This window comes from Neopsephotus bourkii, unplaced genomic scaffold, assembly GCF_033783945.1.
Source record: "Neopsephotus bourkii isolate Nb327-2 ecotype Australia unplaced genomic scaffold, CSIRO-AGI_Nbou_v1 NB_659, whole genome shotgun sequence".
Classification (NCBI taxonomy): Eukaryota; Metazoa; Chordata; class Aves; order Psittaciformes; family Psittacidae; genus Neopsephotus; species Neopsephotus bourkii.
Genome location: NW_026901158.1, coordinates 3662612 through 3784507, shown reverse-complemented (window position 1 = coordinate 3784507; position 121896 = coordinate 3662612). Strand labels below are relative to the sequence as shown.

General features: G+C 48.2%; 1 protein-coding gene and 1 long non-coding RNA gene across 14 annotated transcripts; both read right to left on the bottom strand.

Annotated features, from left to right (window-relative positions):
• Positions 1-20634: 20634 nt before the first annotated feature.
• Positions 20635-78116, bottom strand: MVB12B (multivesicular body subunit 12B). Of its 13 annotated transcripts, XM_061352636.1 has the most exons (12): positions 77578-77698; positions 75339-75472; positions 72421-72538; positions 71245-71367; positions 66331-66438; positions 63494-63590; positions 60410-60539; positions 59974-60096; positions 46845-46942; positions 25792-25847; positions 24772-24831; positions 20635-20856 (listed from the first exon to the last, which is right to left on the bottom strand). In XM_061352636.1, the coding sequence occupies exons 4-12, from the start codon at positions 71353-71355 to the stop codon at positions 20770-20772; spliced, it is 870 nt and encodes a 289-aa protein (XP_061208620.1). In that variant the 5' UTR covers positions 71356-71367; positions 72421-72538; positions 75339-75472; positions 77578-77698; the 3' UTR covers positions 20635-20769. The 13 variants fall into 13 exon arrangements, with proteins under 13 accessions (XP_061208620.1, XP_061208621.1, XP_061208624.1 ...); XM_061352637.1 differs by lacking the exons at positions 75339-75472; positions 77578-77698 and adding an exon at positions 77968-78014; XM_061352640.1 differs by lacking the exons at positions 75339-75472; positions 77578-77698 and adding an exon at positions 77968-78013 and having other exon boundaries at positions 72421-72506.
• A 5648-nt stretch (positions 78117-83764) lies between these two features.
• LOC133211724 (uncharacterized) lies at positions 83765-85740 on the bottom strand. Its single transcript, XR_009725271.1, has 2 exons — positions 85577-85740; positions 83765-84272 (listed from the first exon to the last, which is right to left on the bottom strand). It is a non-coding gene; the product is annotated as an uncharacterized LOC133211724 (long non-coding RNA).
• Between the last annotated feature and the right edge of the window lie 36156 nt (positions 85741-121896).

Here is a 121896-nt window from a genome sequence, read left to right as displayed (position 1 = left end):
TTCCTATTTATGTCACTGAGAAATGATAAAATTCCTTTTATCACTCTACAACTTGTTAATGTTTTACCCCAGGACCACTTCATCTGTAATAAACATCTTAACAAAATATGCATCCCTAGGGAGGAACCGTTAATTTCCTTAAGGCCTCACACATGTAATAGGTTTTTATTGCATGCAGGTGCTTTGTGAAATTGCATTGACTTGTAATAAACGTCCAGTAAAGAGCAGGTAGCACCTAAAAGGGGGAAGTGTTTGTGCACCTGTCTGAGGAGAGACTTAACACACCCTAATCCTCCACGGGCTTCTTCTGACTGCACATCACCGAGACTCACCTTCTGCTGCCTCTAATCACAGCAAGGTAAATGCTTGGATTTTTACAGTTGTGTTTATCCAGCTTAACAAATCAATGCTAAGTGAATTTAATATATATTCAAAGATATTTATTGCTGCTTCGGCTAAAATTGCAGCATAAATTACGATCAAACACACTCTAAAGTGTAGGGGAAATAATGCATGGCAGATTTTCCTTTTCGTTTGTAGGAAGTTGTCTGTGTAAGGCTCTTAATGGAATTAATATGTTTTATTAAACTGTTCAGAATTAAGTATGAAGAAAGTTTAATGTAATTCTTACAGGTAGTAACATACCTCAGGTATTTCAATGAGGATAGCTTTGACTAAAGTGTTTAATTTTGAGACATTGTTTTTCAAAACCTATTTGAACAAAGATGCACCAATTATTTTCCATGGATGCTTATTGGAAAGGTTTATTTTACCTGTCACGGTAATTACCCAGAATGAAAACTGTGTTTCAAGACATCTAGCAGCAGCGTGTACCTATACTGAAGCTCTTTCTGGCTCAAACAATTGCTTTGCAAATTCTCAGTGCTCCATTGGAACACTCGTAGTACCTGTGAGCATGGAAATTGCTCCCCCTCCTACCCTAGAGGGTATTAGTATGGACAAGAGTCACAGAAAATCAGGGAGTTTGTGGGTTTTTATCACCATTTGAGGCAATACAACAGATTTTGTACCTTTGAGGAATTTACAAAGTCCAGAGCTCACCCTGTTCTTCAGTAAAATCTCTGATTTCCTTTCTCTCCCCCCTCTATTTTTATCCTTTCTAAATACAATTCCTCAGTGATGGGAGGTAAAGGCAGAATTGCACTAGAAGCCAAATAAATGGTTCTGGGGATCTCAAGTAGCTTAGATTAGAAATCGTTGAGATGAGATGAGATCAAATGCCTCAGTGTGAAACTGCCAAGGCTACAGGGTACCAGAAGCGGCTTGCAAAGGGCGCTGGTACAAGCACTTGATGCACCCCTTGGTGAAACAAGGCAAACTTTTCCAAGGGCTCCCGAGACACTTAAAATCCAAATTTAGTTTAATTTTTCACCCAAGTGCATAGGAGAGCCTTTTGACCTGTAACAGAATTATTACTAAAACACCCGAGATGCTTTTTTTCATTTCAAATTTGGACATTTTGGAAAACATATGCAAGATTAAGAACTTAAATATTTTGACTAGCCCAGGCAGAAGGACACGCACTCCACAGTCCAAAGCATCACCCGAAACATTTATTAATGACTGAAGCATTTAAGCTCAGCAAAAGCCTGCAAGAATCTGACAAGTATTTTAGGTGTGTTTAATTAAAAAAAAATACCTACTTTTCACCAACACCTTCCTGAACTGGGTACAGAATGTAAAAACTCAGCTGTGATGTTATTGAAGTCAAGAATAACAACAAATGAATATACTAAAATGAATTCTGACTTCTTGAGGGGAAGGTAAATGTACTCATTGCTGTGTTATAAGAAAACTATTCCTACTGAAGTGATCAAAAGAGACAAATTTAAAGTGAATATATAATAAGGGGAAAAAATGAAGTAAAAAATTATTTAAGAGCAAATACTGAAATGGTGAATTATGAAGAAAATCTCTTGGAATTTAAAAGGCAGAGGAAAAACAAAGAAACAATAAGTAACCTCACACCTGAGCTAAGATGGCAAAGAAATAAATAGCGCTGCAGAAATCAGGAAAGCATTTAAACACATAAGTCACTCATCCGCAGCCCCATTAAGCTGGCAGGGGCTGTGCACACACAGAGGGCTCTGCTAGAGCCAGGTCCTTGGCTCTGACCCCTGCGGAACACCACATGCCCAAGAAAGCTGATGAATTATACACACAGCATCTACGAGGGCTCATTAGAACATATTGCACCGGGCTGCAGAGGCAGGAGGTCCTGGTGTGCAGGGGGTGGTGGGTGAGCAAATGGGGGGATGCTGTTGGGATGCTGAGAGGCTTTGGGGGTCTCCTACAGCGGGTGATGCTGGGGACGTGGCTGCGCAAAGGGGCTTGAGGGCTATTCACTCTGTACCTCGATGTGTGTGGGGCACTGCTCTCCTGTCTCAGGCTCAGCCAGGCCATGTGGGGAGAGCCAACAAGAGGTGGCTATTTGGGGCTTTTGGCCAGGAAAATCCACCAGTGCTGGTGATGGGGCTCGGGAAGGGGCAGCTGGGATGTACATCATCACTGTGCTGGCAGCCCCAGTCTGTCCTGGGAAGGGATGAGTCGTGGAGCAGGGGGTGCTGGGGGGACCCTGCTCTCCCCAGCTGGTATGAGTGAGGAATGATTCCCAGGACTGAGCCCTGCTCAGCTTGAGCAGCGTCCTGTGCTCAGTGTGGTGCACTGAACCAGAGACAGGCCAGTAGGACCTAATGATAAAAGGAAAAGAAAGCTTATATTGTCAGCAGGCAGCATTTGGGCAATTTTTTTGCCCCCCCAAATGATCCTAAGGGTATTTTCTCTCCACTTGAGCAGCCCCTGGAGGCATCTCCAGGCTGCGTCGTGCAGCCCCTCTCCTGCATCAAGCCACGGTGAGAAGAGCAGGCAGCCGGCATCCCAGGAGCACTATGCAGCATTTACTGTGATTCCTAGGGAGAAAACCCCCTATTCCTGCCGGTTGCTGGCCCAAACCCACCTCCTTCCCCCAACGCACCTCCCCAGGATTTCATTCTAAACCACTGGCACTAGAATAGAGCATGGCTGTCACGGAGCAAAGCAACGGAGCCAGCCCCAGCACGACGAGAAGGGCAGAGGTGGCTGCGCCGTGCGAGACGGGGCCGAGAGCAGCAACTCGCGCTTCCTGTGGCTCTGAAGAGCTGCTTTTTAAAGGGGTCAAATAGTAGGAATGATCATCTTCAAAGAGAGAGGATTTATAGATGCTGCCAGGTCCCAGGTTTTGCCCATCGGGGCTGTAAGCAGATGGATGCGCTTCCTTCCCTCCAAATCTCAGCTTTATATCTCATGGAGCTGCCCCAAGAGCTGCGATTGCTGAATCCCACTGATTGCCATTACAAATATTCCCTAGGAAAAGCTTGATGCAGCATCTTTGTTTTCCAAAGGGAAAACGACAAACCAATCAAAAACACAAACCAAGGAACAGGCAGCCCCCCTCAGTACCAAGGAAAAAAATAGAGACAGGAGTCATAGAGGCAAATGTAATTAGGCAACATATGAGAAGATTCAAAAAAGTTCAAAAGAATATGAGAAAGGAAATGTATAAAAAGTAAATAAAACACATTGTTTAAAAATGTTTCATATTAGACTTCCCCTATAAACATTTTACTTTTTATTTTATAGATTTCATGCTATTCTAATCAACTTTATTTTTGTAACTTCACAACTGAAACTGTAAACCTTACAGCCTGTTTTCACATTTCTGGTGTGTCCTGTCAGTCTTTTATATCTCTTGAGATGGGGGGAAAATAAAGTCAATGAAGTGAGCCAAAAAATTCTAATTTCAAAACTTTTATAGAAATTTCTCCTGAAGAAACTCAGGCACCACATCATGGAAAGATCATAAAGGTTTGGTGAAAACAGTTCCAACTTCCAGACAAATCAAAGACTAAATAGTTTACTATTGCTTATGAAGAGCATGTAAACTTGTAAAGGATATTAATGAAGGTGTAAACTCTTACTGAGGAAAAACAAATCTTTGCTGTAGAGGACTGGGGTATTAAAAGAAAGCAAACACAACACCTCATCTGCCATGCCTTAAACTGCACCAGAACATCGGAATTAGAGAAGCCAGGTAATCTAAAAACCAATTTAGAGATGCAAGGCTTTTGCTGGCCTGCAGTCATCTGGATGAAGGACCCATCTCATCTTTACAATCAAAGAGTTAACTCTGATGTCCCAGCACACAAATAAGTAAATGTGGGATAATTAGGAAACAAATTCTGCAAACATCTTGAAAGGGGCTGGAGACCTTTGATCTTTATAGAAAAGAAAACATTACAATACAGTCTAGCTTTTGGGGTCTGCACACATTTTATACCAAGGCAGAGGATGGTATCTTTCTTAAAAATCAAGTAACACCTAATTCCATCATACCCTAATTATCTTAACTGATTTCATATGTCTAAAGGTATTTCACCAAAAGATTAGAGTAGAAAGAGGGACTGACAAAATAATTAAATATGCAATTTGCCAAGCTTGGGCAATATGGCTTTGAAATCACCTTTTCAGGAAGTTTTACAGCTTGTTCATTGACATATATATTGCAGCCTTCAGATTCTTATTTAAGCTCTTTTGATTACTTTAATGGATTAATACCCGAGTACCATCAATGTAAAGTCTAATACTCAAGCCTGTTTCTAATTTGCCAAAAGTTGCACCAGTTTCCTTTTGGTGTTATGATAAGAAAAAAAAAAAAATCTGTATCTCGATACATTTATTTATTTTAAAAATCATGAAATTCCTTCTTCCAGAAGAGCTCTGTGAATACAGAAGTAGACCTCTGTCTGGTGTCCTTTCTGGTTACATGAAGTGCTTTCATGTTTTCTAAGGTTTTGGTGACCTAACCAGTATAAACACCACCATCAGTATGGGTTGGTTTTACCAAAAGAGTGCAGATTCGCTGCTTTAGTCCTTTCAGATTTATTTTGGGTGATAAAGCTTGTAAATGACTTCATGTCTGCAGCCCTCACCACTGCACCATTTAGAAGGGCACACATGGTAGCGCCTATCCTGTTGCCCCAGCCAAGAGGTCCACCTCCATTGCCATTGCCTGATCTTCCCTTCTGCCCCAAGGATGTTCCCACTCCCAAAGCCACCACATCCTCTGCACAGGCAACACCAAGGCAGGAAGATGGCCTTGACACATTTCCAGGTCTGATTTCCAGCCAGCTGCAGGGAGGACATTTCTCTGCCCACAGCAATAACAATATTCCTACTTCTCCAAATCTTTAATGATGCAGTTTCCACCTAAGATCTCTGTGACCTGCTAATAGAAACCATGAAAGCAACCACAAGAGGTCAAAGCAAGAGTTGTCCAACCAAGACTCTCTGCTACTGGCCAAAGCAGAGCACTACACCCCATGGAGCTTCCCAAGGCACAGGTGGGTTCTGCACCTAGCAGCCCTCCATCAGGTTCTTCCCTCCCAGCTCCCACCACAGCCTGTGGTAACACATTTCACAGTACAGTGACACGCTGTGTGAAGAACCACCTTCCTCAGCTTGCTTTGCACAGCACAAGATAGAAATGACCAGCATGTGCCCTTCATAAGCACACAGCTCACCGGCCATCTTGTTATGCGAAGAGCCAGCTATGGCTCTTCCACCCAGACGAGGCACAGCAGGAACACCGCTGGAGTTGGAAGACATTTTGAGGAAATAAAGTGAAAATACATATGTGAAGAGTTCAATGATTCGGCCAGGGACACCCAGAAACATCACTATTCAAACGCAATTCAAGCACGATGCAATCAATTGTGCAGCAGGGAAAAGGCCGCCATTTTCTCTAACACCTCAAGCAGTAAAGCTCACTTCACCCAATTCACCCACTGAGGATTCTCTCTCTGCCCCGAGTACACACAACCAACCATGCAAAATGCCTTGGGAAACAAACCTTCTCCTTTTAACACTTGTTTACAAACCTTCCTGGTACCCAGCTACCATCCATGGGCACTGTAAACATTCCCACAGCCCAGGCCAGTGCAACCGGGGCTGACCCAGCTTCTCCTCCCACAGCTCCCACCATCTCCAGTTCAAGTTTTGTGAAACCAAAAGAACAAAACAAGCTTTAAATACTTAAATAGACAAGAAATTCAAGCTTAGAAACAGTCAAGACTCTGGACACTAGAACAGGGAAAGGGCTTCAACCACTTCTCCAGAAGCCGGCATACATTCTTTAACAAAGAACAGTTTTTCTGGAGATTTAACACAACAATCCAACCCAAACCAGCACAACCTTCACCTCTTCCCAAACAATTCCAACATAATCACAAACTTCCTCTGGAAGATGAGAAAACAGAGCTGATACTCACAGTTTGGGTGAAGACGCAGGCAGCAGCAGCAGCCCTGACGCAGCCCTTCGACCACTGAAAATGGCGGCTAATTGGCTCCACGCCTCAAGGAGATAACTCGTAATGGCTTCCCCAGGAGCTGGGCTCCCCCTCAGGTGTGTCCAATGAGTGTCATCAGGGCCGCAGGCTCACACCTGGTTCATTTGCTTTGTGCATGAGCACACAGGTTCAGGGGGACTCCTGGGTGCAGTGTGCCAGTGCCCTTCATCCTCATCCACAAACAGACCCCGCTCTAGGTTCCTGGGGTTGTTTTCCCGTGTTTATTATTTCTCCATTACACGTTATCATCTGAGGCCATCAGAAATGACCCAGGATGGAGAAAGGGCACTTGCTGACCACAAACATGTGTGCAGTGCTCTCAGCTCACAAGGCTGGCCGTGGGTTACTTGCAGGTCTCGGAGCAGGGGACAGAGCAATGCTGCTGGGCTCTGGTCTTTGCTGCCCACAGGGCACTGCTCTCCCTGCTGAGGAAGCAGAGGGTCCGCAGGGTGAGCACTGACCTGGCTTCTCTTCTTCCAGGGCAGAGGAATGGGTCTGCCCGAGCCGGGATGCCGTGCCCAAGGGCTTCTCACATTGTGCAGCAGGAGGAAACTGGGCTGTGATGCTGGGATGCCACCAGCACAGGGGCTGCAGGGCCATTCACCTGCACCTCTTGGGCTGAGTCCCCATTGAGGGCAGCCTGAGTCTGGATGAGTAGGACCGGTGCTGCTGCCATGGTGCTGCCTGCTGCGATGCCCATCATTGCTGCACATGGGTGGCTGTACCTGTGACATGGCCTGGAGAGTACAGGCTGCCAACAAAGACTCCTGCCTTCACCAGGGAAGGCGCAGAGGGCTGGGAAAGCAGGGAAAGAATAGCGCTGCCTTGACACAGAGACACAGTTCAGGGCCTGTTTGTTTATTAGTGCCCATAAAGTTTTGCCAAGTGACACACGTTAGGATTAAAAATATAGGTGATGTCAGAAATGTTCCCTGGAAGCCACAGTTCAGCAGACATCTTTAAAAATAACTAACTGAACCACAACCGAAAGACACCAAACTGACCCAATCCTTTCCCCTCCTTAAAATCATGTACATACACTATATGTCAGGGTCAATTTATCACAACATGCCCCTTCCTCACTGGTGCATAGCAAAAGCGAGTGCACAGGCATATTTATAGCACTCACTGCTTATCAGATGGTATAAATATGTCCGTGCTAAAATAAATCACAACGTGGATGTGAAGCTCAGTGACCCATAGCAAGAAGGAAGTGTTGATGGGCATCCGGACTACGGTGCCTCTCCTGTGGGCATGGACAGGGTGAGTTCCCCTTGGCAGGGCAGATCAGGGCTGATGAACACTTCGGTAGGGAATGGCCACCTTGTTTGCTTTCATACTTGCATCAAGGAGCGGACAGAGAGGTTTAACAGGGGCCTTCTCTGCATTCTCTTATTCTGAGCATTCCCTTGTAGCTGTTTACCCAACTGCATTTTGGATATAATGAAGCTCCCCGAGACAAGGGCTTATTTCAGTTTATCCTAGTCAGGTCCTGGACCTGCCTCCTGTGATATTAGTGGTAAGGCACTGGTTGAGGCATGTCATGCTCCTCTGCTGAGCTACAGAAATACTAACTGGTTCTCTTAAACTTCTAGCTGTCACTAGTTTAATCTCATTGGCACTGTTGTCCACATTCTGAACATCCCTGCAGCTGAAAATCCCGGAGGAAACTTCCAGATAATACGGGATTACATAAAAAACCCCAACAGATTGGGTTCTCCATTAGATATTTCTTTTAGGAGAGCAGTATTTAGTGCATCCCCAGCTACAGAAGTAAGCTCAGCAGTGCATAGGAGAGATGCAGGGAGACTTTGGATTCAGGGTCCTTTCTTGCTCAATTGTCCATTTTGCGTCTCCTGCAGCCTTGGGGAATTTAAGGTTTGCCAAACTGAGAACACAAACCTATTGATGGGAAAACTGGTTTAATTTTTAAACAGCACAAGATAATAACTCACAAATCAGCAAGAGGCTTGGGGCAGAGCTGTTGGCAGGGATAAATAAAAGAATTACAGAAACTGCACGTATTTGGTGGGTTAAGAAGACAATTTAGCAAGCAAAAATGTGAGCAAACCCCACCAAGATAGAGCTGTTATGTTTCCTTACGGGGACCATTTAAGATAATGCCCACTCCTGTGCCTGGACAGTTGGGGCCTTCTAAGAATAAACTGATTAAAGAACATTTTGCAACCTATAAACCTGGTGCGGTTTAAAAGAAGTCTTTTAACCTTGGAGGTCTTATTTTCCTTAATAAGAAGTTGGGAAAGCCCTTGCTTTCCCCAGTTTGATCAGCTCATTAACGGACTGACAATATCTCAGGAGCTGCTGATACTCAATGCTTTAATAATAACATCTGCTGACTTCCTCAGGGCCCTTTCAGAAGAAATTAGGTGCAGGTTTGCATGCCAAAGAGAGTGGGGATGTCATGAATCTGCATCCAGCTGGGAAAACCAGACATAGCCACACAGTCACCGCCCAAGCCAGCCCTGGCCAGGGGAGGCAGGTTTTATCTCCCTCCCCTTGTACCAAGAGCATAAACCGGGATTGCAGTGCCTGCTCCATGGGCCCCCCAGCCCCGAGCATCACCCTGTGTGAGACCCGGGAGGGGGGAACCACCAAAAGGGCTGGTAACTGCTGTGGGATTTTTTTAATCTAGTTTCCTATGAAAACAAGGTTCCTGTGATCCCTGTGTGCTTGTCTGTCTGCCTGTCCTGCCCAATAACTTTGAACTCTTTTCTTTCCTGATTTGAACCAGATTTCACAGAGAGGTAGAAGTCTCAAGGATAATTAAGTTCCTAAAAGTTTCATAGAAGGAGGCATTTGGGCAGAAAGAGGAATTTAGAGTTAGAACAGGCAAAAAAAGTTTGCATTAAGGGCTTTGAGTCCATCGTCTGGCTTCTGCCGCCTGCGACAGGTCAGTGCTGGCAGACTGTGGGAAAAGTCTCATGTATAGGTGGGAAGAGCAGGAAATCTCTGTGTAATGCAGTTAAAAATCAGTCGCAGGAAACCACCTCCATTACCCCCAGTGAAACAAACTGACCCTCACATATCCCCAAAGCTTGTCCTTGGGTTTTGCCAGCAGTGTGGCCCCAATGATGGTTTTGCCCCAGTCAGTGATGAACTCGTTAGTCACTATGAAATAAAGAGGTGCATGCACTGGAGCCCAATCACTGCTTCTCTTGGTTACTGCAATCCATGTGGCTCTACCCTTCTGCTCCCAGTGCAGTTGGAGGGAGGTGGGGTTACAGTGCAGCGAGCTCTCTGCAGCTTGGGCTGTTTGTGGCCTGGGGAGGTAAGAAAAGCGTTGTTCTAGAATCACAGCTTGGTTTGGGTTGGAAAGGACCCTAAAGCTCATTCAGTTCCAACCCCCTGCCACGGGCAGGGACACCTTCCACTGGAGCAGGTTGCTCCAAGCCCCTGTGTCCAACCTGGCCTTGAGCACTGCCAGGGATGGGGCAGCCACAGCTTCTCTGTGCCAGTGCCTCAGCACCCTTATAGTGAAGAAATGAGCCCAATGTAGCAGCAAGTCTTGGTGTGCTGTCATTAGATGCCTACCCAGTGCATCTTGCCATAGCGCTCATGCTACATCCTCCAGTGCCTGCACCACGCATCCTGACCAAGGCCTCAGGTGCTCCTACAGGACACAGTACAGGAACAACAATAATGGGCTTCTTGCACTACGTTCAGACACTCCTGCTGGGAACATTTCCCTGGCAGGGAAACGACCTGAAATGACCTTCTTGGGCTCCCTGTTTTCTTGACACTTCAGTGACTCTGTAGGGACCATCCCCCAGCTTCCCACAATCCCAAACCTCCCAAATCCCAACCCTTTGCCATGACCGTGGGAACAGCCCACTAGTGTGCTCCCAGAGGCAGGGCACCACTGCACTCCCCACCCCACAGAGCCTCAGTTGTACCCCGACTACTCGCTTAAGTGCTTAGCAAAGAGTAAGACTTGGGACCACACGCCCCTCCCAGGCCTCACCTGTTTCCCCTTTAGGAAGTTTTCCTAATATCCATACGGATTTTCCTTGTTACCATTTAAACCCTGCACTTCCAGTGCTCTCTAAGGAGAGGAGACCCATGGAGGATTATGGGCCCATTAACAAGGAAGTGTGTCCCTCCTCAGCCTCTTCAGCTGATGCTCCAGCAGCTCTGCATGTCCAGCACCATCCCATGGCCTGGGCACCCCTAGGCCAGGAACATTAAACCTGTCACAAACCCACCCAAACCTGGCCTAATCGAAGACACATCCCTGCTCTTGGAAACCACTAAAACGTTTTAAAGTTGAAAATAAGATTTTGATTTTTTTGCTTGGCAAAATTTGGTCAAAAACCCCCTTTTCTAGATAATTAGTATCCTTATTGTTCCACACCACGTTAGTGTAAATTATAAAGCTATGAAGCATAAGCAAACCTCGGGCAGACTCACCTGTTTGATGTAGGTGTGAAGCTGTCTAAGAGAAGAGCACAGCCTCTTCTTGTCCTTGCTGCAGCCAGGACCAGGCAATGCCAGGGAGCAAGAACCCTGAACCAGGCAGGGCTGTGGCACTCAACAGGGGCTCTGCAGCCTCAGAGGGCACTGGGCTCTGGGGCAAAGTCCTCTTGACCTCTTCTCTCCCTCCTCCTTTTCCCCCATGCTGGATGAACCAGTTTGCTGATTTTTTCAGTGCGTACCAACAGTAAAATTTACTTAAAATTTAACTCTTTTTTTTTTTTTTTTTTTCAATATCCTCTAAACTACAAATTTAGAGGAAAAAAAAGGGGTACCAGTTCCTCGAGGGCAGAGGTAACCCATGGGGTTTCACAGCAGCGTTTTCTTCACAGGTCAGTTTATGATCACTCTCTGAATGATCAATGTAATTCCCAGGGCTTCACACTGCACTGGCCAAAACCAGTTGTGTAGGAAACTGCCCAGCATCGATTATCCCTTCCTGGTGTAGAACCTTCCCTGCTCCGAAGCACCAGGAATTCCGGACTGTGTATGAGAACACGTGTTATCTGATTCCAGGTTTCTGCACTCATCCATGTTCGTTTTGGAGGAACCCCTGAGGATTTGCTTTGGTCCTGTTGAAGAATGGGTGTTAAATTGGGGCCTTAAAACACACAACTGTAGCTAACCTGTCAGCTGAGCATACAGCGTTTAAAGGCCCATTCCCATAAAAGAGGATTACCTGGAGTTTGGTTTGGACTTCTTTTACCAGCATCACATATTGGTGAGTGGCAGAGAGCTCCTCTGCATGCACAGGCATAGAAAGCTACGATACAGGACGGTCTCCATCGTAGGGATTGGTGGGAAGGCTGTAAAACAGTATCTGGCAGAGCACCTGGATGAATACTCAGTTTAATTTCAGATCCAACACTCACAAGTCAAACTACAAAGTGGTCCCGCTTGGGTTCTGGTTGAATCGAGTGGAATTCTAGAGGTCAGATTTCATCCTCAGTACAAGTTTGTCACGAGACTTCCAGCATTTCTGGGGGAAAAAACCCCAGCCTAGAACCCCGTTTCCTCCAGGGAATTGCAATGGGTTTGATCAGGCTTTTTCTCCTTGACACGTCGCCCATTGTATTAACTTCTGCTTTGCTTTAAAAAGAGGCATCTACCGTTTTGCTTCCCTGAAGAAGCTCATAATGTTATAATTCAAGTGTCAGGACAGATTAGGTTAAATGTACTGTGTGATTCCCAAAGGAAAACAAACTTCCAAACATACTCTATTTGCCTTGTTACATGTCATGGATTGCATTAGAGCTGAACATGTAATTCTGTCGCCTAATGTGTTAAAGTTGGCATGAATTTTATTCTCTGTGCAAGGTGAGAAATTACTTAGCTAACAAAACATTTCGTTTCCCCCTCTTTGCGTTCCTGCTTTATGAGATTCTGAATGTGACATTTTCACAAAAAATCCCTGCACTTATTTGTGAAAAATGTATATTAAAACCAAAACACATCAAATGGAAAGAAATCACAGATGGTTTTATTCACAAGCAGTAGAATTAATGGCCTTCCCTACTCTTTATAAATATTGGAAGCAGATGAGTTCATTACTATTTCACTCTAATAAAGAAAACCTGCTTTATTTTGACAAGACATCTACTTATCTCGTGTTTCTACCGAATAATAAATCTATTTGCTTTGAAAAAGAAAGGAAAGGTGATCGATAAACAAAAACTGACCTGGAAAGTTTGTCAGTGGAGAAAAACCAACCCCCAAACATCTTCATTTGGGGAGAGTGCAGAAACGGAATCTGATGGATTTTGAAATGTCACTAATTTCCAGCACAGAAAGTTTTGAGATGTTTACTTTGTGGTTGTCCTCAATTTTTACATCTTTCAACAAAGCAAGCAGAAAAGTGAAAACATCTGAAAGGGCTTTGGAAAAGAAAAGAGTCAGCACAAGCGGGATAAAGCTGTGGGCTCCTTTATCTTCAAGAAATCTGCACACATGGAGCAGAGTTTAGGACTCCCTTTTTTTTTAACTCTGCATTCAAACACTTCCCAGTTTGCAATCCCGGCTACGCCGATTGCCAGGCCTTCAAAATACCATTGGCAGCCTTTCCTGCGCTGGGATAAAACATCTTACCCTAGGGAAGCAAAAGCTGAGTCATTTTTAACCCCAAACAACACTCACTGATGTGGTCATCTTGTTAGTCATGGAAATCCTGTGTTAGTTCTATTTATGCTTCTTTCAACACTTATTAACCAAGAAGCGGGGAGGCTTCATTTTGAACTGCAGAAGATGTTTATCCTCTGCAGGGCCATGACAATCAGTTACATGGCTTATCCATCATCCCAGAGAAAGGAAAAGACTTTGAGAAACTCCCCAGGCGAGTTAATTTTTAAAGCTGTAGGAGGGAGAGGGGGAAAAGAAAGCAAACACCACCACCAAGCCCCAGGCACACAAAGCCCAACACAACCCTCAAACGCCGCAGGGACCGCGCTGGCTCCTGCCAGCCCTTGCGCCTGCTGCTTCCCCCTTTGACAAAAGGAGGATTTCCCTGGGGCAGGAATGGCCAACCGGACACCTCGCTGGGGACAAACGGCTGCCTGGCACCAGAAAACCCTTTGCAGACGAATTTAGTTTGTCCAACAAGGAACAAACGCAGGAGGAGGAAGTGAAGTATCAGAGATATCCAGGTGAGGGGCAAAGGATGGTTCAGTGGATGGATTTATGTTGTAACAAAGGAAACGCTGTTCAGGCACTGGTTTGGCCTCTGATGGCACCGAGGAATGCGGCAGGTGAGGCTCTGGGTTTTCTTTCTGTCTGTTTTTACCATCTCCACCAATCTGTGTTTTTGAACAGTAGGTCCATGCCTCAGCTTTGATCCGTGAGACACCTCCAGCCAAAACACCACACAGTATCTGGAGGGGCAGATAGGGGTAGGCAGGGAAGAGGGGGGAGGATGCCTTTGCTTCTCCAGGCTTTGAGCATTGCTGTTGCTCCTCACGATGGAGACCCCCTTCCAGCTCATCACCACTAAAAGCAGCTCTTTAGATTACAGCTGGTTTGGGAGAAAAACTGCAGAAACAGCACAGAGATTTGGTGAAGTATTAATATATTTTAAACATTCAATTATTACCCCAGAAGTCTGAGCAGCTGAATTAGGAAATGTGAAAAGCAAAACAAGGGCTGGGGATGAGGCTGCCTGGAAGCTCGGCTGTATTCCCAGGCAGCGGATGCGCAGCCCCATGCCATTTTCCATGCCACAGATCCGAGCCCACGTCCAGTGGCAGCAGCTAAATAGGCAGAAGTAGCTTTGATGTCCACAGGCATCGCTCGCTTGGTGATGGCTCCAAGGCAGCTCACATGCCTGTGAGCTGGTGTGCAGGACAGGCCCACTCTGGTTTATGTCCCCCCTGCGCCGTTTCCTCCCTGGCCGGGATATTCAATCAGGTGCCGGTGACGGCTCCCACAGCAGCTCCAAGATGCAGTTCCTTAGGTTTTGGTGGAACAAGTGGCACTCACTTTGAAAAAGAGGTTATAAAAACATGTGCCTGAAGAGAATGTCGGGAACTTGGGTATTAATCTCCTTTAATTCAAAGACCACTCAAAATAAGTGAGACAGAAATATTGGCTGGGGTGAGAGAAGATGCCAGAGGTCACACTGAGCACCACCAGCTTGGGTCAAGTCCAGGAGAATAAGTTAGCACAAAGAAAAAACAATTTTCAGTTTTAATGCTGTGCTATTGGCCTCTCTCTAGCTGAGAAGTCTGTTTCCCCTACCACAGCTTACTGCCACTGGCCATGTGGGTACCTGTCTGCAATGACACCAGCCCGGCAGCCATTGCAGCAGGACCCCATGGGAAGGGCTCTGCCACCAGCACAGTTCCTGCACCAGGTTTTGCCCTGTCCTGCTCATAGCAAGGCATCTCCCCACTGACCAAAGGAACTTCACCCTCTGGCACTGCATGAACAGCAGGCACCAGCTCCCATCGCTCGAGCTGAAGCCTGCCCCAGCAGCATCCCTGCTGTGCCCTTAGAGCACTCAGTGCTCAGCAGAGCACCAGCAAACCAAGGCCATGCAGGACACATCAGTCATAAAAGCACCTCCCCTGCAACTCACACTTCCACCCTTAACTGCCTCTCAAACACAGCTGTATTTCAGAGTTGATTATAAAACCCCTCCTTATTTCTGCAGAATCCCACTTTATAATATTTGTAAAACATAAGACCATGGAGTCCTGAGCTAGGCAGAGCCACTCAGCCTGCAGCATCTCTCCCTCCCCATCCATGCACAGCCTCTGTCCCATCAGCTCCAAGCCACAGTGCTGCTGGGGTGGGGAAAGCCCTACCTGCCGTGGGGATGTGTGGAACACCGTGCAAGGTGCATGCTGCTGTGGTCTACTGCATGTGGCTGCAGCGGTCCATTGCTGCCCCCAGCAAGAGCCACCCTGAGCTGCAGTGGCACCAGCATCCCTGGCATGGGGCAGCATCCCGGTACAGAAGGGCCAGGGAAGGAGCAGCCATGCACCAGTCTGCACATGTTAAAAACAATTAACACAGGAAGCTGGTGCTGACAAGTCAAACCTGCAACAGCTTTTCCAAGCTGATGCCAACTCCATGACTTTGACTTCCTCCTGATTACATGCAATGCAAATTTTGCAGCTGATATGAGTGACTAAAGTTGTTAAACTTCATAGAGGATAAACAAGGTGTTTCACTGATGATGCTGTCATTTACTATAGTGACATACTTACTGAGACATGCATTTGGGACATGGCCTGTGAGGACGCCACGTGTGGTCCCTAGCTCCAGAAAACGCTGAAGTTGAGCTGTTTTGAGTTCTGTGTTTTGACTTTGCAGCACACTTTCTGAGAGACATTTTGGACAGACTTTCCAAGGCTTTTTACCTCTCACTTCCAAGGACAAAACACACACATTACCTACAGGGGGATGATGCTGTCACCTCTGCACCTGACCCCTCAGATCCATGGACAGACTGTAGCTGCTTTGGTCAGCCAAGAGACCAGCCAGGGCCACAGGCGATCACTGCTGTTCACCAGGAAGTTGAAGCTTCACAGCCCCTTGTCCAACTCTAGTGATGCTTCTGCTCCCATTTCTTTATTCCTCCTGTGCCTGGAATCAGGTCCCATCTTTTGCATCCCATCCTTGGCTTTCCTGGGCAGCTTGAGAGCAGAGGAAAAGGCATCTCTGGTCTTGGCCCCCATATCCCACCAAAACTGTGCAAGAAGGGTTTTAAACTTCTTAAACTCCAAATTTAAGACACAAAGCACAGAGGATAAACTGATTAAAACGAGTTTTATTTAACAAATTATATTAAGAATACAGACTAAGTTATCACACAATGAAACTTCCCTTTGTAAAATACAGGAGGGTCATCTAAAATAAATATAAAACGTAGTAACATTCATAAGATTAATGCACAGTAAATTCACTTCCAATAACCCAACAAAATGCATAGCATCTTAGAAAAACACTTCGCAACTGCATAAAAGGTTTCTCTGTTCCATTTGCAGGATGACATTTAAACCTGTTGCTGTTAGGAAACGATTTCACAATAAACAATCAGAATATCCAAACGGTTTGGTTGTCCTGTATGGAACGAATTGAGCAGCACCTTACTGAGCTTTTCCATGCGCAGGGGAGCGCCCTCCCTGCGGCTGTCGGAGTGCGATGGCTCGGGATAACCAACACCGAGGCCGCTCTGCTGCTGGCAATTCCCGCCTGCTCGTCAAGGCTCAAAGGCTGAGGTAATTATGTGAATACAGCAAGACGCCATCGGGAAGAGCGGGATGGGCTTCCCAGGAAGCTGCTCTGCCAGCACCCATGGGATGCACCCATGGCCACCCCGGCCATGCTCCTAGGGATGCTTTGGGAGAGTGGCTGGGGGCAGAGCCCATGTTGCCTGAGGGCAGTGGGGAGGCAAAGGCCAATGTGGGACCGACTCCAAAGGCACCACATCCCACTGTCCCTCCCCCAGGTTGATCTTTAGGGCTGCACTGAAGGTGCCCAACCTGCAGACACACGCCCTTGCCACCAGTGTCCACATGGCACACGTCAGGCTCTTCTCTGGGCTCTGTGGGGTGTGGGCTCATCTGGAGAGCTCAGGGAACTGGGGGGATAGGGGCGGGTGTGAAACCAAACAAGCCCAATGCTACAGACCAACAACAACCTCTCACTACACAGGAGGCTCACGGGGGATCCTCTCCTACAAACACACCGCGGGCAAACTCGGTGACAGTCACAGGAAAAAAGCTTGACAAAGTTTATTCCTATGGAACTACGGCTATGGAGATGCTCCCCCAGGGAAGGCACCTGCTACGACTGCTCACACTTGAATTGTATCACAAAGTTCACACTCTACATTATTTTCTGGACTAATTTCTTGCCTTTCCATTGTTAACACATCAGACAGCACAGCCTGGCCTGGATGGCCCACGAGTCATCTCAATACGTGACCTGCTCTCTGCCGTGAGAAATCCAGGAGGCAGTGTGTCACTACTAATTCACATCAGAAGGTGTATTTTACAGTAAGCAAACCCCTCACTGCTGCTTTTCTGTCTCTGTTGCAGATACACAATAATTCGGCAAACTAATTTCTCCATCAGCCCCAAGATTAAGATACCTGGAGGGTAGTTCTGTTCTAGAAAGAGAGGCAAGGTAGCCAAGCACATCTGGTAAAGCTCTGCAAATCCACTTCTGCTGCTTTCCACTGACTCATCCCTTCCCTTATGCTCCAGAAGGTTTCTCCACAGCCACACACCAACATCAGGCTCTCTGAGTAGTTACTGCCTGGGCTGATGCTACCACAGCACCTTTTGGACAGGGAGGGAGGGAGATGCAGAGAGATGCTGGTATTGGCTATGGCACATGCCAACAGGGAGGACTTGTTGTGAGGATACAAGGACCAGCCTTGCAGTGAGTTGCTGTGAGTATAAAACTTAATGGAACAGCAAATAAAACCTGCCTGTGGAAACACTGACCTGATGCCCAAGATCTTGGGAATTCAGAGGTGCAATAAAAAAGCTTCCTATAATGACTGGCCTGAGCAGATGACACACACAGCAGTCACCCTGCACTGCATGTCTCGCTGGGCTTCCAAACACTGGCTCTAAGCCCTCTCCCTTTGGAAATGCCCAGCCGTCAGTAGCCAGTCTGAGAGCCTGGATGGCTCTCAGAAGATGTAGCTCTTTGCTCTAAACACTCTACTGCATTTGTACCACAAAAACTGCTGTACCACAAAATCCCTGCTTACAGCACAGGGTATTCTTGCAGTGTCACAGTGCAGAAACACACTGTGAAGATCAAACTGATCTCTCAAGTAACTTTGTAGATGCATCTCTGAAGCAGCTCAGCTAGGCCAGTGTAAGAAGTGAAAACCAACTATACAAATATATCCTGGAGATTTCTTAGATGCTTGTCCCAGCTGCACATCCCGTCAGTGCTTTGAGCCATCCAGTGTTTCTTGTAGGTACTGAAGAGAAAGCTGAGCTCACCATCTCTAGGAAGGCTGAGCAACGTAATTTGCTATAAACATTATTGAAGCACCAATTTAATCTATTGCTGCTCTGTAAGCTGAATCTCACAGTAAAGGACTTGAGGCTATGGACCCATTATTCTGAGATGTCCCCACTGATCGCAGCTATCCAAACCAGCTCCTCCTGGAGTGCTCCAGCTGCTCCATGGCCAGCCCTGCCCTTGGTGTGGGAAGATGTGGCTTGAGGAAAAGCTCCTGGCAGCCCTCTTCCCATCTCCCAATGGCAGGAACTGCCCCTGGAGCTCTGCAGACTCTGCACTGGCTGCCCTGCACCTACCTGCAGTCCTTGCTCCTGCACCACCAGGAACAGGGAATGTCTCTGCAGCTCCTTCAGCCCAAAGCCACAAGGAATGCATTGTTGCAGAGGGCTTCTACCTACCTGCAGTGTCCACTAAGCCACAGGAGAAGCTCTAAACGGATGCCACAGAAAACTACAGAACGAATTACAAGCAGAAAAATAGGAAGACAAAAGATGGATGAGATGGGCATAGTACTACAGCATGCAGTGGATTTGAACTTCAAGTGAACCTGAGCCGAATGACCAGGCTGCCATGGTATGTTCATTTGTCGATGTCGGCATCATCAATCTAGCCTTTGTGAAGCTTGGCAGTGAGGTCTGGCTTTTCTTTCCTGCAGGATAAATAAGGACTAAAAGTGGTGCTGCAACCTCCAAGTAAACGAGCACTTCCAGGGGGTCACCAACGCTCCGGAGCTGGTGCAAATGGGACAGCTTTGAGTCTTTTGCTCAAATACAAGAAGACACCTGCAACCACAGGAGCCTCTGCTTCCCAATGGCAAAGCCTTGCCTTACAGAGGCAGTTTCAGAAAACAATTTACCTGACTGGAAGAAGTTGAAGCAAAGACTTGAAATGAGTCTGTCCAGAATGGTAAGGATTTTGTGCTCATTATTCCAGCAATACAGCATGGTGCCTTAAACCCAGAAATGAATCTTTGGACAAGAAGTATTTTACATATGTACAAATAAAACATACAAGCTGACAGTACAAAACCTAGTCACCATTAGTGTTAGTCACCGTTCTGGCCAGCTAGAAAAAGCAAGATCAATCAAAAGCAGTGCAAAGCAGGTCAGGGCATACGTACGACCCAGACTGAGAGCGACAACACTGTTATTTGTTACTATGGCAATTGCATTTCAATAGGGTTAGGTAATCAGTATTTTACAATATAAAAAATTGGTATGTTTGAACACTTCAAAAATGCCATTTTGCTGCCATGATGTAGCTTTGTTCTACAGCAGAGACTTGAGAAAGCAGCATGGAGTCAGATGGGCACCTCTAAATAACTTATTACAGCAACAGACTTCTCCAAGACATGCATTTGACTCAGGAGCGAGCTAAGGTCAGCGATCACAAGGAGGCTGAGGTCAGGGTTTAATGTATCCCACTCTCATCCTGCACTACGTCAGAGTTCAGTGCTTCCCCGTGAGCACATGAGGGAACAGGCACATCTCTTTTGTTTTAGCAGCTAGCGGGGCAAGTATCAGAAAGCTGTCTGAAGTGACAAGCAGGTGACAGCATCCAAGTTGTCAGCAGAGCTCCAGCTCTGCAGGAAGCATGGCCGGGGGTCAGCTGGGTGCTGCCAGCATCCAGCCCAGAAAGAAAGACAGGATGTTTGTCACTCTTGGTCCAGACAGACACATGGACACCCTGTGCAAAGCAGAGGTGCTTCCCCTCAGGAACAGCAGTGCAGCTTCTGCTCTCTGCACCCCTTTGTCTTGACAGGGGACAGAGCCCAAGGCAAGTCTGAGCAAGCGACCCCAGCTCTGCCAGCTATAACAGAGCCAAGTGATCACATCCTGGGAGTGATCCCAGCCATGGTGGAGCTCCTGTGTGCCCAGACCTTCCTGGAGGCAGACGGGGCATCTGCTGTGGCTCAGTGCTGCCTGCTGCAAGGCATTGAGAGCCCATCAGCTCCACGTCAGCTTGGGCAGGATGCTCATGGGCTCATGGATTAACCAGCCATATCGTTTGTTCTTCCTTACTTTTAGGGCTCGCTGCTGAGCATTTCTTGATGGTCCAGGAACACACAGCTCGCTGTTTGCAGCAGTTTGTTAGAGCTCTGGTTTTTAACACTGTCCTGCAGCAACGGGTATGAAGAGGGGATGACTGAGGGGATGCCTCAGGCTCCCAGTCACGTACTCACGTGGAGAGGAGCCCGCAGCAGCGAGGGAGGGTGAGGGCAGCTGCCAAAGGGTTGCGCAGTCCCGAGGCGTGGAGCAGTGTGTGCAGGAGGAGGTGGTGCAGCGCAGGGAGGGCGGCGATGCCCGGGCGAGCGGAGGTCTGGGATGGCCCCGGTGCCACATCCTGCTCAGTAGTACGCACGCACACCCCGCTCCAGCGCCGGCCGCCCCGCTCAGGACTGCGGGACCGGCGGGCACCTCGTGGGGCTGGGGGGCAGCCGGGCCGCCGCGCTCTGCTCCGTCCGGAAGCTGTAGTCGTACTGTGGGCAAAGCAAGAGAGGGAACCGTGGGGCGCAGCCGGGGGCAGCGTGCGCGGCCACGCTCCCCAGCCCATGCCAGGACAACACAACAAGGCAAGAACAGGGCCTGGCAGCACCCAGAGCTGTGATCTCCCCAGGTAGGGCCGTGCCAGGTGAACATGGCAGCATTACCTGACTCCACGGTGGTAATGGATCCATTCCCTCCCCTAAAACCCAGCATTAACACAACATCCTAAACATCAGCATTAATACAAACATGACCACATGCACCCTGCACAAAAAGCAGCTAGTCAGAAAGGCTCCCCTTTGCCGCCCTTGCTCACACAAGCTGGTACCACAATTAACATTGTTGGTTTGACAAGGTGGGTGAAAATTCCTATATACATGTCCCTGCAGTGGATGGACGCAGCCGTGCAGGTCTGGCTGCTGCAGCACACACCGTAGCAGTGCCATCTCGTGGCACGCGTTGGGCCGTACCCCGACAGCCCCTGGTCACCCTGGATGCTGCTGTGGTCCCCCAGGAGAGGATGATGCTGCAGTGGCTGTCCCATGTTGGCTGTTGGGAGTGATGCCCTGGGGCAGCTTGGGCACCCAGGCCTGTACACACACTGCTCTGCCTATGGACAGTCCTCCCCTGTGTCTCCATGTCCTGTTTGGGGCTTCTGGGATGTCAACCAAGATGTTCCCTTGAACCAGGCCCATTTGTCACAGCTCCTCACCAGCCAGCCTAGGGCATGGGACATGCTGCCAGTGGTACAGCCCCAAAAACTCAGTGACTTTTCCAGTGCCTGACCCTGGCCCTGTGCATGGGGTGAAGCCACAGTGATGGCCGGGCTGGCTGTGCCGGGGATGTGATGCTAACAGCCCCAGGCACTGTGCGAGGGCGCCATGCTGAACTGGACCAGCACCTCCACTGGCTCCCAGCAGATGCGGCATTGGCCTTCCCAGTTCCAATGCTGAGTCCATCCTGGGTCTCCGAGCGAGGCCACCGGCGCTCCCTCCTCCATCACCACCGGGATGCCCGGAACACGGAGCCCCAAGTCACCAAAGCGGCCGCTCCGGGGGGCACCAGCGGGGCCTGCAGGGAAGCGCGGGGCCGGCAGAGGGCGCGCGGGGACCGCGGCGGGACCCGGAGGCACCGGGACCCGGAGCGACAGCACCGGAGGCCCCAGGACCCGGAGCGGCGGCCGGGGGTGCGCATCCCGGTGCGTCCCTGGCCCCGAGTCATCTCCTCCCGGCCGCCGTCCAACTGGCAAACGCGTCTTCATTAAGTGCACCTCAATGTCAGGATGTCGCAGCGAGCAGCGGCAGCCCCGAGCTAAATACGCAATAAGCCTCATTTTTCAACACGCAAACACATAAAGATGTCAGCTCAAACTGTTTACTAATTAACACTTAAAAAGACACAAATTAGATATGCGTGGCTAAGAGCAATTATAATCAAGACGAATTTCTCTAGTCATTTGGGAACTGAAAAAAATGCCTAATTGCTGGAACCAATGTTTTAAAAACTGAAATCATGCCAGTTAGCAAATATGTTCATTTAAAGAACATTTCATGTGACTGCACTCTGGAGAACTGACTACAAACATGAGAACAAGGAAAAATATTTCTGTATAAAATTAAAATTTTAAGCTCCCTTAGATTTACAACTTCTTCATTAAATATATTTGCAAAGAGCAGCCCATGAAAACTTGTAGCGATTAAGTGGTTAAATGAACTGCCTCCCTTGTCAGTTTAAAAGGAGTGATTAATATTAGATGCTCACTCTACTCGCTAGCCTCTCTCCACACTTTTGCTCAATGCCAGGCTATGATGAAGATGGGGCCCACACCACGAGCACAGGAAGCCCATGGCAGCCCGATGGCTGCCAACAGTACCCACAGCCACATGGCACAGCAGCATCTGCTGCCAACAGAGCCATGAACATTCCTAGTGCCTTCACTGCTGCCTGCACTGCTCTGCACCATACAGAGGCTGCCTTGCCTGCTGGGTGACATTCCCCATGCCAGGACAAGCAGAAGAGCCACCAGCAGCACTGCCAGAGCTCTGCTCTGCTCCATCCTGCATCCACCAAAACAGCCGTAAGCAAACGATGCCTGCAGCTTAAACCTGACATCACCCACTGGGCTTCACCACCTTGCACACCACCACTTCACACACTCCTCAGGGCACAGCAGCGCAATCCCGGCGCACAAGATCCTGACTTCAGGAACAGCCTGCAGGTACAGTACAGGATTTGAGCCTGTTTTCATCAGTTTTCCTGAAAGGCTGGGGTCCTCTCATTCAGCTCGCCTCGCAGCTTGGAGGATGGGTGCATACATCAGCAAATGTGGCGACAGAGAACAATAACTCTTGGAATTCTTTGGGAATACTTTTTTTTGCAAGGCATCTAGCTCCAGGGAAAATGTTCTTGCTGCTTTGGAAATCCAGAAGATTTGCTGTAATGGTGCTATTGCTTGCAAGGGAAATAAAGGCACGCGGAAATCCACAATATTTATATGCGCAGCTATCTCTGTGCAGACAAGATGCTTCATCAAGGAATATGGGCTGCATAATTATACTTTTCATTACTCTGAAACACAGGCAGCCTTAACAGAACAAGGGTGTGGGGTGAGCAGGCAGGTATCGACCTCTCCTCCCAAGGCCACCCAAACAACTCTGGTGCTGGTGTCCCTGCAGGTCTGCATGGGGCAGGGGACAGGGCTGCACAGCCCACACCTTTAGGCAGCATAACAAGCTACCGAAACCACAGTTGCACCAAGCAACACACAGAGGGCTGTGCAAGGAAATCCAGTTCCACTTTGCTTCCCCTTAGGCAAAAGGGACCCACTGCCCTGCAGCCAGCTTTTGCCAGGTGTTGGGAAGGCATTCAGCATGCACAGGGGCTGCCAGCCCTGAGCACCTCTAGCTCCCAGCATGCAGGGCCCTCGCCACAGATGCAGGCAGCCCCGAACAGAAGCATGGCACATGTGCAACATGGCAGGACCACAGTGCCTGAGGCACCGGGTGCTTTGGGCAGTGGTGGGCCTCGGGCAGTGCCTTCAGAGCATCGTCACTGCTCCCTTGGCCTGCCAGGTGCTTGGGAAGGCCCTGGCAACCAACCACCTTCTGGTACTCAGACACAACTTCCAGGCAGAAAAGGATGGATTTAGGAAACTGGACTCACAACTGTAATCACAAAGTGAAGAAGCCATGAGGAGTCTGGAAGTTTTGCTTTGCCATCTTCTTACTTCGCTTAACCCAGCTGCTCAGCACAAGAGATGATGTTTGTGACTGATGATGCCTGAAGAAGCACGTGCTGCTGAGGCACGTTTCCTCCTGGTCTGAAACTTCAGCTGAGAAGCAGCCCTTGCAGAACAGGAGGCTCCTCAGCAGAGTGCCTTCCAAGTCATACATATGCCAAAATGCTCCCCATGGGAACACGAGACCACCCTTGACTTGATGGCTGTCTCCTCCCCAAGCTCCTGGAAGACTTGGGCTCACTGAAAGCCCAGCCTGGTTTTCTTGGTAACACGTTACCAGCAGCATCAAACTGAAAAGTGATGACTCAGTTTACCTGACATTGCTTAGTCAAGCTCCTCTGCTTCCCTGAGATGCAAGAAGCAACCTAACACAAGCAGCTTGTAGCATGCTTTGTTAATAAATGAGAAAGAAAGGTTAAATAAGATAGACATCTGGAATTAAACAGAGGGCAGCAGACTTTGCCATTAGATTCAACACCTGAAGTGTCTTCACCTGGATCGTGGAGGACATCCCTAACTCTGAGCTTACTGTTTGACTCTGCATTGACTTTATCCACCAGCAGTGACTTAGGAAAGACAAGAGGGAATTTTTCCATGAGGGAAGGGATCTTACAACAAAGTCAGCACAGCTCTCACAATGCTTCTGCTTAGTGCCTGACTCACTACTTACCTCCTTTTCGATTTCTGCAAGGGTTTTGATTGTGATGCCCAAGAGATCAACTGGCTGCATCTGGCAAGAGCAAAAGAAACAGAAATGTTAAATTTAGGTTTTTTTTTTTTGTTTTAAGTCAGCAAATACTCTATCACCAGAGATTCAGAGGCACCATCTGTAAACACATGCATAATCCTGTTTCTCAGTCCCCTACAAGTGTGGGTTAGGGATAGCAGCTCTAATGCCTTTCTCCCTAAGCAGGAACAGCTGACACTCATATTGGTGTCACTTTGCACAGGTTTTTGGAGATCTTTACCCATCTCCCTGCTGCAGGACGCCTGTTACCAGCACTCTGTAACACCCTATGGATTTCATATGGCCTCAGCATGTAGGTGTGAGCAGTGCTGACTGTGGGAAGCCCCGACCAAACTGGCCATATGGTGGCAATGGTGTCTAAAGGATCCGAGGGGAGGATTACCACGACCTAATCTCTCTGCATTTGTCCTCGCAGCAGGGACTCCAGCTTTCTGGGAACAACGGCCCATAAACCACCCTTTCAGAAAGCAATGGTTGTGAAAACCATGTCCGGCTGCACATGCAGGTTGTGTCAGCAGGAAGAAGAAAGCACAAAGTGGCAGCACAGATGTGAAAACTCAGATACAGCTGATGGCTCAGTGTTTGCCTTAGCAGCTTCTTGTAAACTGATTTTTAAAGAGATACTGTTTTAGAATTGGGTAGATTAGGGAACTTGCAATGGGATGCTAAGCCTTTGGAACTAGATCTTTAAGGTCCCTTCCAACGCAAACCATTCTGTGATTATACGGTTCTATGAAACCCCTGGGACAAAAGCAGTTTTAGGAGGGATCTGGCAATAGGGGAACTATTGTTAAGTGCAGCACTGGGTCATTTCAAGCATTTATGTACTGGGCCCCACAAAGGAAAAGCTCACAGAAGCAGGTGATTTGTGTTGATGTTTTGTGACTGCTCTCCATGAAAAGATGCATTTTAGACACTGAAAGAACAACAAAGGCAACTCACCCCTTCAGGAGCACAGGCAAACTTGTCCGAAATCATGAAAGGCACTCCATCCATTGCTGAAAGAGACAAAACAAGCAGACAGTCACACTTCCAGCTGACTTCTGACATGCAGCTTCACACGTTCCCAGTGACAGATCAAGTATTCATGGCATTGACACGAGTGATAGCTCGCAGAAGCTATTGCCAGCCTTTTCCTCGCTCGAACCTGCCAGTGGTTTCTCTCTGTTTGAGACACAGCTGGGTTAGTCCCTACCAAATCAGGAATCCAGTGAACCCTCCCTGCTCTACCCATATACAATTTCATGGTCTCAATTTTGAGTCTTCCAGTTTGGTTCAGCTGCCAAAGCAGACAGTATATGAAACGGAAAACAAACACAACCGTTTTAAGAGGACTGAGATTCATTTACCACTACCACACAGAACCACCTGAACGAACTCAGTGGTGTCTGAGCAAGAAGACAAGGATCATGCCCAGTTTGGGTGCCTTGTACCCCCCCAAGTAGTTAAGTACTACAAACACCAAGGGCCAAGCACTGTCTTGGCCTGGCTGCTGCCAGCACAAACTCGACAGGGAGCAGCAGAGCTCACACACTTGCAAATCACAGCAGGAGAATGGAAACCAGCGGAGTGTGAGGCCAGACACAGGGACATGACAGCTGACGGCAAAGCCTCGTGTCCCTGGGCCAAGCTCTCCCTGCAGCACAAGCTTAGCAGTACTATCCTCTTGGTGCAATGGCTCCGTGTCTGTGTCCTGCTACCACCACCTCAGAAACTTCACAGAAAGCCTCCCACAAGACGTGTCAGAACAAGGGAGACACTTACTTTCCAAACATGGAACTCAGCAATTTCCACACCAGATGGAAAAGGGCACATCTCTAAGACAGAGTGCAGCCCCAAATACACCCGCTTTATTTCAGGTACATCTTTAACATTTTAAGTCCTTAAATTGCAGCTCTGAAAGAAATAAAAACTTCAAACTAGAGCAAATTTAAGCCCTGAAATGCCCTCAAGTAATCTTCAAATGGGGTTTTCTTTCACAAAGCATCTGCACCCACAAACTCAGTGTTCCTCTGCCTGCTCTTTGCAACTTCCATTAGCACCAGTGAGTTACCATGTTAGTGATTTAACAAGGGTTATTTAAGAATACATAGCATCTTACATTTGCTTTTTATATTTTTCACTTTAAAAAAGCTCCGAACTCTCCACTGGAGTCATTTCATTATCAAAGGTGCTCTGTGGCAGTCACAGTGCTGTGAGAACCAAAAGGAAACAGATGAAAAGCAGCATCACCAAATCCAGGAAGTTTTGAACCTGGAAGCCCATCTGCATTTGTTATCCCGACAGAAACCTGCTTTGATCAGTCACACGCTGGCTTTGGTAAGGTAATTTAAAGACTAAGCCACGATGAGCATGCCCGTCCACCCGTCCTTCGGTCCTCGCGCACTCCAGCCCTCCCAGAGCTCAGAACTGCACAGCAAAGCAGCAGCTGAAAGCAGGGTGTGCCAAAGGCTCAGCAGCGCAATTAGCACTCTCCTAAACAAACGAGCTTCAACAGAGCTGTAATTAAGCAGGCCTGTAATTAAGTATATGCCCTTTATCATAACGATCATGCTTAAAAATGGCATGATGCATGGAAGTGTGTTATTAATGCTGCGCTCCCAAAGCGCAGGAACGTGCACAGGAGCCGCGTGTCAGGCCCGTCACCAGCCTGCTGGTAAAATACATTAGAGGCAGAAATCAGAAAACAACACCCTCATTCAACAGCCCTTTTCACAGCCAGGCACTGGGAGTCACGAGGATTTAAATACCCACCAAATCAGGAAACTGTACAGAAATAAAGCACCAGGCTGCACAGTGGCTGCCTCCAGCACTGGCAGCCTTTGCCCCTTCACCCTGCGTCTTGGTTGGGCTCCAGCCTTCCAGGCTGAAACATGGCCCTGGGCAAAGCAAATGCTTCCAAGGAAGCACACTCTTGTGTCCTCCACCTCACCCTTGGAAGTGCTGCACACTGTCCTGGAGTAAAGGTCAAAGAAAGAGAGACTGAAAGCTACTGCTGCTTTTGTCACGTTCACGAGGACATCAAGGGTGAGGCACCCAACTTCCTTCTAGAAATGTAAATCTCAGTCCCAAGATGAGTAACAAATGCAGTGACAATTTGCTCCAGCACAACAATGAACCATCTCATCTTAACGGTAGCTTCTACATCCCATGGATAAGACTGTGTTGTGCTGTGCTTCACGAGGGTACCACACACTACGCTGTTCTGAACAAAATGCCAGCTGCAGCAATGCATTTCTGCAGTGATTTCACAGGGGCACCCCTGCACACTACACAGTGATGGGGCTGAGCGCTCTCCCAAGGCCACACTGCAGCACTGGTCCTTCCCTGCACTCTGGGTCCATCACAGTTGGTTCAGCAGCACATCTCCCTGCACAGAACCCACCTTCCCATGCTTCCCATGTGGAGCACGGCCATGCCACGTAAGCCATGACAGGGCTGCACATGTGCAAGCTCAAACTCACCACTTGTGCAGGTTGAGCCCTTAAAAGCACTCCTCCACCGCACACCAGCCCACTGAGACTCACAGAAAAGGGATGGAGGTAACTGCAGGGAGCAGCCTCCAGGGCCACGCATCTCCAGCAACAAGCAGGAAAGAGCTCCCATTGCTGTGCTGCAGTCTGCTGGGGTGTCCAGCACCAGGGTCTGGGTGCCATCACTCCTGCTGTGCACCATGAGACAGTGCACAACTGCCGTTTACAGCAGCCAGTTAACTTCATAATAAAATTAAATGCAAACCAGAACCGTAGGAGGCTTTTAATTCCATGTCCCTTGTTCTGATGTTGTGCTGTAAATAAACAGCAGCAGCAGCCTCTGATTCCTCCCCCCACCGTTGCTTCTGAAGCACTCCTGGCAGTCTCTGATGAGCAGAGTGCTGTGCTGAGATTCTGCCCGGTGTTACTATTTCCACCGGCAGCATCAAGACTCACCAGCCAGTCTCTGGCCTGGAGCTGCAGTTCTGGTGTTAGTCTGGCCAAGAGCTATTTAACTCTTAGTTGTGTTACCTTTGAGACCAACAGATAGTAACACAAACAGATAAAAGAATCTGGTGCTGGTTAAGGACCAAATACAGCTCTTTCCAAAGGCAACGTGTACTGATTCAGGACAAAAAAGGTGGCAAGGCCTTGTTTTTACAACACTACCACTGGCAACATCACTCACACCACCACATGAGCAAACTCACACATCAGCCCATGTATAACATCTTCAAAAGGTGGTGACTTCAAAACATTTTTAAAGTCCTGTGAAACATTTGCACCTTGCATGTTTCACATAAAGCCTCCTCGCACAAGTAGGCAAAGCTGATCCTGCTTGTACCACTCTGAGCACACCAGCAGGACCAGGAGGAAGACAAGCTCACTCCTAAACCAAGCCCTGGAGGATGGGGTCCCCATGAAGACAGTAGCCAGGAGGAGGCTGGACCCCTCCAAGAGAAGGGTACATGAAAGGAAGGAAGAGCCACCCCTTTCATTAGTGCAGGACCACTGAAAAGCACAATCAACTTTTAACTGGTGCCTACTTCTTCATTATAATTTACTAAGACTTACTCTCAGCCTTTAAAGGGCAGGCCACAAAACTGTGCTCTAAAAATACAACTTGTTAGCTGGCTCAGAAATTCTCTTTTTAATCTGAAAAAGTACTGTCACCCTCCTTTAAGCACACGATAGATGCTGCCTTCTGTGCTGTAGACTCCAACTAAATCTCAGTTGTCAAATTAGTAATTCATCTTTCTTGAATAACTATATTTTTAGCAAAGCTACCAGATTTAAATAATCAGACCTGCCAATGCTACCCTAATTTAAACACGCTGACGAACTTTCACAGGCAGCATCAGCTAACATAATGAGTTTCTGGATGACAAAGAACTTCAGACCGTAGTTCTCTACACTACCCAGCGTAATAAGCACTTGTTCTTTTCTACAATGCGGACATAAAAGAGGAATCTAAATAATAATTGCTGTAATTATCTTGAAAAATATGTGGTGATTAATGGTGATTATGAAAATCTGTATAATTGTTCATTGAAATCTCCAGTGATCAGATGCTTTCTTGAAGCAGCCGTTAATGAAGAATGCAGGAACACAAAAAGCATCAAAACTCCAGCCAAGCTCCTGCCCGTTTGAAGCGGGTGAGGATGCGACAGCGCACACGCCGCCTCGGCTTCCGCCCCTCCCATGAACTCTCTGCGAGAGGTTCCAAGATGTCCATGATGTGACGCACATGTCACTGCGGTTCAAAGCACGAAGTTCAACCTGTTATTTATGCAAATAATTAATTACTCTTGTATCCAACTAGCAGTTTGTCATGACACATTAATGACTTGATAGACTTCTATGAACTAGTGAACACAGGACAGCAGAGCGCTTTTATCGTCATTTAATTTAAAAACGATCCTGTGTGAAATTATCTAGTCGTGAGTGATGGAAGCATAAAGAACAGACTCAGCAAAGCTTCTTTTGGATCATTGCTTTATTAATGGTAACGTCAGGGAAATGAAAAATGCTAACATTGTCATATTTAGCTCCTGGGTATAGATGAATAGCTGCCTCAGTGCTTGGCGGGTTCAGTTTGCATACTGCAGTGAGCGCTAATTCTTCACACCACTATTGTGGGGATACACAGCCATGGAAGAGTTTATATACCTGAACTCCCCAGGAAATAACAGCTGTTTCTGCATCTAAATTCTCACCATCAGCTTTTATAGCTTTGGATTCCTTTACTGCTATTTTTGCATGGCCTTTTACACTTGAATTTTCAACTGCTGATATTAAAAATATTTAAATTGATAAATCCCCTGCAAAAACACTTTCCTTCGTGACTTTGAAAGCTGAGCACTGCTAATCCAAACCAACAGAAAAAACCAACAGTGAATGTACTATTGCCACCTTGAAAATTCAAATGATCTTAGATTTTAGAAAGAGCTTTCTGCAATACTGCACAAGCCCTGATTTTCCCCAGACCTGAAACACTAGTAGAGTGTTTATGTTTTACCAAGATGAGTATCTCATAAACCAGCTTACAGCAACACCATAAACCCAGCACAGCTCACCTGCTACCAGAAAACTTAATTTTTAGCTCAATAACACCAGAAGCACTTGGAAGCGGGTATGGACATGGCAGAGGGCAGGCAGCAGTGCTTGGAGCAGGCCCAGGGAAGCTGTGGTCAGACCAGAGGGTGATGTGAGCCTCTGTCCTGTGTGGACATCAAGGGCACCCACCAGCATATAGCACAGCCTTGGGGCCCCTCTGAGCAGCATTTCCACGTATGCACGGAGGGCTCTTTCCATTAGCAGCAAGTTCCCTGTGCAGGGTGAGGCTGTGACTTGGACACAGTCACCCCTCAGCTGATGGAGACGGCTCTTCCCTGGGGAACACCCACTCTGCAGTCACAACTGTTAACCAGGGGTGATGGCACTAGGCTGATGCTTTCCAAGGAATAGAACAGGGACTTCCTAAGCCCTTGCAGGGCATGAAGGCTGCCAGGTCCAATGCCTGCCTGCTCAGTGAGGCTGCTCCTGCCAGCAGCATGGCCCTTCCTGCCCAACCAGCACACCAGGCCCCGCACAGCTACCTGGCCAGGGCAGGTTAGTCAGGCAGGGACCAGGACATCCATCACCCCCTTGACACCCGGCCCAGCCCCTGCCTGACTGCCACAGCCACCCTAACGCCCTACAGCATACGCAAGGCTCTGACTCCCATTCACACCAATCTGCTTCCCACCAAGTACCCTGGCAACGTCTCTGCACACTTGAGCCTTTGCACCCAGGCATGGAGGATGGCGCAGGACACCTGCACGAACCCAGGCGCATTGTGTGATCTCAGTACAAGGGGAAAAAGTAATTCAAAAGTATGGAAAAAAATGTTTTACAACAGTCTGCAACACATCAAGAGAAGGATGCAAGCTTTACAAAATAAACCACACTCTTCATAATGTACAGCTAAGCCTCCTACTTCACTGTTTCTGTGCATAGTAATTTAAATAGCAGGCTGAATAGTAAACATGTGTGTGTGCTCTCTGTGCTACCGTGCACCGCATCCCAGATGGAACACCACCACTCTGCATTTCCAAATCACTGATGATACCAAAACCTCAGGGGGGAAACAAAAGCAAACCCTCCCACGAGCTCCTGCCAAGCTGGCTGCAATGGGGAACACGCTGCAACTGCCCTGGGCTGCAGACACCGCACCCAAAATGCACACACTTCATTTAATAAAGTACCCAAATATTAGACAGTGACCCCATTTCCTCTGGCTCCTCTCCAGTCCCTTTTCAGCCTACCCAGAGCAGCCCTGCAGTAGGGGAGCCCTTGGATGAGGGGCAGGGGAAGGCATAGAATAAGGGGAAGTATGTCTCCAGGACATGCTGCAGTTTGTGCTGCTGCTTGGGCTCACCATCTGTGCTGCTCCCACAGAGGCCACCGACGCTGGCTGTGCAGAGGGGACCAGCAGGCTGCCAGCCCTGTGCAGCCCCTCGCTACTCCAACACACTGATGAGGGGAGACCAGAGCAGCCAGGATGGTCCAATGCTCCACCAAAACAACCTGCACTGTGGGCTGTGCCTGCACACCCAGCCCAGAGGTGCTTCCACGTGTAGGGCTTAGCCTGCCACCACTTCTCTTCCCCAGCTCCACTACACCAAGGCTCAAGGGGATAGCCCTGCAGCACTGCAATGGCTCTGGGGGTAGTTGCTGGTCCTGCAGCTCCCAGTGGGAGCTCTTATCAAGGAGTCCTTGTGAGAAGCAAGGAAGCAGTGCCATAGCCCAGATGAAAACACCATGGCCCATGCCTGGTATCCAGGAAGTACAACAGCAGCAGCACCAAACCACACGATGCTCAGCGAGGTGAGCGGGAGAGCAGGGGCCTCCCGGGCTGTGGAAGGAAACCTCCATGATGGGAAAGGTTTACAGCTTTCCTGTTCGTCCTGAAAGCTCTTTGATTAAGAAAACAGACCTGGACTACATTTTCATTTTTGCTAATTTGATTGTCAGCCTTGATTCTGTCCGTTTCCTGCATAGCTCACGACACAGCACAATTAGTTCTTTACTGCTAGATCAAGCCACGAAAACACTTGAGAGAATACTCCTGGTTTTGATTATTTTCTTTTTTAAATAAAGTGAAGGTTAAGTACTGCATGGTGACAGCTAAGTAGTACCTCAGCGCTGCGGCTGTATCAGCACCAGAGAACATGGAGAGACTTCAAACAAAGCTCTTCAAATTGCAAGTGTTTAGGAGCTCTTGATTTTATTATTTTTTAATAAAATGTGCCCTTTGAAGTCTCCGCACCACACTAAACTTCAAAGATCACACCTAAGCATGTGCTACTTCCAAGCAACAACCCTTAATTAATTAGACCAGAGCAGATAGAGAACAGGGCCCTCGCGCGGGGCTGTGCAGAGCTGGGACAGGTCCTGCTCGAGGACAGGGAGGTGAGGTGGAGGCACTCACCCCTCCAGCTTGCACTGAAGAGAAACACAGACGCTTTTCAATTACTTTCAGCTCCGGCTGTAATGACAGACAGACTCCTTGGAAGTCATTAAACATGTACCGCCTGTCTGCCGCAGAGAGGCAGGGAGGCGCAGGCAGGGCTCGGGCTGGAGCAGGCAGTTGCAGAAAGCATCTCAGGAAGCACCCACAATAGCTGCAGTGTTCCCCGGCCGGGGGCTGTAAATTTCTCCCTCTTGATGAGAGAAGCATCCTGTTGGGTAACGGCCGCTTCCTTCCAGCACTGGTATTTTCTGCATCTCAGTCATTTCAGTACTGCAGGTTAGGAGCAGGGGACGTTAAAGAAACACGCTGCATTTTGTCACAATGGCTTTTTCTTTGCTAACAAAACTACAGAGGTGTGATTTCGTACTGCAGGGACAGGGAGGTTGTCACTGCAAGGGTATGGGGCTCCCCAACTGGAAAACCTCCCTGGGCAGGGGCCAAGTCACCGGGCAGTGGCAGTGGTCACACTTGCAATGATGGCTGTGATCCTGGCCATTAGCAACAGCACCGCGCAGTGTCCAGCTGTGCACTGAGCAACCAACATCTGTCCCATGGGGCTCCCTGGGGAGATAAGCATGCACAGCACCCTCTCTTAACATGGTTTTGTTTTAAGGTACTTTAGGGTTTCTTTTAAACATACAGACAGCTTTTTGCTTCTAATAAAAGAGGACAGAAGACGGATCAGCTGACCTGAAAGCATCCTGCTCTCCATACTCCAGTGAACGGGAAGCAGAAACACACCACAAGCACGCCTGCAAAGGACATGAGATCCCGTCTCCTGCTCACTGATGAACAGAACATGTGCTTGTAGATGCAAGCACATCTAGCCAGAAGATGCAACTCTCATCTAGCCAGAAAAGCCTTGACAAGGACCCAAGGACCCAAAGGTTGTCACTGCAGAGGAGGATGGCAAGAGTGATGGCTGTGCTGCATGAGATTCCACCCATCTGCAGGAGGTTGATCCTAACACCAAGGTCTAGGGAGCCAAAAGGACAAGGAAAGGTTTCCTCATTCTCCCAACAGCCAGACCATGGAGCCATGGCCCTGCAAAGCCAAATGCTCTGAGAGGAGGAGGAGATCTGCCGTGCCACTGCACAGCAGCACAGGACCCAGATCTCCTAATGCAATTTAATTTTTGAGTGCTCAGAGTCATTAGCAGAGCCACATATTTCTATCAGGTAAATTTCATTTGCATATGCAAATTATATCTAAATACATGGCACCATTAATATGATCACTAATTACATAATAATAGTCACCAATCTCCACACAGATCAAACTTACAGTTTTGTAGCTATTAAGGAAATTGTGCTTTGTAATTAAGATAATCCTCATTTCCAGATGCTAATTAACTATATAATAATTAGCTTCTTTTGCTAATGCAAATTAAGTATTTTCATCCTTACTGGTAAAAGAGTTGCTTATCACTTAAAAAAAAAGAGAGAGAACCTAGAAATAATCCCTCCTCCCCCTTAGAGGTGAAAAGGTAACTCCATTTTTATCAGTCTCATTTGCAAATGCAAATTAGCCCCGATTAATCAAGTCACAGATAAATGCATTCGCTTTGTAGTGTGGACACCTGCCTGGCACATCCCTCCTGCACTTGGAGGACCAGGACCAAAATCAAGATGCGGACCAGAACCAAGCATGGCCAGGTGCTGCTTTTCTATCATCAGTGCACGGCTCAAGCCTCCTGGCAGGCAAGGTCTGGAGCAGTGTCAAGCCCCTCTCCAGCATCCTCCAGCACAGTGGAGCACCCAAAAGCAGCCACATGTTGGTTCCCTGAGGTGCTGGGAGCAGTGGTGGGTGCTAGTGCAGGTTAGAGGTGGGTACTGAGCCGAACACCAGCACCAGCCTGGCTGCCTTGGCACGGCTTGGCAGCGGCTGCAGCACATCCATCAGCTGCGAAACCAATCCGCCTGCTCTGCACCACCATTTGTCATTAATTATGCTAATCAGCAAACCATTACTCTCTGATGACACCACAGCACTTATTAGCCAGTTATGGCTTTTCAAAAGCACAGCTTATTGTGTATGTAAGTGCTGCGCATACATTAGCCTACAGGGAAGAAATGTCCAATTATGAAAAGAAGAAATTTGCCATTATCTCCTTCTAACAAACCAATTTACTAATTATAAAAGTCTCTGAACTCAGAAGGATTTTTTAAGAAGAGCTGAGTGATGAAACCAGAGAATTTTGTTTGCAATAACTTTCCGAGTTGGAACTAAAGTGACAATAGGGGAATGAACAGTTTTTATTATCATAATTATAATTCTTGCATCTTTAGATGATAAAAAAGCAGAATTTATTTGAAAGTGTGGCTTCGTTTGACTCTTTCCTTAAAGTATGCTTATTTCAGTAGATACACAACCAAATCTGTGTAACATTGCAGATATTTACTCAGGTCTGTCCTATTCTCAACCTGCAGTTCTTTACTACGCACGCAGTTATATGAGCAACAAGAACCCCTGCTACACCCTTGAATGCCCATGAGACGATGGAGCAACGAGCAGGTCCAAATGACATCACTGAGGCTGAGGTATTACATGTTCTGGGAACATCGCACAGCAGAGCTGGGACACAGCCCAGTGCTGATGGAGCTAAATGGGTTGGAGAAGGCGTCTGAAGACGCGGTTGAGGAACGGCCTTGTTGGAGCATTCAATTCATTTACAATTCCTAAGTTGTTTTGCTCACTGCGAGAGGAATACCACTAGTTTTAGAAGCTTAATATGTGTTAAGAGCTCATTAATATCATCAGAGTAAATGGGCCTATTAAAACATCTTTAAGCAATATCTGAACATAAATCTCCCTAAACTATATTTAATGACTGTACTTAAGATACATTATATGCAAGTCTTAATGAGACATTAGATAGCATTTTGAAGATTAAAATTAGAGAATCCATATAAAGTCTGTCCACTTAATGTAGCCTTAAGCTACACTGATGAAAAGCATTACTACCAAATTATTACTTCATTAAAACAAACATTTTCTAATCATTTCTGATTTATGCCATTAGTTGTCTCCATATATATTATTCGTATATATATAAGAGTATACACAAAACAATTTTCTAGTTCCACAGGAGATGGGAGAAATTTCAAGCTTTCTAATGACTGAGTTAATTACTTGTCTTTTTTCTATTGAGTTAAAAATAAGCACTCTTTATAAAAGTCCATTTACTGTATCCCCACATTTCTAATTGAATCGGAGATTATAAATTCCATTAACCAAAAGGTCATTCTTTAAACATTTGCTGGTTTGCCTTTCAAAGAAGCCCATGACATGGCACAGCACAGAACATGACGGCAAAGTCAGGGCCTAACATTACTCCTGGACAAACCCATGGCAAGACCAAGGGCAGCATTGGGAACCCCTGCCCATGGCATACCCCCAGGATGGGGACCTGCCACCGGGACCCACCACGGCACAACCAGGACAGCAAGGCAGCAGGATGCCTCCTCCAACCACTGAGTCACCGCCAAAATGAATCGCAATAAACTCATTAGCAAGAGGGCTTTATGTGTGGTTTATTTGGTATAAACAGCTTTTCATTAGATAAATGAAGCCCAACAACCTTTATAAATGTTTTCAATTATGAAATTACGCCATTGAGATATCTGGGTGACGATAATCAGGGAAAACACCAGTGACACCTCTTGATCAGAGCTGGAGTGTGCTGCCTGGATGACTGCTCCTCCCAGTAAGACACAGCCTAGCCCACATCAGTCATTAAAAAAAATCCTTCCTTATTAGATGAAATCTGTAGCAACAAGACTATTTTCATTTGTTCTGCCCAAGTCTTCTATCCAAAAGAGAGAACATCTCATTGTAACAATTTTGCATTTTTAACTGTGCAAATTAAGCATTCTTCATAAATAACAGCCTGGTTTTCTGCACTAGAACTCCTTTTTATTAGCAGCACAGTAACGAACAATGAGCAATGTGTTCTATTATTCTTTGTCAAATCACAGAATGCTACATTAGAATAACTCGGCTGGTCAATGTAATATAGTAGATTAAATTCAACTTCTGTGCAAAAACCACTGTAAAACAGCATGATAAGAAGGCTATAAAAAATTTAATTTTACTCCAAACTCCATCAGAAAAAAAAAAATGGTGTGAAAAGTAATTTTGCATAATCAGTACACGCCATCTGGAACAATTAACCGATTTCTATAGAACTATGAGGATCAGTCATATCTGCTTATTAAAGATCAGAAATTATACAAGTAATAAATCCTTGAAAAAACTAAGCGTACTCCCGCCTGTCAATGCTATTTTAACTTCAAATACTGAAGAACGCCTGATAAGGCTGAAAAGAAGAGATTAATATATGCAAATTACATCCAGCATTTAAAATCCCCAACAACTGTCTCCGGTTTTCTGTCCCTTATTGCTGCCTTTATGTTTTATTCATACACCAACTCACCTGTCACTTCATAAGCTATAATATTATGGGGGTATTATTAAACAGCATAAAGCCGTGCTTTAATTGGAAAGCTTCATTGCATTTTCCAATTATTTGGAGTAAATTAAAAGCAGATGCACATAGTTTAATAAGGAGTCTAATATCAGTTCCGGGAAATCAAAATTCATTGTCATTACTATGCCGTGATAGTTTTGCAAACTGTACTCAATTTCAGAGGTTTTGAAAAGAAAATCTGTCTCTGCAATCTGTTAATTGTCATTCGGTTAATAACTGTTTAAATATCCAAACCACAGAGCAGCTTCCCATTTAAAAAAAAGAATTAAACTATGGCACTTAGAAAAGCAAAACAAATACAGCACAGCCCGCCTCGGAGGTTGTGCTCCGCAAGCAGCAGTGCGAGTGCCACCAGCTCATCATCATCCAGCAGCCCTGCTCCAACAACTGCTGCCGGGCATGTGGAGTGAGAGCAGAGCTGCACCCTGCCCCGACCTGGCTCCACATCATCGGCAGGGTACCCTCCAGCATCGCCCTCCCTTCTCCATACATCCTTGCTCCAGCATCAGGCGGCTTTCCGAATCGCCCAGCTCAGAGCTGCTGGTGTCAACGCCTTCGCCACCGCCCATGCCATGGGTACACCTGCTCATACATAATTCAATGCTTTGGGGTAGCAGGATAATCTTCTCAACAGAGATCAACAAGCAGCCTCCTCAGAAGGTGATGTGTGATCTGAGAAAAAGCCTGCATGTGTGGTACATTACAGCAGGGCTGTCCGTGCCGGCCCGCGGCTTTGTACCAGTACGCAAAGAGTGAGATGATGAAGATAAAGAATGCCACTTCGGAAAACGCCAGGTTAATCAGAAAATCACATGTCTGAGAAATTACACAGGGGGAAGAACTCATGGCTTCATCTTTCACCATTGGACCGAGCACAGCACTGATAACGTGGGGCAGCACACTGCAGTGAGCACGCAAAGAACCTGTATACCACGGATGAGCTAGTTTAACAAGAAATACACCTTTCTGAATCTCATTAAATATAGTATTAAGTAACACTTGAATTTCCCTTTCTGAAATACGCAGCTGCAGCATTTTACTTGAGACTTCAGTCTCTCTGAACTGCTGGATATTAATAGAGCCTTTTATATTTCAAAGATTATCCGGGTCTCTTAGTCCAAAGACTGGAAATTGCAATAGGTAAAGAACAGGCTGACTTTAATCTCAGCCTCAGTAAAGAGGTTTCAATGCCGAATAAAGCTGGTGTCACAACTTGTCTGGTTTTGGACCATCCTGATTAAAATTCAGTGTCACAAAACATAAATTTAGTTCCGCTTCTATTCTTAAGCAAAGAACATACACGTGGGAATCGGGATCGACAGTAAAATGGAGCACAGGGCCTCCCCCTCTAGAGAGCAGGGTGTACTGAAACACTTTAACATACACTTGAATACAAGAGGGTATCACAAAACCACCAGAAACTATGCTGGAAGATGAAGATAAAAGCAATTCTTGTGCACTGATCCACAAAATAGCATCTTCCTTTTTTTCAGAATTACCTGTTTTAATAAAGCAGGCACACTGTGCCAAGTGAACCATTTAATTACCTGCAAAAATGATGAAGCAAAACAACAGTTTGAAAAAATAAATGACTAACCCCTGATTAAAACGTCTGTCCTCATTACACCCAGATAAAACATACAGTATTTTTTAAAAGAAAACATACATTGGAGAGAAGTAAGTGGCAGCTGTGGCACAGATAACCTGACATTTTGCCACAAGAAAGAAGCTGGCATGAAGACAATGAAATGTAATGATATCTTTAATTTTTCTTTCATTTCTTAATTGAGAAAGTCCTCTGAAAGAAACTTTTGCCATTTAAAAGAAAAAAAAAATTAAAACTATGATTAAAAAGAAATGGACTAAAATAAAAGGGGGGGGGGGGGAATATATGCAACAAGGCATTCCCAAATCAATTGCTGAGCAATGGGATACAAAAGCTGCCAGCACCCACCCAAGCCAGCCCAACTACTGCAGGGCTCAAGCCAGGCTCCGGAGCCAAACTCAGCCACATTGAGCAAATCGACTGAGCTCCAGAAAGGAAAAAGGGATCTGGAAGCAAACTGCTGCCATAAGAGCAGCGTGTGAAATAAATGCTTCCAACAAAGCTACCCAGACAAATTACAGCTCCCCCCTGCCAAGCTCTGCATTATCCAATACAGAAAAGCAACTTGGTTTCCTCTTCAGGAATTCACTGCTTTGATGTTTTTCCAGATCATTAACATCGGTTTCCACTCTCTGCTGCCTCCAGAGATCTGGATTATAAACCTGTGTGGAACAAACATCAAACCTCCCTGTGTTTCCTAGAGGAATACCCCTTCCTCTCAGTGCTGTGTGGTGGATAGACCCTGGCTCACCTTGCCTTCACCACTGGACTGCGCCCCCAGCCCTGCAGGAACCTGGCCCAGGGTCTCCTGCCATTGCAGAACAGCCTCCTGCCACGGAATCCTGTCTGGGTGACCTGGCAGAGCCACCTGTGCCTGGAAACTACGCTTGCAAACATTCCCTTCTACAACCACAGCCTGACTGTCCCGCTTCACAACGGCAACTGCTTTGACTTGCCTGCTCCACGCCACTACCTGCCATCCATCAGATCACAGAATGGTTTGGATTTGAAGGGATCATAAAGCTCATCCCGTTCCAACCCCTGCCACGGGCAGGGACACCTTCCACTGGAGCAGCTTGCTCCAAGCCCCTGTGTCCAACCTGGCCTCGAGCACTGCCAGGGATGGGGCAGCCACAGCTTCTCTGGGCACCCTGTGCCAGCGCCTCAGCACCCTCACAGGGAAGAGCTTCTGACTAAGAGCTCATCTCAGTCTCCCCTCTGGCAGGTTAAAGCCATTCCTCCCTGTTCTGGCCCTACAGGCCCTTGCAGAAAGGCCCTGCCCAGCTTTCATGAAGCCTCTTTAGGTACTGGGAACTGCTATAATGCCTCTCTTCTCCAGGCTGAATAAGCCCAACAGACACCACAACAAACCGTCCTGCCACCCAGTCAGACCACCAAGTGTGTTTGACCATTCTGGAAAGTGCCTTAACAGGCTAAATAAACAAAATATTCACCTATAAAACATAAGAATAAACAAACATTTTAGTAAATAGCTACATTTAAGGTAAATTTAAGGTAACATTGGTGCATGATTCCAACATAAGCAGATTAGAGATGGGGAGAAAGTAACACCTGCAAAAGCTGCCCATGAAAGCATCCTCATTTATGGTAAATGTGCCAGCCAACACCAAGCTGGCAGCTGGCCATGCTTCTCTTCCTTGGTGCTCAGCCCAGTTTCTCTGGGAAAAATGCTTCACACAAGTAAGTGTGTTGATAATGTAAAGACAATCACAAACCAGTATAAAATAGTACTTTTAAGATAAGAAATACATGCAAACACACTGCTGCATCAAGTAACTGCTTTGATGCCTGCCACTCCCAGGCAAATGAATGGCAACTATTACAGCCTTGCTCACAAACAGGAGCATTGCTTTATTGGTAGATAAAGCACATGGCTCGTTTCTGGATGTGACATCTAAGCTCCTACCCAAAGGACACGGCCTTTTTTCTTTGAAAGAGAACGAAAACCTCCACCTTCAGTTCAGTATCAGCAAAACTGCAGCCATAATCACAGACAGTCTGAATGTAAAAAAAGGATTCAGTTAACTTTTATATAGTACAAATAATGTATGCTTCCAGATACTGGTTTATTTCTGTGGATTGACGACTTCAGGTACTGAACTTATGGATGACATATCATCAACATCAACTATTTCCTCCTTTAACTATTCCTTGCACAAATGTTTTAATTAATTTGGGCTGCCAGCTGGCAAGTATTATTTGAAAATGCTATCAAACAACATCCATCAAAGCACATTCTGCTTTTGTTCTGTTGCTTTTTCAGCACAATTTCCATATTTAAGTGTTCAAAAAATGAAACTCGGTCCCATCCAAGGGTAACTCTGATCATCTTGTTATCTCCCAGTTTCTGCTAGAACAAAAATCCTCAGAGATGGGTTTAAATGACTGAAGCTCAGTCTGGCTCTATGATGACAGCTGTAGTAGTATCTGGAAGTTCATACACTTGTTTCATGCAGAAAATTGGTACAAAGAGGCTTTAACTACTTTGTGCACGCATCCTGATGGCGTTGTGCAGAACTATCTGACAGTCTCCATGCAATGAGATTTCTGCCTTGACAGTCTGACAACAGGTCAAGAGAAGGTACGAGTACTGACTGTCCTGTATTTAAATGACATAAATTTGTATGCTACAAACCAAACAGGTCTATCTGCAATATGATGCTGAAGATGGCTACTGTAAAATTTCAGGGGGGAAAAAAACCCAAACAAAACAACCCTGCTCAGCATCGTGCAAAGTCACACGCTAGAGCCAGCAATGGCTTTGCCCACCTGACTTCAGCCACCAAAGCCCACAGCTTAGACCAGCCTGAGTGTCCCCAGAAACCACAGCTGAGATGGTCAGTATCTCATTTTTAAACACCACATCCTGCCATGCGCTCTGCAAGGTGGTTTAAGCCTTTTTTCCATCCCTAACTCTTTTCCTGAGACGAGCAGGTTGAGCACGTCTCAAACTGGCAGCCTGAAGGGAATCTGGAAGTGCAATCAAGGTTATAGAGCTGGTGCTGGTGTGGGCTGTGCCTCCCGCTGAGGAGGTCCTGCTCGGCCCCAGGCAGGAGACAGATCCCCCCTGTAATCAGAATCTGGAGGGGGCTTTTGATGGAAGATTTTGCAATTCAAAAGGTTTACATTTCAGTGTCACTTCCATGGCAGAAAACTTATGGGAGGCAGGATCCCCAAGAGGCATCAGCGTACTGGTCTGAAACACACTGTTTATTAACTTCAGAGAGAGCTACAGTAGTGTTAGAGCCCATCCAATTAGTGAGGCCTGCAGGAATACCTGCACTCCTAAATCTCTTGGTTTCTGAAAGGGTTAAAGCTTATTATTAGCATATAATTTACAGGTCCCTTCTCCCAGGAAAGAAATAATGCACAGTAAATGCCACATTCATTTTAATAATACATGTTACAGTCTGTGCCCAACATCTGCACAAAGGTAAAGCAGACAGATTTTTTTGACATGTCCCACTCTGCCATCCAAACACAGGCTTTTTGTTTCTTAAGTGACGGAAGGTTTAATCAAGAAAGCAGGCAATTCATCAATCGAAACAAGGCTGCTCACACCGCCCTGACAGCACACACATGGTTTCATACGGAAGAAACCTGGCCACCTGTCAGCAGCACCTTTTACATCAGGATATACAAATACACCGAGTGATCAATCCTCCAGCTCTTCCCATTCATTTCTTCGTTTTCTTATTATATTTTTCTTTATGCTAGATGTTGCCCTCATTCTCTGCAGGGATAGATGGGAGACAAGGCAAGCTATGGCTGTTTATACACTATCATAAAAATTTATATACCCTTAGAGTGACTTATTTCCCTTCCATTTGAGTACCATTATTATAAATAATTTTTCACTTCATTCAGGATTTTTCCCTGTACGTTATTATCTGTGGCTGCCTGAGAGGGCTCCCTCTCTCTCTCACTGTCCTTGTGGCTCTGATAAGCCAAAGCAATATGCAGCCAGAAGATGCTTAAGTCTGAAATGAAGGCAGTATGCAGTCACAACAACATCTTAATTAAGCTGAAGGCCATGAAGAAAGACTATGCTGTGAAATACTGAGCAGTGTCTGTCGACAGGTCTGTCTGGAGCAAGGCATTCTTCTTCCAGCAGCTGCCCGTTCAAACATGCATATTAAACCTGTCAGCTCCTCAGCACCATGCTCCCAGCATCACCCAGAGACCTTCTGCAGATCAGCTTAGAAGTAATTCTGCCTTTTGGTCTCGGGTCCATGGCACAGGGTAGGACCAGGGAGTCTGCCAGGCCAGGAGGATGATGCTGGCAGTGCTGCAATAGCATGTGGCAGGTTCCCACGGCAAGGTCTGGGCAATGCTTTCCTAAATGCATCCTGTCAAAGAACTATTCATTAATTCACTGCACCAAGAGGAGTCTCCCTAACTCTCTGGTCACCCCAATGTCTCATTGCCAAGACTGGAAATGACAAAAGGCTGGTTAAAAATCATAATTACTACTTTCAGGATCATTTTTTCTCAACTCTAGCATAGTGATAAAGTGCATTACATGCTCCACCGAGTAACAGGACAGCCCCAGTGGGGATATGGCGATTTCTGCCAAAATGCATTTTGAGATACAGAGTAGGTTCAACAGCCAGTATCTATTTCACCTTTCATAAACAGGCTGAACCCAAGCTGGTAAGTGTTGCTTTCACTGACTACTGAGAAAATCTTTGGTGTCCCTATCCTCCTTCATTCACAGCCCATCCCATCATCCCCTCCACAGGAAATCAGACTGCAAAACTGGAAGACAGGAGACAGTTCATCACGGCTTTTGTTTCCCTGCACCAGGAAGCCTTCCATTTTGCTAAGAGCCAAGAGAGGGAGCCCGCAGGCCTGTCCAGCACAAGGAGGTATCAGAGAGAAGTCCTGTGCCCATCGCAGTCCTGTGTCACCTCGCCTGCTCACCTTCCACATGTCCCCATCGTCCCCATGGGCCCCGCAGCATGCTGCGGCTGGGACCCCACCGTGGCGAACCGCATCCCGGCAGAGCAATTAGGGACGCCAGTGGAAGCGCGTTAATCAATTTCCCGTTGCCATGGCACCGCAGCAAGGCGCTCGCACTGCGGCACAGATAAAACGGACCGGCTGCAAACTGCACCCCACCTAACAGGAAACTTCGGACTGGTTTCCGCAGCGCGCCTGGAGGCTCATCTACCTCCGCAGTGTCGAAGCACACAAAGGGGGTTGTCACAGCACCTCATCACAGCTGCCGGGAAGGCAGCAGCGGTCAGGAGTTATGCGCGAAGATCCCTGCCAACGCACAGGATGTTTCATATGACAAGGCCCTTTCTTCAGAAACAGTTCGCAGCTGTAATAGCCATTACGGCTCATGTATGCACAACAACTTGTGTAACGTGTCTGGAGGAGAACGTGCAGTTGAGGTGGAAAAAGAGAGAGTTATATACTCTAACCATGAACATGGAGTTCAAATGCCATGCCTGGTTTTGCAGGCCTGAGCTGTGCTGTACCTATAATCATCTGGTTAAGTATTCAGGCTCTTTGCAAACTAGGTCATCGTCCCAGGTGGCACTGCAAGCAGAGGCAGCCCATGGGTAGTCTTATAGCAGGGTCACTCTCAGTAACACTCCTGCAGAGCTGCGCCTCACTGTTGGATGCTTTCTGTCCTCCCCGCAGGACTGTCTCATGTGAACACAGGAACATGCCTTCTCTTACATTTCTAAATCTATTAGAGCAGAGGAGTAACAAGAAAAACGAGTACTGACAAGAATTATGCAATTGTTATATTCCATCTATTTAGGAACCCGAAGCTGCAGTTTCAGTCAGAGATTACCTTTTAAATAACCCTTTGATTATGGTACATGAATTAATGCCATGTTCCCATGTTAGAAGTGTCACTCACTATTAATAGCAAGAACCTGTGAATGGCACATTTTTGCCATCTCTCTTCCCTGATTATGCACCAGCACTACCTATTTATTGCACAGCCCACTGAATCCACTGCTGCTTTTCCTGGGTTTCCAAACTGTCCCGAAAATCTCCTTCAGCCAAATGAAGGGACTGCACTTTCATGAGGTTTTCATAGAGTGAGGTTTAAAGCCAGTATTTTCCTCCTCTTGCAAAAAGGACATAACAAAGAGAAAACTGTGGCTAAGTGTGATGCTACCCTGCCTAGCACACTATTTGTTCAGGTGTAATATTAATCTAAAAGAAGAATTCTAAGCAAAACTCTTGCACCCCAGTGCTGCTCAGCTGAGACCCAGCCTCTGGGCTGGCCCCATAGGAGAGGAGGCAGGTGAAATGTGCTGCTGCATCACAGCTGCACCAAATGCTTGTCTTCAGCTTACAGAACCATAAGTCCTTTTGCTGTGGGTTATGAATAGCTTCCAGACCACAAAGTGCTCAGCACATCCAGCAGTGACAGACTCCACGAGGTACAACCTCTGTAAAGCATCCCTGTCTCTCATTCCTAAAGGCATTTCCTCCTGGGCCTTGTGAATCAGGTTACCTCCCTTTTTAGCTTACTCCTCCTTCAAGAAAGCCAGCACCAAGAGGCAGGACTGCTCATAGAGGCCTCAGCTCCGAGCTGAACCCATTGCATAGTCCCAAAGCACAGTAACAAGTTACCTGTAAGGGTAAAGGAATGGGCTTGTTCCTCACCACTCTATTTAAACACACGTTTTCCCTGCAGACTAGTACTAGTTAAAAATAAAAACAGGCAGTTATTTTCCACATTGACATCTGGAAACTATCACTAGCTCTAGCACTTGCGTACTAGCCTGGAATGATGAACAGAGAGAAAGTTGCAGCTACAGACTAAGTGTGCATCTGCAAGCACATGCTTCTTAAAAATAACACAGATAACCATCCAAATCCAAACATCTATGTTCAGATTTGCCCTAATAGCAGGGAAACAAACCTATGCAGTGCAGTGTTCAGAATACAGAAATGGGGAGAAGACTCATCTGTTTTTAATGTGTATGTTGAGTGTAGCAGAGCAGACTGTGTAGGAAACTCATTCTTCATAGGAAGGACAAAGCTTCCTGTGAAATGGGCAGAGATGTGGTCTCTTGTGACTCACCTGTGATGACCATGACCAGCATGAGGAGCAAAGTTTGTACCAGGGTTGCTTTCCACCAGAGCTCTCACTGAGCACCTCCATAGGCAGCAGCATCCCTGCCTAAGGCTGTGATCTCCCCAGTGGTCAGTAACGTCTGCTGCCAGTAACGTGTGTTTGAGCACATTCTGGGGTCCCTCTGCCCTCTACGCTTTAACAGCACTGACAAAACGACACAGCACTGGGTGTGAGTTTCCTGGGTACCACACACCTGACTGTTTGTACAAGCAGGGCTGCTTCACTGGGTTCCACTCCTGGTTCCACAGAGGAGCAGAGAAAGCATCGCGTGCGCAGCTTACCTGATATGGCGTACAAATTTGAGTGCTGGTGCTCCAAGTCCAGGCGAGTGCTGTGACTTTTCCCTCGAAAGCTGGCAGGGAGCGTCAGGGAGATATGCCTGAGGGAGAGATGGGAAATGGACGGGATGTTATCACAGAGCGGAAAACGCTGCTGCTGTCAGCTCACTCTCCCCTGATGATTCCAGTCAGGTTAAGCAACAAACATCACCCTTAGCACTGCTTCCAAAACCTGGAGTGGGCACTAAACGCCAGGGGTAGACTGAGATGGCGATATAGCCATTATAACCAAGTGTGGTGGAGCTGCTTTACCTCCTCCTTAGTTCAGCTGTGAGCAAGACTGAATACACCCCACCACAAACCTGCTTTGCCCCACCAAACACCAGACTCAGCTGACTAACTGAAGCACTACAGAGGGAGCCATCCACTCTCCAGCAGGACACGGCTGCTCCTTGTGAGCTGGCACCCAGAGAGAGATTGCATGGCCTCCCCTCTGCAAACACAAGTCTCAACAGAAGACATAGAGAGTGCCTGAAAACCCTGCAGGACTCACAGAGTCTCCTTCGAGGCAGAAAGCACTGACAGCAAGGGCCAAAAACTTCTGAGTACATTTGTAAATAGGATCTTTGAAACTCTCTTAATGACTAAGGCCTGCTTTAGACATGCCCAATGCTAGATGCAGGCTCCCATGCTCCCCAAGGCAGGGGGTGATGAGCTGCGCTCCCCTACACCAGCCCCAGAGGAAAGGGAAGCCAAACTTCACTCATCACCTCCCCGGCTGCAGCAGTGCTCTGCCCAGCATTCCTGCAGCAGGGAGATATTTTTACATCTTCCATTAAACTTTCCTATAAATAGGAAAAAAATGGAGCTCATGGAAGTGAAGCTGAAACCATTTTCAGTGGCTCAGGGCTTATTAAGGGGAAAATCCAGCACCCAGCAAGCCTGGACACAGACTAGAATATAAGGTGGGTGACCTTCCCTCCCATGTGGGATGGGAGGGCAGAGGCAATGCCCTACTCTCATCAGACATTTGGGAGCTCTGGGGCTTGGTACAGCACCAGTGAGGATGCTCAGTGCAGCAGACACAGTTCTCCCTCTGCCATCACACTGCCATCCGTGTACAGCCAGTGTGGCTGCTCAGCCAGCAATGGAGCTGTGAGAAGGCTGCCATGAGAGCAGACTTTTTGCTAGTCAACAGTTGCTGATAGCCCACAGATTTCTATGCTTTGATGAGAGATTTGGGCTTTTCCCATTTAATTCAAATATGTACTTTTCTAATGGTGATCCCAGTGAATTTTTATACAACATTATCATTAATCTTCTGGACCACACTGCCATACATAATAAAGATGCTCCCTCTTCCTAAAGGGACAGCAGATTCCATTTCACATGAGGAGAGCTACGGAACACGGCAAGGCCCTTAGCATCGTTCTCCTGCCAGGAAAACAAGGTGGCCTTTGTGTTCTCTCAAACACACCGTATCTGTGAAACAGGGCCCTGCATATCCCCCATCAAATCCACATTCTTAGCTAGCAGGTTTTATCTATCAAGCAAATCATCTGGAAATTATCTGCCTTTAAAAACCAGGACACATTTTGTGAAGAACTACGTATTTTTAGCCCTCGATGCAACTGATGGTGAACAGCACGGATAAAATAAGAAAAAGCAAATACGAGTTTGAATTTGCTTGTGCTTCCCAAAGCTCCTTCTAACCAAAAAAAGATGGTGTGAAAATAGTTTTGAATTTGGCTAACAGTTTGCTGTTTAAAACACAATCCATATGAGACTCGTTGCGAGCAGAGGCAGGTTTGTCATGAACACACTTTAAAACAGAGGACCACTGCCTGTAGGCATTACACGCTTTTCATTTGTTTTTTAATAGCAGTATCCAAAAATACTTTGCGAGGCACCAAAACAGCTAATAGAAAGACTTGAATTTCTCTTGCTTGTCCAGGGGACTTTCTTCACCCCAAACAAAACGGCAGGAAGTGTTTGGGAAGTAAACAAAGCAGATCCACTTGAAAGGCACATTTCGGAGCAGAGCATTTTAGAGGTTTCCACCAGCTCCCGCTGCAGGTGAGGCTGACCCTCTTCCCTCTGGACCAGCACAGGCTGCGAGGGAGGTGATGAGCATCCCTCCAGTCACAGGACCGTTCCGCAGGGTTCATGGTGGGTGATGTGGAAGCACTGCAGAGGAGCCATCAGCTCCACGGTGCAGCAGCTTTCCCAGCTCTGAACCCTTAGCTTGCAAAAGACTTTGTGAACCAAGTCCCCAGTCAGTACCAGTGTGCCTGGCAGCTCACATGAGCACCAGGTTTCACAAGTGCCATATGCTGAAGTGGAGCACACGTTCCACGTGTGTAATTGAAATGAATCACTTCCCATCTGAGGGATGCTGACCACACACTGGTGAATACAGCAGCAGAAGATGACTTATTGCTGCCTGACTCCACGGGGTATCCCGTTTGCTCTCCACTTCAGACATATCCCTATTAAGAGGTAACTCTGAGTGGGTGCAGTAACTGTGCTCTCACTCCTGCAACCTACTGCAAGCAGAACTGCCCATTCAGCTGCTGCCAACACTGGCCTGCCAGCACCAGAGTCTGAAGATTGGCTTATGAGGGCGTTTGGAAACAAGGGCCCCCCATCCATGGCCACTTTCCATTTCCAAGGTAAGACAAACAGGTATTTCATCGCTCCCATGGAGCTGCTCCAACAAGAGCCAGGTCTCTCCAAGAACATTTAGCTGCAAGACCACAAGACGGAGGGCAGTGACTGCTGGAAGGAGATCAGCTCTCCCCTTTTTGTTTTAAAAAGCATGACATTGTAGGGAAAAACCAGGAAACAGAGTCTAATTTATTTTAAATTAATGCAAACTTTGGCCAGGATCAATATAACTTAAACCTACTAAGTTGATTGCATAATGCATTTTCCTTATGTGTTGTGAAAGCCAAATCATTTTGCATTGTAGAAGACAAAAAACCAGAGAGGCTGCCATTGAAAAGCAAGAAAATCCCAATTACAGAGTCCCCAAGTTCCTAAACACATATCGTGAAAGTATGTGCAGCTCTGCGGCATATGGCAAATCAATTACTAGTTTAAATTTTAAAACAAAAACATGGTAAATGTGTTGCACAAATAATCAAGAACAACGGTTTGGGTTAGATTACAGCGGCCACTAGAGTTTTGAATACAATTAATCATCATTCCAGGCAATGGGAAGCCATATTGACACTTATTCCTAATTTGAATATTTAATTAGGGTGAAGTTCTTCATCAAATTATCACAGAACTGGGAGGAAAGCCTAAAAGATTTAAACAATTACTACTTTAACCCTTCACCAACTAGTCACCTGTGAGCACAAGAATCTCTTCCCTGCTCTGCAAAGCAAGGATATGCTCAGGCAATACCAAAAGATGGTATTTAAGACACTACAAATACCCTGGGAAAGGCACGTGGACATTTGGCATCCTGAAGGGCTCATTCTGAGATTCCAGATTCTGACTGCCTTTGCTCCTCGAGCTTTATCAGAGCAAAGTTTTCAGGCCAGATCTCCAGTGTAGCATCAAGTGTGGTTCCTACCAGGGCTCCTACGGTTTGTTTTCTGGTTGAGTTGTTTTGGTTTTAACTGAAGAGCGCATTCAGAATCATCTACCAGGTTCATGTGCTGAGGATACTGCAACAGAACCGCCTGGTCCTGACTGGGAGGCTTCCCATCTCTGCTCTGCACCAGGAGCTCATGGGATGGGGTCAGACCCCCTGCACCTCCCACCACACCATGGGCATCCTCCCTCTGCACAGCTCTGCTTCAGATCGCTCAAACATCCCTTTATGTGCTGTATTAATCCATATAAGAAAATCTCTTTTAATGAGGAGTGATACAGTTATGAACTCTCTAGAGCCATAATTAGAGCAAACTAATTGAAGTTGTGTTTTGACACACTTTCCAAATTCACGGGTACTGCATGACATATTCACAACACTACTGCTGCACAGCCATGGTGACAGCAAAATCATTAGGCTAATAACACTTATTTGCATTCTTATCATGCCAGCAGCATGCCGTTAAATACTGCTCCAACCACTGCTCGTTTACTCTGAAAGTTTCCACTGAAAGATATTAACAGTAATTATTAGTACTTTAGTGGAATCTCTGATGTTAAGGAATGGCAACTCACATTAACTACCCCCATGCCAATTATTTTCCTTTTGAACTGTCACAAAACATACTTTTCTTCCTCTTCACCGAATGAAAGCAGTGAAGTGGATATGGTGCTGCGGGAAAGATGGATGGTCCAGCCCTAATGAGGCCACCATCAGGGCTTCAGCCCATGCTTTCCAGTGCTGAAGTCCAACCCACACTGTTCCAGCATGGGTTAAACACAAGGAATAGTTCTCCCCAGCATACTATAATTTGCAGGCAATTTAGGATGAAACAACTGCAACAGCACGGTTCAGGACTGGGCAGATTTAATTACTCTCTTAGCTTCAGTTTTTCTTTTAGTCATTAAATCTATGAAACAAGTCTACATAGGACAGAAACCGAAGAGGCACGTGATGAGAGAGACCCTTCACATGCTAGCAAAGGCAGTTCGAGGTCTGCGCACATTATGGCCACTTTCTGAATGTTTCTGGAGAGAAACTCGCATAAAACAGGCCCAGGAATGCCCAACAGTTCCAAACCAGTTATTAATAACTGTCTGCAGGAAGGTGATGAACTGCTTTTGAAGTTAGAGGGCAAGTACTCATAAAAAGTAACAGAGGATCGTAAGGGGAAATGCCAGATATCAAAGGATGCTTCATAATTCATATAAAAACATCAACCAAGCACAGCAAAAGAACAATGTTAAGGTTTTGCTTTCCAATGGGACTGGATGAGCGTGGTAGAGAAATAAGGCAAACACTTTTAACTGCCCCACGTTATCAAATGTATTAGAAACCATACTGCATGCTGTAGACTGGTGGTGTCCTGTTCTTTGATTACCACTGCCATGATTGCAATTTAAATGAGCTCAAGAACAGCGCTGCCAAAACTGCAGTCTCATAGGCATTACCTTCAAATAAAAAGAACTGTGTCTTCCATGATTATGCAAAGACCATGCCTTGTGAAACACTGAGGACAGAACAATTGAATTCCAAGCTGTGGAAAGCTGAAAATACACCTACAAGAAGTTAGTATCAGGCTGTAGCTCCAAGGAATGTAATCCAACTTGAAAGCTTTGCCTACAGAGGGAGGAAAAAGCCCATTTCTAAGAAACACACTGCTGGAGTTCCACTGACAGACATCAGAGGACCTCTCAGCAACTGCTCCCTTTACCAGAATGCATTTTCCAAACTGCAGCTTGCAGACAATGCCAGAGCAGGTATCTATAGCTCCAGTGGTGTCCAGAATCTCATCTACACTATTTATTCAGTCCTTAACTTTTCCTGTGCTCAGGCACGGCGATGCCAGAACACCTACCTCATACCCCAAAGCACTGCAATGAAAAACAAAACTGTGAGGCAAGAATCACCTCGGGTAATGGACTTCATTCCAGACAATCTATTCTAATCGTGTAAACCAAATATTTAAATACTTTCTAAAACCTTCCTGACCCTTTCCCTAAAACAAGCAACATATGGGCTTTGCAAGCATTTCATCTCATTCCAAGCTACTAAAATATCCTGTTTCCTAAAAATCAATGCGAGCTGGTGCTGCCAGATTCTGATTTTTATAAAAGCCCAAACAGAATGAAAAAGGGAGCGAGTGATTCTTTCCACTTTTAGATTTACCTCTTTCATTTTCCCAGCTGCGGAAAGGGAAGAGGCCTGCCCACAGCAGCCTCTGTGCATCCCCTCCTGGCACAACCATGCCTCGGAGACAGGGGAAAACGCTGCTGTGCTGTTCTGTCAAAACTAAAGCCATCACCAGCTGAACAGAACAAGCCCCAGCGATGCTAACAAGGGAGCATGATCTACTGCAGACCAGCAACCCAAACTGTAAGGCTTAATGCAGAATGAAGCTCCTGCAGCTTCCTCTATACGGGGATTAATTTAGATCAGAGGACTTAAGTAACCAGGATAGAACAGCTGCCAAACAATAGAAAAAACCCAAGTAGTTTAATTTACACTGCTTGAAAGTCTGAGCTGCAGCCCATTAAATTGTTATAGGCAGAGGACTGCATCAAAGAACTAAGACCTCATACTGTAAGCATGAGGTGCTTATGAAGTGGTTGTCTTAGATGAGCAGCGCGGCGTCTCTGGAGGCTGCAGTGGGAAGAGCACAGCTTTCCACATCCTTCACTAGCTACTCTCCAGAGTCAGGAGTTTTCAGATAATGAAGCAGTAGGGAAAAATTGCCAAACAGCAGAAATACTCCAAAAAGATAAATTACACATGGTGTAAGCCTCCTCGGTTCGGATTTTAAATTCTGTCAAATTAATCAGCACAACAAAGCCCAGGCTCACAGGTCCACCAGCAGCATCTCTCAAAGGCAAGCCCCTTGCCGGGGGGACTGCACCCCAGCAGACCCACAGCACCAGGGAGCAGCAGCACCACCCCTGCAGAACCTGTTAAACAAATATTCCACATAAAGACTCATTTGGGAAGAGCACGTTGTCAGCACTTTGCCAGTAATAAATAATGACAGTCCGAACACTTTACTAAAAGCAATAAACTCAAGAAGTGTTTTGGAAAATGGTGAAAGTGATTGATTTAAAGAAGGAAATATCTGAACACAACCACATGCACTTCAGGGTGAAAGCACAGATTACAAATCAACAGTGGCAGAGATCATATTAAATAGCAGACAACACAGAAGTTTTAGGGGAAAAACGCTCAATTCCCCCGCAGGGCTTATTTAACAACTCAGTGTATAGCTTCTTTGAATGAATACCTTCGGCTTCTACTTAATGACCCTACTCTATACCCTAAAGAAAACATGCCTCCAGGAATATTACTATACCAGGAACAGGGCTCTATAAAGAAAAATGACTCCTAGGAGACCAAAGCCTCTTCACTCAGAGCACTCCCCAAATTTTTCAACACATCCTCAAAATCAGCTAAATCCATCAGACTTCTTCTAACTACAGTTAATGTCTCTCTCGGCTGCTGCAAAGGATTCTTGTGCCTGGAAACCACTCATATTGTTTAAACATTTTTTCCTAATCATCATTTTCTACCACTAAAACATACTGGAATGTGACCAATTTTTGCACGTCTTCATCCAGCTGAGTTGGACGCAAGCCATACGGTCAGTGCAGTTTCATAACAAATTCCTTATGGGAAACAGACTCTGGATAAATGTGTGCCAGCACCTTTACCCGCTCAAGCCAACCCTCATGTTCAGATTTGCACAGTGTATATGCATCACTGACATTTCATCCTTACATTTTGCTTCTTACCATACCTGCTGGAAAAAGTCTATGGAAACACTTCCTCCTAAATTCAGGTTATTGTTTCAATCTCATTGTGTTTTTTTACCCATAGCTACTGAGACATAAGCCCAGCCCTTGTGCCATCCTTAGCCTCTTGTAGGGTTTGTAATTTAAAGATAGGAATACTGTGCTGTATTTCAGGATAGAAGTGATTTGAGCATTCAAGCCAGAGAACAGGTTTTATTAGTTGTAAATCAGAAGGTAGTTTTACTTTAGAGCTCTTTCAATGAAACAGATTAGAAAATACAACCCCATCAAGAAGAAAGCATTCTGTAGAAAGGATCAGACGTCAGAGATCCCACTGACAATATTTTGCAGAGCACTTTACAGTCAAACCAGAAACATCCATCCCAAAATACTCACTATCCAATAGCATTTGGTTCTGATGAGGGACTTTAAGGCAGAACCCCATCACTCTGTTACAGGCCCCTGGCCATCAGGCTACCAGTGGTGTCTGCCTCCACTCCACGGCAGCTCCCCCAGTCTTGGCTTTGTTCCACACCAGAGCAGAAAACCATTCAAACCCTGGAGCCTTTTCCTCTACAGACTCTCCTTAAAAAGTTATTTTAAATGTCTTAAAGAAAAAAATAAAGATTATTATTTTTAAATAGTATTGTTGCTACTTAAAATAACAGGGAAGGTAAAAGGCTTCCTGCTTCCCTTCAATTAGCCCACTGCACAGAATGAGGCTGGCTCACCATCAAGCCAAGTTCAGGTCTCCACCACGCAGGCTTGGTGCTGCTTTATTAGCTGCCACCTATTGCACATCATCAGCCTCCAGCAGAAAGCCACACACTGATCACTTTCCAGGCTTACACGACTAAGTTCAAACACCATTAATAAATCAATTTGAAAAATCAAGACTTCCCTGCCTAGAAAGGAAATTCTTACATTCCTTAACATTAAGCTCCACTGGGAACAGAAAACAGAAGCAAAGCATTTCCCTTTTCTAAGGAGGAGCAGTTTAACTATTTAAAAGGTAATTGGGAGCACGAGAAGAAAATTTACACATCCTGCTCTTATTTCAGGGGTTTAAGGAGGACAACTGTTATCTGATTATCAAAACCAGAGCAACACTTCCCTGGTGCAATGCTCCTGCCAGATCAGGATTTCAAGGCCTGAGCACTTGGTGGCACAGACTGATTGCACAGAAAAGGATGCTGCCAGCCCTGCTCAGACCCACATATGCAAGAGATTTGAGATGCAGCACTTCTGTAGCTTATTAGCTATGTGGATCAGGGAGGAATTACAAGCACAAGATGTATGCTGAGTCCTCAGGTCTGGTGCCTCTACTTCTTCATGGGCACTTCTGCCAGTGCCCATGATGGCTTGTGCCTGGCTGTGCCAGGAGCACCTAGTGTGAGAAACCCAACTGAGCCACTCAGGGTTCCCAACCAGGGAACAGCATCTCCAACACTGCTGGCCTCTCCTGGCAAGGCCAGCCATTCCACCAGCTCTGCCACCTCCCCTGGTCACCAAGCTTGCTTGGAGATACAGCATTCAGGGTCAACACTGTTTTGCTCACCCATGCACCTTTGTGGTCAGTCCAGAGCATGAGTGACCCTCCTGGATGGCAGCAGGCGCTGTAAGCCCCACTGAGACCTGCAGCTGCCCCAGGAGGGTCCTGCCCTATGGTTCTCAACTAGAACAGCCACAGAGACATGCCACAGGCATCCCAGGAAGGCACCTGGAGGAGTTCTGCCCTTTGGAACCTGAACACCGAGCGCCCAGCCATGCTAGCGCATGATACGAATTCAAGCGGATTGCAGCAAGATCTTCCCTCTCCCTCGTAAGCCATTAACCTTTCAGATGACAGCCCTGCAAAGTAAATGACTGAACAATTCCCAGGGTCAGCACGAATCTACATTTTCAAAACCTGACATCAACAAGTAAAAGTTGTGACTGAATCCCAGTCTCCCTGCGAGGAAGATTAAACGCCTGTGACACATTATCTGCAATCAGAGTGCTCCATTTCCCAAAGTATCCGTCACAGATTGATAACATCCACGCAAAAAGTTAAGTGCAATTATGTCTGTCACTGTAAAACACACTTCAGCAGCACTGACTGACATCTTGCTTGCAGCTGACAAATTGTGAGAGGGCTGTTTGAGCAACGGTGGTGGAGACTCCTGCAGCACCTTGGGAAGGGATGTAAAACCACATAAGCTACGTGGGCTCATAGAGCACCATGGCTGTGATGGAGCCATCCTACAGGCAGCCACAAGGCAAAGTGGTTCAAGGTTGGCTCTGTGTGTATTCACAGAAGTGGGGGACTTGCTCCCAAAAGGCTGGAACTAGACTCAGGAAGAGAACATCACACACAAATCGTACTCTAAGAGAGCCTGGGGCATGGAGGGCTGAGCCCCAAGACACTGCTCATATGCTTGTAACATGCATTTTTCTCCAAGCCCCCAGCCCATGCACTGGTGGCAGCCATTCACAGGCTGTGTGAAGCAAAAGCAAAAGGCCAGGTGAGTTGCCCATTACTAGCACCTCTTTTGTGGGGGGGATTACCTTCCTGCTCCCCAAAGGGATGTCACCATGCAGCATCAGTGAGTGCAAGTCTTGAACACAGAGCAGAGATTCTGAGGAAAGTTACAGTAAACTCCCACTGATGACTCAAGTTGACAAAAGCAGTTCTTTAGCAGCAGCCTTCTAGGATGGGAAACTGCAAGTGCATTTCTCCAGGCTGCCATTACTGCCAAGAAGCTGTCGCAGAATTTGGAGAGAAAAGACAGTAAAGCAGCTTGATGCCTTGCACAATGGCACGGTTGTGCTCCACAGCACAGCATGCCATCCTCACTGGAATGTGCAAGGGCTGCCGTTAGAGACCATTAAGCCAGATGCCTGCAGTAGGAAACACCAAGGAGAAGAAATGGCTGAAAAATAACATATGCAGTCCAGCGTGGATATCAGACAAAGCCTCCCCTTGTGCAGCTCTGACTGCGAGCCATAACCCCGCGGCAAAAGCAGTGGAAGCAGCATTGCTGATGTGCAGCAAGCTGTGGAGGTCAAACCTCTGACACATGACAAAACTCTGATGTGCTGCCATCCATCGTCATCAGTAACTTACATCATGGATCAGAGGAGGAAACACAGCTGGAGCAGAAATAAACATCTCCCACAGTAAAAAGTCCTTCCATTTAGGAAGGTTTTGCTGTGCAGAAGCTCACTGGTGTGTTTTACTGGTTTAGTTTATATCCCATGCTAGCAATTGTTCTGAAGCACCCAAGCATGCCCTCTTGATTTAAAATTATTTTATAATGCCAGACAGCAACTGAATAGCTTAAATATTTGACCAGCCTATTCAGCACTGCTCATGGATTTCCTCTTAACACTCACAGAAGCATCAGAATATCTCCCTGCTGTTCCTGTCAGGACATATCCACATGGAATAAAACAACAAACTGTCTACTAGTATAATCTCATCTCTCTATGGTGACGTAAAAATAAGAGGTTACTTGTGACTACAATCTTCCACCAACATTAAGTATTGAGTAACTTACCACATCGCTGATGAAGTATTAGGAAAGGCTTCCAAGTCGTACGTGTTCCCCATAATAATGAAATATTTGCAGGATACACTTTTATATACATTTCTATTTCTTAAAAAATATATTGGATAATAAATAATCAGAGTGAAAAAAAACCAGACATGAAAGATGCTTTGAATGATCAGGCTGGTGGTGTAAAAGTTACCTGTAAATCATGCATGGGGCATGAGAGTGGAGCTGGCTACAGACAGGTGGTTTTTACTAGGAGGCATTAATGTAACATTCAATTATTCCACTGCATACTGGCTGGTTTAACTCAGCCAAATTAGAATACATTTTATATTGACTATTTTGACATTTGCTTTATTTGGCAAGTAAAACAAAACTGATCCAATTTCCTTGCAGCCATTGTAAACCATAAACTGTACAACAAGAGGTTATAAAATATATAAGCCTTGTAAACACTTCTTTTCAGGCTGTCGCCGATGCTCTGAGCTCTAATTTTGGCCCTGTTCCCAATAGCTCTGACACTGCTCAACAGCCTTCCCTGCTCAGCCATAAAGTGACCCTTCCACACTTAGTGATTAAGGACTGCCATTGACATTCTCTTGCTATGATAATTTTTTCTCTTTATTGTGGAAATCTGCCCAGGCAGGAATTTCTTGCAGACAGAAAATGAAGATCTGTGCTCTAAAAAGCAAGACATCTTTTTCTCTGATCTCACATGGCCTGTGCCAGCATGTAGCTTTATGTCCAGTGGAGCTTCAAAACAACGTTATCAGCTCCCAGTGGGACAGCCTGAAATCTCCAAAAGACTGCTGGCTTTTCATCTCTCAGAGGCAAGACAGCATCCCTGCCTGCAGCACACCTGACAGTACAGGATAGCTAGCAGCATGCCACAGCATGGCAGCGACTGAGTAAAACTCTCAGTGAAAGAAATGCCCAAATGCTTTGGAGAGCTTGAAGAGCCACCACAAGACAGCAGATTTAAGTCTGGGTCATGGGTGAAGGCTCAAATGTACACACCTGCCTTCAAAGATACCCAACAGCTTTTCTGAGAACAGTTCAGAGCAGTTTAAGCACCACTCTCTGAAATGACCTGTAAATCAAGACTCTGAAGGACAAAGGTATCACCTATATGACATAATGACTTTTACATAGAAACCAATCCCCTGGGAATTCCCCTCTGCAGTCTCTTTTGTAATTCTAGCTCTTAACAGTTATTGTAATACTGTAAATGTATCTGCAGTATACCAAATGCTTAGTGCAAAAATACATGTTCACTTAATTAAGCAAAAGCCCAAAGGGACCATACACAATGCGCTACCCCCTGGCAATAACCCAGCCCCAGAGTTCAGTGAGTAAGCCTCATCAGGAAGAGCCCATCTCACTCTAGATGCTGTGCTTTCATAGCAAATGCCAGGAGCATAAAGCACTCAGTTTAACCTCTGTCTGGGTTGGTTTGTTGCTTAACAACACTCTATTTTGCCCTGAGAAATTCAGCAAGTAAGCTGTCAATACAGGATTACTGCTATATGCAAGTATACACACAAGTGCATACATTTATACACACACACACACACACACACACACACACACACACACATTATCTATAACACAGGGAAAACAACCTGGACAGACACTATGCCAGCATCTGGCCAGAAGTATGGCTCCTGTCAGATAAGCAGCCTGCTCTGCATGCTCAGTGGCAGCTGCAAGTCTGCAGCACTGTAGCCGGGTCCACAAAAAGACAAAACAGGGCCCGTACTTCAAACTGTGAGCACACTGATTCTGGAGAATGAGCAGAATTGCCTCCCTGTATGTTAAAATCTGTATGAATGCTTCTCCCTCCCTTTGGTCAAGGACAGAAGTCAGCTTGGCTACTTTCTGGGCTACCCTCTACGGATGACCCACACATACTTGCTGGAAACTGTAACGTTCCACACAGTTTAAAGCAAAGAAAAGGTGTAGCTGGCCATTTCCCTTCCTCTGCAGGCTTTTTCTTTCTTCTGACTTCTTCACTTGTATGTCTTTGTACAATGACAGCCAAAGAACTTCCATTGGGCAAATACTTGAAACAATGACACACTCCCTCATTATCAGATCACACCACGTAACCATTCATACTGATGTGGAACCCTGGTCTTGATTCCATCAGGCAAGGTTAGTAACAATACACCATGCAGCATCAAGCAGAAGGGGCTGGAAAGCAGAAAACTTACCTTGGCAGGTTAGGAGCAGGTGTTGAAGATGGTGCTTGGGAAGGAGGAGTTTCAGGCTGCGCAGGTTCATGGTTGCGTGGAACTCTGCCCATCCGGTACCAAATGCCCATGTTGTTCAACTCCCTGTGCAATACACACAGAAGACATTAATGCCATAAGCAAATGACACACATAAGCATGCATAAGTATGAAGCACTGGCATGCTCCACGAACACCTTGTTTAGTGAGAACCAGCCTAATGGGGAGAAAAGGAGAGGGGGGGAAGGTGTTACTTAATGCCTACATCAAATCCAGTAACACTTGTACTTATGTAAACTCTTCTAATAACAAGCTTCAGCTCTTACAAACTACTACTTAGTAATTACAGGAAAACACGGTGCTTAGTCTTGGTACAACTGAATTTAGGACAACAGCTCCTGGAGTGAGGGATACTTACCCTATGAAGGTGTACTGAGGAGGCGCCTGTTTAGATCTACCCAGGATTCGGATATCACAGATCGCTGCCTCTGTAGAATCTCGAGGGATGAATTTAATGCACAGCCTCTTCTTCCTGAAAGCTATTTCTTCTGCAAAAACAACCCAGGACATGGGGCAGTTTTTTTATGCAAGATTAGAGTATAAATGTTATTTATTGTCTCTCCAGATATTAGGGAGATAATTATGGCAGGAACTAGAGCCAAAGAACAGACATATGTCAGCAAACCAGACAGTGCATTGCCATTCAGTGGCTGGAGAAATCTTCTATCAGGAGCAGTCTGTACACTGTGTGAGATTTGTTATTAGGCACTGTGATAAACCAATACTCCCTACTACCCTCTGCGGAGAAGATAAGACATCATGTATGCCACGGCACCACAGAACAGAAATGGCAGGTGATTTTTCCACTTCCACATACTTCTCACATTCACTTTCTCTTTCCACAGTAATATTTGCCTTACCTGCCTGCACAGTCCTGTCTAAATATTCCTCCCACAAGCACTGCCTCTAGGAACATACCTGGAAGCTGCTGACACAACCGGTCAGTTTATTCTGCCAAGTGCTTCCAAAGAGCCAACCAATGAGGAGCAGCAGGCAGGAAAACAGACCGCCACGCGGAGTGGCCAGCAGTACAAGCTGTCTGCCCAAGTCTCACACATCCGACGTGTCACTGACCTCTCCTGACTCAGGCAGCAAGCACTGAAATGATACTCTGCCCTGGAATCTTCATAGGGATAAACCAGATTTACAAAGCAGTAATTGCTAGGACCTCCTACAGAGCAACTGTGCTGCACTGACCTGTGTTCAGAGGGTGGATGAATCTGCTGCATGGCCCTTTCCTGCCAAGCATCACAGAACAATTTCACTTGTTTCCATGTCATCCATCAAGAAAAACTCAAGCCATCAGAGTTAAGGCTTATCTGTATAATGAATTCATGTATATGCATGCTGTCTGCACACAGATACAATCCGCATCCAGCTACGGATCAGTCGCATGACAATGGGTGGCACTGGCACACAGACAGATCTGCGGTGCTTGGAAACCACTGCTTTATCTCACCCTCAAGAGTCTGAACGTGAGCAAGGTGAGGTTTCTATTTGTGAATGCAAGCACTTAAAAGACACAACAGAAGTCTGTGGATAAGCTGAAAATCTAAAATGCACACACTGAATGAAAATCTGGAACCAACCAACAACTACAAACAAGTGCCTGCAAAATAAAAACCCTTCAGGTTAACATGAATAAATATCCTCCAGCTTAAAAATGTGCTCTCACTTCGACAGATGGCAAGCAGCCCTGTCTCTGTAGGCTCCTCCTGTCTTGTAATCCACACCTTGGAGAAAGCAATCCATCCCAGTCTCTGAAATCTGCTGTCACACCAGCACCAACAAATGTACAGCCAGTGAGAGGTGTGTCACCGTACAGCATCTGTGCATGCAGCTTTTCACTTCCCATGCTGCTTTTTAGAGATGCTAAATACCTGGATCCCTAAAGTCTAGTCTCTCCTGCTCTGAAAAACTGGGGTTTTTATTTGAAGTGCCTAAAACTGATTTTGGGAGCCCAGGGATTAAGACTTCCACACCTGGAAATTTCCTCAGAACCTAGTAAGGAGTAATGTATTTAATATATTTACTACGAGTCAACTGTCACTTAGAGTAAGAGCACAGAAACATGTAACTGAACAGAATGAGTGTCTCTCATTTGACTTTCACAGAAGTACAGAGCTGACTGTTTGCTTTTGTCTTTGGTCTCTTTCACACTTGGCTAGAGTCTGCAGTCTGTAGCAAACTTGGTTTAGGAGCTGGATTCATTAATTACACATGCTTAACTAGAGTTAATTTTACGTAAACATATTATAAGCAGTCAATCAAAATGTGTTCATTCATGCTAATGGAGGCAGGGATATGCGCTGCTTCATTAATACAAACAGGGCCTTTGCTTTGAAGATGGTCTGGGTTCCAATCTAATGCATTGAAATTAATTGTAAAGTCCCCTTCCACCTTTTCACCAGGACTTTCACAAAAGTTACAGCAGCTCATGGTAAGTGTCCAGCACTCCCAAGAGTGAGCAGGATAAACCTGTGACCCTTCCCCAGCCTGTATGTGCCCAGGAATTCTCCAGGAAAAGGGGATGAGCCAAGAGAATGGGAAATGGGCTGTAGAGCCTTTCACTTCTAGGTCACGGGTTCAAATCAGAACCAGGTCGACAGCGACTGAAAAAACACCCTCATCTGCTACAGATGCAGATGAATGAATCCATGCAAAGGAAGAACTCCTTTCTACTCATAACTACACTGGATTTCATTACTGATGAGCCTGGTACCATCACTGTACCTGAGCAGTAGCTGTATCAGCACATGGTGTCCTGCAGCCCTTCCACACTCAGCTCCAGTGGGGCTCATCCCCATCCTCCACACTGGAGGCCCAAAACACCTGATGCTGCTGCAGAGCAGAATGATGCGACCAGATGTGGCTCCAACTGCCACGAGGATCCAAATACACTGTTTGGGAGCTGCTGGCTTAAATGTTGCAGCAAAATGACTTCTGTCTTCTAGAAATGAGGGTGGTACTTTCCCTGGACATTCCATTTGTGTCTTCTCTCAGTAAGTGCAAACATACCCCACCATCCTCAGCACTACCTGACAGGACATTTGCCTTCAGTTATGTAAAGCTGTCAGGCATGAATCCTGCACCACAAGCACATGCCCTTCCCTTTGGTATGCATTTGAGACCATCCTTCAGGACAGCAGCTCTGCTCCCACCAGGCCTAGCCCACACTCACAAAATGAGAACATGAACTACTCCTTCCTGCTCTAGCAGGCTCGCTGGTGGCAGCCGGGAAGCAGTGTTAAGAAACCTGGAAGAGTACAGGAAAATGAAAGGCTGTTCCACTGCAGTCCAGAGCTGCCTCAAACATGCACATGTAACTCCAGAGCACAGCAGTGCTGAGAGCATCCCTCTGCCTGGGACACTGCTGCCCACACAGGCACTGGTGGAAAGGCTGCTCCCAAAGCATGGGACTGAAAAACAGATGCCAACTTACGTGTATCAGAGGTCTCCTGGATGGGAATGAAGCCCACTGGTAAAGTGTCCTTGATATCAATGAGCTTCATATCAACCAAGACATTGCCTAGATGACTCTTTGGAGAGACAAAAAACAACAGTTAACTACGACAATGTCACCAAATTCAAACCCAGCTTTTCTCACCTGCTGAACCCCAAGACACTGTCATTGCATCTGACCAGCACCATTAAAAACGGTTAAGCTGCAAGCCAACACTTGCAACTGTCTCCTCTGCAGGAGCTGTGTGACAATTGACTAGGAGATACTGGACAACTGTCAGCATTTATAGACTCTTACACCTCATCCACTGCCATACTCCTGGATCCTCAGAAGCACAACCAAATTCTTCCCTTTGGAAACACAGCCGTTCAAAGTATTACCTCTGCTACCTCATCCACTAAGCAGGTCACCTTAGTTCTCACACACTCTACACCTACAATAGCAACATGACATTTCTGTGACAGTAACAGCAGAAAGCATTACGGGAAGATGGTTCAAGCAGACACAGCCAAAGTTATTACATGCATTAGCTAATTAGTACTGAACAGACATGGTTCTAGCTCCAAACACAGGCACACTCCAGAAGAGCAGGCCATTTGGAACAGAGAACTTCATTTGGAGTCCATATGAATTCTGAACTGATGCCTCGCCCTATTAATCAAGGCTTGAAGAGCTCAAAACACAATTCAGAATGACAGCCTCCACAATTGTTTAGAGACCAGATTTTCTTTGCAGTTCTCATTAAAGCCAGCACTGCTGCCAATAATCTGGATTCACGTATGGAAGAAAAACACACTTTAGTTACTGCACAGCCTTTATAAACAGAAATGCAATACAGAACAATTAAAATTTCACCCTAAGCCATCAAACCATGTCAGTGTTTTTTACTGTTACTGGTCGATAAGTGTCTCCTTTAGTTTTTATCTGGCAGAGTATTTCAGACAAATCTCTCCTGTGATTATTACACTGAGCTATTTTAAAACATTTAAATTTGCAGCCTCTAAAATAAGGGGAAATCGGGTCTGAGTTTATTTTTTGGAGGTTCTGTGTTTCACGGTTAACTCCTCATGAGGAAGGCCACCCACATGCATCCATTCCGCTTTGGCCAGGGCATTTCAGAGCCAGCAATGCTGGATGCTGTGAAGCCTGAGTATATCAGTTACCATGGTCCTGGCACAGCAAATGGTAGATGAAGTGGTCGCTGCTGATTCACCTTTCATGTTTTATTTATCCAAACTGTCTGGCTGTGTTACATCAGTGTGCAACTTTCAGCTGATCATTCCTCCATCAACAGCAGACAGGTAGGAGAGATGACCTCTGTTAAGTCTGTTAGTTGCTGAAACACTGGGAGTCAGCATCAGTGCTCTGCCACAAACACAGGAGAAAAGGGCAGAAAGCCTTCCCGTTTGCAAGATGCACCACTCGGGGCCTCCTCACCATGACACTCAAATACCAGCAATGTCCTTATCTGTCAAATACTGTAAGCTGTTAAGAATGATGGTTCTGATAAAAAGACACTACAAACTATCTCCGTTATTATCCAGGTACCTGAGGGGCAGCTGGGACCAGCAGTCTTCCCCATACACTCACTTTAATTCACTCCTCATCAATATGAGGAATGTATTCCCAAACCGTGCCGAGCAGAGGATTCATGCCAAAAGCTCAACAGGCACCGACTGAGGGTATTTACACTCTCTGGTAGCCAGCAGTTGCTACTACCCTATAATGATTTCTGACAACCTCACATTTAAGGTAGCCACAGATAAACTGTATACTCAAATCATCACGAATCTTTGTATTTAATGCCCTCCCTGCCTGTTCTGGAGCTATTATTCCTGCTAGTGCAGGTACTCCAGGATGAAAAGCACAATTATTGTCCATCTACCCCAGGAAGTGGTATTTCCCATAGCTCTGGAGCTTTATTTTAATGTAGAGGCAGGCAGGGAAGCGGATGGAATAAAGGTCAAATGCTGGAAATTGGCAGCCCCCAGCCTTCCTGTCAGGACCCACGATCAACATCTGAGGTCACAGTCGCTTTTCTGTTCCTGTTGTCACTGAAAGCACAGGTACAAAATGGTATCTCCATAGCCTGACAACTGAGTCACTGTGAATATCCAAAACACGACAAAAAGCAGGATTACCCACTAGATGGAGTGCATTCATTGTGGAATTAAATAGTTCCTCCAGAAAAGGGGAAGTTTTCACACTAGCCTCAACCAAAACCACTGTAGAAGGCATCAGGATCTCATTGCACATGGTCACCTCTCCTCCGCAGATGTGGGCAGATGGCCATCACTAATCAGAAATTACCCAATGCTTAATAGCCACACTAGAAGATCAGAGGAACATGGTGTGTACAACATGGGCAAATTTGCAAGAATCAGCACCAAAAAAAACAAAGAAAGGGAAGCTAATCCTGCAAGAAAGTATCCATGATACCCCAGCATTCAGAAACTAATATTTCCTTCATCAACATTCCCTGTAGCATTTGCTTCTCTAGGTAGAGCTAGAAATTCATCAGCATCATGAGCACGCAGCACCCAGTGCTAAAACAGGAAACACTAAAGTGAGGGGGTTTCTGAAATGCAAGTGTTCCCTTTTCTGCAGCTTTTATTGCAGATTTTGCCAGCAATTTCTTTCCATGAAGAACACACAAAATGCAAATACCCTGCCATTGCAGTTTGCCTCCTGACTCACCCAAACTCGGTGAAGTGCCTGCCTGAATTATAATTGGCTCCATAAAATGAATTACCTTATGGGTAAGAGCATGCCAGGCACAGATGCGAATCGTACAGACATTCAGCAAACGGACTTACATTTTCTTTTGAAAACGATCTCGTGAAGCACAGGTATCGTGTGACCTTGGATTTAAATAAGCCGTCTTTCCAGAGGTCAGCATCCAAGCCATCTGCTGTTTGTGCAACCTGGAAAGAAGAGACAGAGGAGATATGTGAGCCAAGATAAAGTTAATATATGTGCAGTACTTCTTCCTCAGACCTCTTCTAATTAACGGTAGCCCGAACTCTCACAGCATCTCATTAGTTTCTTCACAAGGTGCAGTGCAAAGAACTTCCAAGAGGAGGTATAAAAAGAAGTTCTAAAAACGCTGTCTCTTGGGAGCCCATTGATTAAAGATGCTCTGACAAAGGCTATTCTAATGAGGAAAGAGCAACTTTGGTTACAGTTTCCAAACAATAGTTTGGGAAAGTCAGCATATCGCGGCTCTCATTACCACCCTACAGGCAAGGGCACATTGGGGCAAGCTGGGAGGAGGGTCCATGTAGACAAAGCACAGAAACTGCCCAATCTCAGTATTATATTCACAGAAGAGGCAGAGGAATTCTGGTTCCAGGCAAAAAGGCTGCTTAAAGCAGCTGGGGAAAGCCCTGGTCACTCGTGGACTTCAAAAGCAGTCCTGTGTGTGAGGATGCACCCTGAAAACATCCCTTTCCAATGCAACTCTATGCCCAGTTGAATCAGTGGCACACACACGGAGGGCCAAGGAAACAGACTGTGGGTCTGTCCATCTGCCTGACCCTCAAATCACATGGTGTCCTAAAACCATGACACACAGGCACGTACAAGAAGAGAAAGGCAGAAGATTTCACCTTTGAGCTGATTCAATGAGTGAGCACAAGGCAGCATCGTGCCCAGGGAAAGGACTCTGCTCTATTAGCAACTGGGCACTCACCCTGCACCAGAAGCTGGTAAGAGCCCCTGCCACTGAAGGTTTGTTATCAAATAAGAGAGAACACAAAGCAGCACACACAGGGGTAGCAGAAATAAGATCACCCCACCAGACTAACACCTGACTGATGGCTCCCAACAGAAGACTCCAGAAGCACAGCTGAACTTCTGCCTAATGCTTCTCAGATGGGGGCAAACTGCTCCACTGCAGCTCTTCCAAGTCTAATCTTATTGAGTAAGACCTTGGGCCCAGAGCAGCCAGATAACAAAGAGCTGACAGTTGTTGTCACTGTTTGCACCCATGTTTTGCTGAGGAGAGGCTCTGTGCAGGGCACAGGAAGCAAGAGATGCGTGCTGACAAGACCCTCCAATTATCCCAAGTACAGGAGAGAAAAGCCTGTTTATTGTCTGATCAAAGGGAGCAAAGTGCATTGGCTGCTCTTCGCATTTCAGCAACTGCTGTTTCACAAGCCCCTGCTCAGCTCAAGCCCTTGCACGACACAGCTTTTGCAGTCAGGTTTCTGCAAAGAAACAGGCATCATTTTTTAAACAGTAAAATCTGAAAACAGGATTTTGGTGGGATTTTTTGCTGCTTTATTATTCCCTGAATTCAACTGTTTCCTAAAGTGCTACTTTAGGAACATAACAAAATCCATGCACATCTCCTTCCCCTATGGTTAAGTCTGGCCTGGTGAAAACATATTCAGACAACAGACTGCTTGGAAAAACCGTTGGCATGCAGGGGCCCTTCACTTGGACTCCAGCCCTGTTTAGAAACTGTTTTTAGAAATCATTTCTGCTTCTGCTGAAATAGAAGTCACAGGTGACATTAACCCCAAGCACCCTGCCTGCGCATCATCCCACCGAAGTCTTCTTCCAAGCCTGGGGAACATAAGCATGCATTAACTTGTCAGAAAACTCATGGGGAAAGAAAACAGTGCAATATAAACAGGATACATCTTACATCATCTGCTGGGCTCCTGCAGGCAAGGAGGATCCCCACCACCTCCTGAAGCAGAACTCTGCCTGAGCAGTGCTGCTTCGCAATGGCAGAGTGCCCTCGGTGGGGCAACACAGGAGGGGAGCTGGCCTGGAAAGGCCAAGGCAGACCTGTCTATCCTGTGCAGCCCCAGCTCATCAAGTGCTCTGCTTGGCTAAGAGATACGTAACATGTGGGATGAAGGACATGGCACCCAGCACCAGGACCCAGTGCCCCAGGCACAAGGAATGGTCCTTCTTAGGAGCTGACAAAGACATTCCTCAAGCTACAAACACCAGTGGTGCAGAACCATCCCTGCTCCAACACGGCCCTGGGTGAGCAGCATGCTCAGGCTCTCGCCCTAGAGCAAACCCCACACGGAGCTGACAGTCAGCCAGCAGCAAGCAGTGTGGCTGCACGGGAACCACACCTCTCTCCTACCCCAGGCTCCCGTCTCTCCTCCCTTTCCTCTCCACCCATACGCTCAGTCTTGCCAGTTTGGGCAGATTTTCAGGAATCTAACTTCAAACACACTGTACATTTTGGCAAAATCAAGTCTTTGGTGCTTCAGCTGTTAAAATACCTGGCTAGTCAAGACAAGTCGTTTTCTAAACAGACACTACGGCAGTGGAGGTTTCTAATTAAACTACTGAGGGAAAAGATCTCTGACCCATTTGCCAAGCTTCTCCTGGGTCTGGTCCCTTGGGCTCTGTCACATTGCCACCTCGAGCTGGGCAGGATGCCTGGATCTGGGCTCCATGTGAACCTGGGAAACACACAGGGACATCCCCAGGGCATTTAAGTTACACCTGGGCTGAAAGCACCCATGCCTTTGCTTGGTTTGTTTTAAAGAGAAGCAAAGGTAAAAGGAAGGAAAAGAGTATGCCAATGGTTGGTTGTTGGAGAAAGGACATGAACAAAGAGGAAGCTGGGCAAAGCCTATAAATAACATCACAGTCTCAGAGAGAACCGGATACTTCACCATCACAAAACTCAAAACTATTAGTGAAACTATATGATCTCAAATTCATCACTAATAAGAGGAAATACTTTCCCATGCAACTCTGAATCCACTTGTGGAACTGAATGCTGCAGGAAGCTGGAGCAAAATGCAAAGCAATCAGATCCCTGTGAGGACTACAACATCCCAAGAGAAACAGGGATTTCAGGAATACACTTTTAGGATAGAGCTGCCACAGCTGCCTTCATCAAAGCTTCACACCCTGAAGTAACAATCAGCTGTTGGTGTCTCATTAGGGAAATAGAAGAGGAAACACAGCCCAAGACTGCCCAAGTCCTCACGTTGCCCATGTCTCAGAACATGACTTTCTCTACTGCACTGAGAAGGGCACTTCTGCATACTCGGCTTCATGCCTTCAGAGACAGCAGACTTGAGTTCCACAGAGGTCACAGGGAAGTGACAACCCTGCATACCACACAGTGATCCAGAGCCCAGACTCATGCAGAGGAGCCACCTTACCAGACATCCACGCAAGAAAAGTAGCCCTGCATGCCACTATCCTTTGGGTCTGTGCACCAGGACACCCTGTTATATCAGGGTGGCACCCTGGGCGGCTACAGTGAAAAAGACACTGACCATGGCTGGAGCTGGACTGCTGATGTGCCATACAGAGCTGAAGTGTGTGAAAGCTGTGCTCAGGGTAAGACAGCTGCAGACAGCAGGCACTTCCCCACGGCCTGCAGCAGAGAATGCTGGCCCCAAGGTCAGAGGAGAGCTCCTTGTAAACAGAGAGGAAAGCAGAAGAACCAGAAGAAAGGCAGCCTCCTCTCTGTACCCCCCAGGAGAGAGCGACCCACATTCGCAAGCATTATTACAACACCACTGTAATTGGATTAAGCCACAGGAAGACTCTTTTATCTTGCTTAGTTTAAACTGCGTTAGCGCTGGAGCTCCCTATTAAACCACAGACAGGCTATCTGGGGTGAGCGGCTCTCTGCCCAGTCATTTAAGCAGAATGCAATTCTGTTATCACAACTCTCACATTGTCCCATGCTCCTTTATCAGGGTAAGCAGCTAATTACACAGCCTGGCTCACACAGGTAATGAGCACTCAGAAAAATGCAGTAAATGCAAAAACCCTTCCAGGTCTTTTAAGCAGCCTTTTCACAATTCCCTCCCTAGTGCCCCTACTTCAGCCTGATCCATTTTCTTCTTTCTCACACTGAACTGGGTATGCAATGATCCAGAGCTGGAAAGGTTTGAGTAAAAACCTCAAGTCAACTGGATTCCACTCCCAACCGCACAAGCCGTGCAACTGTGGAAAGCAAAGGTGGATGTAGCACAGTCAGAGCAGGATACACACAACAGCGAGCAGAGTGACTGCAGGCCAAACATTTCCGTATAGAGCTCCGCAAGGTCAATATTTAAAGATATTTCACTGTTTGGGACACTAATCTATGCAGAGAAAAATCATGTTGTTCGTTACACAGTAACTAATCCATGGAACAAGCAGCTGTTAAACAGTGACCTCCCTTTATGCATTCACATCCTCATCTCTGCTGTATCCAGCTGCCTTTTCCTGCTGCCCAACATCCTGCCAAAACTTAGTTTAGAAGTTTGCATTCTGTCCATCAAAATTATCCCTGCAATTTCAGCTGGATGTGAAACTCTTTGCTTCCCATTCTGGAGCTTCTCATCATCATTGTGCAGTGCTGATATGTGGGATTAAACAGCTGATGTGGGATCCATTTACCCAGAGATATAATTTGTGCAATACTTAAGACTCCTTCAGGATGAATGTTACTAGGATTATTAAATTTGCATGCCACAGTGGCCAGCTGTTTCTGAAAACCCATCCTCCAGGTAATTATGCTCCTCTGGAGTGGCACAGATGAAGTAGCATGATTGCACCCCCAAACCTCCACCGAGGGAAAGCATGAAGTGCTGTGGGCTGAGAGGTGGGCAGCTGGACCTCAAATTACTTCTTAAAGGACACATCTGAAGGCAAGCCCTCTCTGGAAGAGATGCTGTTCCCAGCAAAGTAAAGCCTCATTAGCCTAGAACCAAAGCATTAGCAATGGCAGCTGAAACAGCTCAACTTACTACATCATAATCTGTAGGTGCTCGGTTCCGGGATGCAACCACACCAACACCCGTGATGGGATCCATCGGCAAGTCGGGCAAGGCATCGGAGAGGTCTCGCACTTCAGGCATTATGGACTGATCCTGAAAGAAAGGAGCAGAATTAAAGGGCTGTTCATCAGAACACCCCAGCAGAAGACAGAGAGCACTGAGAGAGCCTGCATGCATGCCACAGTGCCTGTGCTGACACACCACAGACTGCCAAGTTAAACAAGGGATTAGGCCAGACACACCTCCTGCACTTTCATTTGCTTTTGATAAGAGGGTACATTTGTGCAATGCCCAACAGGTTTGGAATTTGGGCCTGCAGCCTCTTCTGAGATTAATTTTGTTGCTTCCAGGATGCTTAGCATGGGCTGGTCTCCATCTAGCAATGATGGGAAAACCCAAGCTCATTCCCTTCCCTTCCAAACAGAGGGCAAATTTCATCCCAGATGAAGCAGCTCTGCTATTTCAAGCAGCAAGAAATCTGCTCCTAATGGCTTGATTGTGAGGGTCCCCATCCACTACGAGTGTTACACACACTGGGGGTTTCCCCACAAGTCTTCAATCCCACACACCCTCCTGAACCAGACCATTATCATGTAGCAGCACAGATGTATCTGGCGCTGTACGCAGAACTGCACTTGCTGCAGAGGGCCTCAACACCAGGGAACACAGATGAAGCAGCACGGGGTGGTCTGATGCAAAGCAGAAAGAGGCCTTGAAGAGGCCTGAGCATCTTCCAGGAGAAGGGACACATCACCAAGTACTTCACAGGAAGGAGATATGCAACGGGGGATAGAAGCAGGTAAGACCAACCGATTCTGGAGAGATGCTGTTGCAGGAAGCAGGAGGAGAAGACAAGAGAGCTGCTGAAACAACTTGTTGAGGAGGATGGGGAAAGGTGCCACTGCCTCAGCACGTGGTCTCCTGCAGAGGCAGCCAGTCAGGGCAAGTCTTCTCCAGCTTTTAGGCAGGAATGCCCCAGGAAACCGCCCCCCACGCACCCCAAGATAAAAGGGCAGTGCTTTGTGTAAACAAGCGTCACTGCTGCGCAGCCAGACAAGCCGTGAACCAGAGCTACCTAATTCAATTCCCTCCTCAGAGCAATTAAACCCCAGCATTTCGAGGCCATGTAGACAGCTGGTTACTTACTGCTCCTAGAAAAGGCAGAGGTGAGTGCTGGTGCCAGTGGGACCTGGGTTTACACTTCACAGTGCCCAGTCAGAACAAACATCGTGCTGCAGGCAATAAGAAAGAGCAAGTCTGGGCCCTAGGTAAACAATAATAATGTCACACGAACAGCCAGACTACCTGAGGAGTCCAAAACAGAAGCTAGGAACTGGTAATGGCAAAACCACTACTGCTGATGAACCAAACCCAGTGGAAAGCTCTGCCTGTGCTGCTCCACCGGCTCATCCAGATGCCTTGCAAATAATCCAGAACCCACTGCCTAAAACGTGAAGCACGAAGCAAACATAATGTGAACTTGAAAAAGAACTTACAATCTGTTCTTCATACAGACACACATTTTCTGAACCTTTTCCAAGTCACTCTCAATAATGTGATGACTTGTTATTACACATTGGGAGGAGCTGGGAGATAATGAATGCTGATAGGAGCTTCTCTTAAGCCATTTTGAACTGAAATCCAGGTAAGTGACGATATTCCCCAGCACACTAAGAACACCACAGGGCAGGTTCCAGCATGGCTGCAAGGAAGCAGATCTGCTCCTCCAGCCTCCCAAACCCACCCTGACCAAGCACTGGCTTGCTCTGCAGAAGCGAGGGGAGCAGGGGCAGCTGGGATGGCACTGACACCTCAGGGTGGAAAGCAGGGGGGCTCTGCCCCCTCTCTCAAGCCCTGGGAGAGCCCAGGCATGCGCAGAGCATCCGGTACTCCCTCCTCTTCCACAGCAGTGATGGTAAGGATGGGGCTTATGCTGCGGAACACTGCCCCGGCAGGATCCTGAGCAGCAGCAGTGTTGGCCTGGGAAAGGCTGAGGATGCGGCCCTGGGAGTCCCTGGCACCCCTGTGGGAGCAGGTAAAGGTGCCTTTACCAGCAGCCCAAAAGCACTCTGGCCTCGGCAGGAGGAAGGGGGGACGTTTGTGGGAGCCGTCTGCGGTCCCGCTTGGTGCAGCAGGAGGAGGAGAAATTAGCATCAATCCTCACTTTGTACTGGCTCACACAAAGCCCCTCTATGGCAGCGGCAGTGGCCAAGCACAGAGAATGGGGCTTTCTGCCTTGAGAGAGCAGGAGGTGGAAGCTGTAGGGCAAGTCACAATGCAGCACTGGTGCAAGGCCTGGAGCAGCACCCCACTGCAGTGAGGGCTGAGCTCCCCACAGCCACTGCTGCTGTGCCCAGCAAGCCTGGCACCCTCGTCTGCCTCATGCTCAGGCCTCAGCTGTGCCCATGGCTGGAGAGGATGGGCAGGCAGAGAGCACGTGCACACAAAACAAACCTCCACGTCTCCAGGCAGTGCAGAGCACCCTTGCTCTGCAGCACTCAAAAATGGCTGGGCCCATGTCTGGCCACCACAGCACAGCAAGGCTCTGCTGCAGCTTCCTGCTGTGCGGGTGGCATGGAGGATGCATCTGGAACAGATATGGAGCAGCAGCAATCGGTTTGTACACTCGGGTAAATGTTTTTGTGAACTCTGCACAGGTCAGAGGGGAGTCTATGGCTGGGCAATCATACAGACGATTAGTTACATTGCCCTTCTCCCCCCAGGGCGCCTGCAAAGTTTGGTTTCTTTTCTATCATGCCTTTGAACTTAGAACCTAAAAGCAAACAGTGAGAGAAAAGATTAAATTAAGGAGCAGGATTCTATAAATACTCCTATTAGACAGCTTGTTATTTTAATGAAGCTCTCTTTAAACAACACAAGTTTGACCTATACACCCAACTAAACATCATGGTGGCCAAGAACTCAAACCAGCTGACCAGGAGGTGGCCTGTCTCCATCCTGTGCTCAGCCAAGCTCTGCTGAAGGGCCCTGTGCCACTCTGCTCACTGTGGGGTTATTCTGGGAACAGCCCAAAACAGCATTTTTCCCACCAGTTGGGAGCATGCTCCCTGGAAGTCATTCCCAACTGCAGGGCCACATCCAGCAAAGGGAAACCGGATGCAAGCTCTGATGCAGGAAGAAGTCTGTGGGGCCACTCAGACAAAGCCACCAGGGAAAGGATGTGGCTCCACCAGAGAAAGTCACTGTGTGTCCTGCCAGCACCACTCCTGAGTAATGCACGGCAGAGTAGAGTGGGATGGCTGCAGGACAAGACGCAGAGACCATATGGTTTGACATGCAGCCACCACACTGCTGGCTTTATCCCAAATGCCTTCTGTCCCCCTTGAACTGGCCATGCTGAAAAGCAGGAGACAAAGCAGGAGACTGGGGATCTTGATGCCCAGCTGTAGGAGAGACCTTCAGAGCCTCTGCCTCAGCCAAGGCCCTGCTTTATTGTCTTTGCCTCTTCCTGCCCAGAGTCTGGGGCACCACTTGCTCTGTGTGGCACCAAACCAGGTATGGCCAGACACAAACCAGGCGCAACGTCTGCAGGTATGAGGCACAGACCCCATCCTGCTCCCTCATCCTGCCATTCCCCAACCCCAGCCAGTGACAGCCTTCAGAGCAAGCTACCAGGTACAGGCAGGGAAGAAGAGCAGAGGAAGTGCATGCATCAGGCAGTGACATTCAGTCAGGAAGCCACATGTGTGCAGCCCAGCCAAGGTCTCGGTTTAACCCGTCACCACACAATGCTCACCAGTGCTCCACTCTGACTCTTCCTGCTGTGAAGTACCTACTTCCAACAGGCACAGCGTGTCTGCTCCCTAGGAGACGTGTAACACAGGGCCCGTGCTGCCCTGGTAGGACAAAGCCGTGTGCCAACTGGCAGCACAGCTCCTCGTAGCTGCCTCAGCACCTCGAGCCTTGTACCCTTTGGAGACAGCAAAGCTGAGGGCAGCCCATGACCCCAGAGTGCTGTCCTGCAGCCCATGCCCGCAGTCACACACACCTCTCTTTCTCACAGCACTCCCAAGACTGTTTGCGTCCTTCTCACTTGCTCTCACCCGTTTTCTTGCTAGCTCATCTCTGCTTTTATGTGTTTATCCTAGGCATACTTTTCTGCTGGTTCCACTGTCCATTTCAAGTATTCCACTGAGGTGACTGACCACACACGCTGCTGTGCTTTGGATGGGACTATCTATAACAAAGGAATACATTTTCAGAAATGAATGTATTATTGAGTTTGTAGAACATTTTTCCCCCTCGGCATTCCTTTTCAGCAAGTTAGGCAAGTTCAAGAGCTGGTGGGTACATGATCAAATCAGGCCTGATGATGTATTTGCTACAGAAGCATCATGCTGCCAGCAAAGCAGGTCAAGTTCTGAAGTTAAATAGCAAGGGACTTGGAGAGAATGGGCTTATTGTTTCTTCCTTCTACTACAAGCCCTGCACTTTGACACTGACTTGTTCTTCCTACAGGCAGAAAAGTATGAGCTAAGCCAAAAGTGGAAAAAAAATTACCAACTACCTCACTGAGTTCCTGCACCCTGCGGGAAATAACCCCATCAAAGCAAAGCAGACACGTTGCTAAAACCCTCGCTCGCATGCTTGGGCTATCGCTCCATCACTTTATACAGGCAGTAGGTACTGCTGGCACGACACACGTCGCTTCAAAGTTACATTGCCATTCTCCTCTGCACGCCTGGTCCTCCCACTGCGTCCGGGAACAGGACACAGCCAAGCCAGTTTTCTATTTCTGTTCATGGAATAGGACACAGTTTCAATCAGAAAACAGGAGACCATGGCAGGACAAGGGGTCAGGGCCCTGGGGGCCTCCATCACAAGCAGGCAGAATTTCAGTTTCATGTTTCTCCCCAAATAAAGGTATGTCTGGAGTCACCCCCGCACCCAGGCTCCCGTCTTCGAGACAGCTGCCCTGTCTCAGCTGCAAACTCTCTACAGTTTAACTGACCTGGATGGAAACAGGAACTTAAGTCATGGAATGAGCAAAACTGGAACTTGTATTGCTTCACAGCACATCTAACTATGGACACACATCTGTGAAGAGCGTTCTATTTCAAACCAAAATAGGTTTCCATACACAACCAACCCATCAAAATTCAAACAACATTCAGTTCAGTTACTTCTATTTTGGCACATGTATGAGCTATGCAGTCCCTGGGGACTACAACAACCCTTGGGCCTGGGATTCATTTTGTCAGAGCAGCATGCACTCCAAGACTGAAGCATTGCGTGTTCTATTTCACACCTCCAGAAGCTCAAACTAAGCCTTTATGGTGAGAAAATGTAGCTGGTAACGCTACCTTAGCTAAAAATTACCGAGGTGACACCACCAACCTGCTCCACGATGCACTAAGGTACACGTTAGCATGTTCTCATGCAGCTAAAATAAAACACAAGATGGAGAAACCTAAGTTTCAGCCCAAACAGCTGAACACCTGCTGAGGCCCAGCCTGGCTTGTTTCTGCTGAAGGCCTCATTTTGCATTACTGTGACCAAGCACAGAAAACACTGAAGCCTGGTAGGTCTTTGAGAACCTTCCCAAAAACCAGTGGAAGCTCAGGAGTCTCAGTAATGCACGAGGTGAGTACATGAAACACAGGAAACCCAGTATCGCTGCTCTGACCAGTGCTGTAAAGAGAGAGCTCACATTATCACCTCCAGATACACAGAAACATGAGAGCAGGTGAGAAAAAAGGGTAGTCATGTAAACCCATGCTGTAAACGCTTGCTGCTAAAGACCACACAAAAGGCACGGGTTTTGCTATTGTCTCCAACCAGTCACTAATGACATCTACAGAAACTCCCGAGCAGGTCAAGGTCACCAGGGCTTTGCCCCACTGCTGATCCTTGCCACCGACAGCAGAGCGCTTTGGTCTTGCATGGGGTCACCGGGGAGCTCAGGACACGACCAGGGCTCAACGAAGCCTCGGTCTATTCTGTACGCAGCCACCCACAAGCCGCTGCCCGAGCCCTGGGCGCCCCCACCTGCCCCTCCTCAGCGGGCAACCGAGCAGCCCGGCCCGCACACCGGGCCCTGCGCAACCCCCGCTCCGCCCGGGCGGGGGTCCCAGTCCGCCCGCCTCGCCCGGAGCTCGGGCCGTGCGAGTGCTCCCGCCGCCGTGCCCCGCAGGCCCAGGCCGGGCTGGGCCCCCCTCTCGGACGCGCTGCCCCCGCCAGATCCCCGAGCACCCACCGGGCCTGGCCCCCGGCCCCAGAGGGGGGCGGCCGCACCGGGCCGGGCCGCGCCGAGGGTCCGCGGCGGGTGCGGGGACACTTAACTGTTGCCCGTGCGGCGGGCGGCGGGTCGCGGCTCCCCCGGCGCAGGCAGAAGCAGCTCCTCATCGCCCGGCGGAGCCGGCGCGGCGCGGCCCGGCGGGAGGAGCGGCGGCGGCGGGGGAGCGGCCTGCGGGCCCGGGCGGAGCGGGGCGGGGAGCGGCGGGCAGGCCGCGGCCCGGCCCCGCGCGGAGCCTCACCCGGCGGGGCGCGTTGTCCCGGGCCCCGGGGCGCTCCGCGGCCGCAGCAGCGCAACACAGCGCAGCCGGGCTCCCCCCGCCGCCGTTGCCGCCGCCGCCGCGCAGGCTCCCGCCCACCCGCGACCGGACCGCGGCGCGCAGGGCCCAGAGCCCGCCCCGCTCCGCGACCCCCGCAGCCCGGCCCCGGGGCACTCACCGTGCGGCAGCGCAGCTGCCTCCCACCGCCGCGGCGAGGGCCCGGCCCACCGCGGAACCGGCCCCGCCGGCCGGCACTCGCGCCCGCCCCACCCACGGCGGGGCACCGGGGCCCCACTGCCACCCCTCGGCCCCCGGAGCTCTGCCCACCTCCGGTTCTGCCCAAGCCGGGGCACAGGGCTCGGAGAGCGGCTCCGGCCACAACAATCCAACCCCTGTGAGGGCAAGGGCGCACCCGCTGCCCTCCGCCTGGGTGGGGAATGCTCAGGTGCTTGGCCCGGCACAGCCGGGAGCCTCTGGAAGGTGGGAAAGAGCTGGATAATTGCAATTGAGTCAACAGCACCTGGCTCCTTCTGACCCAAATCGCATGTAGGAGACAAGCATCAGCTGCTGTGGACTGGGGAAGGGTGAATTGTGTCAAAGAAAGCTAGTTTTATTCTGGAGAGCACAGTCCCTGGGGTTGAGGAATAAGCAGTTTTGGGAGCTGCCTTGACTTCAGCCAGGTGTTTGACACTTCCTCTTGCCATGGACTGAAAAAAACCCTAAACATACATGGTTCAGAGAGGTCAGGGTTTGCAAGGCTGGCTGGGTCCACTTGCAGCAGAGAACCCATCCTGACCTGGGTGTCTGCAGTAGTCTGGTTCTGCTGAACGTTATCGCAGTGATGAAATTGAGAATGCACTTATTAAATCAGCAGATGATGCAAATCACAACCTGGAACAGTACTATGGCCTGTTGCCATCGTCACAGGAACTGATCCTGCAGCTGCCCTGCATTTGGTTTTGAGCACCTTACTGAAGGAAGGTCATCAGCAATAAGCTGGAGAGCAGCAAGTGGTGTAGGGCTTGATATCAATGGTCTTTGATGCAGGATTGAAAGAGCTAATCTAAACTAATCTAAAGGAAAAGAAAAAAATCCTGGGGTGAAGAATGAAGTAAAGGAGGGAGGAAAACACCTTAGCTTGGAGGTAAATTAAAGAGGAGGGCAGCAGCAGACTAAGAGGTGATGGGTGTGAAGTACAGCAAGAGATCCTGCAAAGATATGGTGAAAAACTTCAGTATAGTAAAGACAGTCAAACAGCCTGGGGAGTCTTTATCTCACTGGTCACCTTGAAAGCACTTATCTGACATCACTCAGTCATCCCTTGGGGCAGAAACCAGGCAAGACATTCTCCTAGGTCCTTTCTGGGGCTGGTTTCCTCTATTTTCCCTGCTATGCTGCCTGCTCAGAGTCACGTTTTCCTCTGTGCTGGAAATGTGGCCTCTGACCCATAAGATGGGAAAGGTCTCACTCAGATGTCACCCAAATTTCCTCCCGGTTCTCCTCTTTTGCCTTAACAAAATCAAGTGCCACCTGAAGGTACATTTAATGGAACGTCTATCTGTGGTTACAGGGTGATTCCTTTTCTGATATTCTGCCTTTACACCACTAATTCACTGATTTCCTCCCCCTCTCCCATATCTTTTTGTTCAGATTTGCTCATCATTTGAGGAGCTCTGTTCAACCTGTTCTTTTCCCACCTGGATGACTGTTCACTTCTTCCACCTTAGCTGGACTCTATCTACCTCCCTTTAGCCAGGCTGAGCTGAGAGGAGCATTTGAACAAGCAGCCCTTCTGTTGTTCCAGCTCCTTGCTCTTCATTCTGGTGTGGTCAGACTTACTACCAAGAGAAACACTATAAGCTTTGATTAGTGTGTGTTTCAGAGGCTTGCCTGGAGAGCAACAGGCACATTAGTGGTTTTGTACTCCCATCCATAAAGCAAAGTGTTCTGCAACAGCAGGATCCTGGTGTTCCGTTTACTCCTGGATGCAGCTCTGGGTTGAGGCCAAACCTGTGCTGGCTGGTGGTTCTCTCCAGTAAACCATTTTAGACTGGTGCTTGTTGAACCATGGTGATAACTGGGTATTTTTAACTACAGCTCTGTTCCCTACCACTCGACCAAGGCTTTCTGGCTTCTACCACATGCAGGCCTGATGGCTGTTAGTGGCTTCTGGGTCTAAAGATTAAAAAAATATATATATGTATTTTCAGCAATAAGGAATACAATGCATTTTTTTTTTTTTATTTGGAGAGTAATTTAGAGAGAAGGAAGGATGATGCCTGGTGGAAATGAGAAATATATGTCCCATACATAATATATGCCCCACATGCCCTATTAGAAATACAACAAGATTTCCTGAACTGGAGATGTTGTTACACATTACAGTGTGCTAATGCTCCCCCACGGAGATGCTGATACTGAGAGAGTCTTTAGTGTAATAATATTAAAAATCCTAGAGTTTCAATAAGATCCTCCCTGCTACCACGGCGGTAGGAAATGAATTGATTCCAAAGGAAGGCTCTAATTGCTGCTTAGTATCCACCAAATATTCTACGATTCACAGCAAACCTATATCCCAACGTGTCTGTAGCATGATCTGTAATAACACTTTTTCCAAGGAGACAGTCACTTTCCAGCACAGTTTAGCTGCTGCTTCAGTTTTACCCTCCAAGAAGCTGCTTGAAAGAGCATCATAGACTTGCACAGCTCAGGGTAAACTCCCAGCCCTTCTGCCTACAGAGACCTTTAAACCTTGTCAGAGTTCAGAGGCTGGGGAAAGGCACCATCATCATCGTTCACAGAGCATAAGCACAGGCTCTGAATCAGCAAATACTTGCACATTTGGTGTTAGATATATGAATAACTGAACTGAAGTTGGTTAATCTACCAATGTAAAGTTACTCAAAAGCGTGTTTGCAAGTATGTTTTCCTCTAAATAGTCTACATAAAGCTTCTTCAAAATGCATTTATTTACTGAGAGCATGTATTTTCTCCTGAGTTTGGCAGTCACGTACACACTGCCCAGTCTGAGACAGTGTCTCTTTTTCAGGACACTGAATAGGAGGAATTTCAGTCACTCTTGGCCACAGTGCTGGAGCTGTGGCTGAATGAGCACAGCTCCCTCATCTCCGAGTGGCTGGACACCATGATCCACATCCTCCAGAACAGAAAACAGAGTCAGTATCATGGTGTCTCCCATGTACCACAGGGGAGCTGCTGTATCTGCTCCTAGGTGAGAGACTGGGCTGAGATAAAAGACTGCAGTTGAGCCCGACCACCCTCTTTACATTTCAAGCTTCCTGTAGCAGTAAAAACTGCCCATTCCCAGACAACACCTCTGAAGAGCAGCACAGCACAGAATAAAATGCAGAGTCCTCATTTACTATAAGCACAGTCTGTGGGGCAGCCTGTGTTGCACTGCTCCCAGCTCGCTTGGTAAGGCACAGCATAGATGCTGGGTGCTGCACTGATGCCAGGATGGGGCATGCAGCACCGAGGGCTGGTGCAGGGGGCACTGGCCCAGCTCTATGTGGAGCAGTAACTCCCTGCAAGCACTGGTCAGGCTTCACCACCAAATAGGATCCCAGTTTACAGGAATACAACCCACAAAGGATCCTGTATCCTCATCCTGACTGTCAGCTCAAGCCCTTGTTGTTTAAAATCCTTTATGCTGCAGGAAATCCTCTCTGTAGCCACATTTCACGTAGCAATGAAATACTGCTGCACGTATCATTTTTTCCATGCCTGCCTTTAGAGAAAAAAAATCAGCCCAGAGTTTAATTTCATGCTGGAGGTGCTGCAGGTGGAGGCTCAGCTACTGCCTGGCTTTAAGGTTTCTTTAAGCTACCTCTTAGTGCACCAGAATGTCTCTTTGCAGCTACAATTTCCTTTCTATATTCCTATTCTGAATCTTGGTTTTCCTAAAAGGAATGAGAAGGGCTTTCTATCTCCCTTAATTTAGGTACCTCTAAGTGAAAAAGGTGTGGCTGCCCATATGCATCTCTCCCTGAGAAAGCTCTGTGTGGTTTTGTTTCTAGCAATACCCAGGCAAGATTCGCCAGGAACCCTGTGACCCTCTATCCTTGGCTCCTCAGCAGTCCCCAGGGCACAGCACTGCCCTAGCAGATCAACAACAGCAGAGCTAAACCTCCACTTCCACAACAGCAGCAAGTTTTTACCTTGCCAATGCAGGACTGCAGCATACACAGGGCTCTTTAAAGCGCAAAGCAGCAACACTCAGCCCCGCTATTTATTATATTATGGATCATAATATTTAAGTGGCCTAGATATAACCCTGTAACCAGTTTTTCTTGACAGAACGAGCATTGCTCAGCACAGACTTAGAGCTGTCTGTAAAACACATTTATGAAATGCTCATCAATTTCCCATCATAGCAAACCCCATGTCAAGGCCCCCACACTGATCCCAGACCCCTTGAACAGGCAGGGGCTGCCCATTCCCCTGGGCTCCACCCTGCCCCAGAGAAGGCTTTTCCAGCTGGGATGTCAGTACAGAGAATAAACAGCTCTGTTCATTAAGCTATGCATCCTCATCAGTGTTTCTGTCCTACCTGGTGGACAAGGTGCTCAAGGGCAGGAACACCACCTTAGACCTCAAGCGTAGATGGCCCTACAGCAGAGTGCTCAATCCCTCATGCTTCTGTTGCAGCTATCACTCCCAGGCATGGTCCCTCATGCTTGAGTCTCAGGAGATGCTGCAGCTCATGCAGGAGCCTGCATACAAAAGGACAAAGCTGTATTTAGTGTTATCAGCTCCTCACTTAGCTCTAGGTCAGAAAAACACTAAAAGCAAGTGCTCCGTCTCAAGCACCTGCTTAACCAGCTCCTGAATTAGAGGAATGTCTGCGGGGTCAGTGACTTAATGGCAGCCCCAAAGGAATGAGCCTGCACGTGTACTTGCTGCAGTCAGACGCACACAGCTGGAGTGGTGGAGCCACCACCATGTCCCAGCTTTGGCAGGCTCACACAGTGGGGCAAATCCCTCCCAGGGTACCACACAGATGTGGGGTACAAGAGCGATGCATCCTTACCACAAGTGGGTGGGATCAGAGACTGGTGGGCATTGGGCAGAGGCAAGCAGGGACCTGGGTTTCTGACTCTTCTCCCCAAGGGGATCATCAGACACAGGACAACGGGGGAGGAACTTACACAGGTCAACATCCTGCTGGTGCCCATAAGCGTGTTTCCAGGACTTTGCATGGGAAACCGGCTCTGGCTGGCAGCCGACTTCCTCCATTCCCACCACACGTGTTTAGGAAAATGTTGTTTGGAAGTGTATTCACTACCTGGAGCATCACACTCATGGGTCATGAGTGAGCAGTGCCTGGAAAGTTACCATAATAGCCTCCACAGAAAACTGCTCTGAGCTGTTGTTTGAGGGATCCACTCTGGAACAGAAAAAGTGATCTGGAAAAGCCTCTATTTTTTTATTTCCCATTTGCTTTCCTATCCTATAGTTGTTACTAAGTAACACCTATGCAGTACAAGGAAGTCCTTACATTTGTATTTTAGTCCCCATTTCAGTTATGATGTACAGAACAGTAATATATGACACTGCTAGTGAGAACTGTGATTTACACAGGACCCAGTAACTGCTCCCACCAGGACAGGCATTTAGCTCGCTCCTCCTTAAGGGGTTCAAGGAGTTCCTCAACTGAAGAGGTGGTCCAGGAGGAAGGACTTTCACCAGCCCCCTCCCAGGACAAGGAAACCAGGGCCCAAAGCACCCATCACTTGCCTGGGTCACAGGGAGCCGCTGCCCTGAGGTGCACCGGATGCCGGCACCGTTTAACAGCACAAGTCTGAATTCACGATCTGATTTCAAGGCCCTGCAGCCAGGACCAGCCCTATTTGTTCCACAGAGACAATCCCAGGACTGAGGTACAGCTGCTGTTCCACCCAAATGGAAGGCAGAAAAAACCTCCATGCAGCTTAATTACCAAGGAGAGCCACACATCCAGATTCCCATATTATGAATAATAGCCACAGCGAGGTGGAAACCTTTGCTTGAATAATTTTGAATGATGAACACATTTGAGGAAATAATGTTTTCTTTGCAAATCTCCTCTGATGAAATGCTACTGCTTGCCTTGCTTTCAGGGTGGGCACTGTCCCAGTGCCATCCCCCAGTGCTGCCCCAGGCCTGGGCCAGCACACTGCTTGCTGCTGTGCCAAGACATTCCCTGCGGATACATGCAGGGAAAAATCCACAGTGTCTGTCAGGGCTGCAAAGCTGCTGCCCTAGGAACATGCTGGCAGCAAATAGCATTCAGATGACTGGGTGCTTGCACAGAGGAATGCCAGGGAATGAGTTAATAGGTGACCAGTTGGCAGGCAGCAATGGGAAGTCAGTCACAGTTCAGCTGCCTTTGCAAGGCTTTTTCTGTGTCCCTTCTCCATTTGGATCTCCAAAATTTGGTCTCCAAACTCCCCAAAGTAGGGCCACAGCCAGCACCTTTCATTCCTTTTAAACCAAAAGAATCAGTTAACATAGTGGTTAAACTGCTGCAGCCAGAGGATTAATGCCCCCATTTCAGCCCCAAGCCATCCTCCCTGCCCCGCTTCCCACCATCACAGCGTGTGCAGGACCATAAGTAGCACTGGGTAATACCAAGGGCTCCATTCGCTCTGGTAAGAGCACGTCGGCTCCCTTCGTCGCAATTCCCAGGCCAGCTGGCAGCATTACACACTGTTGCTTGGCTCCTTGGCTACTGCAGCTTGTGCACATTAGCACCCCAGCGAGTTTCCCATCCGTCTAACAGGACTCAGTGTGGATAACGATGCCAAAGCCAGTCGTAACTGGACAATTACAGCATCACTGGGAGATCAGAGAAATTGCAATCCAAATATCCTTAATGAAGAGCCAGCAGGAGCAGCGGGAGCCTCGCCAGGCTGTCCCCAAACACAAGGTCACCTCCCCAAGGGCATCACAGCACCCTGATGAATTACACAGCTGAGGTTCAGGACCAGAAATGGAGGTCTTCATGTTAAAACCTAAACCCACCATGACAAGCAGTAGAAGCAGAAGCCCTGACTCTTCCAGGAGGTTCCAAGCACCACAGTGCAACCACAGCCAAAGCCTCCTGTGCAGGCAGCTACAGTGATTGCAGGGAAGAGGCCACACACTCAGCGCCTGCTAAACATCCTCCCAACTTTACCAATACCAGAAGCATCACATCTGTAGGATTCCTTGAGAAAAACACGCTTAATCCTTACAAGGAGGCAGATAAAACCAAAATGAAGCACATCAGGCAGCTCCCTCAGAAGGATTTCTGCAACGTTGGGAAGTACAAGAGGATGGGTATCGTGTGATGGGAGAATCTACAGATCACCCAGCATCACTAATGAGAAGCCATTCTTTGAATACATAATTTGACATCCCACTTTGCTTTCTTTCCAGCTTTACATTTACTCCCACGTTAAGTTTTAAGGTTTTTGTTCCAGAATTACAGGCCTGTGGATCTCTCAAAGCACATTGTGAGAGCACAGACACTTCTGAAGCAGGACCGCTCCCCTGCTGCCGAAATCATCCTGTTCTTGCTAACCAAAGGGAGGCTCAATGCAAAGCCAGAGGAGCTTTGCTTTCAGGGTGTATAATGTGCATCAACAACACAATAACGAGCTGACATTGGAAAGAGAAGGGCCCTTCCAGCTCCTTTCTAGCAAGAGGATGCTTGTGCCAAGCACAGCTTTCATATGGAAAGTGGTGCATTTTTTTAGTGTAAATATTTTAAGAACAATGTTTTATAAAAGAGGAAAAAACCTCACCTGAGTTTAACAGGAAGACCTGTTCAGTTTCTTCTTTCTCTGTCAAAGACCTTGCTGCAGGATGCTCTGCTGCCTCTGTCTCTTGGGTAACCGTGGGATTTATTACAGTAACTTGTCCTGTATTTCATTTCTTGGCTGTTCTGTCTCTCCTGTCGGTGCTACTCTGCCCAAAAAGGAGGGGAAGAGTGCATGCATCAGCCTCAGCACTGTGCCAGTCCAGTGCCTGCAACAGGCACCAACAAGCATCTTCCCAAGCTCGGGTTGGGAGCAGGTCCCCATACCCTGGGGTAGCAGCAGGGCAGTAAGTGCTTGGGCAAGCACGTGCACACACAGAGATCTTGGGGCCCTGCTGAGGCAGCAGGGCAGGGACCCCCATAGATACCAGAGGGAGGCAGGCAGGGATGGCCATGGCCAGGGTCAGGTCCTCATCCAGCCATCTGGAAAGTCCAGGCCAAGCTAGAAAGCTGACCCACAGGTCAGGTCATGTCCATGGGGACAACACAGGACCAAAGCCAAGCCAGTTAGGAGCTGGATCCACAGAGTCTGTGAGGCTTAAGTCTGCTACAGCATAGCTCAGGCAAGAGTTAAGTACCCAAGAGCTGCGTTTATATGGGCTCCGTGGGTGCTTGACCCAGATGGGGCTCATCACATCCATTAGGGCAATTAGTGCCCTAGGCTCTGGGTGGAGCCTTCCAGGAAATGCTGACATTTCCCATAGGTGTGATGACTTGTGCCTGTTCTCAGAGGGACAGAGGAGGTTGGGTGTTGCTGTGACAGCCCACTGATAGAACCCCAATTATCGCCATGCTTAGGGCACCCTGCTTGCCCGTTCCAGTGGCACAGTGACTGGAGATTCTGACCTTATGTTGGTAAAAAACACCTAAACTAATCAGAGATTAAATCTCATGAAGTCCTCGGGATGCCCCTGCAGATGGGAATCCCATTGTGCTCCAGTCAGGTCTGGGCAGCAACTGGGGGACAGCTTGTGTGGCTGGAAGCCTGCACAATCACATATCTGGACAGCAGGAGAATAGGCTGAGAAATGCTTCATCCTATCCTGCCCTGTGTATTGCTGTTTCCATCTTGGAAGTGACAGTAAAACAGCATCCATATTACGGTGACATTAGTAGAATAGCTGCCACAGGGTTGCCTTCTGCTTTATGCTTTTCAGGCAGAGGCCAGCAGCAAGAGATCAAAACCTGTTTTTATGTTGCTTCAGAGCTGTGTTGGCTCAATGAGCCAACAAACCCTGCAGTGCCGGCGTGCGTCCTGCTAGCGCTGCTTAGCACTCGGAGCATTAAATTATTGACAGGATGCTGCTTGTGAACCTGCAGCACTCCTGACCCAGATCCTCGTCATCACTAAACCTGGGAGACAGAAGTCTCCAAAATGTCAAATTTGCTGAAATATTCATATTGTAAATACAGATGGTATAAAACCTCCAGCGAGGTTACAGCCTGCGTATTTACTTATGTCAGCTCCACTACCGAGAGCGAATGAGTCACAGCCACTTTATTAAATTCACACGCAATAGCAAGGAAGGCGACGCAGGATGTTGAATGGCTTTAGGTGACACAAGCTCCTTGCATACATTACTGCTCCCAAGGAAAAATGCTCCTCTCTCCTCTCGGCTCTGACACGATATTAACTCTGCTTTCTCCATTGCCCTGCTGGAAGCAAGTCAAAGCTGCAGCATTATTTCCACAACAGAAGGTGCAACAAGCAAATGGGCATTAATCCTGAATAATGGATCCAGCAACATCAGGGACGAGCATCTCCCGCTCGTGGGGAATGCAAAATTCTGGAGGAGGGTCCCTGGCCAAAGCAAGCTTTTGGAGCAGCACAGCAGAACTGTCCTGCAGGAGTTAAATGCAGCTCCGTCGTGGGAAAAGGGCCTCTGTCCCAGGAGGATGGATGGGAGCAGATTTCAGACTCCTGTGTCGAGCCTGGCCTGTATCTGCCCTTCCTGTTGCCTGAGTATTTGGGCAGGAGAAACAGGGGACCAAACCCAGATCCCCTGCAGGGATATGGAGTTGGGCCAGTCCCAATTAGCACATAGAATCATAGAACGGTTTGGGTAGGAAGGGACTTAAAAGCTCATCCAGTTCCAACCCCTGCCACGGGCAGGGACACCTTCCACTAGAAGAGGTTGCTCCAAGCCCCTGTGTCCAACCTGGCCTTGAGCACTGCCAGGGATGGGGCAGCCACAGCTTCTCTGGGCACCCTGTGCCAGTGCCTCAGCACCCTCACAGGGAACAGCTTCTGCCTAAGAGCTCAGCTCAGTGTCCCCTTTGTCATTTTAGAGCCATTCCCCTTGTCCTATCCTATCACTACAGGCCTTTGTCAAAAGTCCCTCTTCAGCTTTGTCAGCCCCTTTAGGTATTGGAAGACTGTTATAAAGTCTCTCCTGATAAATGCTTTCTAAGAACTCTGTATCATGGCTGTAGCCACAGCAGGGTGCATCCCATGCAGAGAGGCTCATGCCTTCCCACAGCTGGGTACCCTGGCCAGCAGCAGCATCACGATGCTGCCCACACTCGCTCAAGTCAGGTTAACTCCCCCCCCAACACGCTGGGGAGCTGAAAGAGTCACCATTTCCCAGGAGACAGCTTTGATGGAAGCAATGATGAGCAGTACATTGGATCTGCTCCTACCAAATGGTTTCCCAGGCATAACGAGGGTGGGCTTGCGCAAGGTGTGGGCACACGTTAGCAGAGGATGCGTGGACCTAACAAGAGGGACCTCTGTGTACATGTGCAGAAGTGCTCATGGGTGCTCTGCACAACTAGGACCCTGGTCCAAGGGTGCACAGGGGCACAGCAGGCAAGCAGTGGTACCATGGAAGGAATGATGTGAACCCTTCCCTTGCCTGCAAGCAGAGGGTACAAAGTGAAGCGCTCCAGCTGCCTGTGCCTCGCTGCCCTTGTGCAGTTGTCTGCCAGTTGTGTGTGCCGATTGCTATGAATGCCACCATCTGGTGTGCCACGTGGACATCATAATCTTTTCTTAATTACATTAGCAGTGCAATCAGTTACTGCATTACAAGGCCGGCGATGAGCTTTTAAATCTTGGTGGAAATCATAAATAATTGCACTAAGTACCAGGCGCCAGATGTGAGTGCCAACTTCAGTTGCTCTAGATAAATAGTAACCTTACAACAGTGTTAGATAACGGTCCAGTCACTGCTTTTCATGGCTTAACAGTGGCTGCACTCCCATTTTTTTCCAGGCAGGCTCTATCCCCAGTGGTAAATTAACAAAAAAGCCCCAAAAAACCAGACACAAAGCACAAACAGGATTTTTCAAATGGTAAAAATAACAGTAACATGAAGGAAAAATATGTTCGGGTTTAACACAGTGGATGGGTTCCAAGTATCCCCGCCTTGCTGTGAGCCCCTCATGCAACTGCTGGGGTAGGAGGAGGGTCCACTGAAATCCAGTAGGACAGAGGACAGACACCTGGATGGATGGACATGGCAATGGCGCCTTCTCATTTCAGGGAAACCTGTGATTTTCTTTTGTAAGAAGAGGATGTCTGAATCATACACAAAGTTTTTCTCCAATTTCTTTGGAGCCAGGAAATTCACTGAAATGAACCTGCCCATAAATAACATACGGCCTGAAGGGAGAGCCTTCATCACACAGGCAGAAGAGCCTCACATGATTCCCTGCATCCCAAATGGGGTGCTGTCCCTGTGGCTGTCCTGCTCCCAAGGAAGCACACGGACACAGGTGCTGAGGTCAGCTTTGCCATGGCCATCCATGTGCCCGTTGCCAGGAGGATGCCGCAGCACTGTGCATTTGGGAGGAATCAGCTCCTTGTCAGTGAGCGCGGTGTTCCCAAGCTGCCAGCACAGCTCCATTTGCCAGATGCCATTCAGGAGCCACCCGGTGCCTGGTACATCACCGGGGAGCTGCCGTCTCCCCGCACGTGCCCGGCTCTGTGCCAGCCCTGCTCGCACCCAGCACAGCTCCAGCTGAGCCGAGGGGGATGCTGTGTGCTCAGCATCACTTGGCAATGGCAGGAAGCACCACGGCTGTGGCAGTGCTGTAGGTGTGACACAGGAACATCCCTAGGGGCTGCCATCCCTTGGGAAGCAGGATGCTCACCCCACCACTGCATCTCATGAGCTGCCAGCAGGTGCCGTCCCATGGGCACCATCAGGCATGTCGGGATCCATCCTGAAGGAGAACAGGCGCCCGTACCCTTGCAGTGTTTAAATAAGCAAAGTTTTTGTGCAAAGCAGAGGTTAATGTACTTTATTGTTCAATGTCATGTTTATAGTGGATTGTTGGAGGAAAAAAATGTGATTAATTGCCCAGAAACCCACGGATCTACAATTATTTGGTTGTTGTGAACAAATAAAGGGCTACAGTATTCATCATATTCAAATGAGGCAGTAAAATAAATGATGGCATGCCGTTTATGAACAAAACCTAGCCGTGTTCCCTCACAATCTGAAAATGTACTCGAAAAATTGTAAATGAGATACAGCCATTGTCGAGGGCTCACTGGTGATTTGTCTTTGTGTAATGTTTTGCAGTGCTGACCCATCACTTGCCTGTTTTAATTTATGTCACAATATGCACCTTCATTATGCACTTTATGAAAACGAAGTGCCAATTTGTAATAAAGACTTGTTTTCAATGAAATCTCCTCTTTTTGGTAGGTGTTCTGCTTTTCATTAGCACCCATTTCACCAGGCCTAGTTAAAGAGCACAGGTACAGACTAAATATGTCCGATCATTCATCATAATTTTGCTTTCCACTTTGTCACAGCTTGGGTATTTAAGGAAGATAGATGATACAAGATGTTGTCTCCTTTTCAGACTCTTTATGCTCTGGTAAGTGTGTCCGATGCAGAATTATTTTGCCACTTTATTATTTTCTAGTGAGTGTTTGTCACAGCCCGCTCTGCCTCTCGGTGCGGTGCTGGTGTTTGCTGTCACTCACCGGTGTCTCACCAGCCACGGCAGGGCTCGGGGCCGCACAGCATCCTCGCTGTTGGCAGCTCCATGCAGAGCTGAGCCCAGTACAGTGCTGCTGCCGGCGCTGCCTGGTCATGGATGAAGCCAGTACGTTGGTGCCTGCTCCTTGGGGACCTGATTCATCTCACCTTGGGCAGCCATGTGTGGGTGACACAAATGCTCTCAGGCAGCTCTGTCTGAAACGGTGTTGCACGGTGCTGGGGGGGGCCCAGCCCTGACTCAGATCCGTCCCATGGGCATCATAGAATCACAGAATTGTTTGGGTTGGAAGGGATATTAAAGCTCATCTAGTTCTAAACCCCTGCCATGGGCAGAGACACCTTCCACTGGAGCAGGTTGCTCCAAGCCCGTCCAACCTGGCCTTGAACACTGCCAGGGATGGGGCAGCCACAGCTTCTCTGGGCACCCTGTGTCTCTTGTCCTGGTGAGCATCCTCAAAGGATGGACCCAGATATCTCTGGGATACCTCCCTCAGATATCTCCAGCAATGAAGGAGGGAGCAGCTGGCTCCGCTTTCTATTCCTTGGTGGCTGGTGATAGCAAAGTCAGGAGAGCAAGCTTGTCTCTGGGCTGCTGCACTGGAGCACCAGGAGCAGATGAGTACATCACCTGCAGCCACACCTTGCACCCCTGCACCATGAGTGCTATTGAGCTAACAGCTGCCTCACAGCTTTGGATAATGAGCAGCATGCTGGAGCCAAAGCACCGCTCCTGACTCCGGGCACCGCGGCACAGCCCCTGCGTGCTCCAGGACGGGCGCATCCAGGCATAGCGTGCTCTGAAAGCTCTCCCATCCTCTCCACCTGGGAAAAGCTTTTGGCCGCAGCTGCTAGGCAGTGTGTTGTGCACAGCGGGACCCAGCGGATGGCGGCTGCGGGGCTGCAGGGCTGGCTGTCCCCCATGCTGGCATGCAGCAGCGGTGGCACAGATGTGCGAGTGCAGATAGAGCTGGAGAGCAGAGGTGCCAGGAGGCTGGAGGCTGTGCCAGGGCTCATTGTGCTGCGGTGGAAGGGTCGCTGGCAATGAGCTGCAGCCTGCTCAGGGCAGCAGCGATGCTCTTCACAGCACAGTCCCAGCGGCTGCCCGTGGCTTTGTGTTTTTAATCTGCTTGTCGCCACGTTCCTCTGGTCCTTCCCAGCTCCTGCTTTCCTGGCACGTGTGCACGAGCTCATCAGGGCTCATGATGTAGCACCAGGTATTTCCGTCCACTCCTGTTACCACCAGAGCTTTTATGTTGCAGGCACCCTGCCTCTGCATGTACAGCGGCTCTCCCCAGTCAGCAGAAGCAGAAGGGGAGAGAGCTGGGGCTCCCTGAAGGATTCTTCTCATGTCTGGAGCCCTCCTTTATACTTAGACACTCACCAGCAGATGCACAGGCAGTGCCCAGAAGCCCCAGGCAGAGAATAGGGTTTGCTGCACAGGAGAAAGGAGGCGGAATACATTTTGCCACTGCCCACGCTTACTTGGTCTATAAAACTCAAAGAGAGATGTATTTAAACCCCTGAGGCTGCCAGGAATGGGCGGTCCTCAGGCAAAGAGTGCTGCAGGGTCAGCAGCAGGGGCTGTGGTGCTGAGGGGCAGCTTGGAGGGGGATGCTCTGCTCCAGCTGGGCCCATGGCTTGCAAAGGCCACAATCATGGAGCTTTGGCCAGGGCTGAACAGGGGGAACATGGCTTTGAGGTCGGAGAGGTGCCACACAAGTGCTAGTGCCAACCTTCAGGACAGGCTGGATCCTATAGATCCTGTAGCTCCTGCAGCTCCTATAGCTCAGCAGCTCCTTCTGCTCCTTCCTGAGTGCAGCACACACTGTATGATCATGTTAATTCCACTTCTGAAAGTGTGAGGGGAAAAAAACCCCATCATCAGTGCAGCTCCCAGCTCTGCTCTTGAAGTATCATATAATTTAGATTAACAGATATTTTGCAGATGCCACCGAACTTGACAAGATATAATTATTTTTAACAAGAAAAAGTTGTTTTTTTCAGCTGCTCTCTGAATGCAGGGCTGTTCCCAAACACTAATCATGCTGCGCGTTGTGCCGGAGAGAACAACTCTTGTAGCAGAGCTGTAGAGGCTCCATTTCTATTTGCATGGAGTATTTATGCTAATAAATAAGATGTCCTTGAAAAGACTGCACAGCTCCTTCCAGGGGCTGAATCTCTGCGTGCTTCGAAGCGGCACCTTCCTCTTCGGCCTCATCCTGCCGCAGATGGGACTCCCAGGATGGGCAAAGGGAAACGCTGGCAGCATCCCAGGCAGTGGCTGGGCAGAGCATGCAGCTCCCGGGAATAAACGGCCGATAATTGACCTGGGTGATGGGAGAGCGGAGGGAACAGGACGGGGGAGCGGTGGAGGAGGAGGAGGAGAGGCAAGAGGTGGAATAAGGGGGAAACGGACTTGTGCGGTGCTGGCGACCTGCTCCCCGTGTAGCCCTATCACGCGTGTGCCGTGCAGTGGCCACCAGGGGGTGCTGTCGAGGGCCTCCGCCGGCGCTGTGGCGCCGGTGCTGCGAGGCCTCGGTCCCCGGGGTCCCTCCGACACCCCTCAGAACGCCCCAGACTCCCCAGACTCTTCCCAGACCCCCTCCCCGACCTGTCCCGATGTCCCCAGACCCCTATCCTATCCCAGCACCATTTGGAAAGCGTCCCCCCGCCTCCCTGCTGTGTGCTGAAATCTCAGCTCGAAGATCCCCATTAAACCGTAGATGATGCGACATTCAGACACGTGACAAAAAGGATGTCTGGTTGGGCAAGATGAATCTCACCTAAAAATTGTGACCAGACCTAATGAAAAACCATCTTGTGATGGTTATCATTTGACAAAGGTACCTGGGGAAGCCGTAAAACTGCCTGCCCTGTGCCAGGTTGGTTCGGCAAATCGGGTGCTTCTTCTTGAGGACCACCAGAAAAGCATCAGCAGAAACACATCCCACAGCACTGCAGCTCTGGCAATGCACAAACAGCCAACTTTGGGGATTTCTCCTTTTCCTGAGGTCATCTGCATCATTGCTTCAAACATTTTGCATTTCGAACTCTGTAACACGCCAGATGAGATTCAAAGGCAAAACCAGCTCTTCGAGGAGAGACAAAGCAAACACTGGGATGATTCACAGCAGGGAGGGAGGGAATCCGGGGCCATTCCCGTGCCCGGGAAAGTTGCAGTCAGCAGCAAATAGAAAGGGTGAAATATGACTGTGTGCTTATGGCTAATACCTGCGCAGCTCAAACCTCTGCTACCGCCAGCGTTTGAGCCACATCCTAACGAAATGACACTGGAATGCTATTTATGTTTATTATGTGAGCTATTAAGTCTAACAGCAGCACAGGAGGAAGAAGCAGGAGCACGCACAGGTTCCAGTTGCCAGCACTGGGTCAGACCATGGGTTCCCACAGCCCAGAGCATCCCAAGATGTCGCATCTCATCCTGTCCCCCATGAGCTCTGCCTGCCTGTATTTGTTGTCCCTGCAGGTAAAACCTGCCTGTGTTCAGTGCAAAGAACAGCACAGAAGTTGTGGTTAAACCCCAGTGCACCCCAAATCCTAGGCTGGGTCACCCCAGAGCTCCCCTAAAGCTGAACCCAGCAGCAACACTTGGGTTTTCTTTTCCTTTTCTTTAAGGAGAGCAGTTTTCCATCAAGGAAAGCATTTCCATTGAAATGGAAATCCTCGTGGGGATGTCAGATTTGATGACACCTTTGATGGGAGAAAGATTAAACAATTTTTTCTTCCTTTTTATATTTGGTTGAAAATTTTGATTTGATAAGGTAAAATATTAAAACCCAAACACACTCACTGCTCTTACTTGAATTACTCTGGCTTAAAATTGTGTATAATATTAAATATTTAACATTATAATATATAGCATGTTGTATTTGATAATATATTTTTATACGCAATGAAACAATTTGATATTATCAAGAAGGCAGCTCAGATGCTTCTAAATTAAAATTGGGGTGTCTTTTTCCCTGTTTATGGTGAATGTTTAAGATTTGTTCCAATTGAAGAGGAATATGCATTGTGGAGTGCTGCTGTGCTCCATAGCCCAGACACGCTGTTCTCTGGCCATTTCCAATCCTAAGGAATTGGGATCAGAATTGTTCCCAAGAAACTGTGCTTTTAGGATGGCACATCCCCCATGCTGGGGCTTGCACTGCCTCTCCCCCTTTAGTCCCCTTGCCTTAGTACCCGCCAGACTGAACAGTAATGTTATGCAGAATGATCTCAAACCATTGCTTATTAATAATTGTGTATTATGTGAGATGTGCGGTATTGATTTAAACCCACGGGGCAGCATTGGGTAGAGAAGGCTTAATTTATAGAAATGCTGATGTTTGATAGCAATAAATAATTAGGGCGCTTGCAAAAAGAGGGTTCATAGGGCGCTGCCCTCCAACTCCAGCTGCCTGCTCTTGTCCTGCTAATAAATTGGTTAATAAAAGGCAAGAGAGAAAGCCTGGATTCTGGGGTTATAAAAACAAGTGACATGTTTGTGTTTAGTGGACAGGGAAGGAACGGGAAGGCAGAGGAGTCAGCCGGGTGCACCAGGAATCACTCCGTGGTTCGCAGCCTGAATTCCTTAATGACATTCTCATTAAAAGTTCTCGCTGCCAAATGCTGTTTGCTTTCGCCTTCAGAACTGTCTGCATTCATAATGAGTAACTCCGCTTGGAAGCTATTTACATAAAGTATTGTTCTCATGTCACTGCGCCGACAGCCGCGCCAGCCTGGGGAGGGGGACAGCATCCGGGGAGCCGAAACAGCAGCACTTAGTGCTTGGGATGTGGGATCCCACTCGGACCAAGCGGCTGTGCTGGAGAAGGATGAGGTGAGTGGGTCCAAGCAGGGTGGTGGAGAGACCCCCAGCTCCCCATGCAGGGGCTATGGGCAGTGTGCATCTCTTGCCCTGCAGCAGGGTTTTATGGGTGTGAAACCTCACAGAGGATCAAGAGTGGCAATTCCTGTGCCCTTGGGGATCCCAGCCAGGGAAGCAACCTGCTATAACATAGAACAAAAGTGTAATATCTTTTCATACGCAAACTGATGATATTGCAGCAGCCTCTGCACTCAGATTGGGCCATGGAGGTCCCTGCACAGCCCAGGGCTCCCACCAGCACCCTCCTTCCTGTCTCACCTCCCCTATGAACCAGACATGCACAGTGCAATAGCTGTGCACTGCTTTGGAACAGAACCCGAGCGCCTGGCACCTTGGCCACTGGCCCATGGGGTTTTGAGGAGCAGGCAGCCAGATGCTGCCGTTTGTTCACACACTGGAGCAGCTGTGTTCACCTGCTCCATGTGTCTGTGACTTGGGAGAGGATCTCTGTGTCAGAGACATTGGAGCAGTGTTTGGGCTCCTTCTGCTTGTCAACCTGAAGGATGCTGGAACACCCAAACAGGAGTAGGTTTTGTGAATGGGGTCCATAGTGCTCAGTGGATGAGGAGGAGCTGAGCTGGGATGAGCTCAGTGGGATGAGGAAAACCCAAGGCATGGTGGTCCAACTGCAGCACAGCAGTTAAATTGTTAAGACTGACAGGGTTAATGATATTCCTCCTGGGACCATCAGAATCAGCTCTGCCTGCTAAGAATAACAACTTACTGAGTTTTGAAGGTTCCATAATGAACAGAGAGTTTCAATTGAATGGTTGTGAGCAATGGGGAGAACTTGAGGACTATGGTGACAACGCACACTGCTCTGATTCAGGAGACACACATGGTGGGTGCAATTACCTACAGTGATGCCTACCCTCCGGAGCCACAGCACTGGAATACACCACCAGAGTCAGCATAGAGCACCTGACAAAGCGATGTCAGGGATTGTCAGGTAACAAAACTGCTGAAGAAACCACGGTTTGGAACTGCCCCAACCGCACATGCAGGAGGGGCCACAGCACCCAGCCATGTGTTGTCCTCTCGCCTTCTGCCCCCACTGATCACGTATGATCAGGGCCCCTGCTGGTGCACCCCGTGCTGCGCTGCTGCTGCACGCTGGCAGAGCAGTTAATGTGTCCTTTTCCAGGGACAGCATCCCATACCCTGCAATTATAGCAGGGGGACGGTACTCAACAAACCTCCTTTTAAAAGGTTATGCAAATCACTATCGGCACTGCAGTACCATCACTCTGACAAGCTGCAGACAGCCGAGGCTGAAGCACTACCCTGGTCTGCATTCGTCTCTTCTGGAAGCTCCTACCAGGTTGGATGTCACACGAACACAGTCTGAACTGGGCTCATACATCCCTAGCTAATATTATCATATAGTAGTGTAAATGTTGTTAGTTACATTACAGTAAAAATAGCAACCCCAATGGCAAACAGGAGACCCTTTTCCCAAGCAATAAGCCAGTGCAAAATGAAAAGCCAGACCTCACCATCCGAGAGACTAAAGCTGGGCTGGCAGAGGAGCTGATTCCTGAATGGTGAGACCGTTCTGGAATCTTCCACTGAACAGAACTGTGTGAAATATCTAATTTCAGGTAACCAAAATTACTTGCTTCAGGAAAATTTAAACTTTTAATTCCAAAGTTTCATTCTATTCACATTTTCAGCACAAAATTGAAAGGAAACATGAGGCTGAAGTGGAAAATTGAAATGTCCTGCTCTGAAAAGGTTGAAGCTGAATGTTTGACCTTATCAGGAAAAACCTCCCCCCACATCCCCAATTTTTCCTTCAAAACAAATTTTTGTCAAAGACAACACGCTCCTACCAAACATCTTGCTTTGATGGGCTGGCATTTCCCAATGGAGGCTGCTCAGCCAGAGCATCCCCCACAGCTCAGCCAGAGCCCTCCTCACCCTGTAGAGTGATCCCCACTGGGAGAATCACAGAGATCCCCCAAGGTGTCACCCATCACCGGTCTCACCCCATCACTGGGTACCTGCAGAGAGAGCCAAGCCATCCTGTACCTGCTCCGCAGCATCACCTGCGTGCCCTAAAGCTGTGGCATTCTTTCCAAACATATTCCCTCAGCTTAACCTTTCCCTGTGTTTTACCTTTCCCTGCAAACCTGCCCTTGCCATAGGGACAGCAACACCTGGAAAGCAACACCCCACTGCTATATTGTGAAACCTTTCTGAGTACTGGCACAACCGCAACCAGCATAGGCTGTACTAAGCCCCGGACCCGACTCACCTACAGCCATGTGAGACTCCTCCTCCAGGGCTCCCCAGTGACCATGACTCCAAACTAGCGCTGCTCCAGCAGGTGCTGAGGATGTTGATGCCCAGTAAATTGTGATGCATTGTGTTTACTCCTGCTCTGACTGGCAGCGCCGTGCCCATCCCTGGGGCTGTGCTTGTGCATCACCTCCCGAGCACACACCGTGGCTGCTGCCGGCTCGGTTGCAGCTGAGCACCATCGCCTGCCTCCCCAGCTGCCTCCTGAGCCAAGAAATCACCTTCTGAGTCCTGCAGGTGTTCTCACTTCTGCTCCTGGCACGCTCTGCCCAACCACCCCAGCCACTTCCCAGCCATTCCCACAGTGATAGCCCCACACTGCTGCCATACGCACGCAGCCCTGGGGGCTCTTTGAGAGCCCTGGCCTGGAGATTTGCCATTTCAGCATCCTCAGTGATGCCATCAGCTTACCCAGAGCATTGCAGTTACTGCCAGCCCAATGGTACTGTGTAAACATAGAGTGGGACTTCACAGATCAAGAGCCTGCAGTCAGGGAAGGCATGTGCCACCCAAAGGCTGATGAACACCCTTGTGCACTTACATGGATCACAGGAGCAGAGTGAGTTGCAGCATAGGGCACCTGCTGTGTCCATGCAGGGAGCAGAATGTGCCATATGCTGCAATGCACATGCGATGCACATGTGATGCACACGCAATGCACACGTGTGCACAGGCAGACACAGCCCATCTCACAGCATGCCCGGGTCCCTGAGCCATGTCAGTGGTGCTGCTCCCCTATCCATAAGGAAAGCTGCGCACAAAGGGCCGTAAGGAGTTGCCCAGATGCAGTGAGAGATTTTCATGGCAAGAAATCAAATAAAATGTTCCTGGTGATGAAGTGAAAAATAAAACATGCTTTCAGAAAATGGTCCTTTTCTTCTCCATGCCTGGAAGGAGGGGGGGCCGGAGGGGGAACAAAGACAAAGGTGCCGAAGGTCTCAATCATCTCACCACTTAATTATTCCATCTCTCAGAAGGCATCTCCAGGCAATTAGAATAATCATTCATGCCTGTGCTTTAGCAGGGCCTCTTGCATTCTTCCTGTGAAGCATCAGAGCTGGATTGTAATATGGGTTTTTTTTTAAACTTTAGCAGTGACCTGCAACTAAAGGAAAAATAAAAGTTTTTTGAAATATTAGTTTAATAAGACATGAGAATAATATTAAGGATATGAGCCTCCCTTATTTATTATTTATATGCATAGTGTGATTTAGAGATGCACTTGAACCAAACAAGTCACTACCAAAGAGTGGATCTATCTCTCTCTATATATATTAAAAAAACCCCACAATATTCGCCTGGAGATTCTGTCCACATATTCGGAGATTGTGATTTAACATACACAGTTTATCAAGGCTGGTGTGCTGCACACAGAGACTGGAGTTTTATGTAAGGGTATAAATAATCAATGCACATAGCAACTTTAAATTACTGCTAATGTGTTTTACTTATGTTCCCACTAGAACGATATGTGAAATAACAGGGAGTTGCTAGGCACACACTTGACAAATAATATCCATGAGTTTCCATTTTTATTATTTTTATACATTTCTTATTAAACCAAGTGGGGTAGTTCAAGCCCATGCAGCCAGCCCTTACTGGTGGATGGCAGTAAGCATGTGAAATGGGGAGTTAATGCTGCGTGGCTCAGTGCTGCCATAGGGCTGGGCTGGGGCTCCGAGGGCTGCACCAGTATTGCTGCAGGCACGTGAGCCTGTAAATCCATCGGCAGAGCCAGCAGCTGACCTGCCTGCTCCGGAGCATCCTTGTGTCTGAGCTGCTCCCTCGCTCCGGGAGGATGTGAGCGTTCGCTGCTCCAGTGGGTCTGGGCTGCAGCACCAGGGTGGTTTCAGACAGGAGCTGCTCCATGTGGCTGCTGCTGCTGCAAGCGGCCCTGATGATGATAACGTCGGGCTCATGGCTAAAGTGATTTCTTGCTTTTAATTCCATTTTCAAAACTGATTTCTTCTCCACTTTCCCTCTGTCAGGGATCAGGACTAGCTGCCTGGGCAGCGCCAGCCCCTGATTTCGGGTGATCCTGTGGAGAAGTCACTGCAGCTGCATGATCTGCCTCTTCAGTAAGGAGGACGTTTGGATGCTGTAATGCAAAACATCCCCTGATGCCTCCGGATCAACCTGAGGGTGCAGCAGGTGTGGGGCAGGGGGAGAGGTGAAGAATAGTCCCACAGGCTTCATGGTCCTCAAGGGCAGCCAGGGTTCCCACTCCGTCTTCACTGAAACCAGTCAAGATTTCCTTAAGCAGAGTTTCTTGATGGCTTTTTCATCTCCATTAGGGCTTTGGCACAAGAGGAGTGGCACATGGGCCCTGTCTGCCTGGTGCCTCCAAAAGCTGCTACCTTGAAACCACAATTCCCCTTTTCTCTGCTGCTGCCTACTTTATACAGCATCTGTAAGCATCTTTGTTGGACCAGGCACAGCTCGCAGGGGCTGGAGCTTGGGGCTTCTCCTGAAGATGGTTTAGTCCTCTCCCTGCTGGGAAGGGATCATTTAAAGTGTCGTCTGTTGCAGGAGCTGACATGGATATGTATTGTTTGTAGAAGCACAGCCTCACCAGGCGAGCTTGAAAGATGCCATCCACAGAAATCCGAACATTAAACATGGCACTGATAGCAAAGACACTTGAATAGGCGGGAGGAAGGATTTGCTTTAAAGCATGCAATCATCTGGTATTTGGGCACTGGAGCTGTTACAAAAACCTTTTCTGTGCCTAAGTAATTGGTACATGGGAAGCAAAGAGCATGCTGCTTTGGGACTGCCCACCCTGCATCCACAGCAGCACTGTACCAAATGCCAGCAGGAAGCTTCCCTGTTTTCCATTACAACTATTTAGCAAACAGTAACTATTTCTTTGTAAACAAGTCCTTAAGTGTTTATTACTATGTCACTATCAAAACCATATAGCTTTGTGCTGTGTTCAGTGGAACAAAATTAACAGAGTGTTTTAAAACCCACTCCACTAAGAAATGCTAAAGAGTCAAATGGATTTCCCAGGGGCTGGCAGGTTGGGGTTATCCCTGGGAGCACAGTGGTGCCTCTGCTGACATTGCCAGTGATAGAACATCCCCCTTGCTGTGCACATAAGCAGTAAAGAACCAGCAGCCTTTGCACAAGATGTTTATTCACAAACCAAATGTCATCCTTTGCAGGGAGAACAGAGCCCAGTCCCACACTATTTATGTTAATTGGAAAACTTGCATTAACCTCAGTGAGAGCACAGGCACACTCATAAATACAAGACCTAAATTAAATGATTGTCATCTAAGACTAGTAGCTTACAGGTCCTTTTTGCAGTGGATGAGCTAGCAACTGCCAATAAGAGGTGTAGCTGGGTTGCGGAGCTGGGAGCAACAATATTAATTTGGTCAATATCACTGTCAAGATTATCCTTAAAATGCTTTTCCAAAGAGTGAGCAACTGTGACCATCCACCATGGCAAAGCATCGCCCTCACTGCAGCGAATGGGGCTGCTCAGGGCTGAGCCACGCCAGCACCACCATCTGATGACAAGGGCCCTGTTGGCTGCAGGGGCAGCAGCAGCTATTTCATGGTGCACACGCAGCGTGGAGGGAAGTTATCCTTCAGCTCCGAATTTGGAATGGGGAGGGGGCAGGAAAAAACCCCTATTCAAGTGAAAAGCGGCTTTGGATCTTTAATTAAAAATCAGGGTTCACAGCACCAGGGCATTGACTTCCACTAGTTAATCTCCATCACTTCATTTCACCACCAACTTCCATACTCTACAAAACTGCTGGAGACAATTTTTATTGATTGCTCTTCAAGCCGTCAAAAGCGTCCCTGGCTGATCATATGTTACCCCCAGACACCTTGTGCATTTCAGATAATAACTTGGTGCTCTAGAGAAGAAATGAATTGGATGTGCAGTCAGTAACTGTCCAAGTGAATCATGTTACTATATGTCAGCAGCCCAGGCTCTGACTATCATTTTAACAGAGAGAAATCCGCTATTTTCATGGCTGTTTGAAATTATTTTCCAGATGAATAAGATATAACAACAACTACTTACAGTAAAGAATAATATGGGGAATCTATTTGCTACTTGGAAGCAAATCTTTCAAGTGTAATCCTGTTAAATATTATTTAATCTGTAACTGCAAACATGAAATTTGGGAACTGGCTTTCATGTAGTACAGAAACCTCGTGATGGGAGAGAGTGGGAAGCTGCAGTTGCTGTGGGTGCTGGGTGGTGTTTTGTAGCTCGTAATTGCAAATATAGTAATTCATACAGAAAATGGAACATTACTAAAATACTGTCGACATAGATGTATACTAATGCCAAACAGCGCCAGTGACAGTTTATTTTGCATAAACAATTACCACGTACTGAGACTATTCCCTTGTATCAGGTGTGTTTGTCAGTGTATGTTTTGCTTAGAACTGCTATAAACAGCTGCAAATGGATTTTGTGATGTTAAAAGAAGCAAATAATGTAGAGGCTGTTATCAAACAGGTAACTTTAACTACATAAGCCTTACATTTGTAATAGAGCTGTATCAGCGCTGTTTGCTTGGGTTTCACACTGCACTGATGCCTTCCCTTTGTGCCCTGCTGCAGACACTGCTGTGCACAACTTCTAAAGGATGTTGAAAACAAACCACGAACATCTTCAAGGATGCCATTTTGCAAGTGGCCAGGAGGTGTAAGGGTGTGCCCATGTGCCTGCATCACCATGGGGTAGTGCATCTGCATCTGAAGGTGCTGTAAGCATCAACCCTCGCTTGGTGGTGTCTCTTTCAAAGCGCTTTTAAGAAAGATGGGAAGAACACATAAAATACCTACATGAAACAAATGCAGCCTCCAACTGCAGCTCACCCTTGCCCGGTGGTGGCAGGGTGGCTTGTGGGGTCTTCAATGCTCACCAGGCAGTGCCAGGTGTTGGCACAGGGATGCCGGGCAGGAGCAGCTCTCAGCTCATGGGTATTTGAGGTGCTGGGCATCAGAAGCAGGAGCCAGCACAGGCACTGCCTATGGGCATCCCAAGTCTCTCCCAGGGGCTCCCTTGGGCCGAACACAGGGTGCTGGGTGCCCTGGTGCAGATGGATGAGTGGTGGGAGCCCTGGGCTCTCACTGCTGCCAATGGAGCTGTACCTGTGCCTGCTGCCAGCACCCTTCCCATGGGAAAGTCCTCTGGCACTGATGAATCTGCTGCAGGAAACCCCCACCCACCGCACAGCCGAGGAGCAGCTGTCCCTTTCACTGCCTTATCTCCTGCTTTACACAAGACTAATGAGAGGGATTATTTGACTGATACCAGCCTGCTTTCCCCGTCCATCACATGTAGCTTCCTCTCCCAGGGCTGCAGGCGCTATGAATGGCTTTACAGCCCCCTTACAGGGAGCTGCCTGCAGGCTCCCGACTGCCTCATCCCACCCTGGCTTTTTTGCAAGGAAAAGGGTACAAAAAGGATGTTCCCTTCTTTACTATAAGGGTACCGAGGCGCTGGCACAGGGTGCCCAGAGAAGCTGTGGCTGCCCCATCCCTGGCAGTGCTCAAGGCCGGGTTGGATGGGGCTTGGAGTTACCTGCTCTAGTGGAAGGTGTCCCTGCCTGTGGCAGGGGTTGGAACTGGATTAGCTTTAAGATCCCTTCCAGCCCAAACTCCCCAGCCATTTCTGCAGAGCCCTGAGGGGCTGAGCCCATGGGACCCCACTGATGCTCAACCCCACAGCGTCCCATAACCCTGCTTAGCCCCAGGGAAAGCCATCAGACTACCCCTGATCTGGTGCGGCACCATCCCCGGACACAGTGGCCGGCTTGGCCTGAGCAACTCTTCACGCACAGATGTTCTCAGAGATGTGTCATACCTGTGTGTCAGAGCAGCAGAAGTGACAGGAATAAAGCAAAGGATGTTTGGTGACGTGGAGGAGGTCTAGCGATGACTGCAGCTCTGCTATCAGCAGGGACAGAGGTCACAGCCGCTTCGGGTATTAGCTCATCATCTCTATTACTGTTGAGTTATTATACTGAAATGGTTAAATACGTCATGGGACATAACTGTTGAAAAAGAGCAATTTAGCCCTTTGGTGGATGAAAAACAAGTTGAGGAAAACCATATTTAATCTGAGGAATTCTGGGGGTTTTATGAGCCCAGAGACCAGGATTTATTTGCATACAGATTAGCATCCATTACATGAAAGCAGCCATTCCAACTGGATACTGTGAGCAGTTTGACACCCCTTACTGGGATAGTCCAAGAGCAGTTCAAGAGATTCAACCCTGGACTGGTTACACCCCTCTGAGCACAGCCATGTTGCTGCAGGGTGCTGCCAAAATGATGAGCTTTCCCAATAAGCCTTCCTTTTCCTTCACTGCCCATCCAGCACACTCTGGGATACACGGCACAGCCTTGCCCAGTGCCAGGGAGGGAGGTGTGGGACCGGCCAGGCATGCACCAGAAGTGTTTTGGGTTTGGCGTGATGGAATGCCACCACCTTCCCTCCCTCCCTCCCTCAATCTGTTCCCTGGCTTCTCAGCTTCCTGCGCCGGTCCCTGATGTTCTGTCACAGGCTCCCAGTGGGAGCTGGAAGCAGAAATGCTGCTGCCACTCGCGACGGCTAAGCCTGCTCGTGTTCCAGCTGGTAAGTCATAAAGAAATGGTAAAACACAACCCCCTCAGGGCTGCTGGGAGCCGGATCGAGTTTTTCCACCTCTCCCCAGGGACGGCTCTTTATTCTCACACTGACAAAACTAATGGCCTCACCGGGTCCGACAGTGACAAAGCAGCCGATGGCACTGGCCCCACCAGGGCGGTACCACACGTGATGGGGCTGGACCCCCATCCTGGCCTGGGGATGCCTCTCTGCCTGAGTCCCGCTTGTGCTGATTCAGGCCCAGGCTTCTCCCAGCTGAAGATCATGTTTCCAGATAAATATTTAATTTTAAAGAATTAAATCTTAATTACTCCACCAGGTTTCACAGCGAGGCTGTAACACAGGCATCCTCCCCATGCTTGAGCATGCATTGGGTTCCCTGCACTCACCACAGCATCCCCACACCACTCGGTGCTGTGTGTTTAGGGTCTGCAGTGTGGAGGTCCGAGAAGAGCCAAGCATGTGCCTGTTGCTGCCACCACCATAACCATTGCCATTGCCACCACCACTGCCTTGCGTGTCACCTCTTGAAGTTTCCTGCACCCATCAGGTTCATGCTCAGTGGCACTCAGTGAGGCCAGGCAGGTGGATGCCTGTACATGGCAGCTCCTCCATCATTTAATCTGGAGTGATGCATATAGAAATTTAGATCAGGCAGCTTGACATTCCTGACTGCTGAGGCTGTGAATCGATGGCCTCTCTACTCCCTGCAGGGGAGATCGATTCCCCAAGCACAATGGATTGGTTTCATCACTTTGGTTTCACCTTGTCAAAGTCATGTCTGATTTACTTTAGTCTGGAGGGCAGATTTTAAGTATTTCATTGCATTTTGTAATCTCGCTGCGTGTCTTGCTAATTGCCCTGTCCTCTGTCTGGCACCGGGGCTGGACAACAAACACCCCCAAATGGTGCTTCCAGAGGGTGCTTCCCTCTTTCCCACACAGTAAGGGTTTTTCCAGCACAGGCTTTCCCTGCACCTCTGCGATGCTCCTGGCTTTGGGCACTTGGCTGGGCCAGCGCTGTGGCTGCAGGACCTGCCTTACCTGTGGGGCTCAGGCAGTGCTGGGGGTGCCCCACACCTGCCCTACAGCACAGACCCCACTGCTCAGCTGTGAGGGCAGTGTTTGGTCCATGCATGGGCTCTGGCTGCGGTGGGGCGGATGCTCTGCTGCAGACTGGGCTTGATCTCAGAGTGCACTTCCCACATGGATGAGCAAGGAGCAAACATCTCGGTCCAGGTCAGAGCATCCCTGGGAGTCAGAAGCATTACCAGGACTCAGAAGCAGCTGGGAAACGTCCCTGGAACTGGCATGAGGAGTCCTGGGGCTGTCCCGAATGGGAGGATGCTCAGTCCAGCCAGAGTGTTCAATCTGGTCACAAACCCAAAGATTCAGATCCTTCACCAGGAGGAATGACAATAAAACCATTACTGCAGTGAGTGTGGCTGTAAACTCACCTGGGATGGATGGTGCTGGTCCTGCGAGCTTCCTGATGGCTTGTTGTTAGCAAAATTATTTTCCCAGTGCTCAGTTTGGCCCAGATTCTGCTTTGTCCAATTATACTCCTGGGTGAGTTTCCTGAATGTAAGTATTGATCACTCTTCAGACAGGTTTTCTGCCTGTTCTGTACATTACCTCTGCTCTTCTTCAGGTAATCTATTATATTTTTATAGCTACGGGTATTAATCAATATACAGTAGCTGTCTTAATTGATTTGTCTAAGACCTTCAATCTGCAGCCCATCCGTTATCTGGGGCTGCCTGTGCAAGCAGAGTGGGGTGATGTGAAGCGGGTGCAGGAGAGCGCCAGCCCCAGGCCCCTTCCAAACGCCTCCATCACATTCCTCCCGTGGTCCCTGCCGGGCATTGACGCTCTGACTCCTTCCCTGCTGCTCATTATCATTATTTATCTGTTACAGCTGTATCTGGAGGCCACAGGAAGGGTCAGGGAACATCCGTATGGAGAATTAGCAGTAATATTTCAGGGGGGAAATATATATCTCCTGCTTTAAACGGAGCAAGGAGGGGAAAGTGGGCTGGGAGCTGAGCCTGAGCATCCTGATCCTCCCTCCACCTGGTCCATCTGTCACCCTATGGCTGTCCCTGCACCATGCACTTGAGGTGACATGCACCTCATGCTGCTGGCGCTTGTATTGATGCCAGTGAAATGGATGGCTTAAAGTTTTGATGCCCACATGGACAGCAATGAATGTTTGTGCTGGGGAATGAGCCTGGTGGTGCTTCCGTCTCCTGAGGTGATGGGAGAAGGCACCTTTCAGAAGTGCAGTAGTCCTGGCGCTCTGCCCAAAGGGATCCCAGCCCCTGGAGCTGGGCATGAGCCCCATGGCACCTGCCTGGGCAAGCAGCGGGACTGGACCCAACGGGCATGTGAGGGTTAATTTGGGAAGATCTGTGTTGATAATAAAGCTGCTTTTTTCCTGGCGATGATATGATCGGAGCGGGGTTGCTATGGCAACGGTGGCTCTAGAAACCCCCGACCGATGGCGGCGGCTGCCGGGTGCTCCCAGGCCGGGATGTGCCCGTTCCACCATCCCCTGTCCACACCAACATCTCCTGCCCACCCCCTGCCTATCCCACCCCACCCCTGCCCACTGCTCGATCCTCTGGGTGCTTCCCCATGTCACACCTACCCCCTCATCCTGCACCACTGACCCATCCCCTGCCCACCGCCCTGGCCCATACTCACCACCCTAGGCTCATGGGATGGGCTCTGGGACCAAGCCCCGGGATGCTGCTGGGCTGCTCTGGAACAGGCAGCTCTACCCTGCTCCTGTTCCCCAGACTGTTATCAGGGCATGGCCATTCCCCATCCCCAGAGCATCCACATCACTGTGTCACCCACCCCACAGACACTGCAGGCAGGGTGTCCACCGGGTCAGCCCTGGCTACCCTTTGCTTGGCAGATGGGAGCTGGCCATGACCCCTGATCCCACCACAGCACGATGCTCCTGCATGTGGATGGTGGCAGTGCCAAAATGCAGGACAGCATGGGCCAGGCTGTCCCCATGGGGTCTGTGCCCCACTCCTGCCTCAGTGGCTGTGCCCACCCCGGAGTCCGGCTGGTGCTGGTGCTGACATGGCACGTGATGCGCTGCTCACTAAATCACGCACCCTGCTCCCTCCCTCCTCTTCCTCCCTCCCTCCCTCGCCCATTAATGAAATGAAATAAATTTTCCGTTTTTAAACATGAAGTTTTATCAAAAAAAAAAAAAGAAAAAGCTGCAGTTCTGCGCACAAGCAATTCCCACCGGGAGGGGAGAGCGAGGAGCGCGGGGCCCGTGTGCTAAATACAGAACAAAGCCTTCTGTCTGAAAATACCTACGAGGAGCTAACAAATGCTAATGACAAAATAATGTATGGGGGGTTTAACGCTGGATGCTTTTTATCAGCAAATTAGCACAGTTATTATGCTGTAAATGCATTTAACAATAATTTGTTTCAATAACTGTAGAACTGGTATTTTAAAAAATATACACCATATTTAGAGCACTTCATCCATGAAGGACCATTATTGTTTTTTTCCTCCCAAGAGAGTTATAAAGGTCTCTCTTACAAGTGAAAGAAATACAATCATCACCCTTCACAGTTCAGTTATTCTCCTTTATTTTATTCAGAGCCATTTAAAGTTTGTGTTTTTAAAGGAAAAAGAGAGAATGTCTTTAAAGGGTCAGGGCTGGAGAGGGCCTGGGGACCCGTGCACTGTGCTTGGGTTTAAATGGCATTGCTGGGGCCAGTGAATGGGGTGAGCCAGCAGTACTGCATGAGCAGGATGCTGGCACGGGGTCTAGGTCAGCCAAATCTCATGAGGTCTCCAGGGCCCTGGAGCAGGGCTGGAGCATGCAGAGGTTTCTGAGCAGGGCATATAGATACACACTGCTGCCCACACTTTGACATGCTGGGACTCACTGGCCATGGGTTCAAGGCAGGGCTCTAGCAGGACGTGTGGCCAGGGTCCCCAGTGAGGGGACGTGTGCCTAAGGTCACCTCCTACAGCCCCAAAGGCAGGAGCACATCCCCCGGAAGGAGTGCATGGAGGAGCAGAGCAGCTTGACAGCAGACATGAGGTTTTATGAACTCTTTGCTATAAAGAGTATTGAATCACAGTGTCAGCCCATAGATCCCTTATTCCAGGGGTTGTGCAGGTAGGCAAGTCACCGGGATGATGCATATGGGATGCTTGGATGTCCCTTCTGCCAGCAGGAGAGCAGGATATCCCAGCTAACAGAGCCCCTTACAGATCACTGAGGATGAAGAAGTGCCTTTTGCTACTGAGACAGTGCTGATGGCCCAGAAGCCCTCACCTCAATCAGTGTGTCCCGACACCAGCCCTGTCCCAGCGTGGGTGCCCTCAGCAGTCAGCCAGCCCTGGTACCCTGATGTCCCTTCTGCCCACAGGGTGGTCCAGCAGTGCTGCTCCGCACTGGAGCTGCTTGTTTACAGCCCAGCTCTTCAGTCACAAGCCATTAAGAAAGAGAAACAGCTACATAGACACTCACGAGAAATAGATTCCTGTGTAAATCAGCTGCTTTTAAAATTTCACTGAGCATGAAAGTTCACCTTTAAAATCTACACAAACCACAGCTGTTCCCAGAGCATCCGAGGCATAATCCCGTGCGGGAGAGGAAGCATTTACATGCTTAACACAAGAACAGGGTTGTCAGAAAGCCGAGCTTACACCCACATCTTTAAAACCTTTTCTTGCACCAGGTAGGTCAACAGCCAGTGCTGGTCACAGCACCCAGCACTGGGCAGGCACTGCTCCACCATGCTGGCTGACAGAGCATGGGGAGACTGAACCGTGATCTGGAAGCAGGTCAGAAAAGGATGCAGAGCTTGGTTTGGGGGGAGATATGAGCAGCACCCTTGTCTCCGTTGCTGGCACCACTGGCAGAATGAATGCTCACTGGGGATGTGCTGGGGATTCCCAAGAAACACGACCCCAGATATACATGGCACTTTCTGAGGCCTTGGGATGAGCATTGCTGTGTTTTGGCTGCAGAGCCAGCTCACCCTCACAAACACTGCTGATTTATAAAAGCAAACAATAACTTTTAGGACAGTCTACTCACACTATAAACATCTGAAAGAAAATCCATCTCTTCTCCATGCAAAACCACTGATGAGTTCATGAACTGTACTGTGCAATAAATCACTTTTGCTTGTGCAGGAGAGCTGAGGTTTTTTAGGTTCCTAATAGGCACTCTGACAATGTGATTGCTCCATATTTCTTTGTAGCTGTCACCTTTGCAGGCCTGTCAATGCTCCTAATCTTTTTTCATTGCGATGTCAAGTTTTGGTAAGTGAAGAGGTGGGAGGTGGGATGGGATGTGTGATACTGGGACCACTTCCCAGAGTCACTCCTGAAGGCTGTCCCTTCTGTCAGGAGTCCACCCATGTGGAAGGGCCTTGGGGTGGCTGCAGCATCCGGGCAAAGTGTCATCATGGGTCTGACATGTTGGGATGGACACCGGCTCCAAGCTCCTTTCTTGCTTCCCATCATCTTTCCTTTCTCCCTGTCCTTGTCAAAGCCATCCTCCTTCTTCTCCCCCTCCCACCAAACCCACAGAAGTGTTGTTCCCATGACAAGACAGCCAGCTTTGAGCTCCTAATGCATACAAGAAAACATACTTTTAATATTCAGCATCTGGATAGACAATAAAAACTGGGACAAATAATCTAGTTGAGGCAATTACCTTAGCATAAATGTATATATTATTTATAAATGGCTTTGAATATATAAATAATATTGATCAAATTTGCATGAGTAAAAAAGAGACATAATTACCAAATGACTCCTCAGAGCAGTGGATCCTGCTGGCTGTTTGCTGCCCTGATTCTCATTGTGGGGGACTCTGCCCAACTCTCAATACACGACATACACATCCAACTGAGCTAAAAACCAGATCCTAATCCAAGTAAACCAGTTTAGAGGGCTGAGCAGCAGGAGCTACAGGCTCCAACCACTTCCCAGCCTTTGCCAAGACCCATGAGGAGCTTTAGTAAAGTTAAATCCACCAGCAAAGTGAGCACAGAACGATCCCAGCCCTTGGCTGCTCCACGAGCCGCCGCTAGATGAAGTTGTCTGCGCCCGGCGCATCCCACACACCACACGCAGCTCTTTAATAAAACTGGCTGAGATTTGTTGATAAGCCTGAAGCAAAGTCAATGTGAAGTGTCAATCCTGCCGTTCGCAGGAGCCTGCGGGGGTCAAGCTGCTTCCTCGGTATGATGGTCGTATCAAAGATATGTCAGCCGCGTGTTAACTGCTTTCTTATGAATCGCGCTCGAGATCAGACACGAGGCGCAGATAAACCAAAGCAAAGGGGCTGGAGATGAGTTGTGCTTTGCCAGCCAAAGCTCGTGGTGGCCTATGGGGTCTCTGCAGTCCCCAACCTGCACCCACACTGAGCAGGCCAGGGCAGCAAAGGGCAGCTGGTGGTGCAGGGGCGTGCGGGGATGATGAATTGAGGGGACACAGCCGCTACATCCCATTTGGCCCCATGGGTGCCACTGTGTGCCAGGCTGCTCTTTGTGGGATGAGCATCTAATGGCTGTGCAGTCCGCACTAAGTGAAGCTGAAAGACAAGAAATCAAAAGAAGTGGGGTTTAATTAAGTATCAACCAAGATTTATGCAACTTTCTCTCCCCTCCATAAATATTAATAAGGACCAAGCAGTGGCTCCGTGTGGCAGGCACTGTCGAGCCATGAAGGGATGTTAATTCCAAGCTCTTTGAGATGGACTAAGCATGACACAGAGCCTCTTTGATTTGGAATATTCCTTGGGTTTAAAAGTTAAATAACATGAAGGGGGATTTAGTGGGTAGTAAACCATTAGTGAGTCCGGGATTTAAACTCCAGCACGCATGTAGAGTATTTCACAAGTGCCAAACTGATTAATGGAAGTGTTGCCGGAGCTCCCTCGCCATTGCTGGGCACATGCGGGTGGCAGGGCCTTCATTTCCAGGCTGGTGGCAGTGGGATATGAGCCACAGGGGTGCCTGTGCCATGGCAGGCAATGGATGGGATGGGGAGCAGGAGCTGGGGCACCCAGGGCTATCCCCATCCTTGCACGCCCTGCAGGCAGGCAGTTATTAAAGGTGACAGAGCCAGCCGAAGTGAGGACTCGCAGAGCCCACTAAATCTCTAGCCATCCCTTAAATAAAACTTTATGCTGGCTAATAAATTTTAATGCCACTTGTCAGCACTTGATAACTGAAATCATTTAAAGGAGGAGGAGAAACCCCAGTGCTGGAATGAAGCGGCTGTGCCGTGCGCGGTGCCCGCAGTGCTGCCCCTCTGTGCTGCTGCTTGCTGTGTCCATCCTGCCAATCCATCCATCCCAGCAGCATCCCCATTCCTGGTGAGCACTGAGGAACAGGCATCTTCTAGGTCTGGAAAACAACCATGGCCCGAGGAGAGGAGCAAAGGAACTGGTGATGTTCACACTGAAGCTTAATGACAGCAACGCCAGTGTGACACAGCTCAGTGTTCCTCAATGCACCACGTCTACTCAGTTGATGTCTTGATTTCCTCATCCTCAGACGGCACTGCCTGGTTATGAAGCCTGCTGGCAGCCCTGACCATCACACGGCACAAAGCTGTGATTCCAACAGCAGCTGAGATTCAGAAGTGTAAGAACTATGTCTGTGAGGGTGAAGTCTGTCCCCTGGTATAACGTGCACAGTGGGGCTCTGGCCCTTGGCTGCAGCTGCTCAGCTACACTGCAATAATCAATAATGATAATAATTATTACAGGAGCAGCATGAATTTCCTATCAAATTAAATCACACAATGAATAATTTTCATGTTTTATTAAACAAAAGCCTCTCTCTGGAGAGGTTTGATGGTGCCGCAGTGTCTTGGGTTTGCTGCAGCAGGGTATCATGACAGACCTGAATACAAGGCTGCTCTGGAGGGATGGGGGCAAGTGCAATCCAGGTCTCAGCATGGCTTTAACCCGGTCAGAATTAGCACAGCTTTAACCCACTCATCCTCTGGCCATCTACTCTTAGGAAATATATAAAGCTTGGAATACAAATATCCCTATGTGGCCTCCAACCTGAGCCACCAGCATAGGAGTGCCTGCTCCTCTCTGTGAAGGTCTCACAGCATGTGGCTGTGGGACAGAGGGATAAAGATCATGGATGGGTGACTGGTAGTGACTTGCCCTGGTCCTGAGCTGTGCCAGATTGGTGCTTGGGCCCAGCCACTGACCTGGGCAAATAATTACATTATCTTATAATTTGGTGGTTGAACAGGGTGTAAAGAGAGTGAAAAGCAGTTTATGGCACCTCAAACTGGGAATTTTCAGTGTGTTTGGGGATAAAAAATAAAAACATTTCTCTTTGGAAGAATGGAATTTCATGTTTGGGATTTTTGGGGGAAATGTAAAGAATAATCAACGAAGTTTTTAATTTTCAGAAGACCGCTTTTGAGGCCAATGAATCCGTTGGATTCCACAAAAAAATGCACTACTCCCAGAACTGTGTTTTTAATCACTAATTCAAAACTCTCCCAGCTGTACTGAGGACCCTGGGCCTGGGTTAACGCTAGAGTTTATCCAACTGCAGCATCTCCCAGCTTCCTCCCATGGTGCCAGAGGCCACCAGGGCTTGGCTGCTTGGCCAAGGTGGCAACTGCTCCTGGGAATGGCAAGTTTGACCCCATCCCCATTCTAGATGGGTATTCTTGCTCATGGGGTACTTGATTTTTCTGTCCTTATGGCACAATACAGCAATGGTTATGGCTGCCCATCAAAATCCAGTGAGAGGAATCACCTTAGGAGGTGGCATGTGTGAACAGATTAGATTTAGCTTGCTGGACAGGGAAGCATCACACAGACAGGATATACATGTGGAAAGGATCAGCTCGCTTTGCATAATAGCATTTCCTTCCTCCGCTCGCCTCGCATGCTGCCTTGCAGCACGGCTGCACACTGAGATTTCATGTAATTTTGTTTTAGTGCAGAATTTAATGTTAAGTTTAAATATGTAATTATCTTTAATTGAAATTACATCCATGCTTTTCATTAACAAGATGCAAAGAGTGAGCAGTATAACGCAGAGAGATGTGAGATCCAGGCTGCACGGCGCACCCGGACCCGGCTGCGGGATTGCTGCGGAGAAGACAGGGGTGAAGTCCCATTAACTCTCCTAAGAAGTTCCTCAGATGGGTCCTGGTGCAGGGGGCCGGTGGATCCCCTCTCCCTGGACACAGCCTTGGACATACCCCAGCACCAGTCCCTGTGTGTACAGGGGCTTGTCCCCCCATCCTGCTGCACCCGAATGTGCCCCTGGCCAGTCCATATGGGTGCTCCTGCTGCTGCCCACTGCAGCCACAGGGATCCCAGCTTGGTCTCTCCCTTTGCCCTACCAGGGGATGAAGCACAAGGACAGACACTGCATTTGCTCCAGGGGCTGGTGGGACACTGGTTCTTCCAGTGAATGCATTGGTCATGGCAAGGAGAAGCCCATGGGGACATTGCTTGGTGTTACTCTCTGCATGTGTACCCGCATATCTCCGGACAGATGCTGGAGGAGCTTCCAGTGCCTAAAGGGGCCAACAAGAAACATGGAGAGGGGCTTTTGACAAGGGCCTGTAAGGATAGAACAAGGGGAAATGGCTTTAAACTGAAAGAGGGGAGACTGAGATGAGCTCTTAGGCAGAAGCTCTTCCCTGTGAGGGTGCTGAGGCGCTGGCACAGGGTGCCCAGAGAAGCTGTGGCTGCCCCATCCCTGGCAGTGTTCAAGGGCAGGTTGGACACAGGGGCTTGGAGCAAGCTGCTCTAGTGGAAGGGGTCCCTGCCCATGGCAGGGGTTGGAACGGGATGAGCTTTAAGGTCCCTTCCAACTCAAACCATTCCGTGGTTCTATGAAATGTCACAACTGAAAAGGAAACGCATTGCAGGATGTATTGCATTTATTACACCTGCTCACCTGTAATCGCTATCCTCAAAATCCACCATAGAAGCAGAGAATGGTTCGGGTTGGGAAGGACCTTAAAGCTCATCCAGTTCCAATCCATCTTCTCATGCGTAAGAGATTAAACCAACCACAAACCCAAACTCTGGTTGCGGAAGCTGCTTTGACACCCTCGTTGACACCGTGTAAACGTCCTCGAGAAAAGAGCTCCTCTGTGCCTACGGAGTTTGCTCACAAGTTCTGGTGTCACCTGCAGAGCCTGGGTGCGCGGTTTGAGTGACAGGGCACAGCGAAGGCTGCTTCCCTCCGAGCTCTGCGACCAGCGCCGTGCCCCAGCCCGGCTGTGAGCCCGCGGGCCGGTGCGGGGCGAAGCGGCGCGGAGCAGCGCGGCGGCTGCGGTCACCAGGGGGTAGCATTGGTTCGGCGCTGCGCTCCTGCGGCGGCTGCGGCGGCTCCGGCAGCGCCCAGGGCTGCGCTGCCCCTCCTGGGAGCGGCCCGGAGCGGTGCGCTTGCAGCAGCGAGCGGACGATTGCATTGGGAGGCGACCACGGCCCCGCTGCCGCGTCTCGTGGGGAAAACCATGTTTCCAGGGTCGGTCCTTCCCAGACCCTGAGGTCAGCGGTTCAAGGGGGCACTAAACTAATCCAGCCGGACAACGCCGTTACAATCGTCTGGTGGCTCTTCTGCAAACCAGTGCGTCCTTTCAGATCCCCGTACTTCGTTTAGAGCTGCGTTCCTGGGAGCTTTGTTCCCCCGGGGCATGCACCAGCACACCAAAGCCTACGTCTGCTAAAACCCAGACTAGTCCATGTTGTATTTATTCTGTACCTTTACAGTTCCAATGGGATAATCCAGTTCCTCACCCTGGTGCTGGCTGAAGGGGGATGCAGTGGAACCAGTCTCTATCCCAGTGCTGGCTGTTATCACTTGGGAGCCCTGCTTTCTGTGAAGAAAAGGCTTGTCAGAGCCATATCTCAGCAGCCAGTGCTTGCCACAGACCTTGGTTCAGGCTGGGAAAAGCATTCTACATTTTTGATATAATGTTTCCTAATGTTTCACCCAACAACCCATAAATTTCCCAAGAACAAGCTATAAAGGGTTTGTTTGAGGAGAAAAGGACAGATTGCTACAGGCTGTAACTGCGGAGTGAAAGAGAGGTCTTTAAAGAAGCTCTTGACAAACAGCAGAAGTGATGCACACACAGAGAACTGCTCATCCTGCTCTCCCCATCCCTGCATCCAGACCTTTCCCCTCTCCCAGAGGCTGTGGGGATTGACCCCGGGTCTGCACCAGTCCCTCTGACAGTGACAGCACTTGGACAATGCCTATTCCAGGTACAAATCGGGCATGAACCCTTGAGAGTAGCTTCCTGAGTACAGAGCAGAGCACAGCACCTTGCTGGGGCAATGGAGCTGAGGACACTTCTTACCCCACCTAAACAGCTACATTTAAATTCCCCCAAACAATTACTTTAAAAGCAAGAAGAAGGACCTTGCTGTGTGCGAATGATTGCATTGCTCACTGACCGTGCTCTGTGAACTCAGGCCTTTGTTGCCACCAAAGCAGTTTCTGTACCTTTTTGCACGCACAGTTCCTGTGGATTTATACTAAATGCTCTTCAGACTTGCTAGTAACAGTCAGCAAGACAATCAGCACATGCTAAAGTCCTGCTCTGACAGTGCAATCAATTAAATATCAATTAATCAGTTAATCAGTATAGAGGATACACAGAACAATGCTGGTGATGGCTAGTTTCTAACACTGAATGTTTCATGCTAGTTCCACGCATGTAGCTTACAGGTACATTATTTTGGGGGGATGGACTTTCAGGCAGTGGGATTTCCAGTCTGCAGGGCAAATGCTTCCCCACACATGCTCATTAGAACAGCTCAATAACTCCCTTCCTCCACATCCCCTGTGTTTGCATCTTCTGCCATGGTCATTTTCAGCCAATATCCTCGCAAGGGAAATTTAGTAATGCTCCTGAAAAGCACTTTTTAAACTCAAATGCTCAAATATCCCCAATAACTGCATAAAAGATCATCAGTATAAAGTAGACACTCAAATGTGTAATTACTGTGCTGTCTCCTTGTTGCTACCTATATGAGATAGGAGGAATGAGAAACAAACCATGCATCCTGCATAACTCAACACCAGTCAGGAATTCCCACTGCTGACCTCAAGCTTTCCTGCCCTGTAGAGCCAAGGCTTTATCAGTGCGGAACATCACAGAGAGAAAAAATATGTTCAAGAATTTAGGGATTTGCTTCTAAATAGGAAGAAACTAAATTAGCCATGGAAGCTGTCAGAAATTCTTTTTCCAGCTGTGGAGATAGGAAAGATGCCAAGATCCTGGCATACCAGATCTCGGCACTCTCCAGGACTCTGGCTGATAAGTGTTTCCCACATGCTCTGCAGAGCTGAAGGGATCCAGCAACCTCCATCACAGCCACCCCAGCATCCCGCTGCCCTTTTCCTCTTGGAGATGCACTGACCCTGGGAGAAGCTACCTCAGGGGTCAGTGCTGCATCCCCCTCTGCCCTTGGGACCCTGGTGCCAGTGGTTATGTGAAGCGGGTCCTTGGCACTGACATTTGCAGCACTGGTGCTTCAGCCTTCGGGAAGCTGCTTGAACAGTTCTATTTCTAGGGCACTCCTTATTGCTCCTCCTTCCTTTCTCCTCTGGTCTGTTGCCCCGTCTGCACCCTTTTGCCCTATGAATCCCCAATACTTCTCATGGTAAAGCCAGGATAGGTGGCCCCAGAGACCTTTTCACCTCGGGCACGTCCTGCCTATGCTTTAACCTGATTTGGATGTGTCTGTGATGTGAGTGATACACCTACCCAGAGCCTGAGACCTCCAGAAGCCACTGCTCGTTTCCATAGACCCCCATAAATGGATAACTGGCTCTTTTAATCTTGTTACTAAATTGTAATGGAATTATCCCTCTAATCCTTTGGAGCAAGAGCAGAACTCAGCCACCAATATAAAATTAAAAAAAATCCCAACCCTGCAGTAAGCATAGATTTTAAAAGTATTTATTTTGTGCCGCTCTCAGATAGGCTGTATATAACATTTTATTTCAGAGGAATAATGCCTGTAGTGCACTTTGTGGCTGCGCTGTGATTAAGTCCTTTTTAATCTGCTGTGTAGGGTGAGGTGCAGCGCTTTCCCAGCACAGCTCCCTCCATGCCAGACTCTCTATTAATGGGGTTACCGGCTTATCGGAAAGAGGCGGAATTACCCAGCTACAGGAGGTTTTTACTCTGATCTGCTTAGAAACCCGGGCCATGTCAGGGCAGGGAGGGCTCAGGGGAGTTAAGCCTGTTTCTTCCTCAGGACCATGTGCCCCTCACTGCTCTATTTTTCTTGCAAGGAACTTTCTAGCTAGTAAATCTGTTTAGAGTGACTGGTTCCTGCTGCTGCTCTGTCTGTCTGCCTCACAGTGGGCAGCAATGGGATGCTGCCAGGATGAGCAGCTCACCCCGCTGACTCTGGAATGGGGAGGTAAAGACAGAGCCAGCAGACAGGTCAGCAAGTGCCCAGTACCTGAGGCTGACTGGACACAGTTGCACTGAGCACAGAAAAAGCATCTTTGATGGAATAAATCACTGGCAATAGGATGGGCAAATGCAGTTGGCTCTGGAGCCCCGGGTACCTGGTGCCATCAGGAAAAGGCAGCTGGTGCTGCCACGGTGCAGTGCACGAAGCATCCTGCTCATAACCCCACTGCAGCAGCATCCTCCTTGCCAGCAGTTTGCAGTAACAGGTCCTGTTCCTTCTTTTTCAACCATAGCTCCCAATTCTTGACTCTCAGAGGTGGTGGTGTACCAGGGATGGGGACTGGGGCAGCAGAGGCTGTGGTTAGGACAATCAGAGCGTGGCAAGAAGGGTTTTTCTTCACGCAGCACAAGCCAATGCTGTGGGGGCACAAGGAAAATAATTTGGCTGATGCAAAAGCATCCTCTGGAAACAGAGGGGGTTATGGACAGAAAGAGGTCCCTGCCTGTGCAGGGGCTTGTAGCAGAGTTTGTATGATGTAAAGGAAGAAACGTCAGCAGGAGGGACCTGAGGTCCTGGTTTGCTGTGTGCCTGGCGCGTGGGGCGAGGCAGGGAGCGGGGTAGGGATGCGCTAGCATCTTGTCACAAAGCATTTGCTGACCTTTCTGTAAATATTTCTCAGAAAAGGCTAAAAGCCCGGGTCAGTTCAGAGGGTGCTGTGCTGTGATCAGCACTTTGCCTGGGGCCGCGGCCACGGCTGCCTTTGACAAATAGCACTTGACCCGAGCCACTGCGGGCGCAGGCAGCCGCACGGCGCGGGGCAAGCGCGGCCCCGCAGCACATTGCCAGCTTCACCGTGCCTGCTGCTTAACGGCGTCCCTTCCTGCAGCAGGCAGATGATGGTTTAGGGAATAGAATGCAGCTTTCTCCTTAATAAAGTGAACGTTGCAGAACACAAGACATGCAGAAGATGCTGCTTCTCACTTTGCCTGGAGTTTGTACCCCCAAATTAAAGAGGCTTTATCCATTCACTTCGCAAATAGCAAATATGAAGTGGAAAGAGCTCATGTAAGGTTGCATCGTTTGACTTAAAGCAACATTACAGGAGGGCAAAAAGAAGAAGGGTTTCACAAGGATGATTCTAAGTGTGAGATGTAGCCCTTTTGTTGTTTGATGGCAAAAACCACTGCATGGAAATTAAAGCAGTGACGTCTCACAGACCAGGCCCCTGCAAATACTGTGCTGCTAAATACAAAAACACCCCACAAACACCATTTATTGAAGGATGAGCTGTGGCTAGCAAGCTGTTTTATCATTCCTACCAGTCCATGAAAAACCTGCCCTGGTTTCTTACATTGCTATAATTCTGGATCACATTGGAGCAGTTTGCACCGAGGAAAAGGAAAATGATGTGATAGAACCTGGTAGCAAATGTTCACAGCAGCATTTGAGCCGCAATAGACCAGTTGGGCCATATGTCTGTGAGGGAGCAGCCCAGGGGCAAGGAGATGAGGGGAAGACTTGCTGCACAGCCAGCCTCTGACATGCTTTCCTTTGCATGCCAAGTACCTGGCACACCAGTGCTTTCCTGAGCTATCTTCTGTTCCCACTCTGACCCAAATGCTGCCTGCACTGTGCATGACTGCTCCCTGCTCGCACCCACCTCTGGCACAATCACTGCCTGCTGACATCCTCCCCCTGCTTCCCAGGGGCACAGACACAGAGTGGGAATTTGCTAAAGGTGATGTCAGAAGTTCAACACCTCCATGGCATCCAAAACGCTTGGGAAAGAAACACTGGGGAGGCTGGCGCGAGCATCGAGGGCTCGGCATGCCTCCATGCACCGACACAGACAGCCCCGCGCACGGTGCTTGTTCCATTACGCGTGTGCACAGGAATGTGTGTGCATGTGTGCATGGGAATGCCTGAGGCCCCCGGCCTGCAAAGATTTATGTACATGCTTAACTCTTAGCAGATGAGAAATCCCACTGAGACTATGCATGTGCTACAGGTTAAAGACAGGCATAAAGCTTTGAAGAGTCTAAATCTTAGATTATAAAGATTATAAATTTTAGGAGGACAAGGACAGCCTATATCTGTGCAGCTTATCCTGCAGTCAACGGGTGAGCTTCTGCCTGCAGTTGCCCTACCTCACCTTAGTCCTGTTGGTTGGTGTCAGCACAAAAGGAGTGCACTGGTGTGTAGCCCCTCTGGGTGCCAAGCATGGCTTGGGGAGGATCTGGGCAGGCCGGTGGTCATGGCATGGGCATCAGGGGAACACATTTCTCAATGCACTAGCTCCAACAATTCAAAAGAAGAGAATGCAATGAGAAACAGATGATACATCCATTCCTCTTTCGGCACTGGAGCTCCTACACTCATCAACAGCACCACAGAGTGAGTCACAGGCTGCTGGCAACACTTGCACAGGGAAACCTGTGGATCCAGGGGCTCTTCATGAGCACCAGCCCCTCTTCTGCCTTACCAAGACCTTGCGGAGCTGATGCAGGAAGAGCCAAGTACAGAAAATGGGGTCATCTGAGCCTTGTCAAAGCATCCACACTGATGATGGGCAGCAGAGCCTGTGTTGCAGGTCTAGGGGTCCGGGGCTCCTTGCTTACCCCATCACAGGGAACAATGCAGCACGCAGGTGGCACCAGCCATCCAGCTTTACTTGGTGTAATTGCAAAGGGACAGGGCAAGAGGAAGCTACTTCCTGCTACTCTGTATTTTTAATTCATATTTTCACAGCTCTGCCTGCCCTAAATCCCAAGCAGATGGTGCAACTCAGCCCATCTCCTGCAGCAAGGATGATCCCCGGGGCCTCCCTGCAGAGAGTGTACATTTCAAAGGATAATTCCATGAGCACTTCTTACCCTGATCCGGAGCCTTCTGAGCACACGTATAGTTTGTCACTCTTCACACAGGTCTCCCCTGCCTTGTGCCAGCTCCCACTGGTGTTTCCTTTTCCCTATTGAAAGGCGAGCAGAGTCCCAAAGACTCAGGTGTGGCCTCGGAAGCAAAGGGAGCTGTGAAATGCAGAAGTGAGAAACAGGAAGGAAAACAAAGAGAAAAGAAGGAAAATTTCTGTGTGATTTCTTTGATTTACACTACAACAATGGGAACCATCCCCACACCTTCCACATGTGGAGGCGACCCCAACCCTGGCTGAAGCAGCAGCAAGGGAAACCCCTTTACAAAGCAGCCCCTTCCCTGCAGCACCTTTTTGTGCTCGGGAAGCATTTCTGCACTAACAAATCCCCTTTGATAATTGTGTTGCAAAAAGCCTCACTCTGAATATTTAATAGAATTATTGCTAGTTATCAGCACAAGTAGGCGATAAATCACAGCCCGCCTTTACCCAACAGCAGGCAGAGCCATTAGGGGGTTTCAATCACGGTTCCCACCCTGCCCCTGTGTCAGAATGACCATGAATTAAAAGGGAAAACAAACAAACACCCCCCCAAAGGAAGAGTTCAATTCCTCCGACAGACACAGAAGCTCTTTCAAGCTGTGGCCTGGGCCCCACTGTCCCTATGAGCCACAAACCCAACTTTTGGGTGCCCTCCGGTGCCACCTCTGCAGCAGAACCCTCTGGCTCTGCCCCCCCCCCCTTTGCCGTGTAGGAACGAGGTGATCTTTTAGCTGCCCTTTGTCTTGGAAAAAGAATTAATTCTCATTTGCATTACCTCAACTAAATGTCACCCACCGATATTTTGTTAGACATTAGCAGCGCTGGCAGAGAGGGGCACGGGATAATTGCGTTCTGCCTAGCGCTGGGATTTACATAATTTCAGACAGCAATTAAAGAATCCCTGGGAATTATTTTTTTCTCCCCCCTTCTTCCCTTTTCCAACCTCTCCTACAAAGAAAACGTTCGTTTACATTAAGCACTCAGCTCCTCGCTGTTCATTTGCATAAAATTAAAGGTTTTTGTGCTCAGGAACAGCAGGGTAACATTTAAAATTCCCTTTCAAAAAGCTCACCTTAGAATAATAAAATGTTAATATCATTTCACGGGCTGGAGAAGGTTGCCAGCTGCCTTTCACTTCAAACTTTTACCCAATACTAACTGTTTGGGTGGGTGATGT

Coding starts and splice junctions, on each gene's coding strand:
- MVB12B (XM_061352633.1), bottom strand. CDS start 77,640: ATGAGGAGCTGCTTCTGCCTGCGCCGGGGGAGCCGCGACCCGCCGCCC. Junction 71,368..77,577: donor CGCCCGCCGCACGGGCAACA/GTTAAGTGTCCC, acceptor CCTTTCTTTCAG/GATCAGTCCATAATGCCTGA. Junction 46,943..59,973: donor CCTGCTCCTAACCTGCCAAG/GTAAGTTTTCTG, acceptor TCTCTCCCTCAG/GCATATCTCCCTGACGCTCC.